Source organism: Miniopterus schreibersii, assembly GCF_964146895.1.
Source record: "Miniopterus schreibersii genome assembly, chromosome: 6".
Taxonomy (NCBI): domain Eukaryota; kingdom Metazoa; phylum Chordata; class Mammalia; order Chiroptera; family Miniopteridae; genus Miniopterus; species Miniopterus schreibersii.
Window position 1 is genome coordinate 22368200 of NC_138107.1, and position 144179 is coordinate 22512378.

At 37.7% G+C, this 144179-nt stretch overlaps 1 protein-coding gene across 1 annotated transcript; it reads left to right on the forward strand.

Moving 5' to 3' along the window:
- The first annotated feature begins 13636 nt into the window (after window positions 1-13636).
- FAM83B (family with sequence similarity 83 member B) lies at window positions 13637-93141 on the forward strand. Its single transcript, XM_081141627.1, has 5 exons — window positions 13637-13704; window positions 31193-31696; window positions 79545-79709; window positions 80409-80533; window positions 88391-93141. Exons 2-5 carry the CDS (start codon window positions 31253-31255, stop codon window positions 90681-90683), a joined length of 3027 nt encoding a protein of 1008 aa, XP_080997753.1. The 5' UTR covers window positions 13637-13704; window positions 31193-31252; the 3' UTR covers window positions 90684-93141.
- The last annotated feature ends 51038 nt before the right edge of the window (window positions 93142-144179 follow it).

Genomic DNA, 144179 nt, shown 5'->3' on the forward strand with positions numbered 1-144179 from the left:
TCCTTTTTTTCTGTTGGATCAAGTAATAATACATGTCAAAATGACTCATAATGCCACGTGATGGCTGGTATTTACCTCTTAATAACAATCATACTGTGTTACTAAATAACCAAAACCAAAAAAGAATCTGCTTTCTTCTGGGGGTTATTACTCATCTTGTCTGTTGGAAGTTTAATATATCAGAGTTGACTTAAAGGAACTCAATATTTATTGATTTTTAATTTATAGTAATACTTTTCTTGAATAATTTTCAACTAAGGATGTGACAGTGTATGTTAACACTGATTTTATCATATTTAAATTGGGGGGAATAAAAATATCTACATTGTGAGGTTACAGTGAAGATGAAGTGATACATGTAAAGCTGTGAAAAATGTCCAATAAATGTTAGCTCACATTATTACCATTGTCATCAAAATTATTATTAGAGCTACACAGGTATATTATTTTAAAAGAAAACCCGACTAGTAGAAGGGCAAGCACACAATGAAGCTTAGTTGGACCTGCAGAAATGGAGGCGTGACATTAAGGGCTGTCATAGCATTGAGCTTCAGAAGACAAGGCCCAGGAGAGCCATCAAAATTCTTTTTCCATCTTTCTTCTTAATCTCTTCCCTTATATATCAGATTTTCCATCTCGGCATTATGGTGTCCTCTGCTGTCCATCTTCAGGGTAGAATCACATTGCCACAAGCCTCAAGTTTACATGTTCTAGTTCCAGCCACATGCCGTGACTGACTAGCTGACACTCAAGATCATTTCCAAATAGGACAGACAGTGCGAGCAGTCTAAGTTGGCTCAGTAATTTCCTCCTGAGCTTGTTGGGATCAAAGAGATGATACAGTTTAAAACTGGCTGTTATCTCACTCTTGTGGTGCTTGGGACAGTTTCCAGGGGCAAGAGGATTAGTGTTAGCACTGCAAACAAGACCTACTTTGTCCTATTATTTCTCAGCACATATTTGTCTTTCTTTCCATATATCCGAACATATATCCATGATTCAGCGAACTGATGCATAACAACAAACACACTCAACTATTTCATAAATGGAGGACACCTAACATAAAATGAATTACTTTACCCAGAGGCATGCTATAGGGCATATATTGGGACTTTCTTAGGAGAGAAACAACTCAAACATTTAAAACTAAAAGGAAAATTTACTAATCATTAATTGGGAAGTTCAAAGTTATCTCTAGATTCAGGCTCAACTAGATTCCAGAGTTCACACAATTTTCCAATATCTGTATCTCTGAGGCAACTGCTTTCCTCTGTATGTAACCTTAATATTCTTGGCTTCAGAGGGACTTTCTCCCTGTGTCTGGGGGAGATGGGTCACTGTTAGACTCATGGTGTACTGAGCCAGTTTTCTCTCCATTATCCAAATATACAATCCAGAGGAGGACCATTGTAATTGATCTTGTTTGAGTCATAGGAGCAATTGTTCTATTTAAGAAAAATGGAGTTTTATCTGTGGACAGGCCTGTGTCGTGCACTTACATCTGAGGCCTGGCATATAGGTGGAGGACAGAGATGTGCTTTATGAGTGACAGCTCTGCTGGACCCTCATGAGTGGGAAAAGAATGATTCTACAAAGATAGAAGCGCTGATAAAATACTGTCTAATCCGTTCCTGTATTCCAACCATGGCTGCCTCTCATCCACATTGTAACCTATTATTAAATGTCTTTGCCTAATGTGCCATAATAACTCCAAATGTCACCGAATATATACTTGGTCTCTCTCCATAGGGCAACAAATCAATATCATCTCCAGTTGACACATCTACTGATGTGTACTCTCCCATGGTCAACTCTGGATATGTGGGTTTTCCATGATGTATTTAACCACCCTAACACAATCTGCAATGGGGGTTGGCAGGAAAAAAACCTATAATAACTGAAATAAACCTACTTTTTGTGAAAAGGGAAGAAGAAGGAATAATTGCTGTTACTAAACCTTAGCAAAAATCATATTCTGTAGGAAGGAATTGTAAGGAACCCCTCCTTGGCCATGGAGTAAATAGTCACAGATCTACCTCCGTCTGCTCTGAAGTCTAGGAAGATTGCCAGGGCCCATTTTCCTCAATGGCCACCTGAAAGTAGCATGTGGAAAGATTTCCTCTGTAGGACTATAATTGCTTAATCTACCCACTTTCTGTAGATGGTTGTAATGACCTGAGTGTTGAGTTGATGAATGAGCAATAATAGATTTCTGTTTTCCAGTCTTGAGGGGTCTCTGACAATAAACATCCTAAAACACCCACTCTCCTACTTAATTTATTTCTGAAATTTCCACAGGATAACAAGCAGCAGTAGCAATCTTGGATCAAGAGCACTGGTGTTTTTCCCAATAATTGTCCTAATGCTCTGCTGATTTATCGAACTCACTGCTAAAGGGCTTCCACTGAGCCCTCAGCTGGTGGTGGTAAGGGTGAGTCCATCCCTGCCCTGCCCTGCTGCATCCCAATGGAGAGCGCTTTACTACCCAGGGAGAGTATTTCCTCTGCCAGTCTGGGTACAAACGTTAGGAGATTCCATTGGAAGATGAGTCTCTGACTTAAGCTGCTCCTAGGTGCTCACCTTATTTTCTCACTTCCCTGCTTTTGCTTGTTCTAACTTTATTTTGAGTAGATTTTTGTTTTATGACCAACAAAGCATGGGTTTTAGGCCTCTCAGTCATCTCAGATTTATGTGTTGTGTTTTGTTAGCAAATCTAAATATTCCCTTCTGCTTGCAAGTCACTGGATTGAGACTCAAAGCTTATTCTCATTTTTGCAGAATCTTACTGGAAGCTGCTAAAAATACCAATATTCGCTAACATTCTCATCTTTTTATCAGGTCCCCCTAAATTTCACCCCAGGAAGGTAGAGGGTATGAATTCTTGGATACGTCAAACAAACACTTCCAGCTTCCTATCCGGAGACAGAGATCATTGCTGCTCACAATGACATCTGACTCAGTTTCCCACATCAGGGCTTTGTTTCCTCCAGTATTTCTTTTCAAGACGCTAATTTATATATGAGAACTCTTTGGGGTACAAGGGATAAAACCTAATTTAAATCAGATTAAGTTTAAAATTGGAACTGAACTGGGTTGATTGTTTTATACTTGGTTGTACCCAGGATGCAACTGTTCTAGGAAAATCTCCCCCTACACACACACACACACACACACATTTATGGCTTATTTTCCCTTGTAAGCTGGCTCGGTTCCCTCACCCTTCAGCATTCCTCCATGCAGTTAGTGATGAAGGAAGCTGATCCAGGCTCCCTCACCTCAGATTACCTGCCTCAGCAGAAAGGTAACTTCTAAATTCTCTAATTGCTTTATTCTATATTGATATAGTTTTAAACTTTACAAAGTAATTTTATATATAATTTAAGAGTGCATACATATGTAAAGGGAAAAGTATCAGGACAAACATAAGAATGATAAATACCAATTTGGGGAGAGTTATTACCTCTGCGAGGTCACAGGAGAATGGGCTGCGATAGAGAACACAGGACCTTCAGCTATATTGGTGATATTTCTTGTTACACTTTTTCTTATACGTTTTAGGATGGCCAAGATATTTTATGATTTAAAAAAAAGAAAAATAAAGTTATTTATGTTGAGTTTTTGATCGCAGAGATAGTCTCTTGATAGGCCCTATTTGGGTAACTTGAGCAGTTCGCGTCCTCATTTTTATTTTTTCAGTAAAATGTACGAGGCGAGGTTATATGCTGACCCCTGTGGCTGTGGGTAGAATGAGAAGATACTGTTCTCAGCCCATCAGATCCAAAAGGAACAGGGAAAACATAGTTTTCAAAAAAAAAAAAATAAGAGGTGTTAGTTGGGCAAAAACAACTGAGGGACATTTTAATTGTTTTAATTTTTTCTAAGTGAAACTCATTCTTTCTCCAGTTGGTTTTCAATCCGTCCAGGTATGGATTCTCCCCACCTTCTATACTATCAGCTGAAATGATAACATTAACCATGGCCAGTACACCTGGTAAACAACGGTGGGGGAAAAACAAGTGCAATCTTAAATACAGTAAGTCTTAATGTTTCCTCGTGCAGTGTCATTCAAGGCCACCCCTGGAGGAGCATGAGGAAGGCTCCTCGGTGTGTGGGTGTGTGTATGCGCACACACATAGGTATGCAAACACCACTTACTTCCTAGTGGTGCTTGAATTGGGACCTGAGGGTGACCCAAGTGGATAACACTCCCCACACTATTCGTTATTATGGGTCATTGTGCCTCAGAGTTTTACACTGCCCTGAAAACTCCTGGACTATCATCTTTTGGCTTCATTTTGGGGGACTCAACTTGCTAAAAACAAACAAGCAGACAAACAAAACAAAAACACTTCCACAAGACACTGCCTGTTTGGTGACTCTCCAGGCCTTATTTTGCCATGAAAGCTCCCTGCAGGTGATTATGAGCTGTCATCAGTGCTCAGACATCCCCATTTTTCTCTGCTGATTGACCTCAGCCACAGTCCAAGGATGGGTAACAAAGGGATTAGGGAGGGACTTTCTTAATGTGACCACATCCTGCCCTGTCCTCCTGACAGTGTAGTGACGGAATGAGCTTTACAGTAAAATGTGGAGGTTATCACTGTTGGGAACAGATGTTTGAATACTGCTTTAAAGCCATGCTAGGGGGTAGTGGTCATGTTTGATAGATACACACCCAATATTTGGATTCTGTGGTTTTTAAATTAGTATATCAGTCTTATCCACAGTACCTACTGTAGTTCCTGTAATTTATGATTTTTTTTTTGGTCTAACCTCAAATATTTTAAATCATTGACAAGTTTTTCTGTATATGCTTGAAGTTGAATGAAGAACTGAAGAATATCCTGGGCAAAAACAAATAATTTCAAGGTACAAACCACACATTCCCACATACACTGTTATTTGCTACTATTTCCACTAATGTTTCATTAACACATAATTCATCATTGGGTTAACACTCTGCTTAAGTCTCAAGAGTCAACAGATAATAGCTTAATCAAATACTTTATTGTGGGTGGGAAACTTCCTCTTCTAGGGTGGGAACACCCTCCCTGGAGACTTGACCCTTTCCTGAATTGCCCTGTTTGACATTCTCTGGGGGTCCCTTAATCTTGCCCTTCACCTGATTTTAAAATAGGTGATTCTTTAGAATTTTTTAGAATTCTAACAATAACAGAAACCAGCTTGTGTTTATAATTGCGGGAATGGAAAATACGTTATAATGATGAATGCACATCTCCCAGAGACCAAGGACAGGCAAGCCCACAGCAGAATCTGGACTTAGGGAATGGAAAGCAGTTAGGACTCAGTTTCCACTTTTCTGCCCACTTCACCCTGTCCCGTTGTGTCCTTGTTTTCTTTTCAGGCCAGGTTGGTTTACTGTCTACGCGACTACATATGGCTCCACAGGCTCCAGATACATGCTCAAGTTGCCTCTAAATTCTAAGAGAAAATCTGATTGGCTTAATTTAAGACAAATGCTCTCCCTTAGTCCATAGGTTGTGCTGTGTGAAAACTTAATTTGGTAGGTTATTTTGAAACATTAGATAATCTCTTTAGAACATAACCATTCAAGGTGAACCATCAGCATGGAATTCTGCCACGTAGTCAATAATACTGTGCTTTCCATCTTAATTCATCTTAGAGCTTGTCTTGGCTTTGATGTTTGAAATAGGTGTACAATGTCTGCAGTAATGATAACCATAGTAATATCAGACTTTTGCACAATAATTGCAGGTTTTCTAAGCTCTCCAACATCTCTTTGAGGTTCGTCAGTATTACTATAATTATGCTAGATTTAGGGATATGGATATGGAGACACAAGAATTTAAGATGCCGTGCTAAGGGGTCATGACAAATCCCGGATTTGCATGTAGATCATCTGACTCAACAACTTGGGCTCAGTAAACTTAGGCGATGGTATTGGATTCCAATCTTTGTTCTACAAGGATTTCTATTTTCTTCTCATAATTTCTCATTCCAGATACTTTACCTTCCCAATTGCTTTTCACAATAGAATTGTTCTTCATATAATAACAAATAGCAAAGTAATCTGTCTGCAGCAGTAATATCCTATATGTTTTGTACATTTTTTCTCTACATTAAACATTCTCCCTTAATTCCTTTTTTCCAACTAACAATCATATTAATGGTAGATTTTATTTTGCCTATGTAAGCAGAGTCAGAGCCTTAGGGAACATCTGCCTAAACAAAGTTTAGTGAGTTTAAATTAAATTCCTGTTTCATCCCCATTGGGGAAATATGATTTTGGTTGGAATATTGAGGGTGGCGAAGGCAAAAAATGACACTGTTCAAAAGTGTGGCTGCTTGTGTTTAAATATGAATAATTTCAGTGATTAAGAGATAAATTTTAATCCTGGAAGTTTGATATTGAGGAATATAGAAGTCAGATCTTTGAAGCTCACTGTATCTCCCATTTATCTTTTCAATGCTATCTCAACTCTCAGCTCTCAGAAGGAAGAGGGGAAATGTCAGCTACAGGAGTTAGGAGACAGAAGAGAGGCTACGCAAGCATCATTTGTAATAGTTAAATGGAGGATGCTCTAAGTTATACTATTTTATGAATTCATTCACTTTATTTACATTCTCACTCATTCTTCATATACTTACTGAGTTCCTATTATACACCAGAGGTACAGTGGTGGATAGAAAGGTATGGATGCTTGCTCTCTGGGAACCAGTGTGAGTTCTCTTGGAACTAGAGGGGTGAGGTTTTTGCGTAAATAAACGTAAAATTATAAGTATGACCAGTTTCAGGAAGAAAAAGCACATACAAGTTTATAAACCTAGAACTTAGCTGGTCTGAGGAGTCAGAAAGGCTTTCCTGTGGAAGAAGAGTTGCATTTAACTCTGAAGGAGGAGTTCATAGTAGATTTTTTTCTTAAATGAACGAGGATGTTTATTGCAACACTGTGACTAGCAGAACAATATAATATAGATATAAAATTCTAATCAATAGGGGAATGCCGCATATATAATAGAGTATATCCTCACAAAGGGACATTATACCCATTAAGAGAATCAATTAGAGCTTTGCCTTTGAAAAGTTATACTGAGTGGGGGAAAGAAACAAATATATACATAAAGCATGGGAATAATTCTAGGGAGCAGTTTCCTCAAGGGAAAAAGAGGGGAATCAGAGTGAAGAACCAGGTTGCCAGGCAGAAGGACCAGCATTTGCCAATGGCCCGAGGAAGACGAGAGCCTGGTGAAACAGATGAGCTAAAAGGAGGCTGATGGAGTTAGAGCTCAGAAAATGCAGGCAGGGGTGCAGGACAAGGGGAGGAGGGAAGGCCAGGCGAAGCAGGGAAGTAGACAAGCCAGATCATGCAGGAATAGGCCATGCTAAGGACTTTGTTGTTATCATTCAGTAAATTATTTTACCTTTGAACTACTTGTTCTTTCATCACTTAGCCATTGAATGCCATCACTGAGCAGGTCCTGTAGAGTATTGAGTATATAATAAACTCTAAGGCACTAAGCCTGGTAAAAAGGAATTACTCAATAAATCCTACCTTTCGACTTCATTTACCTTTCCTTTGCATCCTGCTTCTCCTGTGGAAGGTATAATCTGGTTCTGTAGTTCTCAACTCTCAGACTCATGTCCCTCTATGTTTTTGAACAAATAAGGTTAAGAAGGTTAATGTCCCTTTATTATAGCTGTCAGATGTTTGACTTTCAGATACCCAGGGAGACCGATGTGTTTTATTGGTAACTGGTGCAGTTCTGTTAGTGATGTGAGTTACAAAATAAAGAATAGTTCTTATCAATTGTCTTAGCAAAATACATTGTAATTGGATTCCTGGAATTTGGTGTGTGTTAAAACTGCACAAAAATTTATTGCATTTGTGTATAAAACAGAGAGAAGTTCTAGTCTTAAGCAATTATAATGGATTTTTCAGCCTAATTATATCTGGTGGGAACACCTATGATTTGCACAAGACATGGGGTAATTTTCCATTTTGCAGGACACATTACAGGACATTCCTCCAGGTCATTGCCCACAAAAGCCAGTAGAGATTGAGAAATGCCTCCATCATTTGTAGCATTTTCCAAATGTCTCCTATGGGCTGGGTTGGTATCCCTTCCACTTAGAATCACTCATCTGTTTGGAAGACAAGGCATTGGAAAAGTTACATTATACCAGCAAACTTCAATAACAGCCCAGAAAAATAATAAAAGGGATGTTATAAGGTCACATATTTTTGGCAGAGGAGTAGTAAAGGGATCAAGGCTTATGCATTTTAAGGAGCTCACACTAGTCAAAGGTAGAATTAGAAGATGCGGGAATGGAGATGGGCCTTGCGTGATGGCTGTCCTGCAGAGTCAGAAAGGAGCAAGGGAGGCGCCACAGGCTGGAGATCCGCTGAGAGGTAGGGAAGGCGTGAAAGGCAAACAGGCGTGGTAGGGCTGGGAGAGAGCGATGCAGAACTGCAGACGTCTGTGAGTGAGGCCTTCCAGAAAAGGCAGTTGAAGTTGGAAGTTTACTGCTACCTGTTTCACTCTTTCTCTCTCTCTTTCTCATTCTCTCTTTTCCTTTTAATCACAAACATACAAGTTATATCCCAGACCTCAGCTGACCTCTGTGAAATCCAGTCCAGATAATGACTGATTCTGAGGACACCTAGAATGATCACGGTTGATGTATTTCTACCTAATTCATTCAACATGGAATAGCAGTGGATGTAATTGTGTTAATAATATTGGTCATAATGACTGTTACCTACTGCCATGATAAAGTACCTCTGAAAATGGCTATTCATCCAAAAAAATGATAAATAGCCGATGACTTTTCAGAAATTAGGCAAAATATCTTAAAAAGATATTTAAAATGGACAATATATGTCTCAGTAAATACTGGTAACAAAAGATTAACAGATATATTTAAAATCGAATAATTATAATAATTAGTACTTTATATCAAATATCTTTTTATTACCATCACTCCACATTCTGTCTAGCCTCCTAACTGCATGATGATGCATTTTACCAATTGATACTGGCTAGATATTTAGTTATTTATGTGTGTTTTCAAAAATGTAAGCAACCTAATATTTTCATGTCTGATCTGCAGAAGAAGAAAATAAGAGGAAATGCATTCATGAGAGAGTAGGATACGATGAGTTTTGCTACTTAAAAACAAAGGAACCTGGTTTTCTGCTGTTTTATCTTTTTATTTCTTTCCCTCATTCCCTAAAATAATTTGTTACAATTATCTAATATTTTACAGATACTTACAGATTAAAAAAATAATTACACAGTTCTACATCATCATTTTGAAAGAGCGGAGGAAGCACAAAGTATAATGTTTCCCATCCTTCTAAAGAAATTTGTTGGGGGGGGGGGGAAAGCAGAAAAACATTTATTAATCTACATATATGATGTGATTTAATTACACCTGTTTTCACACCCCTTTTCACAAATACTCATATATCTTTTTGAACTTTAAATTGTATTTATGTTTTTTCATCTTTACATACACATGAACACACACACACAGACAAGTTGAGGGTTCAGATAAACGAATCCTAGTTATATTTACTATGCTTTATTCTTTCCAACTCCTTCCCCAACCAGTGCCTGGCACAATACTTTTCCTACAGAAAAGTCTAAATAAATATGTGTTGAATTAATGACACTTACATAATATTTTGTATAACAATTTAAACATGGTAGATATATGAAATTATTACAAAGTTCATTTCAGTAATTTTCACAGTAGTCTTACATGCAATGCCGTAAGACTATTAAACTAATGTTATGATTCATCCAGCAATAGGTTTTGCCAACACTAACAGGAATTTTGCATCTTAATTTCCCCAAAGTACTTGGAGAAAATGTTAGACATGACATTCTTTCTGTATCAATGGCTTTATCTGCCTGGAGGCCACTGCCTTGAAGCACATGAAAATATGAATATTTCTAAGCTCTTGAAGGGACTAGGAGCTTAATCTACAAATAATCACTTTTATCTACAAATAATGACTGAGACCTTATAACCCAATGAAATATGTTCTTACCATATTTTTAAGAATTTTTAAAGGAACATGTTTGTTAAAAACAATATAAATAATTAGAAAAAAATATAACCAGAATATAATTTTCTTCTTTCCCAGTAAACTGTAGTTGCTCCCTCTCTTCTGTAATCATGTACCTTTTATTTTTTTGTATTTTTTGCATATCTATATTAATATCTGTATTATTCTACTTCATATATATTTTTGTTTTCTCAATTAAATTATAAAGAGGGCAGGAAAAAAACACCTGACAACTGCTTTTGAATCCCCTTGTGTACTTGAACTCAATATGGGAGGTAAACTGAGATCTGTTGAATGTAATTTAACATGTCCACTATTTTGTCCTTGAACTTTGGACTCAGGTTTGTAGAATTGAGTGAAGATTGACTTGCTACTTTGTCAATAAATATTACCTTGGGGCCTCTTCATCATGAGTACAATCTTCTCACTCACCTAGTTATGTTTTAGGCATTAACTGTAAAATTCTAGTTTTAGTTTCTGTTTTTAATATATCCTAACTGTTGTAAAATAAAATTAGAGTTGAGAGAATTTATTAGGCTCAGTCTTCATATGGAAAGAGTGAGCTTTGTGTTTCCCTGCCCACACCGCCGGGACCCTGCTCCTTACCCACTATTTGTTCTAGCTGCTTCTACTTCCTCTCCACAGCCTTTCTCTGAGTGCCTACATAGAGAGGTCCCCAAAATAACCTTTCACGTGACCCTGCTCCTGCCTCTTTCTACTTTTCACACATAGGGCTATTGTACTCTTGCGTTCCCCCCACTGATAACTCTTAGCGGCTTGAAACTCCAGTTATTTTTTCTTTCTTTCCCTTTAACTTCCACATCCAATCTGACCCCAAATGATATTGATTTTCAGTCTAATTGGCTCTCAAATTGGTCTCCTCTTTTTCATTTTTTATTACTCCCATCCTTGTCACCCCTTTCGTACCACAGCTGGCCCAAACTGCTCTTCCTGACTTCCTAGAATTTATGCTAAAGGTCACCAACTGCTAACTGAGTCATTATATCACATCATCAGTAGACACAAGTCCATGTTCCTTGCAATCAGGGCTCTTCACAGTCTGACACCCAGTATAATAATAGTGGCCACTTCTTGTGGCTTTACCATATATCAGGTGCTGTGGTAAGGGTTTTATATAAACCATTTCTAATTCATAATTCTCGTAACAACCCTTGATGGTAAATAATACTGACCTCATTCTGTAGGTGAGAAAATGACTCACAATTTCATTTCCAAACTCACCTTCCAATACAGCCATGCTATGCCCATGGCCAAATCTGGCAATTGATTTGTATGGTCCTGGAACTTTCTCACTTCCAGCCTTTACACCTTCAGCATCTAGTCATACGTCATTTTCAGACTCCTGTCAAGTCTGCTCACCAGTCGGGACCCAATTCGCATTCCAGCAGTTCTGTGAGGTTCTGTCAGCATACTCCAATGAGCTCAGCAGTTAATCATTTCTTCCTCTTGTCTCTTAAAGGACTTGAGTCCTTTCCACTTAAAGCTCTTCACTCTGGCTGGTACTAATTAGCTGCTTTTGTTGTGCACGTGTCTTCTCTCCTCACCTAGCTTGTAGGCTCCTTAATGGGTCACGTCAGTTTTATATATTCTCCTGCCCCACTAAGGATGGAAAGCCCTTCCCATAGTGCCGTTAATGAATTTTCCCTTTTCATTTACATTTCCCTCTCTTTTATTTGCTTTAAATAATTAACACTGTAGTAGATTTACTTCCTTGTGATTTCACTTGATTTATGTACGAATGCCTATCAATAAAACTAGACTTCCCACGGGCCAATTAAATTTGTTGAGTCTAAATATTCTCACTGTTTTTCAGAAGTAAGTATATTTATGGATGCAGTCTCCAAATGTTCTTAAATATTGCTCCTTTAAGAAATGTCCATAATTAGTTTTGAGCACTGAAAAGGCATACCAGCAAATAGAGTATCACACAGAGAACATGCTTTGAGTGAGTCAGACAATAGCATGTGAAAAATGAAGCCTGGAATTGCAAAAATATTAAAAGGTTAGACATGGAAATTAGCAGAAACAGAAGAAAAAAGTTAGATATGTAAAACAAGACAATTCTCTATATGCTGTTGAAGAAACTATAGATCACAGATGTCACAATCTGGAAGCTTAGTTTGTTTTGTTTTTTAAATATGTCTTTATTGATTTCAGAGAGAGGAAGGGAGAGGGAGAGAGACGGACAGAAACATCAACAAGTCATTCATTGATCGGCTGCCTCCTGCACACCCTCTACTGGGAATCGAGCCTGCAACCCAGGCATGTGCCCTGACCAGGAATCAAACCGAGATCAACGGCTGAGCCACGCGGCTGGGCTGGAGGCTTAGTTTTGTACTGACCTGGAACTTGCTTTTATCTTCTGCCTTTGGCCTTTGCTCTGTTTTCACCACTAGAATATGAAAATTTCATTCTCCTGTCTAAGTCTCCTCATCAGTTAAAACCTAAGTCAAATCCCAACAGTTTAGTATTCCCTGAGTATTTTATTTAGAGCAAAATAGCTATAAAAGTCATGTTTAAGGTCAATTCCATTTTATGGTAATTTACATATGAGGCTGGAAGCTTAAAAGATGCCTATGATCACCCTTAGGTTCATTCTTCCCCTAGGAGCCTGCATTTTTACCATTTGCTGTTAATGGCTATATCTTGGACACTCTATGGTTATGCAATTACTAGAAACACTTGTACTGAGTTGCAGGCAAGGGAATAAAAACAAACTTTATTAATTTCTGTTTTTATATTTAAACCAAATTATAAAGTCTCTAATTTCATAACATTGCCTCCTAGCCTCTCACCTGGAGTGACCCGCCTATCAGGTGTTCCTTTTTAGAAGAGTGTCTTTTCACTCCAAGTCAGTAACCGGGGCAGTCCTAAGTCGGCACCAAATCTTGAATGATACTTAAAATGCTTCTTTCCTATAAAAAGGTGCATGCACAAGCACTTTTTCTCCCACCTTTTCCACTTCCTGTCTTTTCCAGGCCTGGAAGCAGTCGGGCAGTTGGGCGGCTGCGGACTGGAATTGCCAACCGCGGGCCGCGCCCGCCCGGCTCCTGAGGGGGGGGGGTGACCCCGGCCGCCCCCTGCAGCCCCCAAGGCCTCCCCTGCGCGCATTCCCGAGCCGAGGGCGGGGGGAGTGGGAGCGCAGTCCTGCTCCGCCAGGTCCACCCTCCTCCCAGGTGAGAGCTCGCGTCCTCCCAGGCCTGCGCTCGCCCGGGCTCGACGTGAGATGCGGGGACTTGTGATTGCGGGGTCGTCCCGAGGGCGGACAGGAGAGAAACGCTTTTTATACTTGGCGGGGAGAGGGTTGGGTTTTTGAGTTCAGACAGGTTCCGAGGCACTCTCTGGCTGCGCGGAGTTTGGTGTGACACGACCTGGGACCTGTCGGAACAGGTCCGCACAGCCGCCCTCGCGCAGCTCCGCGCCTGGCCCCGGGGGCGCGGGGCGCGGGGCGCGGGGCGCGGCGGGCCGGGAGCCGCCGGGCTGCGCGGACCTGACGCTCGCAGGTAACTCCCTCCCGTCCCCTCCCCTCCCGTCCCCTCCCTCCCCTCCCTCGCGCTCGCCGCTTCCTGGGCGGCAAAGCGGCGGCGGCGGGCGCGGCGGCGCGCGGCTCGGGGCGCTCCTGGCCGTGAGTGGGGCTCGGGGTGCCCACCGGGCGGCGGGCTGGCGGGCGCGGGGGGGGCGCGCGGCGGGGGCCGCGGCGGCGGGGGGTAGGGATGGGTGCCGTCCCCGCGAGCGCGCGCGGGCTTGGACACTCCGCGGGGCGCAGCCTGTCTCCGGTGCGTTTTCTTCCCCGGTCCTGGACGTGAGAGGGAGTTGGGAAGTTTGAAAAGTTGAGTCTCGGGCGGCGTGGGGTCGGGTCCCGCCGGGGCAGGCGCCGCCCGCCGTGGACGTTGGGTTGGTTTCCCTTCTGCTGAGAGTCCCCGGGCCCGGGGGGGAAGCGGCGCGCGGGGCTGGGAAGAGCCGCGTGGGGGGAAGTCGCGGTGGGAGAGGGGCGCGCAGGGGGCGGGGAGGGCGGGGAGGCCGGGGGCTTAGGCTGCAGGGGCCTGGGGCGTTCTTTAGGTCTCGCGGGAGGAACAGGACTGGGAGAGGAGAAGTTTTTCTTGAGAAAAATTTCTTTTTTGTTTGTATCCAGTCCCGCCTCTGCCTCCAGAGGAGCGAGCGGTGGACCCTGCTTTCCAGACTTGAGTTGGCGCGCGCCTGGGCCCCTGCCCTTGCTGAGCTGGTCAGGGGAACGGGGTGTATACTGTATCGGGAACCCCTGTGCTAGGCTGTGGTTGTGGTGACCCTCAAGGGAGAGTGTGGCTAGAGGAGACCGCTCCTGGAAAGGTCCTGGGGAACTTCAGGCGACACGGTGGGGGAATGACTAGCTCCGTGAGGCGGGCGAGGAGGCAGATAATGGGCATGTGTTAGTTGCCGAAATCATCGGTCTGTAGAGACCATAGTGCTCACAGGGTGGAGTCCGGAGGTGGTGGGAACACAGGACAGCATGCTGACTGCGCTTGGGGGGACGAGGTTACAGGGTCTCTGCCTGGGAAGTGGAGATGCGACCCAAGCCACGCCGGTGGCCTGCAGCCAAGGCCCGACGACCGCGCTCAACAGCTCCCCGCCAGCTTCCCACATGCCAGACGTTTTGCCAGGTTGCTTACTGACAGGCACCTCCCTTCTTTCCCTTTCTCATCCCGAACAAATCCAAGAGCCCCAGGGAAATCCATGACTGAGGCTGAATCAGTCCTGACAAGCAGCAGGCTAGTGATGAAAGGGACCTGTGAGAGAAAGCTGGTTGGTCTTTTTGTTGTTTCAAAATGACTGAAGAATGCGAATGGTGTGCAACCTGATGCAGAAGGGAGGTGCGGGTGGGCCTGTGTCTCGTTGGTTTTCTCCCTGTCTTCCTACAGTTCCCAGAAGGATAGAAGCCCCCACACTTTCCAGTTCCAGATTCCACTCCCCTTGCTTTTGGGCTTAGGTCACACGTGGTGTACACACCTATTGCTGGTGCTGACTGCGCCCTGCAGAGCCTGCCTGAGGGGCTGGGTGGGCCTGGCCTTCACAGCTGGCACATTCTAGACCGCAGATGCTCCGGGTATTGTGGGAAGCTTCACCCGTGGAGCAGGGGCTGAAAGGGATTGCGTAGATGCAGACAGGCCGCACCTCTGGTGCTGACTCAGTGATGCCTCTTGTGATTACTCCCTGGAGATTATTACTTTAACTATAACTGAGTAATCGCTTTGGGAATGGGTTAATTTTTTTATTCTTTTTTATGATATCCGCTCCTGGTACCGTAGCCCCTTCCAGTTTATGGTGGAGGTTCATACATTGAGTATTTTCCTGACCATGACTTACCTTGCAACAACTCACGTACCTGTTTTCCATTCAATTACGTTTTTCAATAACGAGTTTCCAAGATGTAACGCTGTACTTTAGGTGGGCAGAATCTTGTGGTGCAAATATGACCCTAGTAAAGCAGGCCTCTTCTATAGCATAAATCTGGTTGGCGGAAACCTCTTAAAAAGGCCCCACTTAGCTTAATTTAACTAATCATTTGTAAAATTACAAGTTGTCCTCGTTTAGCTAGTTAGGTAAGTTTGCATGTCTGTCCCACTGTAACTTGCAAAATATGAGCGCTCCAGGGATGTTTCACAATTCACAGTTTGTAAAACACAGTGTTACTGTTAACTTAGAAATGTACTTTTGTTCATTTAATTATTTCTAATCTGGAAATGAAGTGTATTTTAGAACTTTGTTGGTGAATTTATCATTTGAAAGTCAGAATACATTCCCTCCTCACCACCACCATGGAAATACAGCTCTAAATGATGGTTATTGATAAGTTAAATTTTGTACAGATAACACCTAAGCTCCATAAAAAAATAATTCCATCAACATTCCTGAGAAAATGTGCTGGAGCCTTCAAGTGGTGCCTCCTTCCTGTGGCGGTGGGCCAGTAGGCATTGGCACTGTTTTGAGGTGGCTATCACGGCCCACAAGGGTGAGTAGGGTTCTCAGAGGTATTGCCACTGCCAGTCCTTGGAGACTGAGTACTTTGAGTGGTGGTAATGGAGCTGGGGAAATGGTGAACTCCAGTAAAAAGGATACGTGTGGGGTGAAGGGGGTGAAGTGGAGTGGGAGCGCATTGGCTGGAGGATTGGGGAGGAGGGTTTGTTAAGGTGTCAGGAGGCTAAGGTACACAGGAGATAGGGGTGGGGGATCAGGGAGGCAAAAGATGTTTTCAGCAGCTATGATTCTGTGAGGAAGATAAGCCTGGGTTGGAGAGACGATCCAAATACAAGGAATTTTCTCACCCATTGGGCACATCTATGTTACGAAGTACTTGAATAACATGATCATGAATGATATGAGGAACCTTTTCCTCTGGGGACATCTAATTACTACCCAGGTTGTATTTTGTTTTATTTTCATAAAGTCCTTAGGAGTGAAGCCAGTTGTCTCCTAAAGGCACATGACATTTATCTTTTGAGCTATGTATCAAGTAATTTGTAGACTGCACCCATCCCTTGGGAAGGGATGTAGGGTAGTAATGGTCAGCCTCTTGAGTACTGGCATAGGATCAGGTGTAACCTCTATGTTACTGTCAGTAGCCAATTTTAAAGAGTTTATACAAAGGCTATGTAGATATCTAAAGGTCATAACTGTGCTCTTGCAATTGATCCATCCATTCATTAAACATACGTATTGACAGTTGTGCACCAAGCAGTGTGTTCCACTCTGGGGGATATGAAGGTAACAAGACACTGTTCCTGCATCTCAGGAAGCTCACTCTTGGGTACCCAATAATCATTATTAAGTATTAACAAATTAATGGATCGGGTCCAATTACTTGGTATTTCCTTCATATTCTCTGAAGGTCTCATTAGATATTGTATATGTTCATTAATCATTTGGAAAATTGAACATTAGCAGACCTGAGTTAGTTGTGATTTTGGACACAGTACTTAAATTCTGTTGGCCTGTCTGCTGGTGTGGTGGAAGGTTTGGACTACATGATCACTAGTGTGTCACATTCCTTTCTGAAATTCTCTGTGAACAGTTCTTATCGAGGTACTATAAAATAATGTTAACTAAGGTCTCCCCAAAGTATCACTGGGAAACTCATTATTTCCACTTCTATTGTCAAATTTTCATTTCAAAGGGTTTTAGTACTGTATTTGTCATCAGGTTGCTTCTCTGATTATATAAGCATTACTCACTTGGGTAAGAAAAGGCAGTTTTCAAAGCACTAAAAAGTGGCATCCGCCACCTCATTGGCTCTAATAGAATCACTCAACCTGGAATGTTCGTCTGGGCTGTCATTTATATACATGCACAAGCAGTGATGGCTTTAATTCTTAACAGCACGTGTCTCCAAATACTTAGTCTCATCTGACTCATTCAGCAGCTGTTTCCTGGTGTTTTCTAAAAAATGTGTTTTTCTCAAATAAATTTAACTTCGGGTTATTTGTTAGAGATGAGTGAAGTAAAGCAAAGTTGTTTTTAGAATGAGGAACTATTGACAGTGTTCCCCAGGAATTCATTTTTTCATCTCAACCCTTTCTTTCCTTTCTCATCTGTTACTGTCCCTTTATTCCTTTTGTCGGATCATATCTTTCTTGGCCCCTTTCTGTTCCTTCTTTTCCTTTGCCTTCCCTGACCTCCTTTCTTCCCGTTGCTTCTCTGCCCCTTTCTTTCTTTGCCTTTGTCTCCCCTTCCCTCTTTCCACATCACTTCTTTTCGTTTCTCTTGTCTTCTTTTTCTGCCCCACCTTTCATCTTTTTCCTTCTTTACTCCCATTTCCTACTTCTGTTTACTTGTCAATTTTTTTTCATTTGTTCACCTATTTATATATGTATTTATTTAATTCTGTAATCTCTTCAATCAATACAGTTCTCTATTTTGGTACATTATATGTTTCTAAAAAATCTATAAAATTCAAATTATATGAAAGTCAAATAACAAACATATTACAATGGGGATTGCATTCTCTAATAGCTAAGATATATTTTAAATAAAATTTTCTGTTATACTTTGAATGCTAACTACAATATATTTCTAGCATATTATACATTTAAAAAAAATTATTTGCCACTAACAATGGAGCATGTGTACAATGATCGTCCTATTAAAACGAATATCGCTTTTGGCATATCCAGTGATTTCCATCTTCTTTTATAGTCAATTTACTAGGTAAACATTGTGTCACTAAGATCAAAACTTTCAGTTTTGCATTTTCCTAAGACTTGTAAGTTCAATTTGCAATAAAATATTCAAATAAGAGTACAAATAAGACTGTAAAAAGAGGGATAATACTATTGAAAGTGCTGCAACTGCACATTGACGTGCTGATAGCCTCACTGTGCAGTTCATTGAAACATTTGTTAATTGATGGATTAAAGACTGGATTTATCATAGAAAGAGTGCTTTGAGTATCATGCAGAAAAATTAAAGGTCAAAATACCTAAGTATGGAACCACTTATATATATGTAATTGGACTTTTCCTAAAAACACTCAGTACAAATATGATACCAAAGAAAATTAAAATGATAGCAAAAGTCTACATTTCCTATGTCTATTAAGGTCAGGCAAAAAAACACACCCATCAGTTTATATATATTGAAAGTAATATAAAAAGTGTTTTATTGCAAAAACATTTATTTGTGCAATACTAGACCAGTTCTAGTACACTCATATCTAAGGTATGATCTCAGAAAGCAGTCACATTTGGAGCGCACTCAAAGCCTTGACTCAGAGCCCTGTTTTTGAGATAGGATCTTCAAGCTATTTGAAATTCCATATTTGTTTTTAGAGAAGATTTACTCCCTTTTAGTGAGTTAAATCTTATATGTAGAAGAGTTAGCACAAAAAATCTTAGAAGTGCATAAAAGCTCTTCAAGGGCATTGGATCCAAAATGTGATTCCTCAGAAAGCTGGGACAGGAGTCCTTGAGCATAAAAAGTAGGCGTGTTCATGTGTTACACAAAGAATAAATGACTTGATACAATTATTAATAATTTAAGTTAAGGAAACTAATTATTGTCTTTGATTTTAATATCACAACATAGTGGTATCATTATTTGGGGGAGGCCCCAAATAGTTTAATTTATTTTGTGTGCATTTCATGTGAGTAATTTTCTTGATTTCTATAGAAGATAGTTAAAACTGATGCAAAGAGAAGATAGTTTTAGGTAGTATAGTTAATGATAACACCTTCAGAAGAGTGCCAAGGTCTTTCCACTGAAAAATGTATGTTGTAGGCATTGCTAAATACTACCCACATTTTGGGAGGAACTTAAGCTGAGAGACTAAGTGTTGAGTTCTGCCTTTGAAATCAAAACTCTGAACAGCAAAGGAGTGGGAAGAGCAAGATTCACACACAGTACACACACAAAAGTAAATTGTGCAGAACAGAAAGTCACCAATGATAGTCATGATACCATGTAACAATGTCATTCTCTTCTCCACACAAGCCTTAAGGACAAATGAAAGTGAAACTAAGGAGCTGCCAGGTGCCCTTTCTGGCTCAGGTCTGGTGTAGGCAACTGTGACTAGAGCTTTATAAACATCAGCTTTGTCTCTCAGTCATTACAGTGTCCCAGGTTAGAACCTCTGTCAGAAGAATTAAACACAGTTGTGAAGCAAGATTACAGGGAACCCAGGTTCCCATGTAATTCACAAGAGCTAGAAGTCCATCTATACAAATCCAGCAGCATTTTACGCATTTAATTACGTATTCACTTATATCTTACTGATTCATTTCAGTATACACTAGTGTTCTATAAACAAGCGAGAGGAGCCAATGAAGATTATTTGGAAAACCATAAAAGGTCTGAACTAGTGTGGGATGGTTTTCCAATCAGATTTTTTTCTGGAATTTCTGGGGGAAAACAAAAAAGGATCACTTTATTTTATCTGTGATGTAGCTATATAAACAGGCTTGATTAAAAGTGAATCATAAGGAAAAAGACTAATAAAGGATTGCTAGACACTGAGATTGTTTTAGATGTTCTGATTATGTATGTGGTTCTTTACACAAATTAAAATTAATCTTTTCTGGCTAGATATATGTTGACATTTAATATTTTTTGGCACTTTAATCACATAAATTTCTGCCACTTGTACAGTTTTCACAACATTATTACTGGTTTTAAAGCTCTACTTTTTAACAGTCCAAGATTGCTTTTTTGCCAGTAAATATTTATAACACTCGACTTTTGATAGCTGTTCTCAACATACCTAAGCAAAATACATTTTCGTAAGGCATTTAATTTGCAAACTTTCACTTGTTCATAGATGAAGCACCCTGATTTGTTAAATGTATTCAGGAAGTCACTGTAATGGTTCATTTTGGAGCAAATATTTGTTATGTTTTCCTATATCACCTATCCCTCTGTAAATGTGAAAGTGTACCAAGATTGACTTTTTATTGTCTTAAATAAATGAGTGCATTATGACATACGCTCAACATTTCACTCCATGGGGTCCCTGTTGCCTGTGTTGCTCTTATTTAAATATATAAAGCCTTTGTTATAAATTATACTAAGGTTCAGAAACAGGTAGAATGATCCTGAACCCCACTTTCTGTGGTAATCAGGGAACTGTGGATAGGAAGTGGTGAGGACAGGCAGGCAATCAAGTGAGGGAATGAATGGATGGATGGATAGATGGGTGGATAGGTAGGAAGGTAGGTAGATAAACAGATCCCTAGTTATTTCTCCTTTATGATTACTCAGTGAGGAAAGAATGGAACATAGATCCCGATATACTTCAAATGCAAGACAATAGGCCTTGTCCAAGAGAGCTATGATACTCAAAATATGCAATAACCGATATGACAGGGTAACTGATAAATTCGAATATACCACCTTAGTGGCCTTTGAGAAGCTTCCATCCTAGTGAGGTGCATACAGGTAGTGACAAGTAAACAAATGCCTTTATTATTTTACATGGTAAGTGCTATAAGTTAAATTAAGCCATATAATGGAATTAAGCATGGCAGGGAGGGTGGGTTCTTTTTAAAATGGGTAGTCTGAAATACCTCTGTAATGAGATGGCATATGAGTAAGATAGGAATGAAAATAAGGAGCATTCCAGGCAGATGGGACAACTAGCGCAAAGATCCTAAGATAGGAATTAACTTGGCATGTTAAATGTAAAGAAAGAAAACCTGTTAGATATCCAGGGAAGGTATCCAGAAATCACTTGAATTTATGAGTCTGGAACCTAGGGGAGCAGTCAAGTCTGGAGATTTTCAGTTCATCTGTGGATATAAGTTATTTCCTGCAGTAAGACTTGAGATCATCCTGGGGAGAATATTGACAGAGGGTTGTCCTTAAATAGCCAAATATTTCTCCACTAAAATGGGTTTATTCGGAGACGACAGAGAATTGCAATTCAGGACATGCTGTCTAATGGCCACCCAAATGCCAGTCCAGAAAACAAAGGAGAGGAATGTTCTTTTATGGACTTGGGAGGAACTGTTGTAAACAAGGAGTCCATTGGAGAAAACTGAAAATTCAGAGTATAGTGGCTTTCCATCGGCTGAGTTATGGCCGTCTCCCATGAGCTGAGCTGTTACTGGGCACGGAGGAGTCTTCCTCCCTGAGGCAGTGAAGTAGCATCGCTTTCTGTTGGAGATGCAAGGTTGGTGCAGCTCTGCCTGCCGGGGTCAGTAATGGTGCCCTCAGTGACACCTGTGTCGCAGTTCTCTCTTCTAGCCTCTGGAAGTCATTTTAAATGAGATAATTTGTTTATTAATTTTCACAGGAGAGATGAGTAAAGCTCCCAAGTCCAAGCCTGGACAACAGGGAAATAAGTAACTCTGAACGCATTTGAAGGAAATTTTTAGCCTTCTGTCCAAGAACCGGGCATTGAGGATTTCTCAGCAGTGATTTTCAGATACTGTCAGCACTATCAATAGTCGGTATTAGAAATCATTTCCCCTAACACTCTAGCATTCTCAACCTCACCCCCCCCAAAAAAAACCCCAAAACCCCAAAGAACGTGATCCTGTTGCAAGTTTTACCTATGGCAGAGAGATATATGTATTTCTTGAAACCAGAATTTGGGTTCAGATCTGGATGATTTATTGGATAAATTTAAGCCTCACACTGCTCTGTTTTATCAAGTTGTAAACTATTCATTTCTAAACTTCTCAGGGCTGCTCTCACCTTAATGATTAACATCTATACTCATAATTCATTTAAACACCCACTTAATTTTTTCTGCTGAAATTAGTTCATATAACAACAGAACTGATGCTAAAAACATAAGAGAAATGAGTCATGCTTTAAAGATAATATTTATTACCATTTATGTTGCAAAACACAAGACTTAGAACTTTATTTATTAAAATGAATTTATATGTACAGAAACTTTTCAGAATGACTTTAACATAATTAAACATTTCAAAATACAAAGTTTGGGGAGAACCCTCAACACTTAATAACATATCTATTTTTCTGACAGAGTGCTCTTTGAAGTCAGTATTTATATTTTTTCACAGAGATCTGTGGATTTATCTAATTACTTTTACAGTACTCAGTGGGTTCTTACTTTCACATTGTATTTTTTTTTATTTCAGAGAGAGGAAAGGAGAGGGAGAGAGAGATAGAAACATCAATGATGGGAGAGTCATTGATCGGTTGTCTCCTGCACACCCCCCGCTGGGGATCGAGCCTGCAACCTGGGCATGTGCCCTGACCAGGAATCGAACCGTGATCTTCTGGATCACAGGTTGATGCCCAACAGCTGAGCCGCACCAGCCTGGCCACATTGTATATATATATATATATATATATATATATATATATATATATATATATATATATATATATTTTAAATATGTCTTTATTGATTTCAGAGAGAGGAAGGGAGAGGCAGAGAGAGAAATAGAAACATCGATGATGAGAGAGTCATTGATTGAGCCCACAACACAGGCATGTGCCCCAACCAGGAATTGAACCCCGATCGCCTGGATCCTAGGTCAGCGCTCAACCACAGAGCCACGCCCGGCCAGGCCACATTGTATCTTAAACAATACCATAACCTCCATTTAACATAAACAAATAGATGCCTCAGTCTTGTAAAGTTCTGTATGGGTAGGTATCATATTGTAAACATTTATACTTTAGCATTTTGGGGGGCTTATACTGTAATCAACTTTCATGCTGTTACATTAAGTTATTACAGCAGTTTATTGTTAGTTTATTTAACAGCCATGTCCTGAGCATTAATAATTGTGCTGACAGCCCGGCCGGGCGTGGCTCAGCGGTTGAGCATCGACCTAGGATCCAGGCGATCAGGGTTTGATTCCCGGTCAGGGCACATGCCCGGGTTTCGGGCTGCAGCCGATCAATGACTCTGTCATCATTGATGTTTCTATCTCTCTCTCTCCCTCTCCTTTCCTCTCTCTGAAATCAATAAAGATAAATAAATAAATTAATTAATTAAATAATAAATAAATAAATAAATAAATAAATAAATAAATGATTGTGCTGACAGAGACAGTCGTCGTCCCAGAGCTGACAGTCCACTGAGGAAGGTGGAGAATCGCCCCTGACTAACGCAGGGAATGTGGCCAGGAGCGGGAGTGCTGCGGGAGCTCCTGGCAGTGGCCGCAGTCCTTGTCCCTGAGAGTTAGATAACACTGGGTTAGTGAGCTACCTACCCAGACCTCATTAAGTCCATGTAGTTATTTTTATTTTTTATTTCTTTTATGGTCCCTTACCCTTATAACTTTAGTTTCTGCATGTTCTGTACTTGCTCATGTGTCTCTCTGTAAGAATTACTAAACTATTCTACATGCAGGGTTTTGAATTACCTATTACTGTCAACTTTGTTCATGAATAAAAAGAGAGGAAAATATTCTAAAGAGAAAAAAATAAACTCTTAAGGTATTTATTTCTTTCAAAACTTTCCTTTTTCTCCAGTGCAAAATAATGCATATTTGTTGCTAAACGTATGATAAAAATGTATTTTACGAAACGTTTTTAAAAGAACCATAGAAACCGCCCAGAGACAACCGCTCTTATTTTTATGCATATGTTTTTCTTTTTGTTTTTGGATGAGTTTCCTTTAATTATAATTTTGTTCTTAGGTGGTTTGGCAGCCTGCTTGTTGTTATCCACACAGCATCATAACATAAGCATTTTTCCATGTTCTTGAAAGTACTAGAGGCGGCTTTTGACTTTCTTGAGTTTTTTGTTTGTTTGTTTTACATTTGAAAATGGGTGGGAATAATGTTTATTTAATGTAAAAAAAAGAAAGAAAGAAACTGAGCTGTGAAGGGTGACAAAGAAGGAACTGGGCAGAGGGATAAAGGATAGCAGGCAGCTCCTTACCCCACCGGAGTAAGAAACACTTTTGTGACCACATCCCAACTCCCAAGCAAAGTTAGCAAGTTTGTGGGTGTCACAAAATCTCTTTAGCGGGCAAAGTAAGTGTCATCTTAGAAATCTGAAAAGGGGGTGTCCCCAAACCCCACTTGTTACACATTATAGGACTGTCAAAAAGACCTCCTCTGCGTGGATATGTACAGAAAGAGGATATTCAGTAAGAAAGTAAGAGAAAAAGGAGCCTTACTAATAAATAAAATTCCTTCCTATTTTATTACCTAACTATGTTTTAGTGCTTTTTATGGCTGATGTAAAGTTGAGGGCTTTTATCTCATTTAGTTCCTGTTACACACATTGATCAGAACCAGGACGAGATGGAGCACTTTGCCACAGTGCAGGATACAACCCCAGCAGTTCCAGCTTCTGGAGCGCTAATATCATGATGGAATATAATTCAGGAGTAGCTTGGGTGTTGGTGAAAGAGTATTTTGCTTTAATTTCACTTGCATTTTAAGCCGTACATAGAGTATTTCTCTGCAGTTTGACTATTGAGTATATGCTCTGAGTAAAGGGTTTATTGTTTTTTCTATGAATTTCTGTATAGAAATTAGTGCTTCCAAATGATACTGAGTAATTATGTTTTAATGTTAATATATATTGGGGACCTTTATATTCTTATATCTAAACTATAGTTGTGACTTTGGTTTGCAAATACATTGAATAACAGCCAATATAAATAAACCCTGTAATTATTTTGGTGGCAATGTGATAGATCATCACCCCATCCCCCAATTAAAAGAAATTAAGGGAAATTAAAAAATGTTTAGGTATAAGTAAATGGAATTTTTATTGAGGTTTATGAAATTAATTTGAGTGTTTAGGTTTGCCCTTTTTATAAGTTTGGTGGGAAGGGTGATTCCAGTGATCTGCATGTGGAGATGTTTGCGCCCAGCGCCTTGTGACTGCGTGCGCTCTTATGTTCATGTATTCTTTGGCCTGCCAAAAATTATACCCTGGAAGAATGTAATCTGTGCCATTGCACCACTTTTTATGTGTTATCATGAAGCCAGCTTAGAATTTTTTAATAAGTTTAGATGCCAAGTTAGAAATCAAATTGTACTTGACAGCTTGAGTATTACAGTGAATATTTAGTTTAATAGTAGCTTCTTGAATGTTTTGATTGTCATCTTAAATTTCTGGCAATCAAATTCAAAGCAAAGACGATCTTGGCAGCTAAAATTTTGAAGAAAGAAGGGGTACATGATTTTCAGCTGTCGTGGGCCATGGATTATGATTTTATGAGGCAGAGATGTTCCAAAACAATCCTTTCTGAAACATTTTCTCATATTTTATAGGCAGACATTTTGATAAACATCATAAAGTCAATTACCCCCCCAAAAATTGATTTGAGACTTTTTATCAGTATTTGAAAGACTATAAAATGTTCCTTAATAAAATTTGCTCAGGATTGACGTTATGTCAGAGAACTAGTTTTATATCATCACATAAGCAAGAAAAAGGACTTGAAATAATTTCTGAATGGAAAATTAATTTTATTTATTAAGTTTATTTATTTTAAAATCTTAAGATTTAAAAATAAAGACAATCTTTATGTGTATTTGTATTAGCTTCTTGAGGCTGCTGTAATAAAATAAAACAACAAAATTTTTAAAAACAGAACAATATATTCTCTCATAGTTCAAGACGCTAGTAAATAGCCCTAAATCAAGGTGTCATCAGGACCACGTTCTCTTTGAAAGCTCTAGGGAAGAATCTGTTCCATGCCTTTCTCTTAGCTCTGGTGTTGCCATCGGTCCCCAGTGTTCTAGTCTCTACCTTCGTAATCACTTGGATTTGTCCCTGTATATTTGTTTGTGTCACCTCTCTTCTTATAAAAACACCAGTTATATTGGGTTGGGTTCCACTCTAATTGAGCATGTCCTCATCTTAACTAGATTACATCTATGGAGAAGACCCTATTTCCAAATAAGATTACATTCACTGGTATTGAGGATTTGTACCTGAACATATCTTGGAGGACACAGTGCAACCCATAATAGTGTTCAATACTAGAAAAGAACCAGCCTAAGATATTGGAAAAGGGAATTTAAGAACATTGTAATTTCTCTTTGAAACATTTTTCCATTGACTTACTACTTCAGAAGTCTTTCCAGTGAATCTCAGATCAGAAACCATAAACAAATTGACACTAGATTTGGCTGTTTACTTAACACTGCAGTTGCCAGAATAGTGAATGACAACGCTAATGGTATGATAGAATCATTATCTTTTCTTAATCTTAAAAAACTTGTGATCAAACCTTTTTGTATCTTTTTAGCAGTTTTACTTGTTTAAATGTAAAATAATAATAATGTTAAAAGCTAAATACTTTTAAGTGCTTTACCGCATTTCCTCTTTCCAGTGCCTCAGTAAGGTGAAGAATGCTGTCATTCTTTCTGCACATAACCAACCTGACGCTTTGGACATAGGTGACCTGTCTGAGAGCTTCACCGTAATTGGGCGAGCTGCCTTTGAACCTGGCAGCCTGACCATACAAATAAGCTCTCACCCTCTATTCTGTATATTGGATTTTTGGGTTTTTTTTTCCTATTCAAGGCACATGAAATTGCTCATCAGTATTTGTTTTTTAATTAAAATTTCCTATTTTGAGATTATTGTCAATTCACAGGCAGTTAAGAGAAATATTTCAGAGGGATTCCTTATATCCTTTACTCAGTTTCCCCCAGTAGTAACATCTTACAAAACTATAGTGTTATATCTCAACCAGCACATTGACACTGATGCTGTCAAGATACAGGACATTTTTATCACCACATTAAAATCACTCCTATTGCCCTCCTTTCCACACACCTTCCTTAGAATGACTTAGTGAGGTGAACCCTGGCAACCACCAGTCTGATCTCCATTCCTACAATTTTGTCATTTCAAGAGCACTATATAAATGGAATCATGCAGCATGTAATCTTTGGGGATTGATTCTTTTTACTCAGCACAATTGTATGGATTTCCATCTAAGCTATGACATGGACCATTAGCTTGTTCATGGTATTGCTGATTAGTATTCCAAAGAGTGAATGTACAGCAGTTTGTGTAATATTCACCTGTTGAAGGACATTTGAGTTGTTTTCAGCTGGGGCAATTACAAATAAAGCCACTATGAACATTAATGGACAGTTTTTGAAGGAAGGTAAATTTTCTTTTCTCTGGGATAAATCCCACGAGTGCAAATTGCCGCATCATCTGTCATTTGCATTCTTAGTTTTATAAATGAAACTGCCAAGCTATTTTGAAATGTAATTTTTTGTACCTTGTTTTGTATTCTTTGTATTTACATATTTAACACTTGGAAATTATACTTTGCAAAAATGACATTAAACACAATGTCAAATGCAATTTGTAATGGTTTTGAGGCATGGATGTGAGTCTCTTATTAAATAAGGCTATTTTTCTGGATTGGGTCACTTAACTAGTAGATGAGCCTAGCAGTTTGTTCAGCTTTTACATCATAGCGAGATTTTCTTTTTCTCTACTCATTAACTCTGTCGTGTAGGTGAATATACTTTCTAGGAGTGTTTAATGGTTATTAATAAAATAATGTGCTTTTATATGTCTAAAGGCATACCCAATTAATTTTGTTCTCAAATTAAGCCCTTCAAATATTCAGTGATTGAACTCTTGAGAGTTCAATATTAAGTCTGTATCTAAATACAGGTGCTATATATTTATATATTTAAATATATCTTTATTGATTTCAGAGAGAGGAAGGAAGAGGGAGAGAGAGAGAGAGAGAAACATCAGTGACGAGAGAGTCATTGATCGGCTGCCTCCTGTATGCCCCCAACTGGGGATCAAGCCCACAACCCGGGCATGTGCCCTGACCAGGAATTGATCCAGGATCTCCTGGATCGTAGGTTAATGCTCAACTGCTGAGCCACGCCCGGCTGGCTAGGTGCTATTTTATTGCAGTACCCATTCAAGCAAGTGCCATTACCTTTCTGTTCTCCTTTAAAATTTCTTCGTAGATTGTTCTTTCACAAAAACAGCCTTTGTGATAAATGCATATCTCTAGGCAGTGGTTACAGTATTACTTCTTCAGTAGGACAATATCAAGTGTATTTACTTCTTATTTGACCCCTGTGCTTGCTATCTCAACTTCCATGCCCACAGCTATTGCATTTTTTCTCATCTTCAGTTGTTTCTTCCGTGATTAACTTTTCAACTGTGGTTTGTGGTTTTATTTTGCTTTTTTGATCTCTGATTTCTTAGATTACCCATAGTTCAAGAAAACATTTTTTACATAGCAAAGTATATATTTGCATAGATGAAGCTCAGAAACTAATACAGTTTTTGAAAATACTTTATGCATTTTAAATTCCAAATAGGTAATAGGTTTTTAGTATCACATGTTATGGGAATTCAAAAGTTAAATTTTTAAAATTAAGAAAGCTTAAGATTAAACAAAAACAAGAACCAATAGTTACCTACCATTTTTAACAATTACAAATAGTGAATGTGATTTTCATCTGATTACTGGATGCTTGTCCTGCCATGGGCTGGAATTACCAAATGAAAATCTCACCTCACTAAACCTTAGGGAAGTACACTTTAATCAAATGGATTGATTCTGTTCAGTAGGTACAAACCTTTTTTCTTTGTTACAAATGAGTACTACATGTAAAAGAGAACTTTAATGAACATTGAAAAGGTCATTAATTAGTATGATGCCATGCATATGAAGTGAGCAAATTGAAGATTTCTCTGCTTTGGCACTTTTGACATTTTGGGCCAGATAATTCCTTAATGTGGGTGGCTGTCCTGTGCATTAAAGTATGTTTAGCAGCATCCATGGCCTCTGCACACTACATGCCTATAGCATGAACATGTTCTATCTTTAGTCTTTCATCAGATTTCACCTTTATGCTCTCTATGTTTTTAGACTGTGTCAGTGAAAATTCGGAGCCTAGAGATGGGGGCCGAATTGTCTCCACTAAAATAGAAAAGTGGACTGTTTATTTTGCTCCTCAGCTCTGCTTAGTATATACCAGACTTTTCTGGTCCCTTCCTGCCCAGCTGAATTTGTGTCCCTATTGTCCATTTTTCAATTTCTGTGTATGATTAGTGACTCCTAATACATATTTTGAGCTAAGGAATCAACAAATGGTAATGGTTCCTGGGTTACCTTCCCAAATCAGATTTCAATTTTGGTAGGCCTGAAAAGGCTGATTTAAATGGAAAATTTAAAATTAGGTCCAGGCTTTCCATATGAAAAACTGTAAACCTAATTTTACCCCACCCTATATTGTATGGTGTCACATGGATACCAGACATACCAGCTGATTGCTTTGTAAGTTGTATAAATGTATAAAACTAATATAATATTGTATGTCAACTGCAATTGAAAAATTTTTTAATTATTTAAAAAAAGAAAAATAAGTGAAAAGTAAATAAAATTAAGGCCAGGCCACTGACAAAGATGTTTTTGGTCAAATTAGCCCTTCAGTGCTTGTAGCACATCGTAGAGTTGTACTTTATTTGAATCCATACAATGGAGATCATGATTTCAAAAGCTTGGAAAGTCCCTTATGTGAGTGAGATACAGTCCAATCCAGTATCTCACACAGTGAGTGGTTGAATGAATAACATTGTGGGGCATTGTGAAGGATGGGGTGTGAGCTTGAATAGGCAGATTTTGATTCCTCAGAGAGATCCCTGAATTATCTTAATGTCTTAAATTTCTTTATCACCTATACTGTCAAACCATCAAATCTCAGGAGTTCTTGCTTTGAACCATCTCTTGAATACACTTATCGCTTCTTCACCGAGCATTTGAATGCTGACCCCCCTAGCTACTTGTCTCTCCTCCATTCCCCGCTACCAGACTGGCTGAGTCACAGAAATCTCCTGGGTCCCTGCCCACCTGGCTCCATTGTGTCTTTTCTGCCTTATCGCCTACTCCTACTGAAAGGAACCTGCTTTCTAGCAGACCAGGTTTTTTCACTAAGTCCTGAATGTACAAGCTCATACCTGTTCTGTGCTTTAGTTTGTTTCTCACTCTTGTGTGGGATAAAACTATTCATTCTTGCCACCTGATTGTATTCTTACTCAGCACCCTGGGTTCAGCTGAAGCCCACCTCCTGCACAGGGATATCCATAACTGCTTATTTCCATATTAATTTCCACTTGCTTTTATCTGAAAGCATGGACAGCAGGCAGTACTCGTTTAAGCCCTTAGCAATAAATGGCTTTGTTCAAAGTGGTAACAAACAGCTCTGTGTGTGCATTTTGCCTCCTCCCCTAATTAATAAATTCCTGGAAAGCAAGTGTTTTGTGTTTTTTATATTTCATGAATGTGTGATTATGTGTATAACAAGTACTCAGTAAAGACGTATCAATGGCTGGCCAGGTACTGATTTCATTCTAGTTCTATTTTGAAGTATTTTAAAACCAAAATCATATAGGCTTATAGAAACTGATATCACCCTGTGTAGCAGCAGACTAAAGCTAAGAATGGACTTTCTGGATATCAGAGAAGGAGAGTGTATTTCCTTAGGTGAGAAACTGAAAGTAGAAGTCTTGGAAACAGAAAATCAACTAGTCTGTAAAAGGAAATCTATTTGTGGTAGCTTTTGAATTATGGTGCAATGTATGTTATATTGACCTACAAGTGATGGAAATGAATAAATCCAAAAAGAATCGTAGACATGGATGATAAAACATTTGATTACAGAATTCTAACTGATCTTAATTTTCTTCTTTTCAACACCCAGATACTTCTTGTTGCTGCACAAATGGACATTTGAAAGTGCTGTTGGCAAACACTTGCAAGCATGGAGACCTCGTCAATGCTGTCCTCACTGAATGATGAGTGTAAATCAGACAATTACATTGAGCCTCACTACAAGGAATGGTATCGAGTAGCCATTGATATGCTGATTGAACATGGGTTAGAAGCATACCAAGAATTTCTTGCCAAGGAACGAGTATCAGACTTTCTAGCTGAGGAAGAAATTAGTTATATTTTGAAAAATGTCCAGAAAATTGCACAAAGTACAGTACATGGTACTGATAATGCCTGCGATGACACCTCATCCTCAGGGACTTACTGGCCCATTGAGTCTGATGTGGAAGCTCCAGATCTTGACATAGGCTGGCCGTACGTGATGCCTGGACTCTTAGGGGGTACCCACATAGAGCTCCTCTTTCATCCACCAAGAGCACAGCTGCTTACAATTAAGGAAACTATTCGGAAAATGATCAAAGAAGCAAGAAAGGTAATAATATTTCTATTTCTAAAGAAAAATTTGAAATGTGGAAAAGCACCGGAAGAAAAACACATATGTATGTTAAAGTAATCTCTATATGTATAAACCGTGCCTATTATTTTCAGGAAATATACATATGGCTGTATAGGAAGGTTATATACTTATATCTTTCATATATCTGAGACAGTTGTGAGGTCCCTGCTAATGGTGGGGATTTCATTCTCCTCGTAATGTTCATACACCCAAGAGACCTTATGCCTGTGAAAGCTAAGGTGTGTGGAGAGCTAAATGAGATGATTTGACATGTTTACAAAGTTCAAAGCACTGAAGTTTTCCTTAATCTCTGAAAGGAAATATGTCGTTGGTAAATCTGGTGAAATTTTCTTTGTTCTCAACAGGACTGAGCCTTAATTCTTGCTCTGGATATAGTTTATACTATTAAATAAATCATAGATTTACTTATTTCCTGAGTTGTGCGAAAATGGTATAAAATCAGACATGATAATGTAAAATTCTGAAGGAAGGTACTGAGGTCCACTTTTGGGCCTCGGTGTTCTCTATTAAACATTTGTGTTGGGTTATAAGTCTCAGAAATTCTATTTTAGAGCTCATGTTAAACTTTAGAAATTTTCTTTTAATCAATTAAAGTTATTGAGAGTTATCTATGTACTCAGCACCATGATAGTCACTTTGGAGGCTATAACAAAATTTCTTAAACTGTTTATTGAACTCAACCTAGCATTTTAAAATGTATGGACAAAAACCTATGATTTTTACCCATAAAGTGTCTAGTTCTTAGTTAGAGATACTATATAATATAGAAATTTAGATCTAAAAGGGACCTTAGGATGTACACATACATGAAGTTGCTTTCTTTCATGTCAACAAGACACAGAAATGTGTCGAAAGCATGCATTTATGAAGTACAGAAATACAAGAAATCTACTGAAATCTACAGTGACACTGTAGACTGTGAGAGAAGCAACTAAAAGCCTCTCAGTCATGTTAGGGAGAAACCATGTTCTGAGGCTGATGTCAAATGTAGGCTTTGCAAAAGAAAGATGTTTTTTCTCCCAGACCTCTTAAGCTCAAATAGCCAGACTTTTTAGCTCTGTTAACTCCTTTAGCAGGATTACATTAAAGAAAGCACTAATCTATTCCAATTTTTAAAATTTAGCTATAGAGTCAGGCACATGGTAGGTATCCGAACTTTTATTGAATGACTTGAACTGTCATTTCAATTTCCTGAACTGAACCATGAGTATTTTAAAAACTACTATCCTATGCTCTGTGAACAAGTCATACAATTTTGTTCTGTGAAACTACAGATTTTAGACTATTAATCTTTATAATAGTCTAAGTAGATTTTAGACTAGTTAGCCCATATAGACAAGGTGCTATGATCATTTTTAAAATAAGAGCAAATATTATTTTGAAATAAAAGATTGTCAGAACATGTTATTTTTTAAAGATTAAGCAAAGTTTTCATTACTAATTTGCTCAGCAGATAAGTCAGTTTCTTATAATCCTTCAGAATCAGTGGAAGCCTATTAGTTATCAAGATAAGCTTTCTCTTTTTGAGCTGTTTTCAGAAGACAAATTCTCTTTATTGGTAACTCAACGAATTGTCAAGGCAAATAGGATGATCTTTTATTCAGAAAATGTTTGAATAATGTTTATTTTAATAGATAGAAGAAAGTTTCATGCCTCCAAATTTCTCGGATATTTTTTTGGTAATCAACATTATGAAACTCTATGAAGATATGAGGCCAAACAAGTAGGGCTAGAAACTAGCAAACAGAACCCAGAAAGCCATCTCAGAGAAAAATTTAAATCCATTTTCACTGTTCTGTTTGCAACTGAGATAAGGTACTTATGAATATAAATGTCATATTATTGAAAAATCTTGAAAGAAAGAATCCAAAAGCAGTTTTTTTAGCAGTCCAAACATCTGAAGTCTGACCATAACCACCGGGTAACCTTGTAGTCTTTTGAGAAAGTAAATAAAAATGATACTATATCCTATTTATCTTTACTGGAAATATCTTGTTTTTGAATTTCACTAGCTTATATGTGTTTGATGTGTTGGCCTTTAACAAATAACCAGATATTTCTCCAGAAAAAATAGGTTTATTCAGGAACAAAAATGAATAGCAATTTGGGACATGTGGTCTAATGGCAAACCATGCTCAAGTCCAGAGAACAAAGGAGATGAATTTTTTTTTTTATAAAGGAAATGGGGGACTCAGATGGGATATTATAAACAGAATCCATTGGAGGAAAATGAGAATTTGAAGTGTAGTGGCTTTTCATTGGCTGAGTTGTAACAGTCTTTTACTGGCTGAGTGGCTGCTGGTCTGGGAGAAGATCCTCCTTCCTGCTGGAGTAGTGAAAGAAAAACATCTTCCTGTTGGAGATGGGAATTAGCAAGGAGAGTTAGTACATGAGAACCACCCCCCATAGGCCCTCCCAACTCCAATTTAAATGAGGTCCTGTTTCTTAATCTTCACAATTTCTCTCTTAAGTAATATAAACTTTAAATCATTCTACTTTTATAAGAAGAATGTAATCTTGATAATATTTTAGGAAGCCATAGATTTATTTTTATTGCTTCTGTTTTTTGCCTGTTGTCGCTTAGAAGTTGTTTAGAAGGTTTCTTTCTTTTCCTTTCCTTTTCTTTTGCTTTCTTTCTTTTGTATGTTTGCTTATATTGAGAATTTTCCTTTGGGAAAATCCAACTGCAGATAACATCTTACTTGTGCCCTAAAAGGACCATGTTTTTATTTACTGGCCCTTTTTCTAACTTCTTTCTATTTTTCACTATGTGGTTGACATATTTGGGTCAACTATATAAAGTCTGATAGTGTCTAGCAAGACTTTCCCAGGTAATTATTTGTCTCTCAAGAGGTGTTCCCAAGATGATATATGCATGTATTCTTAATTACTGTGAATACCTCTTATGAAAGTATCCTCTCTAATTACTTAAAAAAGTCATCTTTCATTAAAGTAAATTTTCTTCTAGCCACTCAGTGGTAGATATCCATAAATTATAACTTTTGATAGTCTTGAATATGTAAATGCTTTACCAGAATGCCATTTGCCTCTCTGTTTCCTAATTCTAGGCTAGTTGCCTCTGTAAGATGTGAATCTTACTCTTGTGAAATGTGGAATCAAGAAGATACATAAGCAAAAGTCTAGTGAGAATTAGGGCAGAGTAATTCCTGAGGTGCTCTGTACTGCATCTCCTGAGTTCAGGTCCTGGTTCCTCCCTGAGTCACTGTTCCTGGGTGTGTCTGTTATGGCCTAGGGAGTTATTAGTAATACAGAGAAACATTAACTACAAGCTGATCCCATGGCTGTAACTGGGAAGGCGAACAGATAATGGGGCGTTCCCTGGGATTTGACTGGTATTATAAAAATAGTACTAGATTAGAGGCTTGATCACCAGGGTTCTACCACTGAGTAGGTATGGATTCAACAAGTTATTGCACCTCCCCAGGTATCTTCATTTATTTACTGAAATATATGAAGCAAAGCATTTTAGTGTTTTTAAAACCTAGTGTTCCTATCTAATTCTCTTAATAGTGCTAACCAACTCAAGATTATTCCAATATCTTACACTCCTTGCTGAATTAGTCCATTTGTGAATAATTTTTATTGTGTCATAGTGTGTCACTTCCGCCTGCATTACTTTGCAACTGTATCCTGGCCAGCTAAATGATACTTATGTATTCATCAGTGCCTCTTTTAGATTGGGATCATCTCTCCCCTAATGTTCCCAATTTTTGTTAAGAACTTCCTCTCTACCTCCTCCGTATTCCATCTCTCACGGTGAATGTCTTTTTCTTTGAATTTGAGTCAAAATTTGTTTCTTCCAGGAAATATCTTTTGCTTAGTCAGATTTAATGACATTATTATCTCTTGATAATAATTTGAACGCCTCTTCTCTGAACAGAATGTATTATTTGTTAATATATATTTGTATGTATATGGGGGGGAGGGAGAGAGAAAGAGAGATCTTGTTAAAATTGCACTGACCTTGCCACCATGTAACTCTTGCTGTGTATGGGAATAGTCTTTCTGTGCCAAACTTCTGGTGCTCTACAGAGAGAGAACACATTCCGTTTCTGCTCAGCTCATTCACACACTCCCTACGCTACTACCAATAACCATGATAATATCAAGTATATAATTTTTAATACAAGGACCTAAGGGAGAGGAAAGAGGAAAGAAGATAGCATGTAAGGACCCTTTAACTTCATTGCAAGATAGAGTTTTGGGTTTCCTTGACTGATTTGATAAAGCCACAGTCTCTTTTTTTTTAATTGCCAAATTCAAATGATGCCGTTTTTTAAAAGAGGGTTTATGGAATGGTATGAAGGCCCTGAATCTTAGAGTCTCAAGCAGCTATTGGTATTACACGTTACCCTACTGCCTCTCTGAGGTTTATTTTTCCCACCTGTAAAATGGGGGTCTTAATACTTTATAGGACCCTTTTGAGAATGGAATGAAATAGATGGTGTGTGTAACGTGATACCGACCACACATTAAACACCCTGCGCATGGCGCTGCGATCACAACTCCTCCGACTCCTCCTGCCCCTGCGCCGCCTCCTTCTCTTACCACATCATTCCGGAGCTTTATTTTGTAAAAAATAAAAACAAAATCTATTATTCTGTATTTTTGCATCACTGTGATCGGGTATCTCTTCTTTTTTTTAACATTTAAAAAATGATTGATTGATTGATTTTTGGAGAGAGGGGAAGGACGAGAGAGAAAGGGAACGAAACGTGGATTTGTTTTTCCCTCTTTTTATGCACTTGCTGGCTGCTCCTTTTGTGCCCTGACCAGAGACTGAATGCACAGCCTTGGTGTTTAGGGACGGTCCTCCAACCAACTGAGCTAACCCGCCGGGGCTGGGCATTTGTTCTTTAAAAGTCCCGTATGTAACAAGACGCTACGGTACTTACTAGGTATGCCATCTAGGATGATTAGCTTTTGTGAAATGACTATTCCCGAAAATACTTAAAGGCATTTCTGAAGTATCATAATGATTATGTGCACTGCATTAGCTGTAGAGCAACATAGCATTTTCCCAGTGTTTTTTCTTAGAAAGTTCAAAATGGGAAAATATTGATTCAACATGAATATATTTCACAATAAGACCCACTGTGAAGATAACTTAGATATATATTTTATATTCAAAATGTGCTAAAAAGGCATCCTCTTTTATGGAAAGCAGGTAAGTATGGAAGAAGAAATTCTAAACCATACTTTCTTACCTAAAGTTCTGGAGATCTAAAAAACTACAGAGCTAGTTTTTTGATGAAAAGCTAAGAGAGGGAGGGCATGTTCTATAGGCAAAAAGAAAAAAATAATCTTTCCATTTTCATCTAGAATTTTAAAAGTGATAATTTTATTAGCTTTCTAAATAAAGAATTATACAATTTTATATTTATGAAAAAGAACAACAAAGTTTTGCAAAATTTTAAAGTTAATTTTTATTATAGACCTACCATTCGTTGTCAAAATTTGGCCTAAATAACTGAGTTTATGAAATATTACTAACTACATATTTCTGATATAATTCAAAAAGTGATAGTGAATATTATTTAAGGACTGCAATAATTAGTCTTAGCTTAAAAAAACTGTGCTTTCTTTATAGAGGTGTTATTTTATGCTTTGTTGAAGGAAAAATCTTAAGATTATGAAAAAATAAAAATAAAATTGTTAAACGAGATCTTCAACTTGGTTGTATACTAAAGTAATCTGTAATTTATGAGTTTCAGATATTTTACCAGGCAGTGTGTTATCACGTAAAAACTAAAGATCACCCATGATTTTCATTTTTAGTTGAGTTTCATTTGAAAATTGGCAACTTGTGAAAGAGGTTAGCCTTAAACAGAAAAATTAGAATTACTGTTAGAGACAATAAACTGACTAGAATCTCTGGTCAGTTATACTGACCTTATTATACCTCTATTAATTATTGGGGGGGGAGGGGAGGACACGACAATTTAAAATTTGAGTTATTTTAGAGTGCATATGACTTATCTGATTAAGGGAAATGTTTTAAAACCATTTTCTCTCCTCATTTATCACCCTTTGATACTCTTTAATTTACTTATTGAATTGTTATTTGAATTGTGTAATATTTTTCTGACAACATATCTTTAGTAGTTTGTTGGAATGACAAAGCTAATTGTCATCATAAAATATGATGTTCATAAAATATAGAGTTTTCCTAATGTCTAAATAGCACCTAAATTCCATAGAGATAATTTAGCATTCTTACAAAGTCACATGCCTTTAGGGCCAAGCCAGAAATATAACCCTACAGAGGAAAAGGGGGCAAGTGACACTCCAGTAGAGAGTGAAAGGAACATGAAGGAAGAGAAAATAACTTGACTCTGTAGGAATTCTTGTATAAAATGTTATAAATAAAATGTAGCTTGCAGCTAAATGTAATGATAAGCTTAGGACCTCAGGTACACCTTGAGGCATCTTATCAAAAGTTAACTTTCATAAGAATAAGGGCATATAGCTTTCCTTATCTATCCTCATTATGAGATGTAAAATGTCACAGAGTGAGCTGCGGGAGCCTCTTTGAGATGATGAGGGCTGGAACACCAGACTGACATTTTGTATTTTAAGGATCCCGTCGGCTCTTCTAGAGTTCCCACAAACTCATCATGTGGCATACGCTTTTACCGCAATTACTCAGGTCTTTTAACTAGTCACTCTTCAAATTTTTGTGAAAAAAAATTGTTTTGCTTTTATCATCAGGAGTGGGATTGCCTTCTGATGCTGTGTAATGAATTTACATAATATGATCTAGTAAAGAGTAACAGGTAATAGTTATTGAGCACTTACGTGTCATACACTGTGTTAAGCACTTTGGATACATTACCTTAAATTGACCTTCACCACCATCCTGTGGCAAACGTACTTTTATCAGTCACATTTTAGAGCCGAGTAATCTGCATTCTTAGGATAGATGTGATTCTAGTCAGTGGTAATGATCCAAAGTGGCGAGAATTGGAAAGTAATAAGGACGGCGTGCTCCTAAGGGAGGTGTTGGAGGGCATAGTTGAGAGGGTGTAGGGTTGAGCCCAGTTGGTGATGTGGAAGTGTTAGCTCCTAAGTGAGTCAGGTATAAGGACAATATGGAGCTGCTGTTGGAAGTCAGAAGTAACACACCTGGAACTGAGAGCAGGCTATACTGGGTAGGCGAGGTGGAGCACCTAGGATGCAGACTAGATTAGGATGCACTGAAAATCTTCCCAATATCTGAGTTCAAATATAGGGAAGATTCACTAAAGAGGACAGACAGTAAAGTTGTCTTTTGGTCTCTGCTGGGTCCAACAATGAGGGGAATCAGTCAGTCTTTGGCTTACCTTACAGGGGAAAAGTATGGCAGGCTCTTCATTCACTTAGCAAGTTTTTATTTATTTATTTATTTATTTATTTATTTATTTATTTATTTAAATTCATTGAGATGACATTAGTTAATAGTATCATACCGGTTTCCGGTATGGATTTCTATGTTTCAAGATCTATACATTGCACTGTATGCCCACCACCCAAAGTGAAATCATCTTTGAATGGAGCTTATGTACAAATGGGGAGATAGAATAAGCATAGTAAATGAGGATTGCTATAGAGAAAAATAAAACAAACCATAGATATGTTTGAATAGGAGGACTGGGATTGGCGATAGGGGTTAATTTTAGAGTTCTCAGAGTAGGCCTCATCCTTTACCCTTTGGGACAGCATGGTGGGACCTGGAGAGTACGCTAAGCAAAATACGCCAGGCAGAGAAAGCCAAGTATCACAGGATCTTACTCAGATGTGGACTCTAATGAACAAAATAAACTAATGAACAAAATTGATCTAGAGACACAGAAGCATGGAACAGACTGAAGAATCTCAGAGGGAAGGTGGGGGTGGGGAGAGATTAACCTAAGAATTTATATGCATATATGTATAACCCTTGGACACAGACAATAGTGTGGTAAAGGCCTGGAGTGGGGGCGCAGGGTAGAGGGGATCAATGGGGAAAAAGGGGGATATCTGTAAGACTTTAAATAATAAAGATGAATTAAAACATAGAAGAAGGAAAGAAAGTGACTTTGGAGTCCAGATTTGAGAAAGAGGCAATAAGCCATGTGTCTATTTGCAGGCAGAGCAGAACAGACAGACTATATATATGGTAAGCTTTAGGGCAGGAAATGGCTTCTTGTTTGTCAGAAGACCAGTACGGATGACAACTGCTGGACAACTCTGGGCCCAAGAAAGCAAAACGGGAAATGAGTAGGTGACTTTAGAGGGGTAACAAGGAGGTCCTCATGGTCCATTATAAGAACCTTGGCTTATGCTCTGTGTCAAATAGGAAGCTACTGGAGAATTTTGAGCAAAAGAGAGACATGATCCATTTCAAATATGCTGTGTTTTAAGAGAATACATCTGGCTGCAGTTTTGAAAATTGACTAGAGAGGCTGAAGAATATGGGAGGCTATTAAAATAATTCAAATGTGAGATGGTGTCTTAGATGGTCAGGATGTTAGCAGTAATGGTTAGATTTTGGATATATTTTGAAGGCAGTAAAATGTGCATGTGAAATAAGTTAAAAAAGATAAGATTTCTCAAAAAAATTTGACTTAAGCAATTGAAATGATGGCATTGTCATTCAAAGTTGGTGTCAGAGTCAGCAGAGGGTTGGATTAGGAAGCAAGCACAGGGGCCAAGTTACAGAGGCTTTAACATTTTCACCACAGCCTTGGGATCGTTGACCAGCATTAGCCCAGCCACCAGGACCTACAGATATGTCTAAGTAGAGATTGGGGTTCACATGAGAATCTAAACATAGAGCGACTGGACTTGGAGATCAGTCCTGAGTCTGAGGGATGGCATTAAAGTAACTTGGATAAGATTCAGATACAAAGGAATGGGTAAATACACAGTGTGAGATAAGAAGAAGACTGACTGGATGCTGACCCAGGACTGATAAAACATTATATAACCGCCCAAGAAGTAGAACCTCCCCAAAGCAATTATTAAGCAACACCTGTATGCTGGGTCAGGTATGTGAAAGACAGAATAAGAAACTGGGAAGGTATCACTTGGGTGATCACTTTTGTAAATCATTTTGGTTGAATAAATTTTGAGGAATAGGACATGTATGGTGGGAGAGGTTGGCATTTTTAAAGAGATGTGGGGGAGAGAGTTAGTTGGAGAAAGGAAGGTGGGGGTGGTGAGAGAGGTAGATTGAGATCGAATTGTGAAGGTTCTTCAACCCAGCTTTGTGGATATGGACGGTGGGAAGTCATGAAATGTTTTTGTGTAAGTCATGGATGCCAGCAAACCTGATAATGGACATATTAACATTTTGTTGGTTAGCTCAAATGTAGAGGAAAATATAAAACAGATTAAAAGAGATAATGCTCACCAACAGGCTAACAATAGCCCAGAGTCGACTCAAACTCAATGTAAAACACAGTCTCTTCTTGAAGAGAATATACCATCAATTTCCTGCTAGAACTGAAAAAATATATAGCTACATACTTAATTCTGTATCTCAAGGAAGGTAATTTTGGGGGTCTTAAAGTTATTACTGAGGTGTCTAAATTATCTGATTTTAAGTCAACAAAATTTATTTCTGTATAAAAAGTTTCAATGATATATACATAGCTTAATTCTATATATACTTATTGAATCCCTGCTCTGTACAAAGCACTCTGTTAGGTCATGCAAGTGGAAAAAGAAACACTTCAAGTGGTTTTTGTCTGACATTTGGGGGTGGTGCTAAAAGATTTCTGGGAGATATATAGATACACTACTGAGGGCATATTGACATTTATGTGAGTGACCTATGTATTACAAAGGGTCTGGATTTCCCCCCTACCTTTCTACTCTTTAGGAATCAGAATATTATATAGTTATTTTCTAAAGTTTCAAAGTAGGAAAATTTTTAGCTAGATAAAGTACCTTCAAAATATTTATTGACAAACACAATTGTGTTTTCTTACTAGTTCAACTTGTTAGGTCAATAAATGTATATAGTGAAGTTTTATTTATTTTTTATTAACAGAGTAAATATATTTCTTATAGAAAATATGAAAAAAATGACAGGGAAGGCTTTAGAAAATAAAATTTAGAAATTTTCTTCCTTGTTAAATAAATAGATGGATAGAGATGTCCATGTATATATGTTTGTGTGTGTAGGCGTATATACTGAGATCATACTTGAGATTATGTATAAAAAATTTACCTGCTGCTTTTTTTCATTTAGGAGTTTTCCCATAATAAAGTTATTGATTTCCTGTACTGGTAAGCAATGGCATAAAAAAAGAGGCAGCATTGGGGGCTACCCGCCCTGGTACAGGTGATAAGGAAGTTCATAGTCTCTTAAGGAATTTAAAAACAATGCTAAGATCAACCAAATGCAGTCTGCTTTTTATTACACCATGTGCTGACAGCTGTAAATAATATCAGTAATAGTAAGTTCCTGCAGCCTCCACCCATCCCTACCTCCCCTCCCACCCCTTGGTACACCAGTGCTAACATAATAAGGGGGTCATGGTAACCTTCCTATAAAAATGAAGAAAGCCTTATAACTGTTTTCGTGTAATCATTAACCACTCAATAATTAGTTGACTCTTGAAGCTTTAAAAGCATAAAAATCAGCAAGTGTACATTTTCTTTCACAAACCAAAACTTCCATTTGGGCTGGATTAATTTCTTATTAATAATTACATTTTGATTTTCCCCCCAAGAGCTCAAACAAATATTTTAAACAAGTTAATAAATGTGAGAGGCAAAAACATTGCCATCTGGCTAAATATCAATCCAATATGTGCTACTGGAAAATCTATGGTCATGAAAAAAAAAAAAAAGCATCTGAGTCATAGAAGTCATATTCAAGCCTGCTGAAAATCTGGAGCAGTTGTGGAAGAAAAATAAATACATAAAAAATCTTGGAGTTGTGACCATGTGGTCTTTTTACAGATGGATGGACAGTTGGAAATTGAGAAAATCCAAAAGTCCAAAATCACCCAACTGATTAGTATCTATCAAGTCAAAGAGTATTCAGGCATCTCGATTTCCACTGCAAGACTCTGACATCATATCACTTCTCTCTTTGGGAAGGAGAATTAAATTTGTTAATGACATTAACAATATTGAATATATATTGAGTGGTATATACCAGACAGTATTTGGAGCTCTTTATATGTATTAACACTTACGTTCACAATCTCTCTAAAATAGGCTCCTCTGTTGTCTCCTTTCAGTGGTGAAGACCAAAGAGGTTAAATAATTTATACTAGGATTTAGAAGTAGGAGATTGCAACGCTGGTATTTGAGCCCAGGCAGTGGGCCCAGGCAGAGCTCTTCGCCTCTGATAGACCATTCCGTGCTGGCACCCTGCAAACCACCTGCAGTCTCGCAACACCTCTGTGTAGGCACTATTGCATTCGGTCCTGGTTACCCACCAGATACAGTCCAACCCAATAAGTATGTGGCTCTTCATGTTGAAAGATGCTCCGCATGCATCTTTACCTTTGTGCTTTATCTTCTTACACCTCCCTCCAGTCACCTTATACTCTGGTGTCACTAAATTCTGGGCCTTCCATGGCAGCTTATTTCCCCCTAATTTTGTACATGGTCATTTGCCTACTTGGAAAATCCTTTCTCATATTCTTTGCCTCCATTCATCTTTTAAACCCTGTGTTACATTTTATGTGTTTGGTTGAGCTGTAATCAATTCCCTTACCTGACTTGATTAGTCGCCCTCTGTGATATTGTCACCTTATGCTACTGTCCTCTTATTATTTTATTTTTTAAAATATATCTTTATTGATTTCAGAGAGAGGAAGGAAAGGGGGGAGAGAGAGAGAGAAACATCAGTGATGAGAGAGTCATTGATCAGCTGCCTCCTGCATGCCCCTGACTGGGGACTAAGCCCGTAACCGGGGCATGTGCCCTGACCAGGAATCGAACCGTGATCTCCTGGATCCAAGGTCAATGCTCAACCTCTGGGCCACGCCCGGCCAGGCTATCTGTTGTATTCTTTATTTCGGTGTTGGTATTTTTCAGTTATATAAATCTTGAATGCCTCAATAACAGCTATTTTAAAGTCTGTTTCTGATACCAATACCTGGATTACCTGTAGGTCTGTTTCTGTTGTCTATTTTTGTTGTTTTTCTTGTGGTGTTTGGCCATTTGGTTCTGTCCTCTCATAATTTTGAAATTTTTGATTGAATGATGGATATTTAGTATGAAAATTTGCAGAGATAATCTCTTTTAGAGAGGATTTAGTTTTTTTTTCTTTGGGTTGACAGTTAAGGTAAGAGTAGATCACCTTATTCCAGACAGGGATTCAGATATTATGAGACTGAGATTTAATCTTTCACATTAATGGTCTTTCTCCACTTTTCACTTAGTCCTAGGGTAACTCTACTGGGGTTTCCTTTAAACGCTGGAGGTTTTTACAGGAAGGGGTCTCTCTTGGACGAATCTGGATCTCCTCTCTTGGAACTCCAACTTTTATCTTCCCAATATGATTGTTAAAAGCTTTCTTAAGCTTTTTACTCTTATATCAACTTACCTTTACTTGGTTTCTCTTCCTTTTGCTCAGTGACAGTTTAGGATTTGACAAATGTGTTAAGGTTAGTTAGTAACTGCATGGAATTTTGAGTTCACTTTATTGTGATTCCCTTTAATCTGTGATTAACGTCTTCAAGTGCTTTTTGCCTTGGTGGTACTGACTCCAGTTTTTGGGTTTTTTATCTGTCTGAGATTGCTGAAAGCACGTCACCACAGTTGGCAAATATGAAAAAAGTGTTAGGTGAAAAGTTGGCTTACCTCCTTGTTTCGCCTTTATGATCTTGGCCCCACAAATCCTTGCTGCCTTTATTTTTGCTTTCCAGCCGTTATTGTTTTCAGTAGGAGAGTTGGTCTAATACAAGCTATCATAGTCTTATATTAGAGGAGTCCTTTTCATTTTATTTTGAATGAATTAGTATGATTAAATATCACAAAATCTGCATGTAAATTTAAGAAAAAAATTATACATATTTGGTGTATATTAAAGGAGTTTTAAATAAAAATAAATGATAATCTGTCACTATTTTAATGTTTAGAGAAAATTGTTTAAAATTTATGTCTAGTACTAAAATATAAATGTTGCTCATTCAGTGGGTCAGTTAAAGTCTATTTTTATTTTATTCTTATTTTGAGCATTTCCAACATTTTTATGGATTTTATTTTATTTTTTCTGATGCCTTATCTAACATTCTCCTGTGCAGTGCACATCATGAAACTCACTATTTCAGTTATTATCCTGATGAAGTTTTGTCTGTTTAAGCTACAAAGATACATTTTTGTGTTTAAAATACTACTTAAAAATAGTATACATGTAAAAATATGTTTATGTTATCTTCTATTTATGTGTTATATTTATGTGTCATATTTATGTCATATATTTTGTCTATGTAAGGATAGGTGTTCATGTGTACAAATGAGGATACGTGCACAGACTTTTCAGTTCATCATGTTTAAAATCTTACAAGGAGACCTCAGAGTCCTTAAAACACACAAATTTTAACTCTATTGGAAATATAATGGGGTTTAAGGGCTCCTAGGATTAAAGCCTTTAAAAATTAATTCTGTATGTCTTTTTAAAATGGCACTGGAATTATTATAGATATTATATACAGACAAATATAATTTAGTTGTAAAGTTTATATGTAAACACATATATAACTTATATTTTAACTATTTCTGTTAATCTTTATTTTTTTAAATAGAAGTATATATAATGCCATAATATACTCATAACATGCAGATGAAAATGAACAGCTCCAAATGGAACCAAATACAAGAATTCTATAGCATTATATTCTTCAGATTTATATTCTAGAAAACATAGGTTTTGGAAAGTATAATGTTAATTGTTTTGAGTATATGTTCATTTCATCTTTTTTCAAAATCATCTGTCACATTTAAGTAGTGAATGTATTCATTGAATCAAACAGCACACCAACCTTTTTTTTCTAAGTTACATTTCAAATAGTTTATTTCAGTTAACAATCCAATTTGAAAACCATTCAGCTCATTCCTAAAAAAAAGATTGTCATGCCAACTGCCTTTTTAATTTTTGTAAAGGTAGCTGGATTCTGATTCAATCAGCAGAGCTTTTAGGATTTATTTACATAGTTTCACAGTAGCAAAATCCCTGGAGCTCAAAGTCACAGCTTTCCCAGAGCTTAGTTTCACATTAATGTGTATGTCCACACTGTCTAATTTTTAAGGGTGAGACCAACGAAATTGAGAAAGCCAAAACAATTATTTAAAAAGAGCACTTCAGGAAATGTGACCCAAAGAATGCACTAGTCTGCTGACATGTGAAATTCTCTCCCAACCCCAGAAGTAGAAAATGTCCAATTTTTGTTTTCTGGTAATTTCTGAAGAAACTACTATAGAGATCCTTCCATCCTGGTCAGGGCACATACCTGGGTTGCGGGTTTATTCCCCGGCCTGGGCATGTATGAAAGGCAACCGATCTATGTTTCTCTCTCACATCTATGTCTCTCTCTCCCTCCCTCCCTCTCCTCACCCATGTCCTTGGGGTAGGATTAAGGAAGCCTAATTTCAGTTTCCTTATCTTCTAACAGCTTCTTCAGAAGGAAAAATAAAAATCTCTGATCTTGACACCTCACCCCCTGCAATTCAATTACTTTGGTTTTTATACTTTTAATTTGCATTTATGGTTATTTCCCTCTGCTTGCCAATATGACACTCCTGCAGAGTTCTGCCTGCCTCCATGCACTGTCATCTCTTTCTCCAATTCTTTATCTCTTGCTTTTTAACCATAGTACTTCCTTAGGAAAGTCTCCATCAAGTGTCCCTACTTCCTTCTTTCCCAACCCTGCTGTCTGGATTTCTCTTCCATCCCTCTCCTGACCTGGGGCCTCAGAGTCCACTGTTGTCCGCATGGTCGGGACATGCCAGCAGCTCTCTGATGACCCGCAGTTCCTTCCGCTTCTGTGTGAGTAGGGTACACCATTGGCTTCTATGTGCTTCTCTCCATTCTTTCCCTGAACTGCTATTGTTTCTTAATGTCCTTTGGTAACTCTCTTTCCATGTCCTGCAAGTGAATGCATAAAAGGTTTTTTATTCCTGGATCTGTTCTGTCTCCATGTTTTATTCCTTCCTGCTGCTTTCCACTTCCACACCTTCAGCTAACACTGCTGTGCACAGCTCTGGTCTTCTGAACGTTGGCCTTTAATTCCAACAGTCCAGCGTCTTTACCTGTATGGCCCACTGGACTTCCCCATGCATTATGTCCGAAAGAGTAGCAAGAAGTTTATGAAACTCACTAAAGTTTTTCTCCTGTCTTCTCACTGTTCAAGGCGCCATCACTTCCTTAGACACCAAGGCCACAATATCTCCGAATCACATGTGACTCATCCCTCTCTCATCTTACAGCTCCAGTTTTGTCACCTGGCAGAGTTCTGGACTTCTGCCACATCTACCTCCTGACTCTCTTCATTGCTACCACCTATGTTCTGCTCTCTACTTTTCAGGTTAATTGCATCAGTCCAATTAACTCATCTTGCTACATAACAATTCTCCTTTCTCCAGTATTCCTACAGTCACTTGCCAGAATGATCAATGACCATGGCATTCTGACCATGTCATTTTCTAATTATATACCTTTCTGTCTTTGCATTCTGTAATTGCCACAGAAGCACTGACCTCATCCAGCATCTGCCTTTCTAGATTTGACATGCCTTTAAATCTTTGCTTTTGCCCTTTCATCGCTTCCAGAAATATTCCTCTCTATCACTTCCTACTAATATTGTATATATTTTTGTGTACCAGATTTTAATGTTACATATGCTAATTTTCAAATATGTCCACAACTCTTCAAAGGTCCTCCTTCCCAAAGTTGGATCTGAATTTCCTTCCCATTGAGTGTGGACTGGACGTAGTGATTCTTGTAATGAATAGAAGATAGCAGAAGTGATGATGTGACCAGGTTATGACAGATGTCTTGCTTCTTCCTAATACAGGAAGCTTGATCTCTATTAGTGAGATGAGATTATTCCTGAGAATGCTCTTGATTTATGCCACTGATACGTTCTTTGACACAGTCTGTTTTGTAGTTACTAATACATTTTATAATTTGGTGTATTTTGGCAAATTTTTACAAATCTAAACTGTTTAATAAACTATGTAAATACATCAGAGCTTAAAATATGAACCCAATTTCTAATATCAGTTCAGTAACTTAACACTTTATATCAAAATAGTTCTAGATATGAATGTTTACTATCACCTGCTGGGTCTTAAAAGACATTCTCAGCATCTTAAGTTTCACATTTCCAATTATATGTCCAACAACCATAAACCAATTAAAATATTATGATTCTACTGAATCAAGTTACATACAGAACCAGTCTCTAAATCTAAGGCCTAATACCTAAACAAAGTGATGTTGATGGAAAGTTATTCTTTTTATTAAAGAAAGTTTAGCACCAAGAATTCTCCTTTGGTAATATAATATATGCAGAGAAATATAAAAGGAATCTCCAAAGAGTGCTTTATAGTGCACTTGTGTATAGGTGTGAGGCCTCAGTGTTTAATTACTGTAGTTCTCCTACTTCTCCTTTATGCAAGTGATTTGACATTCTGATTACTTTAAGTGTTATAAGTGCTAAAATATAATTGGTTTCTTGTCACCTTATTTTAACCTGAATCATTATGTTTTTATGGTGGTTATCATTCCAAGAGGGAAGCTGTTCTTTTTCATTTGGATATTTATGTTTTTCTGGAAAGGGTTAATTTAAGGGTGAAGAGTTCTATTTAGGCTGGTATTTAACAGTGTATCTTTGCACATTAATCACATAATTGCTGTAGGACATGTAGCCAGTGTCCTTCAGTGACTGTGGTGTGGTATCCACTGATTTTAGTGTCTCTCCCAAGTGTTCCATATCTAAATTCAAGAAGTAATAGATCAGCCAAGAATTTGCAATCTCCAAGTCCTAGAAGCATTTTCTTTCTTTTTTTCCCCCCTGATAGAATAGTGGTCAGATAGTACATGCAGTCTATTTGGATTCTGATAAAACTCTTGACTCTTTTTTAAGATGACAGTCTCATAGGTAAATTGGGGAACTATAATCTACTTTTTTGTAACTTAACATATGTGTGTGGTGTCTGTCAGTAAAAAAAACACACACATGCACCCCAAAATGTACAAATACAATCTAGTTTACACAGGTGTCTTATATTTGAGAAAACATACTTAAAGGGGTTTTAATTAAGAATATGTGTCATCTTAGAGGTCTTAAGAAATGAACTCTGATGGGCTTGTCCTCAACTATCTGGTGCTTGATTTAACATTTTTGGTTTTAACTAAAATAGAATACCAGCCTTTTCCTTCAGTTTTTAGTAGATGACATATTAGCAAGGATAACAGGCCCTGGGAATTTAGGATTCTGTTGGCAAATGGCTTTGTTTACTGAAAGATTATTAGAAATAAGCAGGGACAAATCTGATATCATACCTTGTAGAAAGAAACTTCAAGATATATAGATGTCTGTGGCAGCTTAGGTCAGTGGTTATGAGCATAAACTCTGGGTCTAGACTGCCTGACTTTGAATCTCACTCAGCTCTACCACTTACCTTTTGCTGTGTACTAAGTTTGATGCTGCAGGCCTAAAAGAGTATTTTATTTGATCCTTGAAATTACCATGGGGTATATTTTATTTTACCACCTTTCAAATAAAGAAATTAAGATCCCAAGAAGTTAAGTAATTTGACCAAGAGTAGCAACTCATACATGGTAGGTTTAAGACTGGGGCCTAAGTCCCTGACTTCTTGACAGGATGTTTACAAATACTTTATTGTTGTGAGCTCAGTAATTCAGAAGGGATGCGGGAAAACAACTATAACATTAACATCCAAAATCTGGATCAGTAAGAATAAACATTGCAAAGAGGCATTGAAGAAATGATCACTGTTGATCTAGAGAGATCACATTTTGGTTAGACTGGAGCAGGTATGGTCTTGGGGAGATAAAGGGATAGATTCAGTATAATGCCAAGGTCCCTTCAGTCTGTCATTTTAGCTTTGCATAAAATTCTATTATACTTTGTCGCACTTTCTTGAGACTTGTACATTTCTTTTTATAATATATGTATGTCCTTCTTTTATCCGTAGGTAGATATACCAATTTGTGGCCCTGCTTTTACGTGCACAGGCTGTATGTGTTCAAACACAATTGCATCAGAGTTTTAACACACACGTATCAAGGCATCATATATTTGAAAATAAACATACAAGGTTCACATTTATAGCTTTTATTTTGTGTTGTTTCTCTTGAGCTATATTGTTTCTGTTCAACTAAATTAGGAAAAAAAATGAGTCCTGAAACCAATAACCAATAGTATGTTATAGGTTAAAAAAGAGTGTTGGTTAAAATGCTTTACCAATTGCTTAAACTAGAAGTAAACACCTAGTATGCTGCCTTTCTAGATCTGGCTGCCTGTTTATAGCATCCCTCAGAATGATGCAGAGAACCAAGAGATAAACATGCAGCCCTAGGGCAGCCAAAGTAGACTTGATAAAAAATTACAGCTTTTTGATGAAACATGCCTCTTGGTTCCACCCCAGAGCCCATTTATCCTTATTTTGCACACGATTCAAATGATCTCCCTGGTCTTCTTTCCCAAAGCACATCAGATTACAAGTCTTAAATTAGAATACAAGGAGCCATACTGACAGGAAATGGAGGTGTTAGCTTGACATCCTGAGAGCAAGAGAAAAACAGTAAGAAGTGTACAAAAGTACCATGTGCATAGCAGTTAAGCCCCCAGAAAATAGTGATTGCCACTGTCAACAACCTTTAAAATTTTTGATGTCTTAGAGTAGATTTAATTAATACTAGATTTAAATTATATTCAGTAATGCTTGAGAAGTTAGGGAAGATGGTCTACGTTTAAGAGTGTTTTCCACTTAAAATTGATAGAATAAGAACAAAAAAAATATTTTGGTGCTTACAGTCACATTTCTGCAACTATCATAAAAACTTATGTAATTTGAGTTTGTACATGTTAGCCAGATTTCTTGAAAGGAATAAAAATCAGTGCATTAAAAAATTAAACATAATTGAATATTATCGTCAAATCTAGATTCTTAGAGGTCATATGGAAATGAGGAATGCACAATAGTATGAAAATATATTTGACAGCATCCTGACAGTATTTAGCTAAAAAATGTCTCTGTATTTCCTTTCCTTGAGTCTTCTTTGTTGTTGTTATTATTATTATGGCTTTTGCTATTATTTTCCTGTTCAACACTACTACATTCCTTCTCATGTCCTCTCCCTAAGATCTTTGAGGCCACTTACTACCTTCCGACAGATTGACCAGCTAATACAGCTGCTCTGCTGGCATGACAGTAACTTACATGTGACCGCATGGGACGCAACACCATCTGACTAGTAGGGAAACCACAGATGAGAAACAGCTCTGGGTACCATGATTAATCTGAAATAATATTTATGTACTTCTTGCTGATAATGAGAACCGTGCCTGCCTTGTTATATGTTCTAAGTAGTTTAAATATTACAGATAGGAAAGAGCTTAAATGGAGTTAACATTTCCGATATTCACTAACCTATTATTGTATTTTCTACGAATAGAATATACATACAGAGGGCTAAGAAAATTTTCTTAGAACTTTTGATAGCAGTCCTAATAACGATTTCCATCTGAAAAACAGCAGATTTTCAGAAAAAGACGAAAGAACACACAAAACACAACTGTTCTGTTAGCTGTCAAATTCAGGTCAAAGTGTTTAAGCTTTTGTTTGGTAGATTTATATTCTGGGACTCTTCAGTCATTCTTTTTTTTTTTTTTCCTGTGACAGAACAGACACATCAGAACACTAAGCTATCTAACAGAAGAATTAAGTAGCTCACATGACAATTCACAGCCAGCGATGCTTTTGGCAAGCAGGTGGGGATTGGGCATGTATAAAACGGAAATAATGCCTGTACTATTTTCCTAGGGAGCTATCTTAAGGTTTAAGGAATTTCAATGTTATAATTATAGCACAATTAATTATTTGGGCCAAAGAGAAAACTTGAATAAGGAAAATATCTGAATTACACATTTTTACTTGGCATTATCAGTGCCACGGAGAGGGAATCCCCCATTCTACCCTCCTGGAGTTCTTGTGTGTAGGCTATTAATAATAAAATTGGCCCAAGGCAGAATAACGGGAGAAAATCCCAAGTTTTGTTATGTGTTCATGGCAGAATTAAAAGAATAATTCTCTATGAGAGAAGTGGAACAGGCAGTTTGTATGTCCTTTACATAAAGAAACAACACATTTCTAGAGATTTGAAAGCTAAAGGAGAACAGGCTTTAGTGTAATTAAGGAGGAATTTAAGTAGAATGGGGGCTAGGGCAGTAAATTCTCCGACTTTGGCCGTAAGGCTGTCTCTCCCTTATCTGTGGCTCCTTGGTCCTTTTAGAGCAGGGAGGACACCTTTCAAGTTACATTTCCTGCATTTAGAGAAACAGAAGAGAGTCAGGAAGCTCCTCCAGAAGCTTAAGTGATTTTAACTCCAAATAATCAATATGTTATTGTGGGATACATGGAGAATCAGGATATCACTTACATACTCTGGTTGTATATAATTAACACATTTCTTCTTTCCTCCCTTTACTCAGGTTGACCTTTCATAGGGTGACTCACCTTATTTTCTCCCTCCCCCTTTGGATGCTTAAACTTTTTTGCTCAGGTGGGGTTTCCACGGGTATGGCATAATATGTATCCCTTGGGAATTAATGCCCAAGATAAACAAGAAGCTTCTGGCATTCTTGAACCTGCCGATCACTGCTATCCGATGTTCTCCTAGCTCAAGAAAGAATTCCCTGTGTCGCCCGAGGCGGTATATGAATGACCTGGTCCCTTCAGAGACTTGTCACACACAAGTTCTGTTCAGTGTGAAGCAGACTCTGGTGCTTTCTACACTTTGCAGAGACTCAGACATGGCGATGCTGGTCTTTGGAGGTCATTTGTTACTTAGTGAGAATTGGGACAAAGACCAGGAAGAATGAAGGGCTGCCCATCCCCAGTTCACAATCACTGTCTTCTGGGCATTTCCACCCGAGTGTTTCGTACACGCTGCATTTAGTACTTCTCCAACTGAACTCCTTAACTCTACCCCTCCTTCCAAATCAGATATTGCATTTATGTTTTCTGACTAGGATAGTGATATCACCATCTTACCATGTATTCAAAACCCTAACTTTGAAATCAGTTATTTATAATTCCTTCCTCTCCCATATACCTTACCATAGCCCCATCCAAATTTTTACAAGATGTTTTGACATGTGCCAAATTGGCCCTCTCTTTCTGTCCCTGTTGCCATCTGCTCTACTTCAGGCTTGCCTGGTCTCTTGCCTGGACTGTTTTGGGAACCTCTTACCTTTCTGTTCTCCTGCAGTGCTCCTTCCTGTTGATTTCTTTTTAACCTTCAAGTTTTAATGAACATGTTTTCACTGCTGAGCATTTCCCTGAACTTCCCAAGTTAATTGAGTATTACCTTCCATGCTTCCATGCACATCTTTGTAGCAATCGTGCTATGATTCAAATCTTATTGTTTATGCTCCTGTTTTTCCAACTAGACTTTGAAGTCCTTGAGAGAGGAACTTACACATTAAAAAATTATTACCACCTAGTAAATGCCTACCATATTTCTTAAAGAAAAATGAGAAATTAAAAATGTGAGCTCTGATTACTCATAAAACCCAAATTAGTGTTATAAATTGATAAATCAGAAATTAGGAAGCCCTTATTATTACAGTTTAAACAGACATTACATGCAGCATTTGTGTGAGTGGGAGAATAGGTTTAAGGTTTTCCCAAACATTTCTCTTTTAAGCATTTTAAAAATCACAAACAAGGATCATTGTGCACTGAGATTTTAGGACATAGTAGGAAATACAGCAACTCTCTGCTGTAGGAAATATAGCAACTCTCAAAACCATGTAGGAAATACAGCAACTCTCAAAAACACGTTATCTTTTGTCATACCTAATAGTCTCAGTGCTCTCTTTACTTGGTTCTTCTGTCATCAGTGTTTTGTTCAAAAGCTAGAGGAAATTGTCAATTTGCAGCTGTTCAAATGTTCTTGCATTTTGGTGACTGAAGACAAGTTGAGCTACTGGGGCCAAATGACCTAGGGAACACTTTTTAAGCATAATGAAATTAAATGATTCAGGTTAAAATGGACTAAAACCTGATATATGAAGTGGGTAAAATAGTTTATCCCATGATATACAGTATGTATACAGGGTGTCCCCAAAAATGTGTGCACACTTTAACAGCTGATACCTCAGTTTAGAAAATGAAATGTATTTTAATAAACACTGCCTTTGTAATTATTCGAAGTGTGTGTATGCATTTTTGGGACACTATAGATGATTACAAAATGCAATATCACATTTAAAATTAACTAAGATTTTGTGAAAATGTATATGAAGTTATTAATGGAATAATTATTATAGCATAATTCAGCTTAATGACAGGGCTTTCAGCTTTTAGTATCTTCATGTAAATACAAAGCACAGCTGGGAAGCAAGAACAAAGAACTTACCTATCTTCAGATCATTGCCTTTCAGCGGGGTGAAGTGATTGGACAAGAGTGGGGTACATACAGCCTCATTCTGCCCCACAGCAGCATTGCCAGAATCTCCGGGGGCACTTTGCAGACTGCTCATTCCCCTGGCCCCAGCAAGAATCACCATGTGTGAAGAGAGCTCTTACTTGACTCAGTGTGGTATCTTAATGAATATTGAGGCAGAAAAAATGAGAGCACTATTGAAGAAAGAAATCAGCAGATGATGATTCCTGTTTCATATTTCAGAAACACCAAAGATATAATACCTTTTCTATTTTTACATATTTGAAATGAAGCATTTATAAAATAATGATTTTGGTGCCGCAGGTTCTGTCTTTGCTCTTAATCAAGTAAATGTTGATGACTGAGAGAAGGGAAAGGGACATTTTAATATATATATATATGTAACAAATATACTTAGCAAATAAAATGCTTGATTTAGGAAGGCTGAATTGACTCTGTGCTTGCTGCTAAATGGTGGCATTTCTCATATAAGTTCCTTTTACAGGAAAGTGAAAGACGTAGGGAAGTTGAGGGGAAAATGAGAGATGCCAAAACTGATGTGTTAGACAACCCCATTCGACTTAGTAAGAATGGCTGGGAAATGTGGGTGCAGAACCCCAAAAACTAGATCCGCACAAATGTAACCCCTAAGTAATATCAGGCACTTGTATACTCAACATTCAAAGCAATCCTATGTTTTCAGACAATAAAGGGAGATTATAGGTCAAAATTAAAATTTTTTTCAATAGAACATGACTTCTCTTTGACATTAGTCAACTTTGCTGAGTTGCTGGCAACAGAAGCTATTGTTGACACATATAGAAAGAACTGGGAATCTTTCTATATATCTATCCAAACCAGGATTCTTGAATAGTCTAAAAACAAAAGTCTGAATGAAGGTTAAATATGACAAATGCCTCAGAACACAGCTCATATGGCTCCTGCTTTTTAGGCTATTTTCCTTAAGTTCTTTCGTTCTCCTCTTGATACATTTAGCGCATTTTCCTAGACGGGAAACACCACTGGGACTGGGAAATTTGGGAAATACCTATATCAATATAGAATCTTGGTAACTAAAACTGTATCAGGTTTATAGTGTTGCTCACCACTATAAAAAAGTGTATATTGTTATCTTGAAAGAAATGTGGTCAAAGCCTCTTTTAGTAAGGCAAAGGGATGATAGTCTTATCCCCTGAAACCAGTATTATAAAAAATTTCCTGTCATATGAAAGAATGTAAAACATCACATATTCACTGAGAGAAGCTTTTTACAGCATTGTGGTGACTCAGCATTGCCACAACATAGAAATTTAATAAAATAACATGTAGATTCTTATAAAAATAGCAGTTTCCTTTATTAATTCCTTTAATATTGAAACAGAAAGAAAAGAAATAACAGTTGCTGGGTGAAGTTATGTTGTTGAGGTACTGAGTTCAACCTTAGATTGACATTGAGGAGAAGTCAGTATTTTACATTCTGATCATTTGTATTAACCAGATTTGTAAAGAATTGGTTTAATGTTGTTTAGTGACAGGTGTTTCATTTGTATGGAAAGTAGTAGATTATATTTCTTTCCTTGAGTCTCTCCCCTGCCTCCTTTTCAAGTCTTACAAGTTTAGCTGGTGTTCCCATCCCTGGGTCTTTCTTATTTGGGTAGCATAAGACTGACTTTATTTTCATCGTAAGATGGGAATTTGACATCTTTTGCCTGAATCACTTTGAGCACTATTGTTTCTTTTTTCATCTAACTCGTGGCAAAGAGATTGCATTATTGGGCCAAACTTTGTTTCCTATCTCTCTGTTTGTTTCTGGCATTGACATCAAGCTGCATGTTGTGGGATAACAGAATAATTTCATTCCATAATGTTGACTCCAGAAATGGGAGACTCTGTCGAGCTTCCATGTTCTATTTCAGAGGCATTTATGACTATAAATCATGAATTCACCTTTAGTTATTCTGTATACATTTATTATTTGACTCTACAAACTTTCAGAGATAGAAATTTCACAAGTCCAACATCAACTATATGGAATTACTTCATATCTGGGTCTACATTAGTAGGAATTGGCTAGATCTCTTATGATTTCAGTTTTCAACTCTGTTGTGATCAGAGTCTTTCTAAGAATTCTAATCAGTTGGTCTTGGTTATTGGGGAGGCTACACATGCCCTTCTTAGTCATTTTAGTTAGCTTGTGTTTAACATTTTCCAATACTTTTGTGTTTGTCCTGTCAACAGATGATCGTTGGCACCAATTCAGTGCCAACAGGAATCCACAATTTGGGGTGGGGTGAAGAAGGAAACTTTATGCAGTGCAAGTAGTGATTCGGCATGACTGTGAAAACAGCATGGCCATGGAACAGCTCTGGGTCCAGGTGGCCCTGGGGGCAAGTCCCTTTCCAGCTAGACAGTTCTCTGCTCCAGGATGGCCCGTTCTGCTCTCCTCCAGGGAAACAACACATCTTTGTTGTTTCTGCCAACCCAGGGAAACTTAGTCTTCAGTCTCCAGTGGAAAATATGCTTTCCAGCCAGAGGGCAGCTGGCCTGTGACAGAAGTCTCCTCCCCCAGTTCCTGATTGGCCCATCCTCATGCAAATGAGGACACCAAATCCTCACAGTTTGATTGGCCCAAGGGTACTGTTCTGATTGGTCAAAATAGAGCAGCTCTGATTGGTCAGAGCTGCACGGCTCTGATGGGAAAAGCGTCAATCTTATTGGTCGAAGTAGATTTATAAGGGCTGGTTCAAATGGCAAAAACACAGTGGAGGGCGTGGGGGGCGTGGGGGGGCGTAGGAGGGGCTGGGCTCCAGTTGGCAGGCAGGCAGGCAGGCTGTTGAGCACAGAGACAGGCAGTTTAGACCACAGGTCCTCCTGGAGGTGCAGTTTGTGTGCGAGGCCTCTGTGGGGAAATGACAGCTAGGCTCTGCTTTATTTTATTTGAGCTCAGTCAGCCACCAGGAACCCTTCTTAGTAGGTTTCTTTTTTTCCCCTAAGAGTTCACAGTCCTAAGATAAAAGGACCTAGAACTCCAGTCAAATCTTGTTATTTTGTATGAATCAAATTGCTCTTTTAATTTAATTTCTAGTATTCTAATGATGTCTGAAATCTTATATACATGTACCCTATAGCCCACGCAGACAGAAACAAGTCTCATTAAGACACAATTTTTTTAGGGAGTGATGGTTACTCTGTTTGCTCTCTCTATACGCAAAAATCTTGAAGGGCTCTTTAACTTCAGTCAGCCTTTAGAATAAAACAAAATGATTTATTAAGAATGACTGAAATCCCAATATGTAAGGTGAAATTTATATAGTTTAATTTCATAAATATTTAAACAAATACATTTTGATAATAAAAATAGAACTAATCATATTTATAATAATATTAGTACAATAGAAGAGGTAGGTAGAAGACAATAAAAATAACCTGAATTAATTTTGGTGTAAATTTTTTTCTGTGTATATATTCTTTACACTTCAATGCATGGGTTTATATCCTACATACTGCTTTGAACCTGGCTTGTTTTCACCACTTTCCCCCCTATATTATATGGATATACCATAACTGCAATGCACTGTTATTTATTGAATATTTAGGTTGCTTGCATATGTATGTAATTATAGAGAATGGAGTGTTGAACATGCACGTGTGTACATCTCTACATCTGAGTAATGTTTCCCCTTAAGGATAAGTCCAGAGAATTGCTCTGATGTGGTAAATGTGTGTGGTTTGGTCACCTATTAACTGTAAAGAACATTACCGGGTTGTCAGCTAGGAAAGTTGTCTCGATTTATACTCCTGCTGAGATTTCACGTTAGTACCTGTTTTCTCTCACCACTTGCCTACATTGAGCGTTGTCCTTCACTTCAGTGCGTCGACGCAGTGATAGATAAGGCTGATTGTTTACCCGCATCATGTTTGGGACCGAGGTCTAGTACACCTTCTCACATGCTCCTTGGTCATGTGTTTTGGCTTTAACTGTTTTTCTACTGGGGTCTTTGTCTTTATTTTTTTTATTTCCTAACTCCATTAATGTAATACATTGTTAGTAACTGTTCTAAAATCATCTTTATCGGAAAGCGTCTTGAATATGTTTTTACTCATTCTTTCCTGTATTTTTCCTCCAGTCCTTTCCACTGCTGTTTTATTTTTATGTGTCAGAAGCATACTATTTTATTCTGTAGTAATACTGCCCTTTTGATTTACTCTTTTCTCTGATGCATCTGTATACTCGCATTTCATTTCCCATGCCCATAACAGAATCATTGCTCTATATGCTTACGGGTCATGCATTTATAGGGGAGGTACTAATACACTTTCCAGCTCTTGTTCGCTAAGGAACTAGTGTCAGCCCTTACTCAGTGTGACTAGGGGAAGAGTTCTTCCTTAGGCTGAAATCTGTCCTGTGCGTCTATTATTGTCCCACCCCATTTGGCCAAGATATTTGCTACTTTTTTTAAGGCTACTATAACTAATCACAAATGGTTTAAGGTCTTTGTTTACATATTGTTCAGTGTTCAATTGTTAAGCCATCGTCTTTTTAAAAAAATTATAAGCAAAAGACTATTTCTCTCTCTTCTAAAGTGTCCTGCATAGTAGTTGGTCTCAGATATTTAATGGTGTTAGGGAATGATGATCCGTAAATATGTTGATATGGAAGCAGTTATAAAAAGTCTACCTAAGCAACAAAACTTGTTCAAAAGCAGTGAGTAGAATTATCTTCCAAAAGCCTGAAGATGCCCTGTTCAGTGAATTTATAGATATTACCATTTCTACCTAAAAGTACAGTTGTCCAAAGATTAAGTATTGCTCCAACCTAGATTATTGCCTCCCCACTCCTTTCTAAGATAGTTTAAGATAAACATACTTTTCCCCCTTCCTCCAGCTCAATTTAACACCTCTCACAGTGTCTGACAGAGAATGAGAGCACAGTACATTATTTTTTTTTAATAAAAAATAAACAAATGGATGGGACCCCCCCACCTCTGCACATTCCAGTCATTAGCCTTTGTTCCATGGATGGGCCAAAAAGATTCTGAGTGTTGAGACATTACACTTAAGAGATTCAGAAACTGAGTCAGCAGATGAAATTAGCACTAGAACTGTGAGGCCAAGAAATAGTAAGAACCAGAGTCTAGCTCTGGTTACATGAAACTCACAGAAGCCAAGGTTGGCAGAATGGCAGTGGGAGGCAAAAACTAACTTTGTGGAGAAGCCAAGCTATAAGAGAAGTAAGGAAAAAAAAAGTATCCAGTAAGAGAAGCAAAAAAAGGGAGGGAGGGAGAGAGGGGTTAAAGAGGAGAGAGCTGGAGAGAGGAGAGGGAATTCATTACTTGGAAAGGAAGGAGGTTCTGGGAAGGTATGGAAATGACTCCCACAGGCAGCAGCCCTGGTGGAAGGAAGGAATGGAGGAGGCAGCTAAGAGGAGCAGCTGCAGGCCACCTGCTAATGCCATGCTGCGGCTCGGTGTCAAGTCTTCTCTGCCTCCACTCAAGCTAAGAGGGAGAGGTGGAGAGCAGTCCTTAGGATAAGCAGGGAACGGTTATTTGCTGCAGAGAAAATGCAGGGCTGTGGAGCAGGTTGAAATCACTGTTGGCTCCGTCTGTGGCTCTCATAGCTGCTTTCCTGCAGACCAGGTGCCAGGAATCCACTCAAGAAACAGGTTGCTTCTCATGCTCCAATATGAAGCTACCAGTGTATGTGTGACTGTGCTGAAAGGTTTATATTAAGAATCTGAAACTTTTGTTTTAACTGATTATCCTGTTCTGTCTCCATGGAGAACCTAAATTCCATTTAAGTGGAATTTTCAAAGGACCACAACTTAAGAATGTCTGGTTCAGTTTAGAAATAAACTAGTCATTTTTACTGTTAAGAGCAAATAAAAGTACCAGAACTGTAACAGTGACCCCACACAGGTAACATACGTGGACTGGTGTTTCTTTATCTATTTTATCTGACTTTATCATCTATATTTAAATTTAGAACATTTTCAAAATTTTTCTAGACTTAGAACTCAATCTTGTATAGTATATAGTCAAAGAAGAACAAGTTGTTGACTCTGCCCACAGTTAATAGGTGATCTTAAAAATATGGCAATTTTATATAATGTTGCTAAGAATTATCTTTAAGTCCTAGTAAAATATTAAGACTACATAACAACCTAGTGAAATATCCATTCACAGATACAGCAGGTATTACGCAGTCTCTTTCATCTAGTATATATTTATGAACCTTTTTTGTTTTGACATTATTTCCTTGTTATATTAAAATTCATTCTGTTATATGATGTACCCATTTCCATTTATTCTGTTATTATGGTTTTAGCTAAACAGCACCATCAAACAATAAACCTCATTGAAATTATATGGAAAAGCCCATTTATTAAGTGCATTTTCGGCCTGTACTTTTTTTCAGATGCTGGTTAACGGTAAAAAAAAACAAAAAAAAAGCACAAAGACAAATATTAGAAACATTTTCTAGCCTTTTTTGTTGTTTCTTAGTAAAGAAAAGCTATTATCTCAATTAGCCTTTTTATGTTTTTGATTAAAATAAAGAATATTATCGTATATTATTATCCCTGTCATTGTTTTAGTCAATCATATGGTATTTAAGAATGTATTATTTTTCTTAGATAGTATAATTTTATTTACTGACCTCAGTTATTTGGAAATTTTACCATGGAAGACCAAAACAACTCCGAAGCACTGTTAAATGTAGCTAAAATATAAAAGTGAAAAAGTTCAGTATGGCTAACGTTGAGTAATGTTAGCCATACTGATGAGCCATTCTCATGAGCCAACTGCTGTACCTCTCCAGTTCCCCATTCTTTTTCTTCTCATTTGATCTTTACTTTCAACTTTTATACCTAACATCTCATCAGCTTGCAATATAAGGAGCCTCCTGATGTCATGTGACCAAGGAGGTAGAAGAGAAAGTCTTGTTACTATTTTCATAGGGAAAGTTTATGAAGTTGTTTTTTTCCATAGAGGTGTAGAATTTTAAAGTTTAAAAGCACTTCAGAGGTCAGAATTGATCAAATTCATTTCTTTGCTCAATGAATAAACTTCTTCCATTCTATATAGGATTCCAGTTAAGCACTGTAGTGTTCATCAAATTTCAGATAATGTATTAAGATTTGAAGGAACCTCAATTTTTGATGCTAACACATTTGTTATAATTGCTTAAAAAGTGACCTGCTGCCATATATGTTATACATTAAGCTTGAGTAAGTTACCATGTGATTTTTATCAAAGGAATGGCATTAAAAAGGTGTGACAGACAACCCACTATGAAAGAAAATCCACTTGAGGGATTAAAAAAAATAAAATTAGTTGTAGTCAGAGTTTCATCAGTTTACCTTATAATCTTAAATAAGTGTCTTAGCTTCCATGATCTTAAGCTTTTTGTTGATGTTGGTGTGTAATACTGTTGGTGTGTAATCTAGCCCAATTCATAGGGCTGTTTTGAGAAATACGATTCTTATAACACCAAGTGCAAGTGTTATTATTCCCAACCTACTAGGACCCACATTTTCTATATTTATTACCTTTGGCATTTACAATATATTTCAAGGCCTACTTCATTTGAATAGTAGGCAGATGACCTTGACCTTTAGGAGTGTTCTAGCTGTTTGATATAGGTGTACATGCCTAAAATATTTCCTAGAACCAGAAGGTCAGTAAACAAAGTTGTAACAACAGTCCGTGTGCTCCAGCCTACCTCCTTCCCAGAACTCTTAAATTTCAAATAAAAAGTACCATTCATTTCTGAGACAGTGTTTTATTTAGTAAATCACTAGAATCTTGAGGAATCCAAAAAGAAGAGATGTAAATATTTGCTTGCTTACTACTTGAAAATAACTCCACGGTGCTTTGGGCGAAACAACAGTGAATACTTTAATAAATTTTTATTGAATTATATTACTAAGCTGAATGGGGATACCTGAGTCAAAAATGGCTGACATACTCCCCACTCTTGGGTATTTTATTACCCTCTTAAAAGTAGTAAGTAAGCAACAATGAATGAAATAAAAGAACAATGAATGAAATAAATGCTGTGGTAAAAGTACAAGCAAACTGTAGATGGAACATAAATTAAGATGCAGTTAATTTAGACGCAGGGAATTGGAAAAGGCTTTGTGAAAGTAGGCTGGGTCTAGAAAGATAAATTGGATTTTCATAGAGAAAGAAGATGAGGATTTTAGATAAAAGGACATACAAGGACTATATGAATGATGGTGAAATGTCACGGCTTTCGGAGCTGGACTCATGGAATATGTAGTATGTATGAAACTAAGAAAAGTTACTTACACTGACAGACATTAAATGCCATTGTAAAGAATTTACATTTGATTCTCTGAATTCTTTTCAAATGGTTAGTCTGAAAGATAGAATGGAAGTCTGTGAAATGGGAGGCCAGAAACTTTGCCCTGAGTCGCAGACCCTGATCACCAGCAGCCCGTAAGGGTTTCCACAAAGCCATGTCATGAGTGGCTGAAAGACACCAGACTCAAAACCAGACTCAGAGTCCCATCTGCCTGTGTCTGTCATTGATAACACCAACCACTCAGTCACCCAGTTAGCCCAAGTGCATTGTCCTCCTATACCCATCATCAAATTGACTGTCACATTTTCTTTTTGCCACCTAGCTCCTAAATATCTGTGAAATCTGGCCTCTTCGATATCCCTGAGCACATTAGTTTCTAGGCCCACTCCTACCAGACCTATTTGCACCCTCCTGTGCCCTTCACCCCCTTTTCAGAGGCTGTCGCAATGGGCTGCGTGCCCTGGCCTTTCCTGCTGCCCCTTCGGGCGGAGGGAGGTGCCCAGCGGGAGGCACCAGCAGGAGCGTGAACACAGGAGGAAGTTCATGTTCCGCCTATTTGCTTGTTTGTCTCCTTGCTGAAGTGCCAGGGTTCTGTCTCCCTTACTGGTTCCCTTAACCATGTTCACACTCCCCTAAATAGTCAGTTCATGACTTTCTCAACATTGAAAACTCTTAAGGAAAGTCTTTTTCCTGCCAGCACCCTGAATGATATAATCCCCTTTGCCAATTAGGTTTCTGGGCTTCTGGAGCAGACTTCTGGCTTGTCTTTCTGTGTTCAGGATTCATTCTTCACATTGCTTTGGAGAACTACCTTTTCCAAACATGTGATGTTACAATAGTTTTTATAATAGAATGTTTATTCTCTAATGGTAAATATACAGCATATATCATCATGTAAATGTGATCTCTGTTAAGAATATGCATATACCAAGATCAAAGGAAAATGTCATTGTCTCTGGTTGTGAAATTATTGCAATTTCTCTTTTCTTAGTCTGTTTTTTTATAATTTTTTCTCTGGGTGTAGAAGGAACAAGACAGACAGACAGACAAACAAACAGTGTGTGTTTATAATAGAAAAATAGTTTGCAAATGTTTTATGTCATAAGAATATTGCTAACCGCTTGTTTGTCTATTTTTTTATTCAGATGCTAGAATTAAAAGACATACCTCTAAATTCCCTTATGAAGTTTGAGCTTAATGTAAAAAAAGAACAAATATCAAGTCTAAATACAAGTAAAACAGTGAGATGACCTTTTAACTGGATAATTAGCCTATCTGAAGAAGCGGGTTTGAAATTCTTTTCTAGATGCCTAGAATTGTAATTTAATTTCAAACTAAATATGTTATTGAAAATGTTAATCTTTAAAAAAGAGAGTGAAAAGATTGAAACACAGAAGAATATATTACATCTTATCAGATATTGAAATTCACAAGAGTATTTTGCATAAACCCAAGTTACTTTGGGACCCTTATCATTTAGCAGACTTATGTTTGCATTTGAGCAGCTCAGTAATAAAAGCTTGGGTTAGCTTTCCTATTGAACTACTTTACATTTTTATGATTTGGATACTTTTTTCTTCTGCTGTGATTATCTGAATGTTTTAATACCTATCTGGTGTGATTTTGCCATTTGTTACAGGCATATTTAAATTGTTTTAAAAATACTTCACTTGCCCAAATCGAAACTCCAGCTTGAATTTTGTCCAAATGGAAGTACTTTTTAATATTATTTGTGTCCTTATACATAAAAGATGACATTATTTGGCCTTTGGAAATATTTAGAGGTTAAATGAGTTTTTTTTAATGCCATTTGATAAATTTGGTATAGTTACCAAATTTAAAGTATTACTCTAAGAAAATATCTGTGTAGATTTTCTTCTAATTTTTATCCTTACCTCATCCTGTTTCTCTTCTTTAATCATTAACTTTCTTTTTCCATATATTTACTGGCTGCTTGAGGATATATTTATATGGAACATATTTAATTTTCCAAATAACATTTATGAAGAATATCAATCAGCTTATGTATAAGAACATAGAACTTCCTTAATTTTACAGATAAAACAATTTGGTTTAATCTAATAAAAACAGTTTGACTAAATGTGGTTATTTCAGCTTTGATAAAGGCAATCTCAATTTTGCTCAAACCTCTATTTTCAGATGTAAAATATGTAATAATCAGAAACAGACTTCCTACCCAGAATACTGACCAATTCATTTTTAGGAACCTAATTTAGGAAAGTAAGTAAATTATATTTTATAATTTTTCCAGCAGATAAAAGTGAGGATTTTAATGAGACTTTAATCATATATTGAAGACCTGAAAATAAAATAGCTGCTACTGAAATATGAAATCTGTGTCTTACTACTGTGACACACTGGATAACACTTGTTTTGTGCTTGTGTATTGTTCATCTATATAAAACAACTATCAATAGATGTTTAAGAAACTTAAGAAACCTGAAGTGTGTGGGGAAGGGATTATTCAGGAAATAGTCTAAGTAATGTGGCTAAAGTTTTTCCATTCAGCTTGCTGGTCCACTGAAAATTATTTCCCGTATCTCTTAGCTTTTAGAATGACTGCACCCTACCACCAAAGGTATGCTGTGTTTCAACTTTCAGGCATCAAAGTGAAAAAATAATGCGCCAATTACAGAAGCTATTAGTGTAAAAATTACCCAAAAATTACCCAAAAGAGAAAAGAGGAGTAGCAGAGTTAAATAAACTGGAGATTAAGTATGTATAATTTGACTGTAAAGACATAGGAACAGGTTACATTAAATATGAAATGCTACTTCAGTGTATAAGTCCTTTGTATTTAGGTTTCTTAATCAAATAGAAATTACTAGGGGATAAATAGGATTTGTGGTATTTTTGCCATGAAGTATGTTTGATTTTTCTATGTCAGGTTAATTGGTTATTTATAGTTGACATTAAAATGAAAGAATTATTGCCCAAGTAAAGAATGCAGGCTCTTAAAGCAGGAGTAGAAAGTTTTACTGTTTTGTTGTATTTATTGTTTTAATTGTTGGAGAATATTTGGTTAAGGCCAACATTATAAATTAAGATATTAATGGCTTGAGAAAGGTGAAACACTGTGCTCATCTTCTCTTTAAATTGAGGACTATCAAATTTTGTTCAAATATAATGAAATGTTCATTCTTCAAGCTATGTTTTCACCAACATTTTTTTTAACAATAGCAATGGCCCCTTACCGTGTGCTTATAATGCGAATCATTCTTTACCATGTGCCCCTCGCTAACAGCTTGATACATAGCATCTCAGTTTTCCCAACAATTCTATGGGTTAGGAGTTATTTACTTGATTGTATAGATGAGAAATTTGAGGCTCAGAGAGGTTAATTTTCCTTTCTTAGTTCACCCAGCTAGAAAATGGCACATCTCAGATTCAAATAGATATGTAGGGACAGACATTTGTGGAAGACCAGGAAACACTAAAAAGTGATTTTAGAAAGAACGAGTACAAAAGTAAAAGGGAAAGTTAGCAAGAATGATATAGGACTTAAAATGATAAAAATAGGAAAAAATGAGAAGGAAAAGTAATGAGATAGATGGAATGAAAGTGTAGATAGTTTCTTGAATACTTATCTTGTTATAGAACTTTACAAACAAAAAGAGAGGTAATAATACAATGAATCCTCATGTACCCACCACCCTGTTTCAGTTATCTTCAACTTATGGTCAACTTTGTTTCCTCCATATCCCCAATTAAGTTAAAGAAAATCACATGCATTAGATTATTTCTTTTGCAGTTGTTTCAGTATGACTCTCTGAAAAATAGAACTTTAAAAAAAACACCCCATACGTTATCAAACCTAGAAAAAAATATTATTAAATATCCAGTCAATATTGAAATTTCCTGTTGTTACACAAATCTCTTTTTACAGTTGTTGAACATTGCTGGAAAATACCTCAAAAACTTGCTAAAATGTCAACTTCAAGGTTACTTTTTTTTTTTTTTAACCTCAGTTGGACTCTCACCTTAACATTGCAAAACTCTTTTAATTCTCCATTAACTTCTTACTGTATTGCCCAGAGCAGCTAATATGAATCTTTTTCATTCCCATGCAAGCCTGTAGTCTGAGCCCTCACTGACCATATGCCCAGAGAAAAACTTGGCCTCCAACAATGAAATGTATGTTAAGGGCATCCGGTGACCGTCTATCGATCTGTTTCCCCTTCCTTCCCTCACCATGCCCTACGTACCACCAAAATATTCTTTTAGTTGTCACCCAGCTTTTCTTCCCATAGTCTCAGCATATTTGTAAAACCCAGTTCTAAGGCCAGCTCTTCCTCCTGTGCTCACTCCGTTCCTTTTGGACACCACTGAGATACGCCGTCAACTGAATCACCTCTTTCCCATTTTATTCGTTTGGTGTCCACCCAGCGTTTCCTGGATGCTGAAAAATTTTCAAGAGTCAGTGGTTAAAAAAAACCTGGATGGATGGATGGATGGATGGATGGATGGATGGATGGATGGATGGATGGATGGATGGATGGATAAATAGATGGAAAAAGCAAACAACTTTTTAACACATCGTTTAGCACATTGTTTTGGGCTTCCTTATATATAAAAATGAAATATTACTTTTGAATTTTAAGTTTTTGTTATAATGCTAAAATAATTATCATGTAATTTAGGTCTCTCACACCTAACGATTCCTGACTAGCCCCCTCCATACCTTCCTTGTATCCTTGCTACCACCATCCACTTTAGGATCTTATACATTTATGCTGCATTAGGTCTGAAACCCCCTAGCTCCTCTATCTACTGGCAGGTGTTCCAGCTTCTAACTTATCCCATATATACTAATGTATTAATTCTTGCTCATAATTTTATAAAAGCAAGTGAGTGTCACATTGATGTATAGTTCTGTAAACAAATCTCACAATGCTGTGAGCTCCTTGAGAACAGGCACCATGTAGCCACAGCATTTCAACAACAACTTATTGAACACCTGATATATTTCAGATATACCTACCTTGGAAGCTAGGTATAAAAGTAAATATACTCTTTAGTGGCATTAATTATAGAGAGATCTAACTAAACCAATAGTTATAAAACACATAATCAGAAAGATCACATTTTAGTCTAACGTAGAGGTTTTACTTATAATTAAAGTTTTCACAAAAACATTTTCATAAAGTGATTTAAATTTTTTTTCATTCCTAACTAATTTCTTCCCAATGGCTTCTTCCAAATTTAAAATAATGTTTAAAATTATTTAATGCCATTTTAATACTCATGATTAGTGAAAGTTAAAAAGCCAAGGAAATTTCTAAAATGTAATAGCAATCTATCCTTTGTTATATTTTTACCCCCTTTTCACAATTTTCAGTAGTTTTGCTTGGTTAATTAAATTAATGGTTTAAAATCATACTTACTATAATAATGTTCTCCATTATAGGTTTTCTTTTAAATACTAGCTGTGGAAAAACCAATTCCACCTAGAATTTTAGTGCAAAATTGAAAGGTTAATGGCAGGCTATTAAGAAATTAAATATAAAATGTTTATTACTTTTAATGAATGGCTTTTGGTCTCAAGTCTATCTTCTACTCAGCAAGTTTCCTTTTATATCTGCCCAGCCTTCTCCTAACCCTGGGTAAAAAAATTTTAATAAATAAATTTATTTCAGTTTTTACTCGGAATTTTGATCCCAAACCTGTTAATACATTTATGTAAAATTAAATATAATAAAAATTTAAAATATTAGTAGTAAGTATACATATTCAGTGTGTTATTTTTTTAATTTTCTGTATATTTTACAATTTTAGTGATAAAAGTTAAGATGAAGTAAAAAAAAAAAGTCATACGTAAATATTACATTTTGGTATATACTTAAGCTCTTCCCTAGCGAGGTAATGCTACTCTATACCTGAACACCTGATATATTTCAGTTGTTCTATATACCTGTATACCTTGATGTATTAGTGTACTATGTAACATGTATTTTGTCTGTGAAAATTATAAATGCTTCATAGTTTCCTAGTAGTCTATTACTTTTAAATAAATATATAAATTTAACCTTCTCTTTTTACAAATGTTGCCAGAATTTGACTAAAATGCGGCTCTGATTCTTTTGTAGCAGCAAAATAGACTAACATTTCTAGTGCTGTGATAACAGAGCACAAGTCTTTCTTTTAAAGAGCATCCTTAGCAATACACCGAGAGGTGGCTTTTGCACACAGTTAGGGGTACTGTAACTGCCTGCTGGTTGGACCGCATCGGCCTTAGTGCCCCTTCTTTGTCTCTCTCCCATCCTGTTGAGGTCAGGCCCCCTGGAGCTCCTTCCTAGGCTCTGTGGGGTGGGCTGTTTCTGTGATCACTCAGCTGGGAAGTCCAGAGCTTGTTTCCCCACTCCTAACTACTCTTTCTAGATCCCCTGACACCTTGACTTTAGGGTCCCATGCTAGAAACTTGCCAGGCCAAGTTTCACTAAAAGTCTCCTTTTTGAGAAGTGCTGGGGAAATGACAACATGCAAGAGGACTGAATTGGGAAACCAGTAAAAGGACTATGGCTCCTCTTTGCAATTTCTTTTAGGCCTGCCCGAACCTCATTCTTTCTTTCCTCCTTGAGGTATTAAGAGTAAAAACTATTCTAAAAAGCAAAGATGCCTACTGGTCCAAACCAAATACAAGGTTTTCCTTAAATATGACAAAGATGAAAACCTAACTTATTTTTATGGTTATCTCACTCTGTTAGGGCTGCTATAACAAAAATACCTTGGGCTTAAACAGCAAGCATTTGTTTCTCACAGTTCTGGAACCAAAGATCAAGACACTGGCAGATATAGTGTCTGGTGGGGACGTACCCCTTTCGGTTTATAGACAGCTGTCTTCTCACTCTGATGAAGGGGTGGAAGGAGTGAGAGCTCCCTGGGGTCTCTTTTATAAGAGCACTAATCCCATTCATGAGGGCTCCACCCTCATGACCTAATCACCTCCCAAAGCTCCTCCCTCCAAATATAATCACATTAAGTTGTTAGGATTTCAACATAGGAATTTTCAGAGGACACAGACATTTCGTCCATAAAGCCCTGTATAAGTACTACAAGTACATTCAATCATATAATACAGTGTAAAAAAATCTGGGAAATAATTTATGCAGTTTCCCTTCTGAGTTGCCAAGCATACGTATTAATTCTACAAATGTATATTGTAGCCATAACAGAGCCCAAACATTTCCCTTTACATCTCCTTTTGACTTTTATTACAATACCCAATATTTTTTTTACTTCCACCAAGTCCTGTTTGGTACAATATTTACAAGTTAAGTACAACAATGTACGTCTTAATCCAATTGTTGGATAATTGGAAGTAAAACAGAATTTTAGAACTTGATACATGCAAGGTCTCCTCTGGTTTATTTAATAGGTAATAGATGTCACTGAGACTCAGATTCATTTTAGTGGCTTCCCCAAGATTACTTAATTTATGTCAGACCAAACTAGTTGAAATATCAATAGAGCTTTAGTCCTATACTAATAGATATTTAAACATCTGCAAAAATTAAAGTATTTATAATGTAAATCTATAACTCACTAAATAATATTATATTGGACAGAACGTATATAAAATTTCACACCAAATGGATACTTTTAGTTGGGTTGCAGAAGGATGCAGGCGGAAAGCACTTATTCGTAATGTCAGCTTCTCTTTTTTTCCTGAAATCCATTTAGCACATTGCTTTTGACAGGCTTTGCAGACTCAGAAATATATGTTTCCTAAGTAATCATTTCCCTTGATCTCTATTATTCAGTTCTTAAAGTTTTCTAGTTGTGTTGAATTTTCTTATAAATACAGTTATTATAGTGCTCCATTCATTTTTTAATTTGAACGCCTCATTAGCTTTTCTGCTGTGGGAAAAAGTAAATCCTCCTGTATCTATGAATTACCAAAGGCAATTACCAAAGAAGTCCGAGCTCTTTCAAATGGTGCTTAGTATTTTGAAGCAGAAAAGGTATAATACTCAATTTTTCAATTTTGAGGGTGATAATGACCGTTTTTGGCTACAGAACATTAAGCTAAGGTGCACTTACATTTTGATAAGTATCTAGGTCATATAGAAGCATATTACTAATAGCTTTCTATCCCAGTAGGTTGCTGAGGAATAAACAATAGAGGGCTTAAATTAAAATACTGTAGATTGTGAAGCATATTTAGAAGGAAGTGTGTGTATTCAGTGTCAACATTGTGGTGAACACTTTCTGTCAAAACTAGCATCGGTTTTCAGTTCTTTACTTTTCGTCTCTCTTATCACTGGTTTCTACCTCACATTGTTTTGGGTATTTCAGTGCATTTATAAATATGAACATTACAATAAAAATGATAAAGAGGGCTGTATAATCTTTATCAGTTAATATGACTTAATAGGATTTAGATATTTTTAATATGAATATTGCTATGAGACACATTTTCCAAAGGTACTGTTTTGACCATATATTTTCTTTTTGAGAATTTATATTGCTCACTAGATCAAATCTAAATATGTGTCACAGTTTAAAGATCCTTCATAATCTGTATAAATCCTAACTAAATTTATTCCAAATTCATGAGCATAGGTTTGTATTTAACTTTAGGTTAGTTCAATAAATGTATCAAAATATTACTATCATTTTCAATGCTAGTCTTCCAGCTTAGTTGGCTAAAAATGATCTTTATTATTTAAGGTTTTTCCATGAAACCCTGTTAGTCAGTTTCATTCTACCATGTACCCACCCCTAACACCCATGTACATATAGAGTAGTTTTTTTTCTGAATTATTATTGCAGTATATTACTTAACAAGTGATTGCGTGTTCTCCTGAATGGCTATCAATTATGTCATGAATATGAACTTATAAGTTTATCGTCAGTATTTATATTACCTTAATTCAGTGTGACCTCCTCTGTCTCGGTCACTTCAGGAAAATTTGCTGCTGTGAGAAAGCAAAGTGAAAACCAACATCCTTGAGTCAGAGTCTCTGAAGCTACTAAAAGATGGGAAATTTCACTCAAGTCTTAGAAACAAATCGGAATGTCTTTCTAAACATTTTTAAGCCTCATGTTGCTGATGAATTAACGTATACTTTTTTCAACTCCTAACGCAAGAATAAGAGAGGAATTAATGAAGAAACGAGAAGAATTTAAATAGTACGTAATGTCATGGTAGTTTCTCAGGTACTATGTAATTGAATTGGTTTCTGTGTCCACTTCTAAAATCAATCAGTGTACCTTTGGAAAACCTAATCCCAATCAGGTGTAATTTCTTTTCCTATATAGAGCCATGTGATCGTTTCTTTTCATTTTTCTCCCCATGGTTAGGCATTTATCTTACTGTTACAGACCTGCAGTACACACAGACAGAGGAATTTCACTGAGCAGTGTTTGAGTAAGAGTGAAAACAAACACAGCTTAAATATCTTACAGAATAGGAACAGATGAGCAAAATCTGAAACGTCTTTGCAATGTCATATTACATAACAGTTACAAATGAAAACCATTTATTTTGGCCGATATGGAAAGGAAGCATGGATTATGTGAATAAAAACGTTTCAGAACTGTTCGCATAAAATGAGTTCATTTATGTTAAAAAGAATGGCATGTATTATGCTATCACCCAACGTATAAAGTAAATGTATATGAGTCCATACAAGTATAACTAACTAACTAAATAAATAAGGAAGGAGGGAAATATTTTTCCCTTCAGAAGAATTTCAAATGATATGTGTAGATGCTGTCCCCGCCAAGAGGTGGAACTTAATTCCTGTTGCCTTGGGTGTGGGCTGAACTTAGTGACCTGCTTCCAAAGAACAGAGCATGGGGAGGGGAAAGCACGGCCTTGACCCCGGAGGACTTCCTACACGTTGCCTTAGCCAAGCGGTCAGCATTCCTGTCACCAGCAATAAGCCTTATTGATAGGATGTACTGCCTGATGCAGTGTGACGAGAAAGATGCTACCCCTCCGGTATCCTTCCCCCAAACCCATAGCCCCCGTATCGTGAGAAAAACACCAAACTCAAATTGAGAGACAGCCTGTAAAATATCTGACCAATACTCCTCCAAACTGTCTAGGTATCAATAGAAGGAAAGACCGAGGAACAGAGCAGAGGAGGCTGAGGGAGATGGCAGCTAAATGGACTCTGGGAACAGTATAAAAGGACATTAGTGAAAAAACTAGGAAAATCTGAAAAAAACACACCCTATAGTTCAGTTAATAGTGAATATACCAATGTTAATTGGTTTTGATAAATATACCGCCACTATGTAAATGTTAACAATAGAGGAACCCGGATGAAGAGCAGATGGGAATTCTCTAACTTCTCTGTAAATCTAAAATTATATATTTAAAGTTTATGTTACAAAAGCAAGGGAGGGGTTTGATAACACATGCGTAGAAATCTATGAAAAGCTACTCAGGAAACTGTTAATACTATTTACTCCTAAGAAGTAGGATTGGGGTGGGGGTCACTGGAGGCGGGGTGGGGGGAGGGGGGAGAGAGAGGTGAAAGTGGGAATTTATATTTCATTTTTACCCTCTTCACTATTTTTTTCCATGTTTTGACTTTTTTTAAGCCCACCACAGCTATCAAACCACTCTCAGCCCTCAATTCATCTTTTTGAAACAAGAGAGGAGACACTTCATTTGGCTGAGGCACGACTCTGGGCATATTAGCTGTGTAATGAAACCTGTACCCTGCGCCTCACATTCTAAGGTTTGAGTGTCTCCTTAGGTCATAACTCGCCGTAACGTTAGTCATAGGGGACCAATCCTTCAAAGCAACAGTTCCCTAGTTAGAAATATATTCTAGTTCAAACACTTATGTTCTTTCCCTAGTCACCTTTTTTTTTTTTAAAAAAAAAAAACTTGAATATTGTATTTAGGTTGACATACACAATTCACTGTAGTAATAGCAGAAAAGTGTTCGGTCCACACTGGCATCATCTTGAGGCCATAAGTTGGATTAGCAGAGGAAAACCTTTCAGTGAGGATCACTTCCGATAAGATCATGAAAATGAAAGCCCCTTGATATAATTTAGTTCATAAATAGAAGACCACCTTTCCTACCTTCACTCAAGATGCAACTAAGATTATTATGATTAGAGTTTGTGCTGACATGAACATTTTTGGAGAATGTGTATAAAACAGCAAGGGTGCCCACACCTTGCCTGATGGCTGAGCTTGGGAAAGGGCAGAGGGGGGTGTTTGCGCAAAGAGGAGCCAGAAGGAAGGGAATGAGATGAGGGGTCCCACTTCCGTAGGGAATAATTGTGTGCTAATGCACATGGGTCAATGTAAAAGATTATCTTGGTATCTGGCTAAAAGCAATGAGTTGTACCCTCGGTTCTGAACGATAAAGTTCAAAAAGTTGGCAGAAGCTATTTTCTCAGACTTTTGTGGAGATTTGTCAAGTTTTCTTCATAAATGCAAATTTTGTTTTTGTTTTATGGTTTAGACGGGTTCTCTTTTGTTTGTTCGCTTCTCTATATTTAAAGTGCATCGCTGGTAACTGGGTCTTGCTTTTTTCCACTCTGACAATCTCTGTTTAGCACATAAACAATTAAAATTATTTATATGGTTGGATTTAGGTTTACCATTTTATTATACTTTGTTTTTTTAATTTCTCTGCTTTTTTCTCTTTTGAAATATTCGAACTGGTTTTAATAATGTGTTTATAATTATCTGTTTAAATTTTTAGATATTGTTCTTTGCATTGTTTTTAGTGGTTATTCTAGAGATCACACTATACATACTTAACTTCCATTATGATCATTTCTAAAGCACAGTGTGATTTAGATAACTGAGGATACATAGGTTTGGCATATCTCATCTCTAATTATTTATTCATTTCCAGGAACGTAACCTACCACTTAAAAACAAAGAGAGAGAGAAATACATTTTATATTACCTCTCTTGGCACAACTGACATTTTCTGTAGACTTTATATTATGTTTCAACATATCAGGTGATGGTGCAACGCACCAGAAGTCCTGATAAACTACCAGATTCAATTGACATCAGATAAGTTTGTCAAAACTGTGTGATCTAGTCTCCTGGATTCTGATCCAGTCTATTTATTATCTGTCAGGCAAGAGAGACTGGCATTTGTTCTGTCTTTGATGTGCTAGAATCATCCATTGGCTGAATGACTTCAATTACTCTTTGCAAACAAAAACTTTTATTTATCCTGGTAATGTGTATTTGTTCATTTCCAAAGTTTCCAGTAAGTAATTTGTTACATGAAACTATCTGGCGAATTAAAAATAAATTCTTTAGATATGCTGATTTTAAAATTCCTTTCTAGTTAAAAAAAAAAAAAATTGTGCCAGACTGCTGCAGACATATATTTTTAAGAGTTATTTTGTAAAATAAGTTTATAATGTGGACATTTTCTTTCCTTCATCTCAGTGCCTATTAATCGTCACACCACTCAATAATGCAGAGTAAACTCATTAATCACAGGCAGCAGGGTGGTGAAGGTCAGGGGATGAGGGGGCAGGGCCTGGGTGGAACTGGGCAAAGGGGGGAATTGGGGGACATCTGTAACATTGTCAACAACAAAATGATAATTGTGAATATGATTTGAAGGTTTTTCACAAACTTGATGTTATAAAGAATTTTCACAAGACATGAGTGAGGTGGTTATCACTAGCTTCTCCCTTCTTCTGGCACCTCAGACCATTTATAAATAAGAAAAGGATCCTGGGAGGCGACTGGAATGATTGAAATTGCTCTTTCTAGAGAAAATCTAATTCAAGTATGTTGCACAGGTAGTTTGGAGAATGTCATCAACTTGTATAATTTATGCGTGGTCCAGTATTTCGTTTTAACATCTTAATAGTGTAAATGGAATGATTTAATATATTACCTGTGACTTTACTCATTTTCTGACATAGTCACAATGTGCGCATTGTATCAGCCTGGCTGTTGTTGCCATGTGTCTGTTCCCAGGTCGTGCCATTGTCTCTCATTTCTTGACAGTTTTTGTTCTCTGTCACTCTTTTTACTAGTGTTCCCGTCTGAGTTCCTGGCACTTTCAGTAAACATGTAAGAGATCCTTCTAAAGACCAGTCCTTCCCTCCTCCCATGGTGGTGTCCCACATATACTCACCCATTGACTCCCACTCATACCCTTTGTGGTATCATAGCCTGTAACTGCAGATCTTATATAACCTATTTCATATGTACCCATCTGATTACCACTTGTACTTATAATTCTGGCTTATTCCCTCTGGTACCTGTTAATATCCAATACTACTTTCATTTTTTTTTTAACTTTGTGCTATGGAAGTTTCAAAAATAGGGAGAATAGTAAGAGAATACTTATGTACCATCAACCAGCTTCAACAATTATCAATTCATTGCCAACTTTGTTTCATCTATTACAATATGAGGTAAATACAAGGCAATATATTTTATCTGTAATATTAATGTATATATTTGAAAGATGACCTATTATCTTCTTTTTATTATTGTATTTCAATAAGCATTAAAAAATAACAATTATTTAAATCTAACTGTCCTTCAGCCCCAGCAAGACCTCAGATTCATTGATCCCACCCTCATTTCACACCTGTATTATCCACGACATCTTCTTTCCTCTTTTTCTCTCCATATTACGTACACCTTGAATTCCACTCCCTTCTCCCACTTTGTTAAACTCCATGCCTTGTGCTCCTGCAACCAAACAAAGTTGAGAATAACTCACAACCACATTGAATGGTCTCAGTTTAAATTTATGACCTTATGAGTCTTAAATGCTGCCCTGAAATCATACTATATTTCTATAGTGTATTCCTTTTCCTACTAACCTAGGTGACTACTTAATACCCCTTTCCTCATGCCTCTAACATGTCTTTTGTAATTCACTGTCTTCTCAGGGGAAGACCCTGCTTTCTAGTTCAGTGAGAAAACTGAAGCATGCAGGAGAAATTCCATCGAACCATCACCCCATCTGCCCTTTCACCAGTGTCTGCATGCTTACACTTGGCCTTCTGTCTTCATAGTACAGATGATCTTTTACTGGTCTTTATTCTCTGTGCTCTAATTACTTTACTTTTGTACAAGATCCTATCTTTTTATTGCCTGCTCCAAACATTGCTCCAGAAATTCTCTCCTTCCCCACCTCACCTCCCACCATTAATTTTCATTCATTTTTCTTGCACCATTAATTTTCATTCTTTACTGGAGCCTTTCTTTAGCATATAGACATGCTATTATTTCTCTCACCTTAAAACAAAAGAAAAAATACAACTTCTCTTGTCCCAGCTTTATCCACAGCAAACTCTTCATTTCTCTGCTGCTTATTATAGCTAAATTACTCAGAGAGTTACCTATTTCTCTACTCCCACTCCCTCCTAAACCTCTTTAAATAAGCCTTTTGCTCTTACCACTCCACAAAAACTATACTTGTGGAACTCATCAATACCTGTATATTACTAAATCCAATGAGTTTATATAATAATCCTCATGTTTCTTGGCCTAGCAGTAGGATTGGACTCTTGAGCACACCCTCCTTTTTGAGACACTTATCTTAACTTGCCGTCCAAGATTGCCACCTTCTCTTAGTTTCCTCTATCTCCTTTGTTGGTACTTCTTGTCCCAGGACTCAGTCCTTTGTCGTATTTTCTGTTTAACCAATCTCTTTTGGTGACTTGGATTTAATTGTCGTCTATACACCACGGTACCAATTTACATCTCTGGCCTAGACCTCTCTACTCCGCATTCCACTGGGATATCTAAGCACCTCAAAACTAACTTGCCTTATGAATCTTCTACCTAAAATTTATACAGCTGCAGACTTCACTATCTCAGTTGAGGAAAGTTGGTTCTTCAGGTTGGTGAGGCTAAAAATCTTAAAGTCTTTCTCTTTTTCTCCTTTTCTGTCTTATATCTCATGTTTAATATCTAACCATTTCTCTTTATCACTGATGGTAACTGGAACTGGGGCCATCACCTCCTAGTTGAATTGCTCCAATAGTTCTAATTGTCCCTGTTTCTACCCTGGCTCCCACCCTTAAAGCCTGTTATTCTGTTGTTAACATAGTGGCCTGAGCAATATTTTTGAAACATAAATCAAGTGATATTATTATCCCAACTTAAAAGCCTTAACAGCTTACAATTTAATTCAGAAAAGAGGGAAAAATTGCTGAAGGTTTAATAATGCCTTCAAAGCATTGTGGTTTTTCTTTCCTTTTCTCATTTCATTTTTGCTCTCCCCTTGCTGTTTCTTGAATGTGCCAGCATGTTCCTGACATAGGGCCTTTGCACTACTGGTTTCCTCTGCCGAGAACATAATTCCTCAGGATACCCACTTTCATGACTTCCTCAATTCCGTGTCTTTGTTCAAAGGACACTTTCTCAAAGAGACCTGGAACCCTTCAACCCCCTTCTCAGTTTTCAGGGACTCATGATCCCTCTTATCCTGCTCTATCTTTCCCAATAAAATTATCATCTTATAGCTTATCATATATTTATCTATTTATTATGTTAATTGCTTATGGTGTCTTTCCCCCACTAGAATGTAAGCTTCACAAAGGACAGGGATTTGGTCATTCTTGTCTGACACAAAGTAAGTGGTCAGTCAAATGATTTCCTCCTTTTTTTAACATTATTTCTCTCCCAGTGCTCTTTGGAGTTAGTAATGGTTATTTTTCCAACAGTTAACTTGGACTCTGTCCATTTTAGGGGCCTGTTCTTTAGGATAGTTCTCTCTGCGTTTACCTTCTTAACTATCTTGCCATTTTTCTCCTTTTTTTTCTTTTGCTTATTCTGTTTCCTAAACTAATTTTAGGCATGTGCATTTAATTTTCTGGTCTTCAAGTCTTTTTATACCCTTTCTCACTTTTGGCTCTTACTTAGTTATGTTTCTATTTCTAGAAGATTTTTTTTGGTCCCAGGTCTCCAAGGTTTTATTTATTTATTTGTTTGTTTTATTTATTTTTAAATATATCTTTATTGATTTCAGAGAGAGGAAGGGAGAAGGAGAGAGAGAGACAGAGAGAGAGAGAGAAACATCAATGATGAGAGAGTCACTGATCGACTGCCTTCTGCACGCCCCCTACTGGGGATCAAGCCTGCAGCCCAGGCATGTGCCCTGACCTGGAATTGAACCTCGATCTCCTGGATCCTAGGTGGATGTTCAACCACTGAGCCATGCTCGCCAGGCATGACTTTTATTCCTAACAACTAGTTCCAGAAATCTTGCTTTTCCTGGGAAATGTTTCTCATGTAAATCTGTAGCACTGATATCCACCTTCCATCTACCTGTCCCTGCCATCTACCCTATAGCAACCTGTAAGCCATGATTCAGATTTTCCCTTCATTGAACATCACACTAAAATGTAGATTCCCACCTGGCCGGGCATGCCTCAGTGGCTGAACGTCAGCCTAGGATCCAGGAGATCATGGTTCGATTCCCGGTCAAGGCACATGCCCAGGTTGTGGGCTCCATCCCCAGTGGGGTGTGTGCAGGAGGCAGCCGATCAATGACTCTCTCTCATCGTTGATGTTTCTATCTCTCTCTCCCTCTCCCTTCCTCTCTCTGAAATCAATAAAGATATAAAAAAAGAAAAGAAAATGTAGATTCCCTTTGACTTAAAGCTAGTATGACATTAGGTAGTTACATATCTGTATATAGTAATTTGTTTATTTTCAACATAGTTTTTTATCCTCTGTCTTCTATTTTAGAAAACACAAATATTTGTATGTACATTTATATGTATTATGTACTTAATTTTCTATTTTATCTAATTTTTATTGAAAGCACTAATTTCTAGATCTTTTCCCAGTGGGTATCTAAAATTGTTTGATATTCTTATCTTTAACAGGTCATTGCTTTAGTGATGGACATGTTTACAGACGTGGACATTTTCAAAGAAATAGTGGAGGCATCAACTCGAGGGGTATCTGTATACATTCTGCTCGATGAATTCAACTTTAATCATTTCCTAAGTATGACTGAGAAACAGGGTTGTCAAGTTCAGCGTCTCAGGGTAAGAATCTCAGGTACTGTTTTCATAGTTTGTGTACTATTTTTGTCTTAGTCGAATTTAAGACATCTTAAGCTATAGTATTCCAAAAGTAAAATAGAAAAAAAATACAAAATTTAAGGTAGAAAAATGATTGATCACAAAAGAGTCCTCCTGTACTTTTTCGAACATAACTGAAAATACACATCTTCATGATAAATTTATATGGTGCTTTTCTTCATAGGGAGGCAATTGAGCTGCTGAATTTTCTTTGCTACCAGTCATAATTAATGCTTCTGTTTTGCATGTACAACCTTGAAACCACTGACTCGAGTGATTCATGCAGCAGATGTTGCTTATCACAATCATTTGGCATAGAGATTTCAGTTCCATTTGACTTTAAAAGGCAGATACATTTTAACCTAAGTTATTTTGACATTACAATACTATAACCTGAAAGGATCTTGCAGTAGGACTCTAAGTGATTTATGAAACCACATTCTGTGTAAAGGAAACCATCATATTTTAAGTTACTCTTTTTGGAATATTTCATTTTTGGGTGATGTTTTAAAATTTGCTTCTATTTTTTTTGGTTATGTGTTTAAAAATTATTTCAAGTACACTTTTTTTGGTACCAAGGTTTTATATTAACATATATTTTACTTTTCAAAATATTCCCCTTTCTAGCCTTAATTTTTATGTTATATTTATGTATAATTCTAGAATATTCGAGTGAGGACAGTAAGAGGCCAAGATTATCTTTCAAAAACAGGAGCCAAATTTCATGGAAAATTGGAGCAGAAATTTTTGTTAATTGACTGCCAGAAAGTTATGTATGGTTCTTACAGGTAAGATCATTGTATTTACCTCTCACCTTAATAATCATTTATAGAACTTATTAGTTTCAAATTTTAATTGTAATCTGCTTAGTTCTTTTTTAAATTGAGTTATAATTGACGTAACATTATATTAATTTCAGATATAATGGTTTCCATATTTGTATATAATGCTAAATGATCACCATGATAAGTCTAGTTAACATCCATCACCATACACAGTTACAAAAAAACTTTTTTATCCTTGTGATGTGGACTTTGAAGATTTCTTTCTTAGCAACTTGTAAGTATGCAATTTAGTATTATTAACTATAGTCACCATACTGTACATCCCATCCCCAGGACTGACTTATTTTATGACTGGAAGTTTGTACCTTTTGACACATTCACCCATTTTACCCATCCTGCCTCTGGCAACCGCCAATCTGTTCTCTGTATCTCTAAACTTTTTTTTTTTTTTGGTTCTACATATAAGTGAGATCATACTGTATTTGTCTGTCTCTGTCTGACTTATTCCACTTAGCATAATGACCTCAAGTTTATCCATGTTGTTGCAAATGGCAAGATTTCATTCTTTTTTATGGTTGAATAGTATTCTATTGTGATTATATACCACATCTTTTTTATCTATTTATCTATTAAGGGACACTTAGGTTGCTTCCATATCTTGACTATTTTAAGTAATAACCAATGCGATAAACATGGGGATGCAGATATCTGTTTGAGTTAGTGTTTTTGTTTTCTTCAGATAAATACCCAGAAGTGGAATTGCTGGGTCATAGGGAAATTGTATTTTTAATTTTTTAAGGAGCCTCTATACTGTTTTCCACAGTGGCTGTACCTATTTCCATTCCCACCCACAGTGCACGAGGGTTCCCTTTCCTCTCATCAACACTTATTTCTTGTCTTTTTTAAAAAATAGCCTAGTTTGTGTCTACCTAAAGCATTATCAATCATTTACAGAAATTATTAGTTTCAAATTTTAATGTGGTCTGTTTAGTTATTTCTTAAAAATAAAAAACAGCATGCTTGCATGGAAACTTGGAGACTTGGGTTTCTAAAGAACATTAAGGCATTGGGCAAATCACATAACTTCCTTTGGCTTCAAGTTCTTCATCCTCAAAATGAGGAGGTTGACTAATATCTCAGGTTTCCTACAGCTTTACAATACAAAAAGTGTTTTTGTGCCTTATGAAAACAGTACATAGTATGGACTTATTAACAATTGTTCATAAAAATAGAAGCTGTGTATCATTTTTGAATAATCTATGTAACAGATTTTTTAAAAAATTTCAGCTGTATTAAGAAGCTGATAATTATCATGTAGTCACTATAGTACTACCAACAAATGCATATAAACCCAGCCGGTGTTGCTCAGTGGTTGAGCACCCACCCATGACCCAGGAGGTCATGGTTTGATTCCCTTTCAGGGTACATGCCCATGTTGTGGGCTCGATCCCCAGTGTGGGGCGTGCAGGAGGCAACTGATCAATGACTCTGTCATCATTGATCTCTCCCTCTCCCTTCCTCTCTCTGAAATCAATAAAAATACATTTAAAAAAAAATGCATTTAAGAATCTGGTTGTTAAAAATGTCATAGTGGACACTAGACAAGTGACTCGGATTCTACTCTCCAGCATCTTTGGAGGCTTCCACTGGTGATATAGGTATTCTGTTCAAGCTTAGCTCTTTTACATATTTCAGCTCCATCCTTGCAACTTATCTGCAGGGCTGTTCTTTTCATCTACATTTTATAAATGATGAAGTTTAAGTGACTTGTTAAAACCCCACAGCTAAGGGCCACAGGCAGTCTAGGGCTGGTGGCGCTGTCCAGATCTCCCTGGCTCCACAGTGCAAGTGCTGCCCTAATATTCTCTTGTAAATTTTAGGCATTGGTCCTGAATGCAATACACAGTGAGGCTATATCAACAGGCAGAAGAAAGAACCAGCAAGCATGTATGCACTCTAGGTCACCAGGGCAGAGTAGACTCAGTGCTAAAGACTGTGGGAAGAAGCCAGGAGAGCTGTGGATGGAAGCAGGACAGTGTTAGGGGAAACTTTAGGAACTTAAGGAGTCCTCAAGAAGGAGGCACCATGCTAAAGTGGAAGGCTGTGGGCAGGTTACTTAATTTGGTTGCACTTCAGTTTGCTTCTCTGTAAAAGGAGGGTAGTCGTAGAACTACCTCATGTTGTTATGAGAATTAGAGTTAATGCATCCAAGCCTCTAATATTAGGTATTTTTTTAGGCCTTTTTAAAAAAACTGTTACCTGCTGACCTTCCCTTTCTAGGGGACCATTTTTTGAAAATGTAGTTTGGAGTTCCAAAGGAAAACATGTAAAGAGCAGAAATTACAACTAGCACTGAAAATTAATGAGCCCTTTAAAAAAGTCATTATATGTGTATATATTTGTTCAGATCCACTTGGTTTTAATGGAAATTTTAATTAAAATTGGGAGTTCACTTGACTTATAGAATAGTGTTTATTAGTTAATCTCATCATAATGAATGCTTTCTATTTTTATTATTTAACTTGACTTTTAAGATGATCTTCAGCAATAAATTTACCTGCACTTTGCTTTGCTACCACCCAGTATTAATCGGTGCTATATGTTGAGATGACTATAGCTGAGCTACTTTAGAGGTGAGGATGAGAAAAGCGAACAACAGCAACAGAAACTCGGTATCTTTCTATCTATATCATAAGCCAGAGGCAGAGTTTAAGTTACTATTTATGGAAGTGGATATGGAACACCTAGGACCACAGATTATAAAAATTCATCAAACTCTTATCTAACAACTCTCCCTCTTTATGATTTCATGTTAATTTTAAATATATTTCTTTAAAAAAATTCATGGTTGTCAGCCCTTGTCCCTTTTGTTTTTTCTTACAAATTATCATGGAAGTTTCCTATTGTAACCAATATTCTAACAGGATCTGGTGGAACAGTTATGAACCAGTCTTCATAGAAACTCACTAAAATTTTTATTTTCTTCTGGTTAAAGCCATCCTTTGTCTCTCACATTCTATAATTGTCATTATTTTCCTCATAGGCAAATTCAAAATGCCGCCTTCTTTATTTCAAAATTCTTTACTCAGCATTTCTAGCCAGGCCCGGTGTCTGTACTCACCATAGTCACAGGTTGTACAACAGCTCACTCATCATGATGATGGTTTTATCAGAAAACATAACAAGTGTTTTTTCATATCGTGATACTAACATTGATGAGATAAAACACACACTTTTTATCAATGTGTATAAATCAAATTTTGAGTTGGATACCCTCATTTGAAATTGTCATATGAAAATCTGGAAGATATTTAGTATTACCCACAAAATTGACCAACAGAGAATTTTATAAGTTTTAATATTATGATCTGTATAAAAGTTACTGTCACTGAAGTGAAGTAAGCTTCAAGGAAGTTATTGGCTTCAAGGGGCCATTTTTTATCAGACTTGCAGATCATCACATTTAGAAATCTATGTCACAGCTCGGCACTGTTTTTAATCCTTGGACTTCACTTTATTATCCCCCAATCAGGAACTCAGAGCTCTTGAACCATTTTTTAATATGTGAGTTCATAGTACATACCTAACTTCATGACTAATATATAACCATGTGTTTGGAGGGGGTGGGATAGTAAGTTATGATGCAGAAAACAGACTGACAGCTGTACAGGGGAGGGAAGTTGGGGGGCTGGGTGAAAAAAGAGAAGACCTTAAGCAGTACAAATTGGTAGTTGCAGAATAGCCCCGGAGATGCAGTTTGCAGCGTGGGGAACATAGTCAATAATCCTGAGATAACAGAGTATGGGGCCAGGTAGGTGCTTAGGCTGTGGGAGGCAGGGACCATTCAGTAGAGTGCATGGTTTTCTGGCCACTTTGCTGTATATCTGAAACTGGTGTGGAATGATACTGAATCTAAACTGTGGTTGGAAAAAAAAAATTTTATCCAAGTAAATATATGCACATAATTTTAAAAATCAAATGAAAGATATGCAATACAAAACATATCTTCTACTCCATTTCAATATACTCCTCATTCCTGACCTCCAGATATAGTTATTTAATTCTTTTAGCTAGTTCTTCTGATAAATATTTCATTCTCTTAAATAATGTGATTGTACTGCTATTTCTCGATTTATCACTTTTAGATATGATCTTTTGAACTTTATATTATGGCAATTGAGAAGTTCTATTTCATGCCCACTCATATCCAGTTGCCCTTCTGATCCCCATTCGCCCAATACAGTTTTATCACAACTTTTTGATTAAATGAGAAGTATGGGTTTGCATTAATGAAATTGTGTCAAAATTTATCGTTGATGAGTGATGGAATGATTTACAGTATACTTTCTCCATAACAAAGTTAACGATGACCATTCTGTTTTAGTGTACTCAATGACTTTGTTTTCTATGTAGCTACTGTTTTTTTTTTTTTCCAGTGGACTACAGATTTCTTAGCATATAAAAAATTTTTCCAAATGCTCAGTTACTACCAATAATCTGTGATGTCCAATCTGGACTAGAGCTCTAATGAGCACAGTTGGGGGCCTGGTATTTTCTATATTCCTGGGTAATTTGAGCTACAGTTTTTAAAATCTCACTTTTTAATACCATTTTTAACTCATTTTTGTTTCCAGTCATGGTTTTTCTCCCAAGTTTGCTCAAGAACATTTTCTATCAGCATGGGATTTTTCAAGTCCCAAAATTCATGATTTTAGATGATTTATGGTTTAACTGGGGATGAAACTCTAAGTTGAATCATTTTTCCTCCCAATTTGGAAGGTCTTGCCCTGCATTCAAAATTGCTATTTAAGAAGTCTCAAACAATTGTTGTTCTAATTCTCTTCATGTAACTTTTTTTTTCTTTCTGGAAGTATCTAGAATTTCTCTCCTTTTTTTTTCTTTATTGATTTTTAGAGAGAGGAAGGGGGAGAAAGAGACAGAGAGGGAGAGAGAGAAAGAGAAACATCAATTTGTGGTTCCACTTATTTATGTATTCATTGGTTGATTCTTGTATGTCCTCTGACCTGAGATCGAACCCACAACCTTGGCATTTCAGGAGGCTACTCTAACCAATTGAGCTACACATGGCCAGGGCCTAGGATTTCTCTTTTATTCCATGCTATTCTCAAATGTATTATGATGTTTCTAGCTCTAGGCCTTTTGTCTTTTGTTATTCTGAGCAATCCAAATACTTCTGTCTTTCCATTCTGAGAAGTTTTCTTATCTATTATTTCACAGTTCCTTCTCCTCAGTGATCTCTATTCTCTCTCTCTCTCTCCCTGGAATTCTTCTTAACTAGATTTCTGCTCCCATTGTATTTTTTTCTCCAATATCCCTTCCAGGGGTGGGGGGCATTATTACTGACTGGGGGATTTTTTTCAATTACATCTTTCAATCGTCCTATTTAATATCCTTTTAAAATTTGTCATCAAATATTTTGAATATCTGCTATTTGAAACATTTTCCTAGCATCCCATTTGTGTTTTATAGATTTATTATTTTCTTTCCTTTTCCTTTGAAGATATTTTGTGTGTGTGTGTGTGTGCGCGCGCTCTTATTTGTGCATTTCCTCTGTTTCCTCCAGGTGCCTTTTTTTGTGTTTGGTTTGGTCTGGTTTCTGTATTGCATCTAAGCTTTTAAGCTTTATAAGCTATCTTCTAAACTTTATTCTAATGTCTGCCAATCTTCTGCAATGTCTTTATGTTTAAGAATGAGGGTCTATAGAACTTACTGGAAATTGTGCAGGAAATGATTATCAACAGTTGAGCTCACAGAGCAGTGACTGGCTGAGTTCCTGGACATTTTACAGGAATGTGCCTAACCGTCAGTATCAGTAGCTCTTTTATCTCTGGGAGTGGTCCGTGTTTCCAGAGAATAATCTCTAAATTAAATATTTCTGATTGAATGTCTTTTCCACTGCCTGAAATTATATCACAATATTACTTTCAGATTTACCAAAGCATGGAAGCTTTTCCACTGCCTCACATTCACCGGTACCATTATCTTCTCAGGCCCCTAAGCTCCACGCCTGGAGGTCATTCTTGTTTCATAACCTATGCGCATCCTTTAAGACCTGCAGATATTCTCATTCTTTCTTGTTACTGGCTCAACATTTTTTCTCATTATTCCAGTCAATTTCTGCTCTGGTTTAGTCTCTTATCACCTTATTCCAACTACTTTACTCATCACAGTAAATACAATCCCTCAGCTTTCAAATCTGTACTATAATTAGCTATTGAAAGAAATCATTCTTCAAACATCTCTTTTTATTATACTTTATTCAAACCTGGAAGCAGATTCTACACAATCAAACTCTGCTTTGCTTTCAAGATTCATCCATCTCTTATAAAGCTTCTTTGCTTCAGTTAAATATAATTTGTTTTCCATGCGGAATCAATGCATGGCCCTTATTACTTCCTTTTTCTGTGTTTCTTCTTTCACACAAATTGTCCTCCCACACCTTTCCTGTCTGAACTTCAGGGTTCTCCAATTTCTATCAAAATATTGCTAAACTCCCATTTTCTCCAGGGGTTTTTCTCATATTTGATAGCTGTTAATTCCTTTACTTGGTGTTGCTAACATATTTTGTACTCATATCTTCAGTTGGATTGAAAATTTCTTTCATGATTCACTTTTGTACCATTTCTTTGAAGTCACCCTGGTGGCCAACACATCTGTAAATAAAGAGCACCTAGTAAATGTCCTACTCATACCATTCACTCAATAAGTATTCTAGATCACATTAAGCATATCAGAATAATACTAAGTTGCACACTGCTGTTTATAATATTTCATGTAGTTTAAATTATTACTCTGCACATTCTTTTTAATAATTTCACCTGCCTTCATTATTGTCTCCCCTGTATAAATAGTAAACTCCTTCATTGTGGAGAATGCCTCTGTTGTTCTTCCTTTTGTATTAACCCCTATTGTATCATGGATATTATTTGATACATAACATATTATCATTTTCTTTGTCAGCCCAGTGACTCTGTGGGTTAATTATTTAGATTTTCAAACATTAGATTTAAAATTTTATGTGATGCTTCAAGATAACTGTTAATTCTTAACTCTGGAAAACAGATTGGAAGTTCCACAAAGAACTATAAATTTATTACAAATTTATTTTCCTAGAAATTGTACCTGAATAAAAGAACTTAATTGACATTCTGACTGGCTTGTTTTGTGAGGATTAGATTTACCAATCCTGTGAACACTGAGTGCACTGTTTAATGACTGAGTCTGCTGCCCACAAACCCTCTCGCTGTTTAGAAGTCCCCGCATCCTAAATTACACTTACTAAGTCACAGGGAGAAAATGCATGTATTAGCACAGACCTATAATGCATTATAACATGTTAGAACTATAAGGAATCGTCGTGATTATGCTGTTCATGCCCTCATTTTGGATATGAGTAGACTGAGGCCCCACGGCATGTGACTGGAGAGCTCAGCAGAAACCAGTTCTCTCAACTTTTCTTGTACTAGTTTGCCTGGACCTTGCCCAGATGCTATATGTGAAATATAATATCATTTTTTTTTACTCCATAAAATCAGTAGGCAGAGATGAGAAGTATGCGGCAGACTTTTCTTTGGACTTCTGATAAGTAAAAATTATGGGTGAATTCAAATCCAGAAGTTGAATTGCTATGTTATTTAAAGTATGAATAGGGCAGTGGGGCGACATATGTATTACAAGCATGACATGACTGCAGATGTTCTAAATTATGGTAGTCAAGGAAAACAACAAAAAAATACCTTTCTGTCGACATTAAATGAGTCCTCTTAGTAGAGAAATATATGTTGTCATTAACCTTTGAACTCAGCAAGTGTAAAATTTTCCCATTTTGATTTCTTTCAGCTACATGTGGTCATTTGAAAAAGCTCACCTCAGCATGGTTCAGTTAATCACAGGCCAGCTCGTTGAGTCCTTTGATGAAGAGTTCAGGACTCTCTATGCCAGATCGTGTGTCCCCAGTTCGTTCGCCCAGGAGGAGCCTGCCAGGGCGAAGGAGGGGAAAGCCCTGTGGGAAAACGGCACTTACCAGCGCTCCGTCTCCTCCTTGGCTTCTGTTTCCAGCCAGAGACACTTTCTTGGTAGACAAGACAAAATTCACAAACTGGATTCCAGTTACTTCAAAAACAGAGGGCTCTACGCTCGGAACGAACATGACAAATACAGCATTAGAAACCATGGCTACAAACCCCACTTCGTCCCCAACTTTAACGGCCCGAGCGCAGTCCGTCCGTATCAGCCTAGTCAGAACGAGAACTGGAAGAGGCACAGCTACGCCGGCGAGCAGCCCGAAAACGCGCCGTACCTGCTGCTGAACAGGGCTGGGAACCGCCCCATCAACCCTCCTGGTGCCTGGAAGAAGCCTTCGGACACCCTCAGCGTGACCTCCTCCTCACGGGGAGGCTATGCGAGCCCCCGTGACACGCCTTCCCAGAGCTTTGGCACTTGGCTGGCCCAGAGGAAGACGACCCATCTCGCAGACAGGAATTCAAACGTGCGGAGGTCGTTTAACGGGACAGACAATCACGTTCGCTTTTTGCAGCAACGGATGCCCACCCTTGAAAATACCACGAAGTCCTTCTTGCGTAACTGGAGAATCGAATCGTACCTAAACGATCACTCGGAGGCTGCGCCCGATTCTGCCGGGTCGGCTCTGGGGGACCGCTTTGACAGCTATGACAATTCTGAGAACCTGAAAGGCAGCGCCCTCTACACACACGCTCGCCTTCGCCCCTCCCTAGTGTTTAAGCCAACTCTGCCCGAGCAGCAGGAAGTTAACAGCTGTACAACTGGCTCCTCCAATTCCACCATCATTGGATCCCAGGGAAGTGAGACACCCAAAGAGGCCCCAGACACCCCCACAAGCGGAGAGCACTTGACAGAAGAGCCCTTGTCCCAATCAGGCCCCAAGCTCCCGTTGCAGTCAGAGACGCCAAGAGTGCAGGCTCCCGAAAACCACTCGGCAGCCTTCAACCAGGCTGCGGAAGGCCATCCGGAGTCGAACAACTATTTATATACGAACTTGTGTGTCAGTAAGCAGACGGGAAATCTAAAGAATCAACAACAAAATGAGAATCTGCTTAAAAGGCGAAGTTTCCCGTTCTTTGACCACTCAAAAGTCAATTTAGATCATGCAAACAGTAAGCACTATGTGTATAGTACGCTTACCAGGAATCGGATCAGACAGCCCGAGAAACCCAAAGAGGACCTGCTGAAAAGTTCTAGAAGCATGCACAATGTGACCAACAGCGTGGAGGAAGAGGAGGAGGAGGGGGTCGCCAGGAGAGACCCCACAGGGGGTGCAGCCAAGTCCATTTCCATCGCTGCTTTGGTTGATGCGACTAAGGAGGAACCAAACAAAGAGCTCACATCGAAGAAAGAAGTGAAGGGCTCCCCGAGCTTTTTGAAAAAGGGATCTCAGAAGTTAAGGTCACTACTTAGCCTTACCCCAGAAAAGAAAGAGAATCTGTCCAAAAATAAAGCCTCTCCCTTTTATAGGATGTGTAGCAGCTCTGACACTTTAGTTTCTGAGGCTGAAGAGAATCAAAACCCAAGAAAGTCAGAACCGAAAGTTGATTCCTCCCCTCGGAGAAAGCGCACTTCCTCCTCCAACTCTCAAGGCAGCATCCACAAGAGTAAGGAAGATATAACAGTCAACTCCGCTCAGGGGATAAACTCTCCATCCGACGAAAGCGATGAACTAATACCTTCTCCAGGCCCAGTTGAGAACACGTTCTTAGAAAGGGCAGGGGATGCCTCTGCCCCCAGGTTTAACACAGAACAGATCCAATACCGAGATCCCAAGGAGATGAATAGAGTTGTTGCTCCTGTGAGAAAACCAGCTCCCCCAAGGCCAAAGCCCAACGAGCTGCTAAGAACTCAGTCAACTGACCGGCGCATTTACAGTCGTTTTGAGCCTTTTTGTAAGATCGAGAATTCTATTCAGCCAACGAGCAGCATGTCAAATACCAGTATACACCGCCCAGAAATAAAATCCACAACTGTGGGCAATAGTTACGGCAGGTCCAGCCCAAGGCTTAATTACAGCACTAATGTTTACCACACGTATCAGCCAAATGAAAACAAGTTCCGAGGATTTATGCAAAAGTTTGGAAACTTCATACACAAAAATAAATGAAATACTATAATTGCAAATAGATATTAAAATAGAAGATGAATGTGGCTATAAATATTTGTCCAGAGAACATGGTGGACAGTTTTTGTAACATGCCAGTAGATTTCTGTAGGGGCAGAATTGGAGGTATGATGTATATTTTTACCAACATACTGTGTACAGTAAAGTTATTGTTCCGTGTGATAGAGTTAACTGTGCTTAATTATGCTATTGATGGAATGTCTCTATAGACACATGGTTTTTAAATGGTTATGGTAAAAAAATATAACTAAATTGTTTTCTTCAGACTAAAGATCTTCTTAAGTCTTAAATAGAAACTTTAGTGGAGAGATGGTGTATGGGTTTTAACCATTTATTCCAGTCTTTCCTTTTATAAAAGGACCCTAATACTCTCAGTTGCCCTTTATAACACCTCTTTATGGGGTTTTCATAACTTCAGATTATGAGTAAATAAGACAAAGCCTTTTTGTTTATAGCTGCCTTTAAATTTTACAGGATAACTTGTTATATTTTATTAATGTTTTATTACTTTTCCTCTGGAGCATATACAGCTGGTTGGGTAGCTCAGAAACATTTAAACTATATAGCTCAGCATATTTTTATGTTGCCTGAGGGTGTTTGCAAAGTATCAGCCTCCTGTAGTACAAGTACATCATAGGAATGTGTTTTCCTTGTTTGAAAACCAGCCAGGATGTGCTTCTTTCTACTCTTTCCAGGGAGCCTGTGTTTCACTTACCCATCAGCTGCTGACCTTTTATAGTCATGTCTTCCTTCAACTTTATATAAAGCCAGCAGGCATTGAAAAACCCGAATCATTCCTCTCCTTTTGCTAATATAAAAAAAACTTTTAGAAATGTAAATTTCTACAAAAATGTTTGTCTTAGGGTTAGTATGGCAATGCTTAGGCGTTTTGCTCACAGACGTCTTTGCTCTTTTCTTATGCTGAGCCCAATGCGGTGTGACTGCGCAGTGCTTTCTTAGGAGCGCTGTGATGAATATAGGTGGCACCTGGTCCAGTCTTCTGTGGCTGTGGGACCTGGTGGAAGGCCTTAAGGCTTCCTTTGTCTCAATTTGATGATGACACTCAGATCATAGCAGCCCTTTGCCTTTCTTAGAGTAGTGAAAGAAAAGCTCCATATCCATTACAGAAACTTTAACTCGGCTTTACCTCACCCACAAAGAACAGAATTCAAGAAACAGTGCATCACTGGAGAAGTGGGAAGGGTTTCCACAACGCTTTAAATGTAACACCTTCTAAGTTGCTGTATGGGGCAGTATTTTATTGTTTTTAAAATTCAAGATTCAGTCAAATATTAATACTTATGTTATTAAATAACTTAAATGATGGCATTAAAATATCTATGTCATTTAAATAAATTTTCCATAGTATTTTAAAACCATGATAAGAAATAGGATGGGAGAAAACATGACAGTCAGGAAAAGAAGCATTTACTGAACGCTTACTCTACACCAGGTCTTGAGCCTGAACATGAAGTCACCACAGCAATGTTTTGTGGGTACCATTGCCCTCATTATTTATAGTTGATAATTGAGACATTGAGATTTAGAGAGATAATGCCCCAGGTCACATAGCTAATAAGTAATGGTACCAAAGTGTCTATGACATACTGTCTCATCACATCACCGCCCAAATGCTTTCAACTCCTGCCTCTCCCAAACTGTTAGGAATTAAATGAGAAAATGTTTATATTTCCTGACACAACAGCAATCAACCAAAAAGGGTTTAGTCAAATTCTACCCGACAACAAGGACACACGGTGCTTAAAATAATCATAGTAGGCCAGATTGAGGAATTAAGTTGAGATTGATTTATGGATATAACCTAGCAGGCCAGTTTTAATTGGTAGGCAGTCATTTTGATCCCTTTTAGTGGACCTGTGACAATGAGAAGGAGGGAAAAGTAACTCTTAGTGAGCCATAACCAGCTCTGTACTAGAAGAAGAAGCTCATCAGGGTAGGAAGCTAGGCAGGGAATGGAACTCAGTGTTAAATATATAATCTAGTAGTTGAATATTCACAATAACCCTGTGAAGTAAGTACCTCCTTTTTGCAAATAAGAAAACTAAGCCTCAGAGAAGTTAAATAATTTTCCAAGAGTTGCACAGCTCTGAATTGGTAGAACTAGAGTTTAGACACAAAAGACTGTATTTTTAATACTATACTACACCATACCTTACTGGTTTCTTACTGTGTGCTTGAGGAACCTCCTTTGAAAGTAGTCATTCTCTTTTGCTCTCTCCTTACAAATTGCAGAACTATAACTACAGCAATGGCATTTTATAAACACAAATCCAGAATAGAATATTCAGTGTTACATCATTCACAAAAGTAGATTTTAAAACTCATTATAACCTAAGGAATTCCCAAGTACTACAACATAGGATTTATTATTTTGGTAAGCTGAACATAATCAAAACTTTTGCACACTTTGTAATAAATTAATAGCATAAAAATAAAACATTGAGAGGAAAGAGTCATTTCCAGAAGCCAAGTATATTTACAAAAAATATGAATTTAAAAAATTTTGAAATGTACATTTTCTGGTATTCAGAAAAGGAGTTCAGTTGCAGTAAAAATGCTGTTTCTAATTATTAGTGGGTTAATTTTTAGTCATCTGGAAATTATATGATCTTCATAGATAATATCAGGTTATTTAAAAACATTAGCAGTGAGTGAAAGAGATTTTTTATTTTGCTCTTAGAAAAATTGACTTTGTAATTCGGGACCATAGTCCTTATGCATTTACTAAAGGCAGAACCCACAGTTAGCCAAACTAGGTTGACTCTAACATCTCACCCATTCCTCATTGCTGTTAGATGGGGCATCTTTCAGAGATAAGGGGGTAACGGGCTAATTGCCTTTCGGTGCTCTGAAAGTGCAAGCCTTGAAAATTTAGAGCAGTGTAACTTTAAAGCTGAGATTACCAAAGGACTAGAACGTTAATCATGTTTAATTATAAGCAAGAGCTAGTTGCCTTTTTGTACAGCAACTGCCATCATTTCTGGAAACAGCTTTTAAGTAGTTTCTGAGTTCCTCCCCTCCCTAGTGAAATTGGGAGTACAGGATGCTTTATTGTATCCACTTGGGATGGGCAGCTTAGGCTTTTGCACAGCAGATTTATTTCCTGCCTTTCCTTCTTCTATTTATTTCCTTCAGAAATATCTATATGTCAGAATCTTTCCAAAGTTTCCATGGCTGGGCAACTCCACAAGGTTAAAACTGAGCAAGCACACAGTACTTCAAAACAGACACTCCGGACATCATGGATGTATTTATTTCAAGCAATATCATTTCTTTTTCTCCCAAATTAATATTGGCAGAGAGAGAATGTCACATAAGTGTACGTTCATGTTAAAATTTGGTAAGGTCATTTTTTACTTTCTACTTAGTACATTAGTTTGGAAGCAGAAGCTCAAGAAAATAGGTGTGATTTCAAAGTAGTTCTTGGCAGATAGCTTCAGAATAGTTTAAGTGCCTGTACCCTGAATCCATTGTTGCCCCTCCATGGAAGTAAATATTTAATCAAGATGACATCTAGTGTGATCTGTATAAGCAGGAAAAAGGTGGAACTGACTGCATTCAACTTCACGTTTTCTCAGGATTATCCAGTTATTCAACTATTATTCCACAGATATTTGTCTTTTGTGACTATCTGTTGATTCTCAATGTGCCTGTGGCTAAGGGATATAAAGTAGAGTCATGATTTCATGTTAACTATGTGTGACGCTGTTTTTTTAAAAAGAGTTTATCATAATATTCCATTTGGACCCAGAATATTTAAAATGAAAAGAATGAAATTATAAACCAAAAAGTCAAAGTCAATTTTTAACATGCCTACAATGTTAGCGAAAAAATATTCTTCCAAATTAACTTGTTTTTAGTTCTAATAAATGAATATTAAATCATTTTGTACAAACATCAATATATTGTAAGTTGTTTATTTTTTATCCTCATACCCTGGATTTTTCCATATAAGCTTATACTTTCCCTTAGTTATTATGAGTTGAGATTTTTACACATTTTTAAATATTTCTCCATAAATTTGAAACCATAGCTTAAATACTTTTATATTTATTTTGATTAGCAATTATATTTTATATAGTAATTTATCCCTATTTGATATCTGATGACAATATTCTTCCCTTAACAATATCATTTATACTCATTCTCTTTATTCTATATATACTACAATATAATAATTTTAAGTAACTTGTGACTGAAAAATAGAGAATCTCTTTTGTTTTAAAAATTGGTAGCTGACTTATATAACTTTGTAGCATTCGAGTGAGTGACATATTCTAAAGGAACATTTGTATTAGGTCAATTAGTGACATAAGCTAAAGTCTGAAAGTTATTTAAAACTCAAAATGTGTTTTCCTTAGGAAAAAACAATTTCTCATATCACAGATTAAAATAGATGAAATACGGTGTTTTGGAAATTAAATAGTGTCTTTGTAAAGGCAAATGTGATTTTTAAATAGGTAAGTATAATTTTAAGTGGTTAAGTATAAACAATTTTTATTTTATTTTTTATTTACCATAAATGCCAACGTTTAAGAAAAACCTGGTCCAATAGAATAGTAAGGGAAACAGATAAGAGTTTACTTTTTGTGGCCATCCCAAAGGAAACTTGTGACTAGGCTCAGTTGATTTAAGTCGCCAAAGACCGTCCTCAGGTAATTGGACTAGATAATACGGATAAGCATTAAAAGGAATAAATGTGTATCCTGCCTGGGGAAGAGAATCACATGCGGTGGAATTACCTGAGCTGAAAGCAGTAGGAAACAGAAGCCAGTGGTATACAAAAGAAAATTCTCGAGTTAACAAAGGAAAGTATAACATGTCAAACTGGACATTTTTGTCATAGTAATCTGTTTCAGCAATCTGCTCATTTATTTAACACACACTGGGAAACTATTCCAAGTGTGTAGGTTATAGTAGATTTTTGATGTAAAAAAAAGAATGTCTTTAATAATAAGCTGCAGCAAGATTTCATGTGTGTGTGTTGGGTTTTTTTTAAACTCACTCAAGGTTGTTTTTTCCATTGCTTTTCAGAGAGAGTAGAAGGGAGAGAGAGAAACATCAATGTGAGAGAGACACATCGATTGGTTGCCTCCTGCATGTGCCCAGACCAGGACTGGCATCGAGTCTGCAACCGAGGTGCATGCCCTTGGCTGGAATCGAACCCAGGACCCTTCAGTCCACTGGCCAGTGCTCTAACCACTGAGCAAAACCAACCAGGGCTCATGTGTTTTAACACTAGCCCAATCTAACAGCAAAAATGTGTATGCTGTTTGTCCAAACTGTGCTTTGATGTACTCCTAGTGCCTAGCAAAGGGTGCACATAGAGATGCCTGGTAAATTTATTCTTTGTGTGAGCCCAGTCATTTCCTTAACTGAAATTGTAAATACATATACCATTAATATCCTTGCATTCAAATCTGCATTTTATAACTATTTGAATAGTCATTTTTATAAAAGGCATGGATGGGTTAAATTAAGCGAGGTTTGTAGTTTAAATTTCAACCACATTTACCCTGGGATTTGGGCATCTTTAGAGGTCCAGCAGGGCTAATCTGGAGGATATATATATACACACACACATATATGTATAACCCTGATAAAGAATTCATCCTAAAGGAAATGGAATAGGATGTTCAAATTGAGTTCAAAGGCAATTGGCACACAAGGGAAGGAAGTGGTGCCTTGTGTTAGTCACTTAGATTGTCAACCAACCTAGGCCACATATATGATGCTGTCAGGGAAGAGTGGCTCCCCTGAAATCTCCCTGGATGGTGCTTAGATTCAGGCGGTGCCATGGCACCCTCACCATGGCCTTCGGCACACAGCCTCCAGCTTTCAGTAGTGGCCTCTCTGCTAATGTTGAAAGGTTGTAGCAATAACTGCAGATTCTATGCTGGGCAACAATTAGACACATGGACCACTTTTGGTACGGAAGGTCATTGGCAGTATTAGCCACAGTAGGCCGGAGCAGGACAGAGTAGATGCCATGAGGTAGCGATGAGGGTAAATCCATCTAGGGACCCCTAGGACATATACGGCAGAAATTAGGGGGTGCTGAAATTCCACCAGAACAGACTCAGATGGGAACTTACCATTTGTCCCCTTATTCTTACTGAGTTAGAATGGCCTAGGAAATACAAGTTAGAAAGAGGTAAATGGGGGTGGGAGGGGGAACCAACAACCTCCAAAATAAAACAAAAATAAGAACCTCTAATCAGGAATTTATTTGAGAAAAAATTCAGGGCATATCCTGATGCTAACACATTGTGTCTCTAAATTTCTTTTTGCTATAGCTGTAGGAATAAAAATTGTTAACAATCTTTTTATGTCTCAATGATCAGGCACGTTCCATTAGATTTAACAGACTATATTTTAGAAAGAACATTCTTTTGTTTTTGCTTGTGTATTTTTTTATTTGTTTGGTTGATCTACAAACTACCATAATTTTATTTTAATTAACTTCTAAGGCTAAATAAGTTAGATATTCATTAAATTAAAATAAGTATTCTAGTTAATGAGGGTCTACCATAAAGCTCAAAATTAGTTGTATTTCCATAAATAAGGAGTCGAAAATACTTGAAGTTTGACTTATTTTCCTTCCCAAGCAGAATATAATATTGCTCTTTTAAAGAAAGAGAAAATTCTGTTATATATTTTGCTAATTCAAGTAATATAGAAATATTCATTGAGCTTTGCAAGGCGTTTTTCTAAGTGTTTTATGCGATTCAGAATTAAATAATATTTGTTATATCGAGTGCTTTCGCGGTGCTTGGCACAGGGATAGGACTGTATTTGCTAATTTCATTTGATTTCCAGAGAGAAAATGTGAGAGAAATTTTTTGCATTCTAATAATGATAAGGTGGAAGACACTGTTTTAAAATAAAAGTAAATTAAAAAATGGATGAGCAGAGAGCAAGTGGGAAGCTGAATGTTACTTCTATCTTCTGACAAACCACTTTTTGAAACTGAACTTCTCTGTGCTTGTTTTCTTTCATTTTTAATGAAAATGATATTTTGTACTTCATAGGAGTAAATGCATACTAAAGGCACTTTGTCATTTGAGTCCCCCTGAAAGAAGGGCACAAGGTAAATATTAGCATAGGAGAATTATCATCTCCATGGCATTGCTTTGTATGTTTTGTTTTGTCTTTTAACTTGGCTAAAGGCAGTAATAGCCTTTAAATTCTTAGCTCTGTCCACTGAACTCAAAGTTTGACAAAGAGGTTGCTTTCCAGATGCTGGGAATTAAAACTGTAAGTATGTGAGGGTAAAGTATATTTTTAAATGTCATGTAGCTTAGAATGTTTTTGTGTGAGTTCCAAGAAATATGTAAGACCAGAGGGCAGAGACTGGGGGACTTGGAGAGCATGTGGCAACTGCTCCAACACGATCTCCGGGTGACATGCGGGGGTAACAACTGCTCCATGTCACAGATGACAGAATCCCATCGACTCTTCTCCAAATACTAAAAACTATGGTCGAAGAGGCCTCAAGATTTCTTAAAGTTTAGTGAACCTGGGTAGTTTTTTACGTTGTCTTTATCTCATGTTTGGGATTCTCAGAGACCAGCAAGCAGCACACCGCAGTTTGGTTCATGAAAAAGGTGTGTGTAACGTGTAGTGAGCAGGCCTGATTCTTATACACAGTCAATTATAGATTTTATATTAATTACAAACTTTTCTACATCAAGCTCCATATTGACTCATCCAAATTTATGTAAGTTCCCCCCCCCCATATTACTCAATACATATTCAGCAAAAACTATTTGTAGGCCCTTTTTTTCAAATACTTAAATTATTTTCTTTTCTACACCTGGATATTGTTTGTCTTATCTCTCCCTATGCCAGAGTAATAAACAGATAGATTGAGTTGGGATTTTAATTCGATATGCATAATATTAAACTACCCAATGACATCAAACACTGTCGTCCACTTTATCCAGCCCGGGCCTCAGGGACTGCAGGGTACATTTGTGGAAATTGTGTAAACATTTAAGTACAAGTACAGAAATAGAGACTTTAACAGAATGTATGAGTTTAAATATTCATCAAGCCTTTTGGTTCTTAAATGTACTATAAATGAATGTCTATTAAATCATCCAAAAACTGTTAAGTTTGTCACTTTTTAGATGTATAGATGACCTCTTCGTATCAAGAACTTAGTGGTACTCAGTTGTTCATTAATACATTTATTTGATCAGTTTAAATAGATTTGAAGCTAGGAATAAAGTGTCACTATATGGGAAGTGACAGTAAAAAAGGCAGTTTAGTGGGACTGCAGAGTATTCAACTTTATCACTAAGCTGAATGCTGCAATATAAAAAGTATTTTGTTTGTGTATATAGCACCACCTCAGGAGGCCTAGCTTATGCCATAAAAATAAGATTGAAAGTCACCTTGATAAATAAAAAAGTATTTTAGAAAACAATGGCATTCAATTTTTTTAAAAATCAGTAAACCAGGCTGCCCAAATATAAACTAAGGAGTGGCTTTGGTTGCCTGGAGGGTCTATGAAACTGGGCATTTCTTTGTGGTTGCAAAGCTGTAATACCAAAAAGACCAGTACAATGAGAGTACAGATGTTTATGCTCAGAGTGGAATATATGTTCAGGAGGACTCTCATTTTATAGTAGGGTCAAGTAGGGACTTAACCACTAGGACTCTATTTTAAAAAAAACATACCATTGAGCCCTGCCGGCATGTCTCAGTGGCTGAGTGTGGACCTATAACCAGGAGGTCAGGATTCGATCCCCGTCCCAGCACATGCCGGGGTTGTGGGCTCAGTCCCTGGTGGGGGCCCTGTAGGAGGTGGCCAATCAGTGACTCTCATCATTGATGTTTCTGTCTCTCTCCCTCTCCTTTCCTCTCTCTGTTAATAGAAAAAAACAAAACAAAAATACCATCAATGTATTTTTCTATTCAGATTAAATCTGAATAACAAATTACAAGATATACTTAAATACACCTTAGTATTTGGAGCTAGTTAAAAAAAAAATGAAGTAAAAATGGAGAGATCATCAAGATTGATGATTCTGTGCTTTGTTAAGTACAGAGAGAGAAAACTAAGGACTCACAGGCTTGGGAGAGGTTTTTTTAATTTTTTATGTTTTAAGGAAGGGAGAGAGAGAGAGACATCAATGATGAGAGAGTCATGGATCAGCTGCCTCCCTTACACCCCCGACTGGGGATGGAGCATGTGCCCGGACTGGGAATCGAACTGTGATCTGGATGCCAGGTCAGCGATGCTCAACCTCTGAGCCATGCCTGGCCAGGCAGGAGAGTTATTTTTATATAAAGCATTCTGTATGGACAAATACTATCTTAACTGAAGACCAGCTAATACATTCAAGCCTAGCATCATTAATTATCTATTTAAAAATGCCCCAGAGGGTCAAGAAAACTGTAGTAGGGACAGCTGCACTGATTATAATAGTATTAATAGCTAGTATTTACTGAGCGCTTATATCATGCAGGGTATTTTAAATACATTGTTTCAAGTGATCCTCACAGAAATTTTTTGCACTAAGCTAAATTCTACTGTTATTCTCATTTACCCAATGAGGAAACTGAAGCTTACGGAACTTCTGTAATAGTCTCAAAGAAAAAGGAGATAGTAAATGGTAAAATCAAACTTTGGATTAAGACAATTAGATTTTAAAGCACATAAAAGAAAATAAATATATATTTAGAACTGACTCACCTTTTCATTGGATTAATTGACTGTGGTTCCAAACACATTGTATGCCCATTAGTGCCTTAACCACAAAGTCTGTTCAGATCAGATTTATTATCACAGATTAGAATAAAGAATCATGTTTATCTATTCACCTCAACAAAATTAATTTGAGGCACTTAGAATACAAAATATTGTGGTTCCTGGAACAGTACTCGGCATATAGTCAATGTTCCATGAGTATTAGAGATGGGAAAAGAGAGGAACATTTTTGGATGCTGTAATTATACCTAGAAGGAAGATGATGCTGAAAAATATGTTCAGATTGGACACTCTCCAATGCTCCTGATATTTTGTTCCTTCCTTACCTTGGAAATTGCAAGTTCTTTTCAGGTCTAATCTTCTTACATCTCTCTGAAGTTCCCCTTCTTATCTACTTTCTCCTAAAAAAAAAAAAAAAAAAGTAAATTTTCCTCTCCACTTTGTGTTTATTTACTCTTTGTATTTGCAAAAGATCAAAGCAAATCAGATATTCACAACAAACAGATTTTCATTAGTTTAACACAGGAAATTTTGTGGCACATAACAGTTTCCCTATGTCCAACAAAAGCATACATCTTTCCTTATAATGTGTATTTCCACTATTAAATGTTTCATTCAATTTAAGTCAATGACTTTTCATTAATCCCTTATATTAGGAAGTGAAAATATTTTTAAGATTCAAAATTTTTAAGATTCAAAACTCTGCCTTCAAAGAGTTTACAATATGTTGAACAGCGATAAGAAAACACCAGAAGTTCAACAAGAGGCATACAGACAAAATACTAAGATGACTCAGAAGATGAAAGAAACAACCAGGTGAAGATTCGCCCACTTTGCTTATTATGTATATGAAAATAGCTTAATTTTGAAGCAAGCTTTGTCCAGAAAATGAGTCAAACACACTAAAAGGAAAAAGATAGTTTGGGAATATCTTATTTGCTTTAATTTTTTTTTTTTTAATTTTAAGATTAATTTTTAGAGTAGTTTTTGGTTTATTAACAAAATTGAGAGGAGAGTACAGAAATTTTCCTTATACTCCCTCCCCGGACACATGCATTTTCTCACGATCGACATCACTCACCAGAATGGTAGCATTTTTTTCTTTCCTGGGTTTCCATCTGCTTGTTTACATTGCCCATGTGTCTTGCATACTGTGTTCTTTATCCATTAGATCTCTTAGCATATTAATCAGAGTTGTTTTGTATGCTCAGTCTGATAATTCCAACATGCCTGCCCTGTTTAGTAATGATGCCTGTGGTGCTTGCTCAGTCTTTTGTCAGGGTTTTTTGCCTTTTGGTATGCACTGCATTTTTTAAAAATTTATCTTTATTGTTGGAAGTATTACAGATGCTCCCTTTCCCCCCCCATTGATCCCCTCCACCCTGAATTCCCCCCCTTCCCCACACTATTGTCTGTGTCCATGGGTAATGCATGTAAGCATGTAAGCTCTTTGATTAATCTCTCCCCACCCACTCCCCCACCCCTGCCTTCCCTCTGAGATTCATCAGTCTGTTCCATGCTTTTGATAGGGAACATGATTTACTGGGTGAAAGGAACTTGTAAACAAGCCTTTGGTAAAGTGGTGTTGAGGTGTGGAGGGGACAGAGAGCATTGCATAGTCCTATGATTAGGCCTCAGACTTTTAGTGAGCCTTCAGAAGTGTTTCTCATGGTAAAACAGGATGACTAGAGTGGGCTGGATTTGGGTATTTCCCTTACCCAAATTGTTTTAGGCTCTGATTAAACCTCAGCAGGTTAGATTTCAATTAATTAGTGTCTCCTGAGGGAAAGCCTTGCTAAGAACAGAGTGCCCTAGAGAATTTCCTTTCCACTCCCTGTGGGAATCCGGCTGAATTCCTCCACGTAAATCCCCATCTGACGCCCCCCGCCCCATGGTTTTTCACTCTCCGAGCTGTTCACACTGAGACCCCAGCACTTCTTCAGTTTCAGTCGGGTGTTTCTACCCCGGCACTTGTTCCCAAGGCAATTTCTGCCCTTGATCGCTGCTCCCACAAGCCTTGACTCCCTGTGTTCGCTTGTGTGTCTCCGCAATGGTCAGGGCACTGGCTGTCCCAGTGTCTCCTTCCATCTCTGACAGACCCCAGAGAGTTACTGATTTTTCCATCTGTACAGCTTCTCACCTGTTGTTACTATAGAGTGATAGCTTCTAAGCTCCTTACACATGGAACTGGAATAGAAAGGCCAGATTTAAGTTTTAGCAAGTCTCTCACGCTGTATAATTTTCTAATACTTATGTCTATTTTTCTTACCGAGAGTTTTTTTTAATTAACACCTTACCTCTTGTACTTCTCCACTAGGGCAAGCAATAGTTCTACCAAAGCAGTGTTCTCCCAAGATGTGCCGATTACCTTTAGAGCCAAGGCACAAAAACGGATATTCTAAGATCCAACGCAGCAATAACTGGGGGATGCAGCCTTCCAGAGTGGACAGCATATCACAGTGCAGATTAAGACTTTCAGTCCAAAGATCCTAATACCATCAACAATGAGGATAGCATGTAATAATACCATTATGACTATTAGTTCCTAAGTCATTGTTGCATCACAATACTATTAGCTTGTCACTTTCCACAGTCTGTGCAGAGACAGTCTATGCAACCTAAGCAGCTCTGAAAATATTTAAAAGCACTGTTTCTTAACCCTTCATGCCCCTAACTGTATGCTCTGACATATAAAATAATAGCATCCTTGAAAATTAGCTTTACGTGCCACTGCGGTAAGAAAGAACAAAAACAGACTGTACAATTATTTTAAATGATTAGACCTAAAATATAACAGCTGTTTAGGTGCAAATAAAGTATCATAAATCTGTTTTTAATATTTATGTTAAAAGCTGATCTTAAAATGAACGTTGGGTATTTAAATGTTATTCTGAGATAATGATTATTATGATGCAATTCTTTTTTATTTATTTAATGGATTGAACCCTTTGCCGCTATTTCTGGCTTCTGAAACCAGGAAAGGGTTATTTTTTTCCCTTTACTGGCAGTTAAGGGAATGTATAATTTGAATAATCATTTGTAATTATTTCTTGGGCATTGTCCCATGCCTTTCATCCAATTCCAAAAGCCTAGTGTATATGCTGTGCTTTTGAAGTTAGGTCAGAAGTAGAAGTGGTTGTAATAGGGGCCTTGGCAATCATTCCACTTGAAATAGGAGCAGGACTTCACTGTACCGTGCAGATGTCAGCAAAGCAAAATGCTCTCCTTATAAATTCAGCAGCACACCATTTTACAGAAGTGGTATCAGTCACCTTCTGCCAAACCTATCTCAATGGTCAAGATAGAAAAGTATGACTACAGATTCATTAAAATGTGATTACTTTCTGTGTGTGGGGTTCACTGAATTCTGTAACAACTGAACTGTAGCCACAATATATAGTTGTTAAGGTATGATCGCTTGAATCCATCATCAACCCAGATTTTATCTTAGTTTCACCACCTAGTTTTAGGGGAGGCCAGGGTAAGTTACTGAATCTCTGATCTTTAGCTTCATTACCTCTAAGTGGGGACATCAAAGTTTTTCAGTTAAGGGTCAGATAGTAAATATTTTTGGCTTTGCCAGCCAGAGGGTCTCTGTTGCAACGACTGCCCTCTGCCTTTAGAGCAAACTCGCCCATAGACAGAATGAAAATAAATGGATGTGGCTGTGTTCTAATAAAACTTCATTTATGGATATGCCATTTAAATTTCATATAATTTCCCCATGTCAAAAAGTATTGTTCTTTCTTTGATTATGTTTCAAGTTCTTGATAATTTAAAAACCATCCATAGTTGATATTCCACATAAAAATAGATGGTGGCTCAGACCCATGGGCCACTGTGTGACAAATTCTGATCTATATAAGAGGCATAATTTTAGTAGGTCCCTTATGGAGTTCTGATGAATAAGAGAGATAATAAAAGTACAGTTCTTAGCATTATTTTGATCTTTACAATTTTCATTCAAATAAATGTTGTTTTTATTGCCTAGTCATCCTGGGAGTTAATATATATTTTTTAACCATGGTGTTATTCAGAATGGTTATGTGTACCTCTTGGGGAAGTGGCTTAAGAGACTGGATTAGACCCTTCTACTTGCTGAGAATTTGGCAGCATGAGCCAGCAGGAAAGAGAAGCATGAAAGCACTAGATGAAATCATATGACAGCTTTGCAGCCAGCCTCTTGGTGCCACAGGGCTTGGGTAATTCTAGGTTTCAGACAGGCCAGCAACAATGCTGAAGGAAATCCAATTTAATGGGTTGAACAAGATAGTAGGGGTCACTCACATCAAGAAGTGCTCACGTCAGTAAGTCATCAATGCAAAGTATCCTAATTATGAATATATTCAGAATTAGTCCACTGAGTGGAGATTTACAGCAAGGATTCAAAAGGGCAATAGTCAACAAAGAAGGTAGAGACTGACGTTGGCTGTGACCTCATGTATGTTGTTACTGGTGCTCAGTAAGGCCCCCTGCCTGCCCAGTTCACAGCAATAAAACTCTCTACTGGTGAAGAATATTGGTCTTGATTGGTTCAGGAGAAATGATAGGATTTTAACATTAAATGTGTATGGCCAAGCAGCTCACTCAGTTACATATATAATATCTCATTTTGTCTCTACTTAATGGTCGACAGAATGTATTACTCCAATGTTATAGAAATAGTAAGTGGTAGAGTCCAACATGGTCTAGGCTGGATCTTTTATAGCATTGAGAAGAGATTAAATTTTTCTCCCAAATGCCCCATCAGCTCTCTCCCTCTTGAAGTTTTAATAACCTAGCCGAAAGTTGGCTAGCTGACTGAGCCCTTTCAAAAGAAGAACCCAAGGTCTCCAGATAAATGCAGGGCTGGTATTCAGACTCAGTCCTATTTTCTCATTTTCTAGCAAGCCATTTCCCTGGTTAAAAAACTTTCATAGTTGTATAATCCGTGGGATGTCACTTGCCATCTCCTACTTCTCTATAAATATGTAAAGTATTTTAGTCAGAAAGACAATGAAGCATGGCTTGGTGCCCTCTCCACAGTGATGTGGAGAGGTGCTAAGAGCATGGTATGCTTCCAGCTTGGGTAGCATCCTCTATGCCATGGTGTGTCCCTGAGGCTGAGGACAGGCCAATAGGCCACCAGGTTTACCTCCAACACTTAGATGTGTGCTTGGTAGACTTCATCAGGCATTGGACCCCATCTTTGACTTAAAGAAACAGGAATAGATTCAGGCTCTGCTTCATTGCTTCCAGCTTAGATATCACCATGACCAGGCTTCATGGCTCGTGCCACGCTCTGCACACCCATGGCCTGATGGGAGCTGGAATGGAGAGGCGTCAGGGTGCAGGACAGGCACGGCCAAGCTGGGCCAGCAACTGTCATTGCAGTTCTCTGAAGACTTACTCCAGGCAAGAAACACTCACTTTTTAAACAGATATGGCATTATCAGTATTAAAAAAAAAAAACACAACAGAAAAAAGGGAATCAATGGTTTTTGAAAACACAGTCTAGCCATGCTAGAGGAGCTGTTGAATATTACTTTTCTATTCTCTTTTTAGAAAAACTATATTATAAAATCATCATCATTGGAAGCAAAGAACATGCACCAACAATTATAGAAAGTAAAGTATCGACAGGTGTATCAGTTTGCCGATATTAATGTTATTTTTCTGCATTATGTAATACATGTGGTACTTGGTGGTTTAGGTTTTTTAATTCTTTGAGATTTCTTTTCTTAGTTCTAAAACAAATGTACTTTTATATTTTTAATCACTTTTATATTTTCCTTAAAGAGGGGTCCCCAAATTAAATGTGCTTCAGGAACCACAAAACCTGAATCTGCCTGAGTCCACTGTGAGGCCCCTCCTTTGGCATGTGGTGCTGCCCAATGCAAGTCTGCATCTCTGACAAATAGAGAACATGTCTACTCTAATGCAAATTCTTTAAATCTTTCTTTCTCGCTCTGTGCATTGCTAGTGGTGTGTCTGTGTCAGTTACCCATGTATTCCTTGCCTTGGTCATAAATGACTTGAAAATGGGCAGTTTGAACTTGCATATGGAGAGCATTTGAGTAGCTATGGCCATAGGCTATCTCTCAATATCTCATTTAAAAAAGTCTGTTTATATAGGTTATGCTGAGCATTAAATGAAATTATGCAAATAAAGGGCCTTGAATAGTTTCTGGCTTTCAGGAAATTTTTAGTAAGTGTTAGCTAATGTGTTTGTCAACATCATTTTTATTGAACTGATCTATGAAAGGCAGGGACTAGTTTTGGTTATTTATATTGGTGACAAAATCTTCATCTTGAGGGGAAGCTAATAGATGGAAACAATCAGAGAAACAATAAAAATAAGTCACAGATGGATTTAATGAAAACAGAATGTGCTCAAAAGAGTGCCATGTGGCATTAAAGGGGCCCATTAACTGGCTCTGAAGGCAACACCACCCTTTTTCCAAATATATCTGATACAGTAGCAAATTCATGGAATGTTTGTCCTTCCAAGGTGACTGCTCTGACAAGGTTCCAACAAACACAATCCTGTACATGGATGTATGAGGTTTATTGTGTCTAAAACTAAATCAGACTCATAACCCATACAGAGTTATTCGGTTCTGCTTGGCTCCCTTGATATGAAGGCAGGAGGAGGTGGTCATTCTGCCAGGCACATCTTAGTGCATAAGAAAACACAATAAAGACGGGCAGACTGACATGCATCATGTAAGAATAAATGCAAGTTATTTTGAGTTCTTGGAGGCAAAAAAACTCCTTTACAAATTCAAAACAGCCTCATATCTGACTTCCTTCCTGATGCTTTGTCAAAATCGACTTTGAAATATAAAAGAACAAAGAAGCCCAGGCTTGCACCTTAATCAAAAGAAGGCATATTCAATTATATCTTGTTTGAAATTGTATGTCTAAATTCAGAGTTAATGAGAAAAATGCATTCTTTTCAGATGATTAAATACAACTCCCACACTTGTATTAATACAGAATAAACAACTATCTTAGTACTGGTGATGACATGCATGTCATTTGTTTGAATGCCTTTTTTCCTTAATGTTTAACTAACTGTTAGAAACATATTTCAGTATATTGAATTAACATCTCCCTCTCTTTTTGAAGTAATGTATCTTTTAGCAGTCATATGTTTTGCCAAATGATTTTTCCAAGAAAATTTTAAAAAATGTATAGAGATATAGTTTTCATGTTTTTAATGACACAGATGAATGTACACATATAAAAACAAACAAAACGCCAAAAAACAAAGGAGCTTCCGTTACTAAAAAACACGGAGAACATTTTACTCATCGGCAATTTTATATTCATTTTTACAAAAAGTAATCCAGTTTCCAAAAACAGAGATAATTGTTTCTTTGAAATGTAGAATAATTAAAGTTATAATACACCATTTAAAATAATGTTTATAATTTTTCAGTATATACTTTGCATTTGATATTCATAATTAAGTCTCTAAGAAGCAATCAGGAAAACTATCCCACCTACGCTAATTTTCTAAATTTATAAATCAGCAACTCTCAAACTGTTGCATGACTCAACAGAGATCCCCAGGTGATGCTCATACAATTAAATTTTGAGAAACATTTGTATTAACTATGGTCACTGCCAAATTTGAGCAGTTACCCCCCCATAATTTCCTCTTTTCTCTCGTTTTATTTTTTCAGGTTTATTGAGGTATAATTGGCCAATACAATAGCAAGATACTTAAAACGTTCAACACGAGGATTTGATATATGAATACATTTTGCAAAGATTCCCTCACCCAGTAGTTATATCCATCACCTGAAATCCTCTTGCTCGCTGATTACTGTTGGTGACTAGAAACACACCCGATGCTTGTGTAGTATTGATTGCAGGTTGATTCAAAGCTGAGCTCTCAGGCAGCAACTGCGAAAGGATTAAGTACGTGCCCTTTCAGGGAGAAACTGGGCAACGGGTGTTTTTGCCTGTTTTCTCTGTGCTGAGTCCAGGTGTCTGGGGGGATAGGTGGGAAGGAGGGCGTGTCATCTGCAGGCCCCATCCATCAGGTGGGAGCCACAAAAGCTGGGCTGCAGCACGTGTGTACAAGCTCCTTCCAGGTGACTCGGTTTTATTGTTGGAGGAGTCTGGAGCTAGAGGGGGCAGAGGTGGCCACTGGCCTCCCTGGTCACTGGGGAGGCGGCCAGCCCCTAGATGCTTGATAAATTAGAAACCTGGCCTGCAGATGAACTTTCAGAAGACAGAGTTTTTTACCTGCGGCCTCAGGTGCTAAGCCCTGGGAGGACAACTGCGGAGAGTGGTGCACCCTGTAAGTACCGCTTCGTTTGCTGCAGTCTTGTGTGATTTGGGGAATAAAGCCGTGTTAGTGATCAGGGCCAGGCAATTGGGGGCCCAGCCCTTGGGCGGCAGCCCTCAGGGCTGGGATGTGGCTGTTTGGACAAGCTCCTTCCAGGTAAATACTGGCAGCTGGGAGTGGCAGGGAGAGTGCCCTTTGTCTCCCCTGGTCTCTGGGGAGGATCATAGCCGGCCCCAAAGGCCTGCTAAATTAGAAGCCTGGCTTTCTGGGGCAGCTTTTAAGTATACAGATAAACCTCTTTCCAGGAGGGAGCTGGAGGTGGGTCGTTGCGCCTGTTCCCTGAGCTCCTTGTCCTGAGTGGATAGCTGTGGGGGATGCGCTTGTGCACCTATTAAGAACTGCTTCTTGTCCTGGCCGGTGGGGCTTAGTTGGTTGGATGGAGCTTGTCCCCTACACAAAAAGGTTGTGGCTCAGGGCACATACCTAGGTTGTGGCTTCGATCTCAGGTTGGGGTGCGTGTGGAAGGCAACCTATCGATGTTTCACTCTCACATCCATGTTTCTTTCGCTCTCCCTCTCCCTTCCTCTCTCTCTGTAAAATCAATTTAAAAAAAACACAAAAACTACTATTTAAATAAATTTTAAAAATAAAGAATTGCTTCTTTATTTGCTCTAGCCTTGTGGGTCCCGTGGACACACGCCTTCTTGGCCTTCAAACTAGGCGTTTGGGAGCCCATCTCTCCAGTGAGATTCTTAAAAGTTGGGACACTAGGTGTGGAATCCAAGCCCTTTGCTCCTCAGGGGGAATTTGGGAGTTGGTGGTCCTCCCGAAGTGGTATGGCGCCAAGATGGGGAGGGGTTGATGGCCAGAGTGTGTCTCGGCCTTTCCTGCCTTTTGCAGTGCGGATATTTTCTCATGTGTTTGATGTGTTGCTAGTTTCTGATCCTTTCAGAGGGCCTTGCTCTGTGTGGCTGTACATTCAGTGTGTCTGTGCGAGGGGGCAGCTCAGGAGCCTCCTATGTTGTCGTCCTGGCCGATTCCCCCTCTCATCTTATTTGACAAAGTATATCTACTTTTTCTGTAGAGATTAAGACCCACATTACATCACCTATTTTATTGGCAGTGTTCCAGTAGTGTTGGAAAAGAATTACAAAACAGGCACAATCTTCTAAGAAATAGATACATGAAAATTATTTCAACAAATATGGTAAAAACCCTCTTTTGCATAAAATGTGTTCCACAGTATTTGGCTGCTTCTTCTATTGGCTCTGTTGTGTATAAACTGCTCTCTTTAAAACCGTGCTTATGAAAAACTAAAAGAAGTCACGATGATTTGGGTTAGGATGATTAGCTGTTGGCATGGGGAGGGGATGTCGTACTGAGTGGCATGAAATGTGGAGGCCAAATGTTTGTTTTAAACCCCTTGTACCGTGGTTAAAAGTGAAGATCTTGTCAAAAGAGTTACTCCAAGTTTAGGTCCATCCCATGGTCAGCTAAGAAAAGCATATGTTCTCTCAATGTTGCCAACGTGTTGCTCTCAGGCAGCTCAGACACCTTCTGGAGCCCAAGGTAGGGTTCCTGTCCCTGCAGTCCAGCTTGAGGCAGGGGCAGAGAGCTGGAGGGGACAGGCTGGGACTGTGCTGAGTGGGTCTTGAGTGGGTGTCTTTACCATAGTCATGATTTGGTGGGCTCAGTTCACTGGACTGCAAACGTCCCCTTCTCTGCCTGGCCATTTCCCCCCAATATCTGTATTCCCCTTTTAATCGCAATTTCTGCTTCACAACCCATTTCCCTGCTAGGTTAGCCCTGACCTAACTGACCTTTGATGCTGCCCAAGCACCATGTCCTGCCCCCTATATATAATTTACATCTAGGGGGCATATAAACAAGGCCAATCAACCAGATGATCAGCAAAGTCACCTGCCTAGACTTAAGTAATGTTCTGTGCTGGGATTTGACCTACTGGGCTATAGTTGCCAAATCAGGCCTGGGAGAATGGACCTGGAAAAGTGTCAGTCCCCTTTTACGCTGCAGTTGTATCCTTGAGCACCTGCTAAGCCAGGGGCAGCTGTCAGCCTTGTATTAGAGCCAGTCAAGCCCTTCACCTCGGTTTCTTATTAAGATTCCAACAAGCCTGAGTCATATCCACCTGATTCAACACGTGGCCCATATTGATCGTGGGTTATCACAGGGATCATGGCAAATACCTGGCTTCCATCTTCATTTTTCTGACGCCTATGGGAAAGACCACAGAGTAATCTCAAAATTCTTCCTGAGCCCAACAGCGACTCATCATTCTTCTTAACTAGCCGCATGACAAACTACACCGATACAGTAGAAGAGGAAAAGAATCTTAGATCTTAACAACCTATTTTCCACATAAACTGCATTTTATCCAGAGAACTCTTTTAGGAACTTACAAGCCCTTCTCATCAGGTCTTGAAAAATGCCATAAGAATTGGAGAATTTGGGCAAGGATAGACTTTTTAAAAAATTGATGTCATTTTAGGCAATTCAATGATTAAAAGACTCTCAGTATGAATCAGAACATTAATCCTCTTTTAAAATATGTCAAGATTCAGGGTGATTCCTTTCTCCGAGCTTTATATAATTCTTTGAAGAGCATAAAGAGAGGAAAATCTCAGGGAAATCAGAGATTCAGAATAGCCGAATGGGATACCCTGTCCTTCAATTCCCTGTTAAATATGATGCTAGGCAATATGACTCTTATCATAGCAGTGCTTCCAACTTGTGTCTAAATAGAGATTTGTTACTTGTCCAGTAAATTCTGAACCTGGGGCTCATGGTGTGCTTGCAGCAATTGGGGTTGGGGACAGAGAAAAGTGCTTGGACCTTGCAGCTGTCACAAAGTGTGACCTGTGGGGCCGGTGGTTTCTTTCTAAAGTGTGAATTTATCCTGACTTCTTCCATTACTTTCCTTTGACAGATGTGATTCTTGGTGATTTTCAGTTATAACTTATTTGATTTATATCACGGAAGAGCAAGTTACTTTCAAATTCCTAATAAAAATATAATAAACCAAGCAAATACAACCTATTTCTAAAAACAGATTTATAAGAGTAGATCTATAGATTTACATTATTATTTCCATTGTTTTATATGCTGCCTATGTTCTGAAATGGGGTATTAAGAGATTTTTCATTTGTTTAAAAATAAAACCATCTGTAATCCCCTTGTATTCTATAAGAAGGAAAGATCATTACAAGACAGAGGTCTCAGGACTCGCAGAGATTTTATGAGGGTCTCCCATAACAAATGCCTTTCTCAATAGTTCTTTGTCCTTTCAGGTTCCCTTTCTGCTTACTTTGCTTCCTCCTAGCCCTTAATGAGTTCTCTTTTAAGCAAAGTCCCCAAAGCTTGTACAGAAGCTTTCCATGTTGCCTGGTTTATGGTGAAGTTTAGGATGTCAAGGCCTGAAGTGCCCAGCTAGTTTACTGAGGGGCACCACGTGTTGCTCAACCCCAAGTGGTGGACAGCGTGGGCAGCTGGAGAGTCTTTTATCTACTGGTGAATCAAAAAAGGGAAGAAGAAATCTGTGGCTGAAATTTGGTTTGAGGGCCACCAGATTGCCAACAATGGTAGTTGTTGGAATAGTAACATATTTAGATTTTGTAAGCTTTGATTTGAATTTTGGTTCTCCCAATTATTAGCTGTGAGACTTTATCCATGAGCAAATACCTTATTTGCTCAAGTTTCACAGAAACAATTTTATTTGGCACAATTGACTCTCTGTAAGGCTGTTAGATAATTTTGTGTGGGGGAGGTGGGTGGGGAGGAAGCACATCATGAACCATAAAGTTATATAAACATGAAATATCATTTAGTTAAAAAATAGATATCAGGTGTCTAATATACATAAATTACTCCAATTAATGATGCTATCATAAGAAACAAGAACATGTAGAAGATATGTTCTTATTCTCAGGGAGATATAATACTCATTTGAAGAAATAAAACTACGATACAGAAATCATCTACAAAAATGCAAGAAAATATCATTTTAAGTATAACTGATGTGCTGCATTTTTCACTGCAGTAGAAAACATTTATTTTCATAGTCAAATAATCAGAGCTCTAAGAAGAAATACTTCAGGCTCCAGGGTTTGGCTCAGCTCTTAGAGCAGCTCTTTTATTCATATCCACAGTCTCTTATCCTGACACACCCACTCATGCTAAGTAAATGGCTTGGCAGGAGGAACCCCAGCATCTATCACAGTGCACAGGTCGAAGCCAACACCACACCTAAGCCAAAGGTCTGTGCCAGGACAAAATACACGTAGCGATTCACTTGCTTTATTTTGAGCTAATAACTGGAGAGTGAATTCTCATGAAACTTCCCAAATTTAGGATCTGTTATTTCTAACCACAAGAAATATAAATTGACAACACCTTTTTTAAAAAAAAAAAAAAATCTTTATTGATTTCAGAGAGAGGAAGGGAGAGGGAGAGAGAGAGATAGAAACATCAATGATGAGAGAGTCATTGATTGGCTGCAGCCCGCAACCCGGGCATGTGCCCTGACCGGGAATCGAACCCCGATCGCCTGGATCCTAGGTAGACGCTCAACCGCTGAGCCACACCCAGCCGGGTGCCAACAACTTTTAAATAGCTTTTCTCTTAGATGAAAATAAAATGAAATCCTGCATTCTTAAATTTCTCAATAAATGATCAAATACTGAGAAATTCAAGATAGGGGACTAATGTATACCAAAAAAATAATCTTGCAGGAAGTTGGGCCTGTAGATCAGCAGGTGCCTGGCTGGTTTGCTAAAAAACCATTTGGATGGCAGGATGACAAATTCATGCCTACAAGTCATATGTTTGGAATTTTGTGGCATTTCTCTGGATTCTGTATCATAGAACAAGGCATGTATGGATCAGGAAAAAAAACAAAAACAAAGCAATGTCTTTGAATTAGTGTAGCACGAATGTTTGCCCTATATCTTTAATAAGTGCCTGCATATAAATTTCAGATACCATCTATCTGGAGTAGTACCAGCTTTGCTTAAATTGTACTTAAATCTAATTTTTTTTTTTTTGCTATAAATCTTCATTTCAGAATAAGAACAAAAAATAAATGATGGGCTTGAATATAATAATAGTGCTTAAATTTGAATATAGGAAATTTCAAGCATAGCCCCTCCATTTGGATGCTCCACAGTTTCATGTGGTGGGACATATCTGTCATTTGGGTGTGGCTTTGAATAATCTTCACTTTGTCAAAGCCGCTCATTCTGCTGTAGTGAGCCTGAGTGGATAGGGCCGAGACATTACTTCCCCTGAAAGAAATGGCACTTTCTCCCAGTGTGGTGCAGGGAGTCCCGCTGAGACAATGGCTCAGGGATGCTCTGCGGGCGGCCTCGGGATTAGTTTCTGCCAGTCTGCCTAGAGATGCACCTCCGTGCAGCCCATGCGCCTTAACGTGGCAACGAAGTAGAATAAATTGCTGTATAATTTAACATATAGATCTAAATAATATATGCTGACGCTGAATTCAGAGTCACTTTATTTATTTTTTATTTTTTAAAATATGTGTTAGAGAGGAAGTGAGAGGAGGAGAGAGATAGAAACATCAATGATGAGAGAGAACCATTGATGGGCTGCCTCCTGCACGCTCCCTTCTGGGGATCAAGCCAACAACCCTGGCATGTGCCCTGACCTGGAATCAAACTGTGACCTCCTGGTTCATAGGTCGATGCTCAACCACTGAGCCACGCCGGCCAGGCCAGAGTCACTTTAAAATAAAAGATGTCCCCTGAATATAATTCATAATGCATACCAGAACACTATTCTTCTTTATATGGGCTGCCAAAGGAATAAGGATTGGGAGAGTGAAAAAATATTAATAGTTTACTGTTTCCAGATTTCCTCCTTCTTGTCTTCAAAATTAAAGAAGATTGACTTGGAGGATTAAATCTGTAACCCATTCCATGAATAAATCATGCTTAGCATCTCCTGAGTACTTAGTTGATACTTTATTTAATGCATTTTACTGAGAATTACCAAGACTACCTAACTTCCTATATGTGTTATATATTTTCCCTTTTTATATTTTGAATGCAGACTGTGAAAAAAAGCAAGGTAACTGGCTCTAGGTTCATGTATAATTTTCTGCTTTGAAATGGTTACTATGGCTTCCAAGAGCAGTTTCTTTAAGCAAAATACCACAGTATTAAATTGAGGAAGCAATTTGAAGTGTTACTAGGCCTGTTATCTAAAATGGCATTGCAGCCCCTTCTCAGTAATCCTGAATCTTTTCTGCCTTCGTTGTCCCCAGTGAGCCAGGGTCGGGACAGCTTCTCTGTTCTGCTTCTCCTGCATTAGGTGAAGTAGTTTGTCACTTTTCCTGTATGATGTGATCACAGAGGTACTGGAAATATCTTTCAGTCAGTCACTAGTGTCTGATCCCATAAGCCATCACTGGGCATTAACCCCACTCTAAATCCAGCCCTTTCCTATAAAGAAATTTCCCATTAATGGAGAAAAAAAGTTAAAATTCAAAATATATCTATCAATTATATACAATCTTTGATATTTCCACAAATTTCCTTTTAGTTTCTGATTTATTCACAGGTATATTTTTAAGTTGAAAACAAACTGTATATGCATAGTTATGCTGTACTTTTAAAATTTATTGAAAGCTTGTCCCCATAAAATGTCTTCATAAACATCAATTTAATGCCTACATAATACTCTATAATGTGCTTGAACTAAAACACATTTAGCTGTTAGTCTATCATTAGACATTTTTTATTCCTTTATAAATGTGGTGTAAAATAACATCCTTATTTAAATGTATTTTAAAGAGGTGATCACATATTTAGATGAAATGGTTAAAACTTTTAGGGTATTTCAAAAGCATTGGCATATAGGTCATTTCAAGAATCATTAGTAGTATATGATAATGGTCTTTTTACAACACTCTTGCTGGCATTAAATATTCTCATTAAAAATCATTGACACATAGGTTGTTTCCATGTCTTTTCTATTGTAAATAGTGCTGCAATGAACATGGGGGTGCAAATATCTTTTTGAGTTAGTGTTTTCATTTTCTTTGACTAAATACCCAGAAGTAGAATTACTAAATTATGTGGTAACTCAATTTATAATTTCTTGAGGAACCTCCACACTACTTTTCACAGTGACTGTGCCAAATACATTTCCACCAACAGTGCACAAGGGTACCTTTTCCTCCACTTCCTCACCAACACTGGTTATTTCTTATGTGTTTTTTTCTTTTTAATAGTAGCCATTCTAACAGGTGTGAGGTAACATACTATGTTCTTTGGGAAAATGTCTATTCAGATTCCTGTCCAGTTTTATATCTCTTTATTGATTTCAGAGAGAGGAAGGGAGAGGGTGAGAGAGAGATAGAAACACCAACGGTGAGAAAGAGTCATTGGTCGGCCGCCTCCTGCATGCCCCGGACTGGGGATTGAGCCCAGGCATGTGCCCTGACTGGGAACCGAATGGCAATCCCCTGGATCCTAGGCCCATGCTCAACCACTGAGCCATACCCGTCTGGGCCCTGTTCAGTTTTATATTAGGTTTTTTTGTGGGTTTTTTTTTTTTTTTTTTTGCTGTTGAGTTGGATGAGTTCTTTATATATTTTGGATATTAATCATTTATCAAATATATGATTTGCAGATATTTTCTCCCACTTGGTAGGTTACCTTTTCCTTTTATTGATGGTTTTCTTTGCTGTGCAGAAGCTTTTTAGTTTGATGTAGTCCCACGTTCAACAGCATATTTTTTAAAAGCCATAACAAAACTAGAAATAGGAAAGCCATTCTATAAGTGGATCAGAAATGAATCACTGGAAAGTGACAGATAACCAAATCAGATGAAATCAAAAGCAATATACAAAACACTCATGTTGGAGGGGATTAGATACTGAGCAAGGGGAGTGGGGAGAGAGAGAGGGGAAGCTATTCCAAGCTTGGATGTGGTGCATGTGTTAAAGAAGAAGGGCCCGTCCGGTGTGGCTCAGCGGTTGAGCATCAACCTAAGATCCAGGCGATCTGGGTTTGATTCCCAGTCAGGGCACATGTCCTGGCTGTGGGCTTGATCCCCATTCGGGGATGTGCAGGAGGCAGCTGATCAATGACTCTCATCATTGATGTTTCTATCTCTCTCTCTCCCTTCCTCTCTCTGAAATCAATAAAGACATATATTAAAGAAGAAGAAGAGACTAGGAGTCAACAGACAATAGTCTTGGTGGGTGGGGCCGCCCCAGAAAGCATGGAAATCTCCCCTCCTTCCCCCAGCTTAAGGCCAAGTAGAGGTCTTTGGTGTCAGGTAGAAGCAGTGAGATTTGGCACATGAGCCAGCGAGGTGTGACAATGCCTTGGGTAGCTGGAGACATCCAGGAGGAAATGGAAAACTCTGTGACCAGAAAATTAGCTCCTGATTAAGTCCTTCTGACCTCACCAGTATGCACAGTAAAATGAGCACACAAGGAAAAACCTCCAGTCATGTAAGAAAGACATTCAATGGCAAGGAGGTATGACTCTCAAGGAAAATAAGTATCTAATGGAATGGTATGACTTGAGTTCAAAGAACAAGAATTTAGGATAGATAAAATTATTATCCTCCAAGTGATGAAGGGAGAAGTCTACACAACAAATAGTAAGAAACCTTGGACATAGAAAATTTGTTAGATAAAATTCATCAGATAGAGTGGGTATCAGAATAGACTGGCATGAAGAGGGATTAGTGAAGGATGAATTCCTTCTGCTTCTAGCCTCTGAAAGACATTATAGAAAATTGGCATATTTTCCTTGAATGTTTGATAGACTTTACCTGTGAATTCCTCTGGGCCTGGTGCTCTGAGTCTTGGAAAGTTTTTAATTATTAATTCTATATCTTTAATAAATATAGGTCTGTTCAGATTGCTGTCTCCTGTGTGAGTTTTGGCATGTCGTGTCTCATAAGAAATTGGTTGATTTCATCTGGGGTATAAAATTTGTAGGCACAGACTTGTTCATAGTATTCCTTTATTATCTTTTTACTGTCCATGGGGTTTGTAGAGTTATACCCTGATTTATATCTAAGTAACTTGTGTCCCCCTTTTTGTACTTTTTACTTAGCCTAGCTAGTGGCTTATCAAATTTACTGATCTTTTCAAAGAACCAGCTTTTGGTTTCATTTATTTTCCTCTATTGATTTCCTGTTTTAAATTCCATTAATTTCTGATATAATTATTATTTCTTTTTTTTAATGTAATTTGGGTTGATTTGCTCTAAATTTTTTAGTTTTTTAAAGTGGAAACTTAGGTAATTGATTTCAGATCTCTCTTCTTTCCTAATATGTGCATTTAATGGCATACATTTCCCTGTAAGCACAACTTTTGCTGCATCCCACAAATTTTGATAAGCTGTGTTTTCATTTAGTTCAAAATATTTTAAAATTTCTCCTTATATTCTTCCTTGATCCATGTTTTATTTAGAAGTATGTTGTTTAATATTGAAGTATTAGAGGGGTTTCCAGTTATCTTTCTGTTACTGACTTCTAGTTCAGTTCCATTGTGGTCCAAAGCAGATGTTGCTCAATTTATATTCTTTAAAAATGTTTAAGGTGTGTTTTAAGGCCCAGAATGTAGTTTATCTTGGTGAATGTCCCGTGTGAGCTTAAGAATAATACCCATTCTACTGTTGTTTGATAAAGTAGCCTGTAGATGTCAATTATAGACTCAGTAGGGTCATTGAGTTTAGCTATGTCCTTATTGATTTTCTGCCTGCAGAATCTCTATTTCTGAGAAAGGGGTGTTGAAGTCTCCAAGTATGATAGTAGATTATTTGTTTCTCTATGCATTTCTATCAGTTTTTGCCTTGTGTAAATCGCTATGTTGTGAGTGCATGCACATTAAGAATTGTATCTTTTTGGAGAACTGACCCCTTTATCACTATGTATGTAATGCCCTTCTTTATTCCTGATGACTTTTCTTACCTTGAAGTCTCTCTTTCTGAAGTTAATGTAGCTACTACTCCTGCTTTCTTTCAATTAGGGCTAGCATGACATTTTTTCCCCAGGCATTAACTTATAATCTACATGTGTCTTTATATTTTAAGGGGGTTTCTGGTAGATAACATATAGTTTGGTTCTGGATTTTGATCAGTTCTGACAATATCTGTCTTTTAATTGATGCATTTATCATTGATATTCAAAGTGGTTATTGACATTGTTGGTTAGTATCTATCATAGTTGTTACTGTTTTCTGTTTGCTGTCTTTGATCTTTTCCCCCATTTTGTCTTCTACTTTTTTTCTCTCTTTTGTGGTTTTAATCAGGAATTTATATGTATCAATTTTCTCTTCTTTCTTTGAATATCAATTATATGTCTTTTAAAACTTCTTGTAGTAGTTGCCTTAGTGTTTGCACTATACACGTAGCACTAATTCAAGTCCACTATCAAATAACACTACACTGCATCACGGGTAGTGTGAACACTTTATAATAACAAAATATTCCCAATGTTTTTTCTCCCATCACTTGTATCATTATTGTCATTCATTATCCTTATAGTGTTACATATATGTAAATATATATTCTATGCCTAACTGTACATAATCAAATACATTTCACTATTATCATTTTGAAGAACTCTTATCCTTTAGGTCAATGAAAAATAAGAAAAATAATAATTTTATACCACTTTCTTTTAATAATATTCTTTATTTAGCTACTGGTTTATCATCTTTATCATTTTTCCTTTCTTTTAAGAACTTCTTTTAACATTTGTTGCATGGCAGGTCTATGGGCAACACATTTTCTCACATTTTGTTTGAGAAAGTCTTTGTTTCTCCTTTAGCTTTAAAGGGTAATTTTGCAAAGTACGGAATTCTAGTTTTCAGCGTGTGGTTTTTCTCTCAACACCTTAAATAGGTCCCTGCTCTCTCCTTGCATACATGGTTTCAGAGGAGAAATCAATGCAGTTCTTACCTTTGTTCCTCAGTAGATAAGTGTTTTATGCCCTCCTCTGGCTTTTCCAGGATTTTTATTTATCTACAACTTTTTCTAATTTGGAAATGATACACTGAGGCACAGTTTGTTGGGACTCATTCTGCCTGATGTTCACAGTGCTGCCCAGATCTGTGGTTTGGTTTCTGACGTTCATTCAGGCAGATTCCCAGGAGTTATTATTTATTGATTCAAATACTTGTTCTCTTCCTTTCCCTCCTTCCTCTTTGGTTTTCCCTTTATGCATATTTTACACCTTTGCAGTTTCCCCATGGTCCTTGGATATTCTGTTCTGCTTTTGTAGTCTTTGTTTTCGTTGCCTTTCAGTTTTCTAGGAGTCTATTGGTATGTCCTCTGGCTTAGAGACTTATTCCTTAGGCATACCCAGTCAGCTACCGAGCCTGTCATAGGCACTTGTTACTTCTATTACCATGTTTTCTATCTCTAGCTTTTTTTTTTTTTTGGTTCTTTCTTAGCGTTTCCATCTCCTTATTTAACTTTGCTCATCTGTTCTTGCATGCTGTATACTATATCCATTAGAGCCCTTAGCACATGAATCATAATTGAATTAAATTCTTGGCCTGGTAATCCCTTCATGTCTGGTTCTGATGCTTGTGTGGATGGAAAGGGGCCACATGCTAACCTGACAGGCTCAGGGAAGGCCTGCTTGGCAGCCTTGCAAACTCAGAGACCTAAAGTTACCACAAAGGATGGTCTGAAATGAAAACTTTTTAAGCTAATAGCAGTTTATGGTGGGTACTCATGCCCTAGGCTGGCATCTTTCCTGACAAAGGTCAATCTTTACCATAACTGAGACTATCTGTTGTCTTTTTGAATCTACAATAACATATCATTGGAATGTCAAAGTAATTTTTCTTTTTCTGGACCCCTCAAAGCATAGCACTGCTCTGCGGAGACTACAAATCCCTCATTGTGACTGAGTTGATTGTTGACTGTTAGCTATCCTGCACCCACCTAAGTAAAAGAAGTGTGTGTCTATCATTTCACTTTTTACTCAGTCCCAGAGGTTTCCCCATTGTGCTTTCTCCCACCTCCCTCATCTATCACCAGCGGATTTCATGTAGCCCATATATGTCTCCTCTTTTGATTGTAATGCATAAAATAAGGTGCAAAACTGCCATTCTCAGGAGCTTTATCTCAATCTGTTGAGATTCTGCTTCCTGTCAATTGTCAACAGTTTGGCTCAAATAAACTCACAAAGATTCCTCACAGGTTGGAATGTTGACACTTGCTCTATCTCTTCAAACTGTTTTTGTTTTTGTTTTCTTTTGATAAGCCTTGCATATTTTTTTTTTTGTAGAGTAGGTAATGTTCTAGGTAAAAGGAACTACTGTAAATAGCTCTTTAATAACGTGGTGTTGAGGTGTCGGGGGAGTCTTCTATGGACTACTGTTCTAGTCCTGTGATGAGGTCCCAGTCTTTTAGTGAGTCTACGCCTCTGGACTGTAAACTTCACAGTGTTTCTCAGTTTTTAACTCTCACCTAGGTGAGGCAGGATGGCTACAGGGTACTGGAGTTGGTTATTTCCCTGCTCCCACTGGGAACTCTTGAGCTGGCTAGGGTTGGGTCTCTTCTTACCCAGATCAGTTATGCTTTGATACCCCAGCAGGTTAGGCTTTTGTTAAAAGTTTTCTGTAAGATAAGAACAGAGTGCTCTGTTTGTTTCAAATTGAGCCGCCCCAGTCACAGCTGGAAGCCTGAGGGGATTTTTCTTGATATTTACTGTGGGAATCTGTTTGAGCTTCATTTCTTTAATATGACCTTTTCTACTTTCTATCCTTTTGATTCAAACTGGCCCCATCCAGCACCCTGACCCACCTGCCTCCGCGTCCCCTGCACGTCCATCCCTTAATCATTAAGCCCTCAGGACAGTGAGGCTCTGGTCGGCATCAAACCATCTTAGGAACAAAGTCTCAGGTCTGTTGACCACGGAGACAGAGTTTCAGTCAAACTAGAGACAACATCTAGGCCTCAGTTGTGTTTCAGCTCCAAAACAACCCCACTGACCACGGCCCTGCAAAAGATAACTGAGCCACCCGACCAGGGCTATCGCTTGTAGTCTTGATGAGACATCCATGTGGGAGAGACACATCGCTTGGTTGCCTCCCGAATGCGCCCTGACTGGGAGCAGGGATCGAACCCGCAACCCAGAACCCAAGTACAAGCCCTTGACCAGGAATTGAACCTGTCACCCTTTGGTGTGAGGGCTGATGCTCTAGCCACTGGGCCACGCTGGCCAGGGCAAAACAAATTTCTGTCTGATTGAATCATGAAGTGCTGAGGTCTCTTTTTACCAGCAGGTTAGCTTGTACACCAAATGATATATTCCTTGAACTGAAATGTAGATAACACCATCACAACCACCACCGACAATGAGAACAGCAACCGCACGGTGAGCCCTCCTTTGTGCTTGGCTTTGTGCTGTATGTTTTGAATGTATGATTTCATTTATCCCTCAAAACAACCCAATGTTGTGCATATTATCCTGAGACTTCAATGAAAATTTTCTTAAGCAATCTCCTCTCAGTCCTTAGTGAAGAATTGAGAAAGCTAAGATTGAAGCCCAGGTCAGTATATTCACAAACCTTGTAACTTTTAATGTAGATTAAACCCACTTTCAGCATTCCCAATCCTTTATTTAATGCCTTATTGTCCCAGTTTCTCTGGAGACGTAAACGCAGGTGGTCTAACTCCCAATACGTGGCTATACCACCGTGAGGGTCGAGAGACACTTGAGTTCAGTGAGACCGAGCCAATAATTCAAGTTTCAAGAAGGGAGACAGAGACAAACATAAAGCAAATCACACAGGGTTTATTTACCAGTTCCCGATGGTTCTCGGCACCAGCAGGCCACCCGGAGGATCCGCTGAAAGACACACACAAGGTCTGGGGGTGCGGCCCGACGGCATCGGTCACTGCAGCCCTCTGAAGCTCTCCTGGAGAGGTGCAGGCAGAGCAAGGCAGGGGCAGCTTTCCCGGAGCTGGGGACGAAGTCTGTGGAGGGCAGACAAGCGTCCAAGGATGTGGCCGAAAAGCCCCTGCTTTTAACAGTTCAGCTGAAGGTGTGGTGCGTCTTCAGTGTGTCTCATCGGGGCCCTACAGAGCGCGGGCCTGCTTGGAACAGGGCTACAAAGTGTTCATCTTATCGTGGCACCAGGCATCACAGTTACACTCAGTCACACAAGATGAAGTTACTTATTTCAAGTCTGATACACACATCAAACTTATATTCCTGACTCTAATACACACACAAATCTATTTCTATAACACTTGTTATAAAATGAAATTTTCTGTACCAACTCTCATGATACCATTAGTGAATTTCAACTAAAAACAAAATGCTGTTGTTTCCATGATATTAAATTACTTTGTACTAATTTTATTATTTTCTATTTTGTTTCATTCACAAAATTTCCATTGACTCTTTTGTGAAGGATATTGCTAGAGTGAGACAAACAAAACCAAGAGCACAGACTGTCTGGTTAGATAAGAAGGAGGGAATGTACAAGGGAATCATTATAACACTAATAAACAATATGCAATTAAATGTTTACAGAGTGGAAAATCTAGAGATGACTAGGGTGGCTGGACAAAACTCTGTGTAGTGCAGAAATTTTAATTGACCTTAAAAAATAGTTGATAAGATGGTGGAGAGGAAGAATTTCCTGTGGGAGGTAAACAGTATAAGCAAAACTTTAGAGCTAAAAATGAATCTAATGCATTGTAGAAATACTTAGGAATTGACTTAATAGAATTTAATATTACCACTGAGAATAGCACCTTACTAAAGGCCTCCCAATCCAAATTGAGGCTAGAGGTAGGAAAACTGGTTTATCAATCTATAGTACTAGATTTTTTTAATAATCTCAAATAAAAAGGTCACTGGGATCACAAGGTTAAACTAATATTTTTAGAAAGATTAATTGAGCTGACTTACATATTGCATTCAGAAGGAACTCAGCAGAAAAAAAATTTGTTGAAGTTATTCAGGGGTGAGGTACACAAGCACTGATTTACAGGTAGGATTTTTTTAAAAATTTAAAAATGTTCCCGGCCGGGCGTGGCTCAGCGGTTGAGAGTTGACCTAGGATCCAGGCGATCAGGGTTCGATTCCCGGTCAGGGCACATGCCCGGGTTGCGGGCTGCAGCCGATCAATGGACTCTCTCATCATTGATGTTTCTAGCTCTCTCTCCCTCTCCTTTCCTCTCTCTGAAATCAATAAAGATATATTTAAAAAAAACAAAATTTAAAAATGTGAAATACTATAACAAAAGATGCAAGGCTTAGAGACTGACGACTAAAAGCGATTGTAAACATTATTTCTAGATCAGTATATACTGTTTCTGTTTCAAAAATCACAAAACTATGGGCAGCAATGATCAAATATCAATAATATCAATAATTGCTAGATGTTTTCTTCTTCTTTGACTAATATGTACAATGTTAAGAGGATTGAGAGTGGAAGCAGTACCATCACTTTGAAAGTATTAAAGAACAGTGCCGAACAGCTTTTGAGGGTCAGGAGATGTGAGGGAATATCCAGATTGAGTGGCTGGCCCGCCCTCCCTCCCTCCCTCTCTCCCTCTCTCTTTCTCTCTTTCTCTCTTTCTTTCTTTCTTCTCTTTCTTTTTCTTCCCTCCCTCCCTCCCTCCCTCCCTCCCTCCCTTCCTTCCTTCCTTCCTTCCTTCCTTCCTTCCTTCCTTCCTTCCTTCCTTCCTTCCTTCCTTCCTTCCTTCCTTCCTTCCTTCCGCATTTAGAAGCAAATGCCAAACTGAAAAAAGGTTGGGCAATGATTTGAAATTAGATTATCTAAGTTGTCTCAAAATTTTTAATAACAGAGTTCTCTTAGAAACTTCATAACTGACTAGTTTTCATTTTATTCATAAGAGAATTATCACCTTCACTAATTAAAGGTCAGTTTAAACATTAGAATCCTAGATGGTTTTAGCTCTTCCCTGTGGCCCTCTCTCCCTAATCCCAAAATAATTCATTAGTGTGAAGATAAATGTTTACCTTCAATGCAGTATGTGCTGGATTGCATAATCATCCAAATTTATACATTTCCAAAAAAGGATCTTCATAGTTATATGCCACTCTGTATACTTTTTAGCCTCAGGTAAAAGAAATCAAAATTTTCCTTCTCAAACTAGTGTTTGAAAGTTTTCTATGTAAATTTCATTTTGACTGCAGACATACTCATATTTTTGGATACCATTTACCAATTAGCAAAATTCCAATTCTCAACTTCTATTATCCCTGGACATATGCCAAGAAATTTGATTTATGTATTAGTCTTTTTCTTAAAGGCTTTCTGAGAATTTCAAAGAAACTCCTGAAGCCCAAGCTCCAGCACTAACACACTAGCACATAATCCTTTTTCAGATCTCTAATATGATGATAATATAGTGCAAGAGAATTTCAGGCCCTTGCTTGTACAAATAAAAGGAATGATCAGGTACACTACAAACACTTTGATTTTTTTCTCACATTTAGAATATTCTTCCAAAAACTGTATTTGGAACAGAAGTAAACAGTCTAATTCTAAGAAACCCAGACAGTACATGTGATGAGATGCGGGCGTGCAGAATTAAAACCTTTGTTAGCTTCTCTCCCTCTCTCCCCCTCCAGTTGAGCCCAGCTTTATGTATGTGTGCCAAGGCTCAGAATTATTCTCTGTCAATCAAATATAGCAGAGGGGAAAGTTTGAAGAGCGAAGAAAAAAGTTTCACAGAGAAAAGTATAGAACTGTTTCTAGCTCGGCCAGTTGGAATTTGTGCCTAGCTGTCAAAAAAAGGCAGGGACGATAAAAAAAGAGGTTCCAGATTATAAAGACAACATCCCCAGTGTAAGGACGACAGAACACAGTGGGTGCTTATTACTGAGATATAGCTGCTGGCTTTGTGTTGATAATTGTTGTAATAAAATTAATAGCTCAGGAATTAGATGGAGCAGGAAGATTAAGTCAGTGCTGAGTACAAAATGTTGGTATTTAGTGGGCTCGATGAACACTGTACTCACAGCAGCAGAATTGGTCAACATGACAATAGATAAAAGATGTGGGACGAAAAGATAATGGGCCAGTTGACGTCACTGAGCCAGAGAACTAGGTGCAAAGAGTAAATAAAGGACATTAAGAACCTGAGGCCAGTGTAGAGCCATGCAATCCAAACTGTTCCCAGGTAATCTGCAGTGAAGGCTGCGCGTTGTCAGTAATAGCAGAGATAATTTCGTGGAGAAACAAATTTGAGGCTGAGAACAATACACAGAAAATCTGGGAGCCCAAGACAGGAGGTGGGCAAACATTTGTAAGAAAGAAACCCCCCAAAATTAAAACCACAGCTTACAGAAGGAAATAAGCCAGCCCCAAGGCTGAGATTTTTATCTCTGGACAGCTGTGAAGAAAGAACTTGCTAGCCCTTGACTGTGGAAGGATTTGTGATTAAGACTCCACCTGTGATCCGCCCATGGTAATTCAAAGTATATAGGTGTTTCAGTAATTGTTACATACAAATCCTGAGCTAAGACACACAGTGCTTTCTTATACATAATTTGTTCTGGTTTTTCTATTGTCCATGGTTAAGAATCTTCATGGCATTATAAACAAGATTTGTCTAAAATAACTGGGGCAGCTGGCCATCTGATCAGGGCCTTTGGGTCCGGGCAGGGCCCATTTTGTGTGTGTTCTGAGTCATCAAATGGGCAGACCTAAGTTACACGCAGGGTGCCTGGAAACTAGTTCTTAAAATTGAATGTCAAAGACCGAAGGAAAGACAATGTGGGTAGAAAAGAATAAAAAAGGGTAATTTATTTTTATTTATAATTTAGAGCATGATTTCCCCCCTCCCTTTTCTAAATAAATGCAAAGCCGCCCCAATTTTCCTTCTTCTGCCATGTTATTTTCCCTAACTTATTTTTTTTTCTACACATAACTCTTCTTACATCTAGAAATCTCAAAATGAAGAAATGATCAGATTCATGATACGCACGCATTGCCTTCCTTTTTACTTTAAATTAAAATCTCAGGTATAATTCTATTCCTTCTGTGTCTCTCTGTCTCTGCCTTTCTGTCTCTTTCTGTCTTTGTCTCTATTATTATTTGTTTAAAGGAGATTAAAAATATAACTTGTAGGAGCCCATTGCTATTTATTTTTAAAGGACAACTATCCAAGACTGAAGACAGACTGAAGCTCTTTGCAAAGTTGTAAAGAGAAGTTTTTAGTAGTATACTGAAGTCAGTTGATTCTTCAAAACTTTATTTAATAAGATTGCTGTCATTTTCTATAATATTCATTGTAGCAAATTTGGTCAGTTCCCCATACCTTTCAGACCCTGAAACCCCAATTTCCAGCTTCCAGTATCCAGGAGTATTTGATTGCGGGCTCTCCTTGGTGCAGGGAGCCCACTCGGCCTGAGCCCCGCACTGAAGGAAGGGCCGGGAACTTTCCCTGTGGGAGAAGCCGGCCAGCAGTCACGCTCCCCACGAAGATCTGTCTCTAATTGTCCACTGTAGTAGTTTTCTTGGTAATACAGTATTTGATCTCCTCTTTCCCTTTCCAGTCTCACTTCCCCACTCCCCTGTATTTCTTGGGAATGCTTCCCAAATAAACTTCCACTCAAATCTTAGCTCAGGGCTGACTTCTGGGGAAACTCTAACAGAGTCTTATGAGGGTTCATCCCAAGTTCTTATGGAAATGGTGAAATAGTAATTTTGTAAATAAAAACAAAGTCAAGAAGATATTTTTATTACAGAGATTCTTATGTTAATGTTCTCATATGAAACAGAAGAGGGATTCAAAATGAGGAAAATGTTTTTATTTTAAACTGAGCAGAAGCAGTGACATCTTAGTAATGTAAAACCTATTAATTTTTCAATTGTGAAAAATGCTCTCATTAAATGATTTACAAACATCCTATGATTTTATTGACTCCTTATTTCAGTTCTCTTTAATTTATTTCAATTCATATTTTCATTAAAACAAGGCACAGTGGAGATTACAAAAATAAATACAGGTTTCTTCTCTTGAAGGTTTTACAGAGTAATTGTTGTGTAGATGTTAATACGTGAAACAAAATTATCACTGCGTATCATGCATAGGCCTTTAAAATAAGTGGAAATAAATGAAAATAAAAATGTTACAACTGAGAAAAATGGAGAAATTCTATCTTATAGGCCCTCTACTGGGATCACTGCATTCATTCCTTCCCAATATCAGTTGCCATGGCTAAAATGGGCAGCCAATTGCTGATTTTCCTACATTTATTTCTCTAGCCTTGACTACCCTTCTGAGTTCTATAGTTTTACATCCTGCTAGCTACTTCCTTTCTCTATGCTGATGTCTAACAGACATGTCAAACCTATCACAGTTAAATTAGGATTCCTATTTTTGGCCCCCCGCCCCATGTATTGCCCCACTCTTTTCTCCAAGCTGCCAGTTAGTCTATTTATGCAACCAGCTGCTCAAGAACTTCGGTCTTACTCAGTTCAGCAGCAGGGCATGGTGCCCATTCCTTCAGCACACATTGCCGATGTGAATGTTCTCTCCTTCTTTATCGTTTGCCTGTACTTTTCTCATTTGGGGTCTTTCTCCTTCCATTCTTGCTTCTATACAAGCCATTCTCCACTTAGAAGCCAGAGTGATCTTTTAAAATGAGAAATTAGATCCTGCTTCTTTACTTTAAAAAAAATGTTTTTATTGATTTTAGAGAGAGAGGAAGGGAGAGGAAGAAACATCCATCAGCTGTCTGCTGCACACCCCCTACTGGGGATTGAGCCCACCACCCAGGCATGTGCCCTGACCAGGAACTGAACTGGTGGCCTCTTGGTGCATGGAAGGAGCTCTACCAACCGAGCCACACAGGCCAGGGCATGCTTCTTCCCTTTTTAAAATCCTCCATTGACTTCCACTGCAAGTAAATAAAAACTCCTTGCCATTGCTTTGGTCTCCAGCCTCATCTTCTACCACTCCCCTCCCCACCACCAACTATATTCCAGTCATACAGGTCTCTTAATGTATATCAAACATGCCAAGTTCCTCCTTTCTTTAATGCTTTTATAATTGACATCTGAAATACTTTGTTTCCATTTTTGCACAGGTCAGCTTCTTTCTATCCATGTCTCAGTTCAAACACTCTCTCCTCATTGAGGCTTTCCCCAGATCTCAAATAAATGGTTTCTCACCACCATTTAATAGCATCCATAACACTACCAGATACCAAACAGATACTCAAAGAACATATATAGAAAAAAAAAAAATTGAATGAAAAAATAAAAGGGAGTGAATTTCCTGAGAGTGAGATGCAGATAATCTTCAGGAAGGCTGAGAGAAGCGAAAGAAAGGGAAAGGGAAGATGCTTGTGCAGCACCATTAGTCAGTTAGGAAGTTCTGAATGGGGTGAGTCCTACCTGCACTTGAAGAAACATGGGCTTTGTCCTGGGAAGGGAAGAGTAACTTGTTGCCACATTGTAAAGGCATATTTGGTGATGAACTAAGATAGATGTTCCAGGAAAGACAGAGAGGAACATGACAGGAGAGGGAGGAGTGCTGTTGAGCAGGTGAGGTAAGAATAGGCTTTAATCTGTGGGCTGAGTTCAGATTTGATGCAAGATAAAAGAATAAGCCATTGTTTGTGTTGGTGAGTGAATGGCTTAAAGCATAACAAATAGAAATAATTTATAGCCTTGCCTCAAAATGAAAGTCTTATAGTGTATCCTAACTGATTTTCCAAATTGATGCCTAGAACAATATGTTAAAACTAAGAACTTTGTGCCTGGCCTGGTGGCTCAGTTGGTTGGAACATTGTCCCGCACACCAAAAGGTTTCGGGTTGATTCCAGGCCAGGGCACATACCTAGGTTGCGGGTTCCCTCTCCAGTCCAGTCGGGGCAAGTAGGGGAGGCAACCGATCTGGGTTTCTCTCTCCCCCTCTCTCTCCCCCTCTCTCTCCCCACCCCTCCCACCCCTTCTCCCTTATTCTCTCTGTAAAAATCAATAAACATATTCTCCAGGTAGGATTTTTAAAAAAGGTTAAAGCGAAAGAACTTTGGAACCAAATAGATGTGAGTGTGCATGCTAACGGCAATTTGCTAGCTGCCTGACCTTGAACAATCTCTCCTTCTCAACCCCAAATTGCAGTGCTTTCTCTAAGATTAATTTTAAGCATGTGCATAAATCACTCAATGCCATGCCTGGCACAAGAAGGGATTAGAAATGTTGTGATCATTATCGTTAGTAATATGCTGAACTGTAATATCTGATGCGGGTCCCAGCCCTTATGTTTAGATGGCTCCTTTGACTCTGCAGCACCGGCCAGCTTATCTTGTCTCTCCACCCACCACCTGGGTGCTGACAGACGGTGACATCAATGATAAAAATGGTAGAGTTAAGTCAGTTAAAGAAATGCTTTGTGATAAAGAAAAATAATTAGACTTATTTTGTAGGTGGCAATAATCATTGGGCTAAAAAAAATTTTTAATAGTGACATTTTGTATATCACAAATGGGCATGCGGCTAAGTCTTAAATAAAATAAAAATTTAAAAACTGAACTATATAAATGTAGATTTCTTAGATCTTTGTGCTCAACTAACGGTGAACGAATGCATTTTTGAAAAGTTCATTTATTCATTCACAAACCCTGGGAACTGAGACTGTGCCAATCAATGTCCTATCAACTTGGAAAATATGGTGCATAAATGTCGACATGGTCTTATTCTCATGAAGTTTATGGTAGAGTGAAAAAGACAGACATTAATTAATAATTTTTATAACTAAAATTACGATGGCAAGTGCTATAAAGGGAGTTAGATGATTCCAAGGGATATTATAATAAATAAATCTTACTGGAACCCTAAATTTCTATAAAAATATGCTTTTAGAACATAGCGTCTCCATGGCAGAGTTAGCAAAGGGATCTCTTATAGACCAACTTAAATGTTTTTAATGGGAACTTACTAAGATTACAGTTGTTTGTCATGTTGAATATAATACAGTAAATTAAACATAGTCATTTGTTTTTATTTATCATTTACGTGTGTGCAGGTATGTATACAGGTGTGTATGTATGTAAGCATGTATGTGTGTGTATATATTTACTGGCGCTTCATTTATTCCAGGATCTCTCACCTCATCTTTTCCTATCTAATGTCTCCCTGAGTAAGAAAGAACCCTTAACAATTCCTAGCGCTTGTGCAATATACGTTCTCCCTTCTCTCTTTGACCCTTTTGAGAAGCTGCTTGGGGAATGGACTTCCCCATCAAACTTCATCAGGTTTGACTTCCATTTCTAACCCAATGGCTTACAATGAATCTCTACAGTTTGACAATGTTTCCCTGAGTTCTGGCCCCAATATATAATGTTATGCTGCATGTCTGCACCTAAATGTCACTGTTTGGAGACCTTTAACTAAAAATATTGAAATTGGCACTTATTGTTCCTCAATTCTGATTCTTCCTATGTACTCCAGTTCTTGGTGAATACCATCTCTATCCATCTTGACATCCAAATCAGGGTTGTGGAGGCCATTCTAGGGTCTTCACTCTTCTCTCTCACTTTATATTCAGTTTGGGCACAAGTACCGCCAATGCCAACTCTTCCCTTCTGTCGTATCTGACCCCTCCTCTCTATTCCCACTGCTACTGCCTTGGGCTGCCTCTCGCTCTTCCTTCACCTGTAGAGGTTCACCAATGTTTTCACTTTTTCCCTCCTCCACTGCAGTTATTTCTCCATGTTCTCCATATTAGAGTGACTTCCTAGCTTTTAACATCAATTTTTTTTCTTTCCCTAGTTTGAAGCCCTCTGATGACTTAGCACTGCTATTCCCAGCACTGTTTTATCCCACTGGGTTCAGGTGGTTCTTTTCTGACCTTGAGTAACTTCTCCTACGTGCACAGATGATCCCTACACAAAAGACCCAGAGAACACACCGCCAACTTGTCTTTGAAACTCTTCTCTGTGCCACGTCCTTCTCTGTCATTCTACATGATAAATTCTCAATGCTCGGTCTCTGTGAAATTCAGTTTCTGTCTCCGCAATTCCGTGACAGTGCTGTGCTCTGTTAGGGTTCCTGGGCTCTGCACTGTGGCCTGGAAACTGCCTCCAGGCGGTAATCACTGGGCTCACCTCTTCTCTTCCCTCTCCTCAGGGATCACAATCCTATGCTTCCTGTTGTCCAATGTCTACAAATTATTCTTTCATATACTTACTTTTCTCGCTGTTTAGAAGGTGGGAGGATGAATACATTTCCTGCTTGTCCATCATAATCAAAATCAGAAATTTGGAAATATGCATTATTAAAAAGAAAAAAATATTGAGTTTGTATTGATATTGCCAATTCATAATTAACAATATGGTTTCTACTTTAAGTTTTAAATATGCTTTTTATTGATTGTAGACAGAGAGGAAAGGAGAGGGAGAGGGAGAAACATTGATCAGCTGCCTCCTACATGTCTCCTACTGGGAATCGAGCCTGTAACCCAGGCATGTGACCTGACCTGGAATTGAACCAGTGACTTAGTGCATGGGACCACACTCAACCAACTGAACCACATTGGCCAGGGCTCTAATAACTTCTAAAAATATATACTTTATCATTAACATAATTCTTTATCATACAATATGTACATAATGATATCAAAATAACAATATAATTATTACTAGAAAAAATTAAAGTATAAGATATATATATTTCTTGACATGTATCCCATTGAGTACACTGTGATAGAAGTCAGGTGGAATTACTCTTTACATCTCTGGACAGACACATGGAGGGACATTTTGCAATGTATCCAACCCAAATTGTCAAGGTAACGAAAAACAAGGAAGGTCTGAGAAACTATCATAGTTGCTCTCTCTCTTTCTAAAGTGATGAATTGGGGAAAGTAAGATAAAATAGCATGACCTACATGTTCCAGTCTCTTGACTTATATGGATTTGTCTACATTTCTTTTTCTTTTCCCTAAATTCCAACTTCAGTGAGGGCAAGGATTATGTTTAATATATCTCTCTATTTCCATCACCTAGCAAAGTCATTAAAACATAAATATATTCATCTCTGTATTTCTAGTATTAGCAAAGTTCTTATCAAATGAGATAATAAATACAAGCTTATGGAAAGCAAAAGGCATAAACTACCTGATTCTAATTTATTAAAGTCAAGTATTCAGTTTTTAAAATAAGTTATATATTTTATCAATTTTATAAAAATCAAATTATCTTATAAAGATCTAAATATAATGAAGTCTGGCACTAAGCTTTGATGTCATTTGTTTTATATTTTATAATTTTTCAAACTATAATATGTGATGTCCCCCTCCTAGTCTCCTACACTATGGAGTGACTCAAGCTTATTTTTCAAAATTATTTTTGGTAAATATTAACTTTGTGAAATATGCCCAGTGCTTGAGTTGAGGAGCAGAATGTTGGCCATTATGAATGTTAGTAAGTGACAAAATCATATTTAATGAAAGAACAAATAAAATGAAGTAGGCTGAGTATACAATGAATGAATGAAAAAAGTAATCCTGGACTGTGACATATACCCATTCCATTAAAGTCCAGCTCTGCCCCAACATAATCTCTGTTGCTACAATAAAAATGATAGGAGCGTAGAAGTAGAACTGAAGGTATTCCTTGTTCATGGGCAAGTATTTATGAGGGTTGACCTATTCATAACGTTGTTCTAGCAGCTGTTGGGAGTGATGGATTCTTTATGTGGGTGACGTACAGGCTGAGCAACATTTATAATTGAATCTCAAGTATCAAGAGACCAACTGGCAAAAGCTCACATATGTCATACTAAGGATTTCCTTTAAGGAGTGTTGGGAGAGCCATTGAAGCTGCTTAACCAGACAATGGAATTTTCAGATTTGTGATTTGTGGAAGCGATTTGTCTTAATAGGTCACAAAGTGAGTGAGGTCAGTGGGAATGGGAAGGGCAGTTGAAAGTTCAGCAGAAATATTGGAGGAAAGCTGAATACATGGCAGTGACGATGGAATAAGAAAGAGACAACTTGCCCAGCCAGTGTGGCTCAGTGGTTAAGCGTCAACCAAAGAACCAAGAGGTCACAGTTTGATTCCCAGTCAGGGCACACGCCCGGGTTGCAGGCTCACTCCCCAGTAGGGGCCATGCAGGAGGCAGCCGATCGATGATGTCTCCCTCTCACTGGTGTTTCTATCTCTCTATCCCTCTCCCTTCCTCTCTCTCTAAAAAATAAAATCAATTAAAAGAAAGAGACAACTTCCAAAATGCATTTTTGATCATTAGAAATTTCCAGTTTAGTAATGTGTCTAAGAAATATACTGATATGATGATGGGCCAGGTAAGTAAGTATAGAGTTGCATCACTCATTATAGATTGTTTCTTTATTCTTGCAAAACATCAGGGAGGGAAGTAGCAGGAGATAAAAAATTATATACTTCACTACTTATCAAAAATTGTTTACTAGTACTTTCTTAGAAAGATTCTATTTCCCATACTTAAGAATCAGAAGACATTTTGTGCTTGCTGCCAACCACAACAAAAAGATAGGTATTTAAAGACCATGGTATTTTATACATTGCTGTGTCCTTATAAGCCAGAATGTTATATACATCAGTTGATATAACTGACAATTTAAAAAAGAAGAACCACATTATTGAAATAACATTTCTTTCTAGAAAAACTTGGAACTTAACACATCGTTGTTGGCCAATGTGTCACTAAAGCATTTTTGTCAGTGTAATTTTCACAATGGCTATATAAAATTTGGTTATTCATATAAGTTTGTGTACATATTTAAGTTTTCTGAAAATAAAATTTGGTTAGTCATTAGTTTGTTTACATATTTAACTTTTTAAATATCTTGATATCCATTCTCAACTAGGTGGGTGTAAAATTGCAGGTCACTTTAGAAATGTTTCATTAAATGCATATCACATTTTTTATAATGTGAAATAAAGTCTTACAGGCTCTGAAAAAATTCTCTAATCATCCTCAAATCAGATAAATGAAATAATGTTATTGACTTAGCATTTCATGCTGTTAGCTTGTCTTTGATGAGGCTTGAATTCACACACCCTTTGCAGACCATGTGCTCAGATAAAGTATATTCAAGAAGATCACGCTAGAGCAGAGGGCCTCAGAATTAAAAAAAAAAAAAAAAAAAAAAGTTGATGAAATAGCTCTCTGAGCTGGGGATAAATGGATTTGTAGCAGCTGTTGGTAGCTATTAAAATGTTAGCAGTGCATTTGGAATATTAAAGGGCAAGCATCACATTCGTGATGTTAAAGAGTTTTCAAGTAAATTAAAGGTGCAAATGTGTTTAGCAATTAGCAGCAGTGAACACACATCAAGGGATTTCAGTTTCTCCTAAATCAGGTGTTTTATAATAAAGTTTTAAATTCTGGTACCAAAGTTATTTATATTTTAACTTGCCTGAGGCAGTCACAGCAGTATTTGGAATGCATGGCCTCCTCCTTCTGGTTGTGTTATAAGCTTTCACTGATAGCAGCCAGGCTGGATTTTTACAGAGCTTCTATTATTGAATTTCAGAAACTTCAGGCCATGCCATGCTCATGATTTTCTTTAATTTATTCATATTTGGCTTCCACTGTTTCTTTAATAAAAATATACGCCAGTTGGAAGTCCTTAGTATTTCTCTAGTCAGAAAATCCCATGTCATGGGCAGAGGTGGATGAGAAGGATTAGATTCTTCTGGAACTATTCCAGCATAATCAGAAGACCTATATGTAGACTGTAATCTAGTATAATAAATTGACCCCCGATCCAATCTATTGAGAAACAGCAAGAACCGAGTCAAAGATGGAGTAGAACAAGGGGCCCCGAGAGGGTGACAAAAGGTGATGTGAAAAGAATGCATATAAAAGACACTTGTCTTCATCATCCTGTCCTTCCTCCTTCCTGAGGTCTGTCTTTCCCGGCTCCCAGTGTAGGCTCTAAACTCCTCCTCTTGCTCGGGGTTGCTGGAGTGAGCCAGTGAGGCGACAAGACAGCACATGGAATGAATAATCATTTACACAGCTCCTTAAGAAATGTGTCCCTTTTGCCTCTTGAGTAAGAGGAAACTTAGTCAAGGAAAGAGCATGAATTAAGGTAGCCAAATGTTTGCGAAATGGCCTCCACATCTCTAGCTGACCCTCCCGCCCAACCAAGGTGCCAAGTATGGTGACCTCACCATATAAGCTCTGTCCTTTATTCCCAGCATAAAATAACTTAATTGACACCTGGATGCAAACTTAATTTGTAGAATTTTTTATTAGTAGTGATATAAATCTAGAAAAGGGTGCTAAGTGTTTCATCAATATTAAATCTGACAGGCTCTTTGTAATATATACCTTATATTTAATTCACTTAAATAGATTAAATAGTTAAAACAAACTTATTTAAATAAATACTTTGTGTTAAATTTAAATAAAATAGAGTAACATTAAAGTATATAGTAAATTAAGTGTCTCAGTGATACTTGTCTGAGGGTGTGAGGTGGTCATGTATTGACACATAACAGGAATGACACTCACTTTCTCTGTACTCTAAATATTGCAGATGTTAATACATTGAAAATATGCTGCATTTTAAACAGCATCCTATTTTTGATGCTGTTTATTGCCTGAAAAAAATCCCAAAGCATCATTTTCTTATTTTTGCTGTATACTTTTAAAAAATCACTTTTTATGTGTTTACTATTCTTTTTCAATGACATATTTACATTAAACTATCCACAGATATTATAACATTCTTGCAGGCAGATCATAACTAAATCTTACATATAACTGGGCAAGGCAGGGAAGATAATTTGCTGTATGCACAAAAAATATTTGACTACAAATTGAATCTTGGCTAACTTATAAATAATATGTGTAGTTACCACAAGTTACTGGGTAATCATTCACAGTTTGCCCTCTTGTACATAAAAATGAAGAAATCAAATGTTGATGTTATTTTTCTGAAATACATTATACCTTTTAAAACTTTCCTCTGCATTGATAAAAATCTGAAGGGAAAAATGAATTCTCAGAAATTATGCCAATACCACTATGTCCCCTGAATATAAAACTAGAGTGCTAGAGATAAAGCTCTTTTTCTTGGTCTAGAGCTTAAATATTTAGAGAAAATCTTTTCAGAGTCTCTAACACATACCACTCCCAGAACTGGTAAATACTCCAAACTATAGAGGTCAGTGTGCAATGACACTAGGAATGTTCTCAAGTGACTAAGATGGAAAAATAAAAGTCAAAACCTAACAATAGTATTATTGAATCAATTTTGTTTGAGGAACAGTTGTGGTACATACCTTTGATTCAGTCAGGTGTATATTTTCTGTATACAATGTTGACTGATAGTTACAAAAAAATACCAGGGATTTTGTACTCAAGATGGTCAAATCTGTGTCTGATTTTACCTGATTGCAGGCTTAATCAGGTTAATTACTTGAGAGCTTAATAGTCTAATTAATGTCTTCATATTGCCCCCAAAATCTTCACCCCAAGACTTCCCCAAGGTGGTTGATGGCAACTCCATCCTTCTACCTGACTCAGGCCAAGAACTCTCACTTTGTCTCACACTGCACACCTGGTCCATCAATCTCCTCTTGGCATCCTTGCTTCTCAGTGGGATTATTCTGATAGCATCCTAACTGTTCTTACTGCTTCCATCATTGCTACCCACCCCCAACAGTCTTTTCTCAACACAGCAGGTAGAGTGTTTTTTTAAAAACTATCCATCTAATTACATCATATTTCAACTCAAAACCCTCCAAAAGCTATTGTATTACTTGGAGTAAAAGCCAAATTCCTGAAATGTTCACAGGTCCTACAAATTGTGACTCCCCAGTCCCTCTCTTACCTTGTGAATTTAGTACAGAGAATATCCATATCTCCCCCACCAACACACACACAGTTTCCTCTGTAGTTAAGATATCACTTACTATGGCACATCTGTTACAATCAATTTACCAATACTGAAACAGCAGTACTAGCTAGAGTCTATATTTTACTCAGATTGCCTTCCTTTTTACCTGGTGTTCTCCTCTTGTTCCAGGGTCTTATCCAGCATATCACAATTACATTTATTTGTCATGCCTGAGTTCTTCTGGCTGTGAGCATTTTTCAGAATTTTCTTGCTTTTGACGACAGTACAAGTTTCAGTTTTGAGCAGCACTGTGTACATATTATGTGAAATATCTCTCAATTGGGATTTGTCTGATATCTCTCTTGTGATTAGACCAGGGTTATGGGTTTTGAGGAGGAAGCTCTCAGAGGTGATTCTCAACACTTCACTTCAATGATAAATGCTGTCAATGACTTATCAGTATTGATGGGAACCTTAATTTAAGATCGAGGTAGCATTTGTCATATTTAGTCTCTACAGAGTTAATGTTTTGCATGCCTTTACATGGTGCGCTCTTTGGAAGGAAGCTAATGTGTGCTGGCCACACTTAAGGAATGGGGGAGTTTCGCTTCCCTTCCATGAGAGCAGGAAGTCTACATGTTACTTGGAATTCTTCTATATGGGGCCTCTGCAAATCTTCCCCCATTTATTTATTCATTCAATAATTTATGACCATGAACTCAGGGATATTTGTTTTACACTTTGGACTATAATTTAATACTACTTTATTTTATTGTTCAAATAGTTCCAGCTTTGTCCATTGAGATCTTTTTCAGTTGGCTACTGTGCCCCTTTGAGGTATGAGGTACCCTCTTCATTGTGTGTGTGTGTGTGTGTGTGTGTGTGTGTGTGTGTGTGTACACCACTTCTTTCTGTTCTGGCATTAAAATTGCTCCAGGCTTATCTTTTTATTTCCTTCCCCAGCCCTAGATTAGCTAGTCTCTCCAAGGAGCTCTGGTTCCTTTGATTGGAGATTGTATTAGAAAACAATATCTGGGCACTGGATGTGTTCTTTTCTACTAGGGTAGCATGCTTCTAGTGCCTCTCAACTGACAGAGTATAGGGGTGCATACTAACCTTTGTATAAAGACGTATCTATAAATACTTCTGTATGTATGTATCTATATTTATATTAAGTTAAACAGGAGTTCATAGTGAGGCCTTTAGCTCTAATCCATCAGCACATGACTCATTCTAACTTCCATCCCCACGTGTGCTCCATGCTGTTGAGTCAGCTTTGAATCTTGGAGAGCCTGTGAGTGAGTGATGCCCACAATGTCCTGTCATCAACAGTGCTGTTCAGCTCTTGTAGACTCATGGATTCTTTTATGGAGTCTGTTTATCTCATATTTGGTCTTCCTCTTTTTCTCCTGCCATCTATTTTTCCAAGAATTATTGTCATTTCCAAAGATATACCTAACTCCCTGTATTTATCTATAAATTTTTACTCTGGGTCTCCATCATCCATTTACGTAATTGTTCAATTACAGTACACACGTATAGCAGTATCAGCATTGTTAACCTGCACACCCATGAAAGACAACTATATCAAATAGAGTACTGGGATATCTATAAATCTATATATATCATCTATATATATATCTATATAGATACATATCTATAGATATCTATAACTATATATCTATCGATATCTATATATATACATGTATATTTACCTTTAGTCCAATAGATTCCATTTTTTTCAGTTACATCGACCAGCAGCTTTCCCCCCATCCCTATCAGTGAGGTTATTTTTTACCTTTTAATACAGCTAGATTATTTGTCACAGTCTGCATTTCATTATGGATTTCAGCAGACCTCCTGAATTATTATTATTTATAATTTCTTAATATTCTTTAAGGTCCACTCTGCTGTAAATTTCCGTTGGTTTGGGCGTATGCATCGTGTCCAGTGTCTTGCATTACAGTCTTACCCTGAATAATTTCACTAGCCTAGAATCCCGTGTGCTTCACTCAGCTCCCCCCAAACCTCCAGCAACCACGATCCAGTTACCATTACTATCACCGTAATTTTCTCCCTTTCAGTTTGTCGCATACATGGAACTATGCAGATTTATCTACACTTATTAATTGAGGAATATGCACTTGATATTAAACCGTGTCTATTCATAGCACAATAGCTCATTAATTTTTATCACTGAATAGTATTTCATTGGATAGATGTACCGCTGTTTGTCCATTCATGTCTAAAGAAAATTTTTCTTAACTCTGATTTTGAGTGATTATGAAGAAAGCTGCTATGAGCATTCCCATGTCGATTTTGTGTGGATACAAGTTGTCCTATTAGTGGGGTAAAAAAAAAAAAAAAAAAAAAAAAAAAGCCTGGTAGTGCAACTGCTTGATCATACTGTGAAACTATTTTTAGTTTTGAAAGAACCTGCCAAACTGTCTTCCAAATTGGCTGTGGGATTTTGCATTCCCACTGACGATGAATGCGAGTTCCCATCGTTCTACATCTATGCCAGTCAGGTTTTTGGATCTTAGCAATTTTGATAGGTGTGTGGTGATAGCTTGCTTTAATTTTCATTTCCCAAATCACAAATAATTTTGTTCATCTTTTCACATGCTTATTTGCTATCTATCTTTGGTGAGGTGACCGTTCAGATTTTTTAATCAGTTTTTCTTTTTGTATCACACTTTTACTGTTGTATGTAAAAAAAAAAAATCACTAATTCCATGATTTCTGTGCCTCTTTTAAAATTTTTATGATATCTTTATTAAGGATATTAGTATTTTATATTTGATATGAATATGTTTTTCATTTTGTTACTTGCCTTTTAAATTTATGATCATTTAATAAGAAGCAGTCAACTTCCTCTGTAATGGCTTCTATACTTTACGTTGCTTTGAATCACAAACTGATTTTATCCAATTAAAGATCACTTGTATTTTTATCCCTTTAGAGGCTTATCCATGGAACAGACTGACAGCTGTCAGGGGGTGAGAGAGGGGGACCTCAATGCAGTAAGGTGAAGGGATTCGCCAAAGAACATACATGCATAACCCACAGACAGACAAGAGTGTGGTCATGGCCGGAGGGAATGGGGGTGGGGTGGGGGCGTAGTGGAGGTTGGCAAAGGTGGGGGTGCAGATGAGAACTTCTGTAATAGTGTCAACAATAAAAATATTACCTGATTTTTATGTTTCAAATAAAAATTTATTATAAGTTGAAGATTTAAATCATTTCTTTTAAAAGAAATACTTAGCCTAGTGTCTGAGTAGTATCTATGTCAAATCACACGCACGTGTGTGTGTGCCTGTGCGTATTTCCATTTGTCCTATTCCACTAATTTGCCTATTTTAATATTGCTACCATGACAGATTTCATTACAATTTCATAAGATTATGTATTTTAATACGTGATAGATCAAGATCCCCGTTACTCTTCTTCACTGATGCAGTTTAGCTTGCTTACCTGTTTAATCATACAGATGAATATGGTAAAATGTACAATCATTTAATTATCTTCTAAATGCATATTTCAGACTTTGATCAGATTGACTTTTTGTAATTTTGCTAATTAATTGGTTTGTTCATAAAATAAATTCATAATAAATTTGTCTGCTGTATAAGTGTGCTCAGGAAACGGTTAACATAGGCATAGGTTTTGCAGTCATGAATCTCATAGTCTAGTGGGATATGTATTTCAACTTACTCAGGTCTGTATTAATATTTATGAATGATAATAGGTAATTTATCCTTGTAGATATCTCATATTGGATAGGGAGATCATTTTGTGCTTTAAAGTGTAAGCTATATTATAACTGACAACCATTGCAAGGTATCTTTTTTTTACTTTCTTTTTATGTAGTAAATACTATTTTCAACCTTTTCCATTCTTTTCCACCTTTTGGCATATGAACTATAGAATGGGTTTCATTTACTTTAATTCCATGTAGTAGTTTAGAAAATGTTTGACTTTATTTTCAACTTGTTACCTTTTAAAAATTATACACTTTACTTTGCCTGTAAATGAGGACTTCGCCACATTTTTATTTCCTCCATTAATCCTATCCCTGGCAGATCATATTTATTTTTGTGCTCTTTCCGTGAATCTTACACTGTTGGTAAATTACCCAATTTTGTAGAACATATGGTCTAAGTTCCAATGTGGTTTACTCTCTTGACCAGTCTTCATTCAGGCAAAAAACATTTAGACTGAGTTTGCTAACAGATTGGGTTTGTCACATTTGGAAAATTTTCTTTGAGAGATTAATTTTCTCTTGGCCTCACTGTTGTACGTGACTTTAAGCAGAAACATCTTATTTTCAACATTATAGACTATACCTTCTTGAAGGTTGAACTGGATACTCTTGACTCTGGGTTACTTACTGGCTTCTGCGTTTCATAGGTAAAGTGGACCCTGCAGAGAAAACAAACTCCCAACAGAGCTGCTGTTTAGAGGCCTAGTCCCATTGAAAGAGGCAAAGTCTAAAGAGGGTGTAGCCGTGGCCCAAAGAGGGGAATAGATGATGTTTTGTTTTTTTCATAGTTGTATAAAAGATCTAGATACATATCCATATATATATATATATATATATATATGTGTATATATATATACACATTTGTATATGTGTCATATACATACATATTCCCATGCTTACTGATTTAGTTATGATATAATAAAATTATCTGACATTGTAGTTTCATAAATTTGTTCACATTAAAATGAGTCTCTGCATTATTCTGATAAATATGGTTGTAAGGGTTTTGAGGAGCACAGTTGGAAAACACTGATTTGGTGCATCTTTTCTGGGATATCTTTCTAATTACAACACCTTATTCTCCACATCCTGAAAGAAATGCTGTGACACATGCTTTACATCGAGGGATTCTGTCTCCTTTAGTGTATTGTGCACTGTGCACTCAGTACTTCCAATTCCTGTTCTCTGGTCCGTGTAGGATCCACATGGCTGTAGTCATGAGGGTGGGTGGAGATGATCAGGAGAGGGAAGGAAGATGCAGAAAAGCCCAGCAGCCATGGCAAGGCTGCTTCCCAGTTTCCTAATGAATAAATACATTTGGGCAAATGGATCGAAACAAAAGCAAAGAACAACAAAGAAAATCGCACACTTTTTTCTATCTCTTTTAATAAAGATTTCTCCCTTTTACATCACTACATAATTGTTACTCATTTATATACAGAACCTCAAGTTGTTTTCTTGATAAAATAGAGTTCAATTTTATACATTTATTGTGATAATATTTATTGGGGTTACATTGGTTAATAGGATCACAAATAAGTATATTTTATATTAAGTATATAATTTTAAAAGGAAAAAGGCATATTTGTACTCAAAAGTACAAAGTGAGATCACACTCTAATTCTATTAGTAAATTACTCATGCTGAGTGCTTTGATAAAGTGTGCAAATAAGCTCCGAGGTTTGTGAGTGTGAGAAGAAGAAAGTCCCTAAGAAGAAGACATGAAGTTGGAGGAATGAACAATGAAAAAGAAAGGAGAGAGCCAGGAAATATTTAAATTCTATAAAGTTCTAGAAGATTCTCAAACCATTCCAAATAACATCTGTCTTACTATAGACTTGTTTTCTGAATTCCTTCCTACAAAGTCGCACCTTAGGGTTTTGGAGATTTATTGGGGTGACATGGGTTAATAGGATCACATAGGTTTCAGGTGTGGGTTTCTGTGTTACAAGATCTGTATATTGCACTGTGTGCCCATCACCCAAAGTCGGATCATCTCCCGTCACTATATTGGGCCGCCTTTACCCCCACCCCACCCCCTTCCCTTTGGCAACCACCACACTGTTTGTGTCCATGAGTTTCAGTTTTATATCCCACATATGAGTGAAATCATATGGTTCTTAGCTTTTTCTTACTTATTTCACTTAACATTCTCAAGGTCCATCCATGTTGTCACAGATGGCAGCATTTTGTCTTTTCTTATGGCTGAATAGTAGTATTCCATTGTGTATATATTTTTCTTTTAAAAATGAAAATGTGTGCCCTAGCCGGATTGGCTCAGTGGTTAGAGCGTTGCCTCTCAGACTGAAGGGTCCCGGGTTCGATTCCGGCCAGGGCCACGTACCTCGGTTGCAGGCTCGATTCCCGGCCCTGGTCAGGGAGTATACAGGAGGCACACGCGATGTGTCTCTCTCACATCAGTGTTTCCCCCCCACACACACACTCTCTTTCTCCCTTCCAGTCTCTCTGAAAAGCAACGGAAAAAATTACCCTTGGGTGAGGATTTGAAAAAAAAAAAGAAAATGTGCAAATTAATATAACCAGAGTCTGGAGTAAAATAACCAGTTTAACTGACAATTAATGAGCAGCTATTGCAATTTGTGAGTATTTCTAGAAGTTGGTGACTCGCATATGGTGAAGATGTGGCGTCAGCATTAAAAATATCGTATAGCTCACTTTAGAAAACAAATGTGCGAGGGAGTCAAGGCGCTTTAACAACGGCCTCTGCTCGCTTTGGCTGGGCCAGATTATTCTTCGGGGGTGGAGGAAGCACTTTTGCTCTCTATAAACTCTAGCTTTTATCAGTCTGTACTGAATATTTATAAGAAAGTTACAGATAAATTAATCCCCT

Bases quoted from the DNA above. Each gene is read 5' to 3' on its own strand.
- FAM83B (XM_081141627.1), top strand. From the start codon at position 31,253: ATGGAGACCTCGTCAATGCTGTCCTCACTGAATGATGAGTGTAAATCA. The intron at 31,697-79,544 runs GTAATAATATTT...TATCTTTAACAG, and splicing joins TGATCAAAGAAGCAAGAAAG to GTCATTGCTTTAGTGATGGA. The intron at 80,534-88,390 runs GTAAGATCATTG...GATTTCTTTCAG, and splicing joins GTTATGTATGGTTCTTACAG to CTACATGTGGTCATTTGAAA.